The sequence below is a fragment of the Prosopis cineraria genome, unplaced genomic scaffold, assembly GCF_029017545.1.
Source record: "Prosopis cineraria cultivar Desert tree isolate PC_DT_omini unplaced genomic scaffold, ASM2901754v1 PC1, whole genome shotgun sequence".
Lineage (NCBI taxonomy): Eukaryota > Viridiplantae > Streptophyta > Magnoliopsida > Fabales > Fabaceae > Prosopis > Prosopis cineraria.
Window position 1 is genome coordinate 9890901 of NW_026555332.1, and position 144179 is coordinate 10035079.

Sequence of the window (144179 nt, forward strand, 5' to 3'; positions counted from 1 at the left end):
TATACATTATAATATTTTTATTTAATAATATTTTTTAGTTGAATGACATTTTAACCCTCATGAAAAAATAACATAATTAATAATAGAGGGTTTTACAAAACAAAATTAAAGGTTAGAGGGTTAATTTTAAATTTTTAAAGGTGAGAGAAGTTATAAACAACTGTTTCAAAATTCAAGAGGTTTTATACATTTTTGCCTAAAAAAATTGTGTGTGAGATTAACAACATGTCATTTGAGTTTTGACAATATTTCATTCGTGCTTAACAATATATTCAAATTTTAACAAAACAAAAAAATTGACAGCAAAAGTTTAGTGGAGCAAGCTTTCACCTTACATAAATAACAAGCCATTCAAGTTTTGACAATACTCTATTAGTGATTAAGAATAATGCATTTGGACTTTAATAAGATAAAAAAAAACTAAGCATAGGTTTAATGGAACAAATACTTACCTCCCATGAATAACAAACCATTTAAGTTTTGACAATAACTCATTTATTATTAACAACAATACATTTGAATTTTAATAAGATAGAAAATTGATATGATGAGTTTAATCATATAAGTATTATTCTTTCATTAACAAGCATTCATTCAGATTTTGAAAATAATTTATTTGAAATTAACAACAAATTTGGACTTCAACACACAAGCTTGTTATTATTATTTTAGACTTTAGGGGTAATGTCATCTTTTCCCGTAAAAACTTAATTTCAACCAGCTACCTAAGGGACTATAGTACAATTTTAGAATCTTACAATCCTTCACTGATATAAATTATCTTCAGAAGTCCTCAGCTAATATTTTCCCTAAATATTAAGCTAAACTATGTAAAATTCTTATGAATTTTGAATTAGTTGCACGTAACTTTTTTCATCTTTAAAAATTTAAAATTAACCTACAAAAAATATCAAATTTTGCATCCTAATATTGAACATTGATTATTTCAATTAAAATTTGAGCATATCCAATTACTTTCATGGACCTATAGACGCACATACGGGCAAGCATACAAACATCCAAATGTTTTCGCCTCCTGTTCCCAATCTCTTCAGTTAGATTTTCATATTAAGGGTAATTGAAAAATATCATAAAAGACTAAGTACTATGATAATATTGATATTTTAAACTGAGGGATCAAATTGTACGGTTTGATCTTTGTAATCAAATGTTCATGACAGCAATGCAACTGTTAAAGATTGTTTCAATAAAAGAACTTCAAGGACATGTCTCTTTTGAGTTGGCCAAAAAAAAAGGACATGTCTTGGTGAGCATATCCATTTGCTTTCTTCTTCTACCTCTTGCCCTTCCTTTATATTTGCATAAAATTACATATAATCATAAAGAGTTGACGTGTCTATGCTAATAATCATTCATAAAGTTTATAGAATTATTATAGACCATTAATGAATTTACAGTGCTAAATCAAAGGTATTCTAGTCAGCTAGTCTTAATAAATAGTGTGAAAGGAATACATTAGTATTTCTCTTCCCAAAATGAGGTTGAAATCAAATCATACTAAAATATGGAGATATTTTATTAGTGTATCAAACCAGTCACTATAATGCCAAAGTGTCTAAGCAAACATTCTTGGCTAAGGCATAATTCCCAACAAAAAGTCCAAATAAGCAGGGTCTTCCTTCTTTTAGTTAATTCCTTTCTTGAAAAGCAGGTAAGAAAATGGGATGATCTTTTAGTATCTCTATTCTCCTTTGCTAGTGTTTAGATTTGTCTTGTCCTTTTCTAGTTATTTGAACACTTTTTCTCAGTAACTTTCCTCCTTAACTTACCATAACATCCAGAAATCGAATGATCATCCTAAATATGAAGTGAAAGGGATTATACAACAAAAGAGGACTTGCTCCTAGGGGGAATATTAGAAGAATATAAACTCCTAGAAATAGAAGTAAGGAAGATGATTCCAATAATCATCACAATGTCAACTAGCCAAGAAAGATTACTCACAACTAGGTGCACACCGGCCATGAATGCAACTGACATAGTAACCAGAGCCAAAACCAACCAAGTATAAAGTAGAGTATATGAAGGCCACACCAACTTTTAAATGATCTGGTGTTTAGTCAAAGTATTTTTTAGCTTTAAAAATTCACTATGGGATCACTTCCATTGAATTTGGGAAATTCAATTTTGGTGTGACAGGCATACATCTAGGCCACCATGAGGCATCGTCGTCTTCATTTTCTTCTTCCCATTGAGAACGAGGTCTTTGCATCAGAGTCTTCCCTGTTACCAAAGTTTCAAGCAGATGTGGCTTTGATTGCAGGTACTTTATCTATCAACACTTTAAGCGTCTCAAGTCTGGATGCTATGGTAGCTAATGGGTCTGATAAAGAAGCAAATGGATTTTTTGAGGCTTTAGGAGGTGATGGGTTGTTGGATGAGCTAGCGGGGAATATTGGAAAGCATGGTCACCATCTCAGACAAGGGTTTGATGCCAAATTGGTAAGTACCAAAATAGTGGGCAAAAACAGTACAGGATATAAATCTATTAATAAGTCTTGTAGAGCAAGAATCTCACTCAAATAAAGCTCACCAGCCAAGGTAGGCAAATCTCCAATGAATGAAAACATTCTTTATTTCTCAATATGACCAGCCTTGATGATTTCTAGCCTATTTATAATGCTGAAGCTACATTAAAATAATTAATAAATAATAGAAACAAACTCAAATGCTGGTGAACCTCCTAACAACCTTTGGTCCACTTATTTAGCTAACAAACTCATGAACAATGTAACAAATATAAAAAGCAGAATGCACTAGTTCAAATCTGCAGAATCTAGCTTCCTCATCTTTCTTTGATAAGTAAAATCAAGTGAATTATGTTGACTAGGTATGCTATCAATCCCTTGCTAAGGTTCACTGCTATCTTTATCCTCTTTTGTTGCTTCCAATGCATTCACCCCCTTCACCTTGACATTTTCAATTGGCTTAAACTTACCATAACTTCCAGAAAATGGAATGACCATCCTGAAAATGAAGTAAGAGATGTGATGGAGCAAAATAGGATGGGCTCCTATAGGGTATATTAGAATAATATATATGCCCAAAAACATCAAAAGGAAGATAATTCCAATAATCATCACAATGTCAGCGAGCCAAGTAAGATTACTCATTGCTAGATTTACTATAGCCATGAATGCAACTGACATTGTCACTGTTGCCAAACCAACCAAATATAACGCAAAGTATGTGGGCACTAAATGCCACATGAAAGTCACCTAATTGAGCCCATAGTAGAATGAAAGACCCTATTGTTAAACTATACATAGCTATTGTATCACAGATTGTGAACAGCTGGAACATTTTCCTATTAATCATAGTGGCCATGCCTTGTCTCTTTGTGTCTATGCCATCAGAACAATAGACACCACCTGGAAGTATAAAACCAGTAGCAAATGTTACAGTGGCAACCAATATCACTACAAGTAAGATAGTGTTGACACGGTCTTTAATCTACTTAATTTGAGGTTGTTCTGCTTGTAAATGCCTGATTCTTCTTCCCTTTTCACTCAAGGGAACCCCAACATTTCTCAAGATGGAAAATGATAGGTACTGCACAAGATACATAAAAACATCAAATCTATATCATTTTTCTTGCATCATCTCTATTATTGACACAAGGTTTAATCATTGCTGGCTTATGGTTTAGCTTAGAATCAATTTTTTTACTTATCGCTTAAAGTATGCCCTTCAATTTATGTGGTTTTGTTGTATTACCACTTAATCACCCGTGGTGTTTTGAATCCAAATTTCATAGAAATAGTCATGTTAATTAATGATCAGTTTTATTGAAGTTTATTTCAATTATACTCTAAACAATTCTATAGTTTTATAAAGCCCTTATTAACATGTCAACTTAATCCTAGTAATAGCTTTCAAAGACAACAAACTAGTTTAAAATCTAAATGATACCTAAGTCTGACAATGAAGTCTTTCGTTGTTTTAATAATCACCTGAATTGTTTAAAATTTGGATGGACAGTATATAGTGGGAAGTGGTTAAGTGATGATACAAACTATAAAAGAGCTGACTGACATTTTCATCTTTGTTAGACTTAGTTGTAGGGGCATAGATGAATTATATCATACCTCTCGAAATGTTGGTGGAATATTTCTTCTTTGGAGGATAATATCACGGGCTGTCAGACCTTCATTATTTACAAGGTTGACGTTCATTTTTTTCTCTTTTGTTAGCAGGAGTAATACCTTCAAGAATAAGTATTTGGCAGCCGAGTGTAATAGGGTATTTTCATTATTGTCTTTCTCATTCAAGAGATTCTCAAGTTTCTTCTCTCTTAAGATATACTTTACCACTTCATGTTTTCCACTCTTTGCTGCAATGTGAAGAATATTTTGACCTTTTTGGTTGAGTAAATCCATAGGATCAAACCATCCTTGTTGAACAAGTTTCTTAACCACATTAACATGGCCTTTCTTACAAGAAATATGAATAGGAAGATAGCCTTTTATATTCCCCTCTAGGGTGCATTGGGAACTTTTCCTTATGATTTCGCTTACCCTCTCAAGATAACCCACAGATGCTGCACAATGAAGTAGCGTCCTGCCTTTTTGGTCTCTCACATATATTATGTCAGTTCTCCTTAACAATAACATCAGCATAATTGATTAAAAGACACACATGAAGGTAGGAAAAAAGATCAAAAACTATTCAAATATAGATCAAGGTTAATCAGTTTTAAGAAATTTAAGTTTCATGTTCACTCTTTCCAAATATTTCCCACTTGGGGAGCTGCTTAAGATGTAGAAGATTTATGAATTTTAACCTTAAATGAAGTTCAAAGAAATTAATCATAGACCTTTATTGTGAGTTATTTCTGCTAGTGTTGATGGTGGTCTTAATGGTGGTGTTTTATGGTTCCTAAGCCAACCCTCCACCAAGGGTTGAAAAGCATGTGCTGTCCTTTGTCCTGCAGTAATTGTTTGTGTAAAAATGTCAGCAAAGAAAATTCAATTGGAATAAATGAAGCAAAAAGTGCAAAAATATTATATTAGTTCAAAATAAAAAAATTGAACAAGCCACTAGAAGCCATCTCAAGTGACAAAAATAGGGTGGATTGCGGGTCAGGAGTAAAGGTTGAAATCCTCCTGATGTAATCAAAAATATGTTGCAATTGAACGGTTAAAAAATGAGAGGGGAAATCCAACATAGAATGACTGGAATTGGAAATGAAAATTCTAGGGATCATTGAAAGCCTGTTTCATTTATCTTTACACTGTGTTTGACTATTGGATGTGGTTCATTGATGAATGGTTCTGTCACTCGAGCATTTATTGAGCTGACATGACAATAATTGATCATACGTAGGGAAAGATTTTCTTCATTCAATTTTTTTGTGCATATTTTTTATTATCATTCTTTGTGCTATGAACTATTAGTTTACCAAATACTATCTCCCAACTTAGGAAAAAGTGGGAAATTATATACTCTACTTATATAAATAGTTATTTACAATTTTGATTACGTACCTGAATATTTTGCTAGAATAGCTGCATGAAGAGGGGAGGATCCTTGGTGCCACTCTATATTCTGTAATGGAGCTTTTCACAAAATTTAAGCAACTCTAATGTTTCCACTCTCAACAGCCAAATACAGAGGTGATTTACCTTCCTTGTTAAGAAAATGTGCTACAACCTCATTTGCTGCTGTAAACAAGAGTTTTGCCATTTTGATGTTACCTGTCATCATTGCCTCATGCAGTGCTGTGTTTCCATGCTTATTCCTCATCCTCCATAATGCTTCCTCATTTTCTTTGTTCACAACATGCCTCGCATAACAAGAGAGGATATTTGTGATTAAGAGAGGCTTCTGAGTTCTGGTAGCAAGATGAAGAACCGTATCTCCTCTAATGTTTCTCTTTGTGATAAGTTCAGGGAAGTTATCAGCAATTATGTCTAAAATCTCTTCGCTCCTACTGTTGGCTGCAAAGTAAAGCATGGTATTTCCAGCACTGTTGACTAGTTCCATGATGGAAGATACGTGTATTCTATTCTTCATCACTATTTTCTCTAACAATGATATGAAGCCGGACATGCTCTTCTAAACTTCTGGTGCTTGAAATCTCATCCTCAGTGACTGTATTGTATCCTCAGGAAGCCTTCTGAGATTCCTATCTAAACATTTCAAGTGTTCTATTCTCTGTTTGAATATATTTCTCCGCCTTTGAGCCTCTGTAATTGAAACAAGATCCATTACAAACACAATTATCGATTGTTCTTCTATCGAATGTAGCAGCTATGATCAAATTTTTTACCAGAAGAGAGATTTAATATGTGAAGAAACTTTGTCGTTTAGTTCAACTACTTTTTATTCCCAATGGTGTCTCAACATTGATCCCGTCGTGTGCCGTCTGTTTGATTAATAGAAGCAAGCTTCGAGGCAAAGGCAGTGGCATAAACAATGCCATTTTAAACAGGAAAAAAGATGGATAACTAAGTAGTTTTATTATTTGCAAGGGACAGATTTTTCTAAACACTTGAATTTTAATATTAGGCAATTGAATCACGTATATATTGCTCTTTCTCACACAAACACACTAACATAAAAAGGCATACATGTGCTTGAATCAATCAAACCAACCATGTTATGCTGTATAGTTAAAAACCTAGAAGCCACCTGTTATATGGGAAATTTCATGGTTTTTTCTTCACACACACACGCAAATAACTAAGTAGCTTATCATGTAAGGAAATATTGTCCCTATCTCTCTGGACAAAGGAATGTGCTTAGAGAATATCACACAGCATAGTAATTTCTATAAAGCCAAGGGAAACAAAAGAAACAAAAGCTACAGTACAACCTACAAAAATAAACATTAACCAAAGAAAGGAACCTATAGTACAACATGTAAAAAAAAACAAGAGCAAGCAAGAAAAACCTATGGTACAACCTACCAAAATAAAAACAACAAAAGCAAAATCAAAACAAAACAAACAAGCAAAGAACCTAATCATTAACCAATACCAACTATAGAGAAGCCACAGCCCAAAATGTCAACCTCAGTAGCAGAATTCGCAATTGTAATGGGAAAAGTTCAAATCAGCAGTAGTCAATAGCATAGCTCAGAGAGGATTGCGGTTGTAACTCCCTCTTTGAAGCAAAGGCTACAACAGCATCACCAGTTCTATTACACTATCCAAAGACTAAAGAGAAAGAAATGGTACTCCTCTCAGCCTATGATCGAAACTATCCTATAAGACTTGACAACTCTGCCAATCACAACCCTTGGAAGATCCAGAAGAAATGGCTTTGAAGAGAACTTCATTGTCCATCTCCAAGCATACTTGAAGACCTGACCATTCCTTCGCCAGTTGAATAGCTTTGTTCACTGCTAAAGCTTCAATCTATGGCACAGAATCAATAGACACTGCTTCAGACCAACCCTTGAGCATAGAACCATCAAAAAAGATCTTCCAATAACTCAAATGCCACCCAAACCATTGTCATCAGAGAGCCATGTACATTAATTAATCTTGACCATCTCTACCAGGGGACGTTGTATCCAATCTGGCAATTGGTTCATTATTCTGAAGATGAGTCTTGGATTTAACTGTTTACAATTCTTATAAAGTTTATTTTCTATCAGGTAACAATGGTGGGAGCAAGAGTGTTTAAAATTCACTAATTCTGTGATGACTTCATAAATTGACATTTGTGATAAGGTTCATAATTTTAGCCCATTAAGCCATGCAATTTATCATATTAGCCCATCCCTTAAATTATTGCTTCACGACGGAGATCTATTATGGGGAATGTGATTCTTGAGATTCAATTTTTGTGTTTCTAGAAGACTCATAACATCATTATTCTTCATGAGGTTAATTACTATCTGATGTTTGAAATCGAGGATAGCAAACATAAATTGGCTACTGAGTTTGTATATATATAAAGGTAAATTAGATATCTTACTGAAGGTACTTCTCAAGATGGGCTTTGTGACAATAATGTGAAGAAGAATAAAATGCGTTGTCTTTGTGTATTTCAGTTTATTCATTTCATGAAGAAAAATTGCACAAACTACTCCTCATAGAGGAATAATACCAATTAATCAACTAAGTCTAAATATATATAATTTATTCTCTTAATTTTTATTTTATTTTTGTTTGTTTTTAATTAAAATGTCGCAACAGACTTTAATAATTTTTATTGATCATCTGGACAAGATATAACATTTAAACTGTATGTCTTCAATAGCACATAATATCGACCACTTTTTATTAGGCCTGATGAAATATCTACCACTTGAAGTCTTGAACCGAATGTTTGTACATCATCTACTCTTTTCTTCTAATCAATTCTCTTTTTTATTTAATCTTTCTCTGTTTGAAGGACATTTTACTTTCTTGAGAAGATATTATTCTCATCACAAAAACACCATATTTGACTCCAGCTTGCTACCTTTACATGTTCAATTAATTTGGCGCTATCAAACTTGCATTTCGTAAATTATAAGGTCTACTCTTTCTCAGCTTGAAGGACATTTTACTTGCTTTAAACACCATTGGACCTCTAATGTCTTGCAAAGGATTGTAAACTGTAGGATTTGAAGTGGACTCTTGATTCCCATCACTTATGTTGGTGTTCTCCTCAGTCTTTTCCTTTCCTTCTTTGAATACTTTTTTCTCTGTAACCTTTCTGCTTAACTTACCATAACTTCCAAAACTGGAATGATCATCCTTAATATGAAGTAAGAGAGATTGTGCAATAGAGGAGGGCTGGCTCCTAGAGGGAATATCAGGAGAATATCAACTCCTAGAAACAGAAGGAAGATGATTCCAATAACCATAACGATGCAAACTAGCCAAGAGAGACTACTCACTACTAGGTGCACACCAGCCATGAATGCAACTGACATAGTAACTAGAGCCAAACCAACCAAGTATAAAGCAAGGTATGTTGCACTTAGAGCTATATGAAAGTCACCTAACTGAGCCCGTAGCAGAATGAAAGACGCCACGGTGGAGTTATACATAGCTAATTGTTTCATAGGTTGTGAACAGCTGGGACATTTTTCCGTTAAGCAAAATGCCCACTCCTGTTTTATATGTCCATATCATCAGAGCTATAGACACCACCAGGCACAGTAAAGCCAACAGAAAATGTTGCAGTGGCAACCAATATAGCTACCAATAAAATAGTGTTGACACGATCTTTGATCCACTTGATTTGAGGTGGTTCTGTATGTGAATGCCTGATTCTTCTTCCCTTTTCACTTGAGGGTGTCTCACAAGATTTCAAGATAGTAAATGATAGGAACTGCATGACACAGATAAAAACATAAGATTTTTCACTTCCTTTCCCTAACACTTTCCTCGTATCATCTCTATTATTGCCGCTAGGTTAAATTACAGTCCACCTATAGTTCTGTTAATAATAAGTTTATTCACTTGTGGCTTAAAGTATACCATTCAGCCTTTGTGGCTTGTTTTAATTGCCACTTAACTGTACTGTGATGCTATCATTTCAAGTTTAAGAGAGTTAGCCACGTGAAGGCCATATTCCGATCCAAATTTAATGTCATGATCAGTTTTATCGATGTATGTCTTAATAAAACACTGAACAATTCTGCAATAACCCAGAAAATAAAAAAAATAAAAAAAATAACAATAATAATAAATTAATTAACTTAAAAGTGGTGATATATATATATATATATATTTTTTTTTTTTTTGGGGTAAATTCATTAAGGTACACTGACGGTTGAGCGGCAAGCACTGTTGATATTAAACCTAAGGTTTCTCAAGTTCGAATCCTTACGCAAGAGTGGGATTATTTTTAATTTTCAACCTTTATAAAATTACCATTATGTCGCTGGCACCATCAGATATTTTTATCCCCTTCCCCACTCGGTTTTCACGACAGCATCGTGGGGGAAGAGAGAGAGAGAGAGAGAGAGAGAGAGAGGTTTGAGACCAGAAGCTTCGTCCTTGTCTTCTCCTTCTTCCTATGCCTCACCTCATCGCCGGCACTGGAGCACCAGAGTTCTGTCCCTCGTTGCCGTGGCGTTCATGCAACCTTTATCTTCCCTTGTTCTGCACCTTTATTTTTCCCGAGAGCTCCAGAAACCATCGAGACAATGAGTGAACTTCGACCTTCCTCCACCTCCTTTTTCCATCATGAGCGTCACCGGCGAGGGTGCCAAGAAATCCGTTCGCCGCCGTTCTTCCTTCTCTGCTTATTTAGGGTACAATTGTTCAAGATCTCAGTCATCATCCTCCGTGTCTCTGTTCGATCTTCCCTGTCTGCATATGTGTCGGAGGCTGTGTGAGGAGCTTGGTCGCCGGAGAAGCTCGTGGTGCTGCTGTTTGATGTTGCTGTCAGCCTCTCAATTTCCCTTCTTCGTTAAAGCTATGTCAGAATCCTCTCCTCCCCTGTTTAATGTCGTGCAATCTTTTTCTCTCCTTCTTGCTTTTCGGCGGCAGATTGAAGGGTGTTTAAAAGAAAGAGGACTTTAAATAATAAATTTCATTTGGGAACATTTCAGAGACAAGTGAATACCACCCAATTAATTTATTAATAAAAGTCTGTCACTGAAAATATTACATTCTTGTATAAATTAATTTTTTTAAATTATGATAAATATTGAGTACTTTATTATTTAAATTATTTTAGTTTTAAAAATTATAGAATAATGAAAGATAATTAAATTATGACATATACATATATTTTTGCTTAATAAATATACTTTTAAAATTAATGAAAGTATCTTTATTTATTTTACTTTAAAAATTCTTGGTTACTCAACAATGTAAGCTTGTACATTAGCTATAAAGTATTAGTTTGGCAAGCTTTGAAATTTAAAATATTTCATGTGAGTTTGGCATTGATGATGAAAATTTTATTTCAATAATGATTATTTTTCTCACATATTTGAAATGTGATTTTTAAGAGGATTTTATACAAAACACTGGTTGCTAACAGCAATTCCATTAGCCTTTGACAAACCATGCTCAATGATTAGTTAGTATGATTTTTATGAGCTCTGTTCTCACATTTGTTATTCGTGGGTCTTGTCGCCACATTTTGTTTTTATGACTTCAAGCCACGTTTGGTTAGTATTATCCTCATGGACTGTGTGTTCACGTTTGTTTTGTGGTTTCGGCTATATTTAGTTATTTACTCTCGTAAACTATGTATCCACGTTTGCTTTCGTGGTATAAGCCACATTTGATTATTTACCTTCATGAACTGTGTGTTTATATTTATCTTCGTGGCATAAGTCGTGTTCGATTATTTACCTTCGTGAACTATGTGTCCACATTTGTTACCTATTCTATTAAATTCTCAAAATTCTAACGTTTTAAATCAATTTGTGTATTTAAAATTTTAATGTTTTCAATCAGAAAGTGTACCACTTCTATTTATGTATAATCAAGTATTTTCTCAAGTATAATTAGAATAATGAAATTTTAGTTTACTCTCATCTTTATGATTATGATTTCAAAAGCAAGTTTTTTTTAATAGAATTATTCTCTTTCCAATTATTTTACATAAATTTTGAATTTATTTATTTATTTATTTATTTTTCTTTTAAATTTATTTATTGTGGATGCTATTCATTGAAAAAAAAATATATTGGTTTCAAATTCATTAATTGACATTGAACCTCTTGTCGATCATTGAAAGGCTTGCTATTGTGCTAGGTGAATATTTAATTTGAGAACGTCTTTCTTTTGATGTATATATTTAATTATGTATTTTATTTTGAGAATATAATTTAGGTGCTCCTCACATTAACTATAGATGTAATTCTGATTTGTACATTTATATCGACTGTCTATCCTCGAAGAGCAAAGCTCTATATTATTAATTTTTCTATAAATGATTGTTGTAGAGATTTGGAGGGTTCCATTTATAGAGAAAGTTATGCTAAAATCTCTGCATCAAGTCTAGGAATCTTTTATTTGTATGAAAGAATGTTACTATGATTTTCAATCCTATCCTAAATAAATTAAGATATTAAATTAGAATTTTCTTAATCAATATTTAAGGAATGTGTGTTTATGTATATATTTCATATCAATCACGCCTACTCTTCGAGGTGACAAATTCCATAGTCTTCTAAAGCCATGTCTGGAATGTCAGTTCACTTCAAATAATGGCTTTCAAACACTAACAAACAAACCACAGAGAGTTAATTGACACTGGTTACACGTCAGGGACAAATTGATTTTAGGTCAAACATCTAGGCAGTAAAATGAAACGTACACTTCATATAATAATAAAAAGATAGCTTTTATCTTTGTTAAACAAAAAATAATAAAGGCGGAGATGAAACTTATCATACCTCTCGAAATGTTGGTGGTATATGTCTTCTCCGGATAACAATACCACGGGCTGTCAAGGCTTCATTATTTAAAAGGTTGATATTTAGTTTTTTCTGGTGTGTCAACAGGAGCAATACCTTAGGGTACAAGTATTTGGAAGCCAAATACAATAGGGTATTTCCACTCTTCTCCTTCTCATTTAAGAGATTCTGAAGGGTCTTTTATCTCAATACATACTTCACCACTGCATCTTTTCCATTCTTTCTATGACATGAAGAATATTTTGGCCTTTATGGTTGAGAGAATCTATTGGATCAAACCATGACTGTTGAACTAGTTCTTTGACTAAATTAGCATGGCCGTTTTTGCAAGAAATATGAACAAGAGATAGCCTTTTGCATTCCACTCTAACGTGCTTTAAGGACTCCCATTTACAATTGTGCGCACACCTTCAAGAAAACCAATGGATGCTGCACAATGAAGGGGCATCCCACTCCTACTTCTTTGGCCTCTCATGTATACTAGCTCAGGTCTCTTTTTCACTAATTCTTTCAGCAGATCTGATATTAAAAGTTGCACTTGAGAAAACAGAACATAGCCAATATTTTAAAAGCTGAAGTTTCATTTTACTCGTTCCCAAATATTTCCTACATAGGCGGCTACTTAAGCAAGTATGTAAGAGTATTGTAAGCTAAGCTATGTTCAGAGAAATTAATTTGCATCTTTTTTGGGGTCTATTATTCTTTCTTCTTGCATATCCACTTCTGTTAGCTTTTCTGGATTTATGATCCAACCTTCCACCAAGGCCTTAAAAACAATATGCTTTGTTCTCTGACCTGCAGCAATTGTTAGTAAAAATTGCAAAAAAATAATTTCCATCAAAAAAGAGGAAACAGAAAGGGTAAACTATAGCTTACAGTATTTTTCCAGGTTTTAATTTGCTTGTACCCAAATGTTTCATACATAGGCAGCTACTTAAGCATGTAGAAAGTTTGTAAAATTATTGTAAGCTATGTCTAGAAAAATTAATTACAACCTTTGTTGGCGTCTATTGTTACTTTCTCCTTGCATATCCACTCATGTTGGTGTTTCCAGGTTTATGAACCAACCTTCCACTAAGGGCTTAAAAATAATATGCTTTGTTCTTTGACCTGCAGCAATTGTAAGTGAAAATCTCAAAAAATAATCTCAATCAGAAGAGGAAACAAAAAGGGAAAGCTATAGCTTACAGTATTTTTCTAGGTTTTAATTTGCTTTTACAATTTTCAACCATCTCAATATTCATCTGTTTCTACAATGTTCAACCTAATAATTTCAATTATACAGATCCTCAAGGACTTTCTTTTCAAAAAAAAATCTTGGGTTGGGAAGGCTGGGGATTGGGGAAGTATTTTTTACATGGGAATTAAATGATTAGATAGTTGTTTGTATTCTGATGGAGTTTGTTACTATTGTTATTAAATTTTGTGCCATACACCTTTCATTCACGATTAAAATACATGAATTTTCTATTGAAAAAAGTACCCATATTGAGCCCGACCATGACTTAAACAAGAATGTCTTCAATAAAAGGATAACGGTGCACATGATGAAAAAAAATACCTGAATTCCTTGCCAGTGTAGAAGCATGAAGTGGAGAGGATCCTTGGTGCTTCACTCTATTCAAAAATGGAGCTTGCAGCATGAATTCAGCAACTTCATTTTTTTCCCCTTCTTAACAGCTAAATACAAAGTTGATTTACCTTCCTTGTTCAGAAAATGGGCCACAGCTTTATCTGTTGAAAACAAGAGTCTTGTTGCTTCAACTGTATCTGTCAGCGTCATCAGCGTGTTTCCATGTTCATTCCTCATCCTTCAAAGTGCTTCCTCATTTTCATTATTGCAGACACTGTCTGCAAAATGCCTTGAATAACAGGAGAGAGTAATTGAGATTAAGAGAGGCTTCTGAGTTCTGGCAGCAACATGAAGAATCGTATCTCCTTTGATGTTTCTCACTGTGAGAAGTTGAGGGAAGTGATCAGTTATTAGCTGTAAAATCTTTTCGCTCCCGTAGTAAGCTGAAAAGTGAAGTATAGTATTTCAGGCCCAGCTGACTTGTTCCACAATGGAAGATACATTTACTTTACCCCTTCATAGCTGTTCTCTCTAACACTGAAATGAAATTAAATGAGTTCTTACGACGAATCATCTAACACAATTCAGGTGCCAAACGTCTTGATGCTTGAAGTTCATCCGACAGATAAGGAAGCCTTGTGAGATTTCTGTCACACCCCAAAAATTAGAAGGTGACCGACACGGGTGTGAACTACTCACACATTCCCGTAAGCTTTAGAATGAAAATTCACTCCATTTTTCCGAAAGAAAAGAAAGAAAATTTATCAAATTACGTGAGAATTAAATAATACCTTTAAACTCATTATCATAAGAAAGTATCAATGTTTTTGTAGAAATTTCGACAGAACCTCCCCTGTAACTAGGATCTCCTGAAAATTCTACAACAAAATTTTTACAAATAACAGTAGAAATCAGGAGCGTAGCTCCTTCCAACCAACAACCAATATACAGACCAAAAATAAGGTTTATCAACAACCTATGTGGAGCATCTACTCTTTTCTTCAAATCAAAAAGACATACAAATTATATATTTACATTCAAGCAACAATAACAATCAAAATGTCCACCCACTGTAGTTAGTTGCCCTTTTGAGGTCGATGGTAGGATCAGCGTTAGCTAATAAATCTGAAACCAAAATAATTTTTTCAGTGAATAGCATTTCCATAGTAAAATTCTTAGAATTTTAATCAACAATCTTTAATAATGGTGTCAGCTAGTTAAAAGTAATTCCACCAAAAATTTATAAACATGTAAGTCATAACCATATTTATAAAATAAGAGTAAATTGAAAACAATTTATGTTATCATGCTTAAAGAAAAAAATTTGCTCACATATAACTCAAATGCTACAAATTACTAGCCAAAATCATGTAAATTTTGAAAACGCATATTAATCAATTTTTAAGATTTTGAGAACTCAACAAAACAGGTTACAAATGTGAACACAAAGTCTACGAGGGTAAATAACCAAACGTAGCTTATGCCATGAACACAAACGTGGACACACCAGTCCACGAGGGTAAGTAACTAAACGCAGCCGAAGCCACGAAACAAACGTGGACACTCAGTCCATGAGGGTAAGTAACCAAACGCGGCTCAAGACACAGAATCAAATGCGGGTACAAAGCCCACAAATACCAAACATGAGACTAAAGCTCACGAAACAAACTAGTTAGTATTTAACCATAGCACTACGGGCTAACGGAACTGCCATTAGCAGCAGTTTTCTATTTTGAGTTCTCTTTAAATCACACTTTAAACATGCGAGAAAAATAATTATTATTAAAATAAATTATCATTCTTACTGCCAAACTCACATGAATTGTTTCAAATCTCAACATTTGTCAAAATCATAAATTTTCATTAATTGAGTATCTAATAAATTTTAAAGTTTAACAACCATACAAGAATGCTTTCATCAAACTTGGAAATATATTTGTAAGAATCAATAAATGCACATATAATAACTCGTTTGTCTTTCATTGATATTTCATAATTATCAAAATTAATATAATTCATAAGAATAAAATATTTTAGGAAGAGGCTATTAAAAATAAAAATATATTAAATGGGATGTTATTCACTTACTTGTTAGAGCTTCAAATTTTTTAAAGATATCCTTTCTTTCAATTATGGTCAAGGTCCCTTTCTTCTTTGCACCCTATTAGAATATAAATAAATAAATAAATAAAATTTGTTCTAGGTATTTTACCAAACAACATACATACATAATTGCTTAAGTTAATGTTGATATTTTCCTTCCTAAATTTTCAATTTCATTGAGACCTTGTAATATCACCAATTCCATCATTTCCAAATGGAATCTCAATTTACAATATCATCTTGCTTCCTTGCACAACTACAATATTCATTTAAATAGAAATTCCTCCTCTCTTCTTTTTTTTTCTTTGTTTTTTTTATGCATGTACGCACAGTCACAAAGGGGATAAATTTTGAAACCCCAATCCTCAACTTACATATATCATATATTATTACGAAGTTAGATGAATTTCTAGCTCAAATTTTAGTCTTCTTCTCCCTACGTAACAGCATGAGCAATAATAGAACAATGTGAGGTTGCCATGATTACACATACCAAACAGTAACAGTAGCACGCACAAACTCTACTTTCTGCATTGCACGCATACACACAGCACTCATGTCCTTATCTCTTACTCTCACGGCACAACAGATTAATAATAGGAGAGTTCAAAATTTCTCACCTCCTCAACCCAAACGGCAACGTACAACCAAGTAGAGAGAAGAAAAATGAAGCTTGCAACAGAACAGGGAAGCAAAAAATTGGACACTACTCGCAAGGAAACACAGCAAATGAATCAGCAACAATAATCCAGACTCATTACAACACTACCGCAGCTCTGGCAACTTGGTTTCTCATCCCAACTATTTATCAAAGGTGAAGACACAGATAGAACCAGAGCAGAAAATGAAGATGAAAAACAGAGACAAAGAACATGAAAGATAGTCGGAGCAATTAGTACAGCACAAGTCTTCAACTCTCTCTAATGATAATCACTAGTGATAGTAAAAGGGAAGGAAGATCTAAATACTCACACATGCACTTGGATAAAGAAGGGAGAAGAAGCTTGATAATCTAAAATAAATAAAGAAAAATAGAGTGCAAAGATCACAAGTTGATTGACTAATGATAGATGGATTAGAAGCAAGCATACCGGCGATAATAACAGCTGAAACTGAAAAGAAGCAGCAATGATTCAAGGTGGAAGAAGGAGAAGGTTTAGCATGCTCTTTTATAGCACCAAGAACAGAGGAGAAAGCAAGTTGCAGCTCAAGCCTGTATGCACACCAGACAACATCACGACAAGGAAGAAGGAAGCCACATACTCACACACTCAACCAACTAGCAATGGCGAACGGAACCTCTGTAGTCACCAACGCTAGTGACTGCTATATACAGAGGAAGTGAAATTTCTAGACCTAAGATCCCTCTTTCTCTTTCCACCAACTCTCTCTCTCTCTCTCTGCTTCAGAACCCTCACCGAAGAATGAAGGAAGAGTTTAAAAAGATCTAATTATAATAAGGGTAGTTTGATAATTTTACAAGGAAAATTAGCAAAGGAAAAAAATTTCCATAGGTTCACTGCGGTTCGAACTTGGGACCAAATGGAAGTAATCCAACCCAACTACCACTGCATCAGCTTCCTCTATTGGCATAATTGTCTAAGGATTTAATATAAACACACATAAACAAATTATCATATATATATATATATATATATATTAATTTATTTTATAAGGGTTATCACAATTTCTATATTCTCTCATTGTACATTTATTTCCAGCTTTGTATCCTCGTATTTGCACAAAGATCCATTCCAGCTCTGTTCCTCTATCAAATGCAGATGTAATGTACCACCAGATGATTCACATATACCAAGTTTTAAATTTCAATTGGTATAATATTACCTCAAGTTTTAAAAATTATGCAGTGTTGTCATACACAATGCTTGACCAATACTGATCAACACATATCTTAAGTTTTTGATTGGTACAATATTTTTGAGTTTTCAACTTTCAAATCAGAAGAAGAATTCAACAACCTGCTATAACATAAAATTAGAATAAGATTTTGGGTTGAATTACATTGAACGCCTTTAAGTTAGAATTTACTTCTCTAATCCTATTTATAAGGCAGAGAGAGAAAAAAATTTAATCCTATTTATAAGGTATTTGTCAATTCTCAATGCTCCTTTTTACATTTTTGTCCTTATTAAATACTTTAAATAAAAATATCAATAATAAAATTTAAGAACATTTATTAAAGATAAAAGTAAAAATTTATTGTCACACCTTGAAAATAAGATGTGACTGGCATGAAATATTGTAACAAAACCCATATTATGAAAAGCCTCAACTTAAGAAACTTTAATTTTTTTTTAGATCATAAAAACATTTGACAACAAATGAAACTATTTTTATTGTGAATAATAAGAATAAAAGACTTAATATTTTTTTAAAAATTTTGACAAAACCTTTTTTTAAGATAGGGGCCTCCCAAAAACTTCACAATAATATTTTTATGCAAAACAACAATCAAGAGTTCAATTCTTGATGGCTACCCAACGATAAAAATAATCAAATGAGGATCATAACTATAATATATGTGAAGCGCCTAACCATACTTTCAAAACATAATAGATAAATTGCTTAGTTACATTAAAGAAAATGTTTAAAAAATAAATATTCGTCTAGCTCAGCCAAAAGTTCCTAAGTCAGCAAGACCACAATATCGACTATATTATTTGAGATCAAACCAAATACTTTTCAGTGAACAATATTCTAATTGTAAAATTTTACAAGGTTGAAATGAATAATTTACAACAATTATGGAAATTAAAGACAAGGCGATTCAATATAATAAAATTAGTACATTGGAATAATAAAAAAATTCAACACAACTTCAATATAATAAAAAAAAATTCAATACAACTTCAATATCATAAACCTTTAGATCTTTAATGATGAAGCAGCTCCAACCATTAATCTTGACAAGTCAAATATATTAAATAAATAAGTAAAAATAATAACATTTATTAATTAAAAACCCTTAGAATATGAAATCATTAATTAATTTAAAACAATTCATGCTTTTGGGAATTTGTCAAAACAATTCACAAACATGGACTGTGATAAATAACCAAACGCGGCTTGTGCCACAAAAACAAAAATGGATATACAGTTCATGAGGGTAAATAATCAAATGCAGCCTAACCCATGAAATGGACTTGGACATACAGTCCACAAGGGTAATACTAACTAAATGTAGCTCAAAACCATGAAAACCAAATATGGGTATGACACCCATGAATAATAAATGTAAGGACATAGCTTACGAAAATCAAACTAGCTAGTTATTGACTAAAGCGTGCTAAGAACTAATGAAACTGCTGTTAGCAACTAGTATTCTATATAAAGTCTTCTTCAAATCCATTTTTAAACATGCGAGAAAATTATCACTTTTGAAATAAAATTTTTTCTTCTCAATATCAAACTCGCATGAACTATTTAAAACATCAATTTGCAATACCTTGAGCATATATGAGATATGATATTAAAGCTTTTTTTTTTCCATTAAATGTAATTTTAATTTGATTTTTACCAATTTTTTTAAATTAAATGACATATATAAGATACGATATTTTGTAGATATCTATATGATAGGATTATAGATATAAATGTATATATATACAAGGAAAATATTTTGTAATCTAATATTTTTATAATTTATTAATTTATTTTAGCTTTTTTAAAATTGAAAATATTTTATTATTTACAAGTTTTTTTGGTGAATTTTATAATTCATAAGTTAAATCTTATACTAGATTTCAAATTTATTTATATTTTTTAATTCTAACTTTAAAAATAATTTTAAGTTTAATATTTTTCTTAAAAATATCAAAGCAGTCATAAAAAATATATTAAAAAAATTTATATTTATTTTTGTCATTATACATCTTAAATAACTTTTAAATTGAATCATTTAAATGAATTTTATTTTGTCCTATTAACTTTTAAAAAAAATGTATTCAAATATAAATCATGTTAGCATACTTTTCTCTTGATCTTAAATTTATAGACTAAATTAATTTTAACGTCAATTATCAATTTTTTAATCTAAATACATAATTCATTCGTAAATCAAATTAACACCGAACCGAATTATTATAGTTTGGCTCGGTTAGCTAGTAGGGTTATTGGGTTACCGAATGGTGCAAGAAAAGCTGAGGAAGAGTACATCGGATAGTATTTAAATAACAACAACAAGGGGACGACAATATCAGAACACCTAATCAAATCAGCCATTGGAGCTAATGGGTGATCTTCGCCTTATTTACAATCCTCAATCCCAAAGCAACCACAGCTTCCCCTATAGGTTGGCCTTTCACTTTGTCTTCTCTTTCCATCTGGAGCATTCCTGTTTTGTTTGATTTTCTTTACTGATAGGTTGTTATTTTCAATGCCGTTCATTTGTTTCTTCAAATGTCCCCAAATAATTTTTTTCCCAATGCAGCATTTTCTACTTATGCTTGTTTAGTCTGCTATGCATCATAAGAGAAGCTTTACTATTCCTTTTTTGGCTCTGGGATTGCTAAATATATATATCTACTTGTTCGATCAAATTCCTATGCGAGAAATTCAAGTTATTGTCATCTCCGTTTTCCTGTGCATTTGATTTTTCCCCCCTATCGGTTTAAAGTAGTGTTTATTCGATTATATTTGAAACTCATACATTTTTTTCTTTTTCACTGTAGTTTAGAAATCTTTGAGTGCCACGTTTGCTGATACCAGCAATTCAATTGTGAAAGATTTCTTGTATATGCTTGCTATGTGGTTAAAGAAGTTGAAACCGTCTCTATTTCTGCAACATTTATACAGCCTTCTTAACTTTAAACTTTTGTTGGTTTCTAGTTAGATTTCTTTAAATGTAGATAGTAAACTTCGTTATCTTTATTGTGCTTTTACTTGAAAAATTACATTCCTGTTGGGTGCCCTGTGTGGTCTGCTAGCCACGCATGACCACTTTTAACCTTACTACTAGGATTTAACAAGACCAATGGGGCACAGATAATATTAGGGATTTGGATCACTCTAAATTCACTAAATTCATATAAACCTTATAAATTGTGACTGATTCTATGTGAGTGATTTATTAGACTATTCACACCTTGATATCATATTTATTAATTAAACTGGTTACTCTTGCAAATATATATAATTCTATCGTTGTATGCATGTAACTAGAGACTATATTTTGATATGTATCAGTTGTAGGTACATGTCAATGATCTGCTAGCCTGTCTTATGTGCAAGTCTGAGCAATTAGCAGAGCATATTGAAAGCTATGTAGGCAACATAGAGTTTCCTGTTCCAGCAGCCCTTATGCTATGAGATGAGCTGTATCCTTTAACATTATATCTGTAGTTTAGATTCTAAGCCAGACAAAGAAGCAGACCACATGTTAAAGGCTCATGTTATATTTAATGTCGAATTTTTGGAAATACTGTTTAAAAGGGGTAGGCTTAGAATAAAGTCATCTTACTTGGGGGTTAAACTATTCATTCCGCTTTCAAGGCTCATTAGCTATTAATACCTCCCCAAATTCTCGTTTTCTTAATCCAACATATCACAATTTTCCCATAGTCTTATATACATTTATTTGTTTCAATGTCATTTTAGATAAATTCATGTGTTATAATTAATAAAACAACCTATATGTAATGATTCAGGAAAATAATGTAAATAAAAAAAATCTAAAATTACATAAGTTAAGGTATTTGTATTATTTTTGGTATAAATTTATCAAAATATTCTAATGATTCAGTGGTAGCTACTATTTATGTTTAATTTTAGGTCTCACTATTTATGTTTAATTTTAGGTCCCATATTCGAATCCTTACGGTGAATACAGGGAGTCTTCATTTTTTTTTCTTCCTTTTATTTATTTTATCTGATTTATATGATATTACCATTATACCCTTCCAAAAAACAGAGAAACAGAGACAGAGTCGGACATGAATCACACGCACACCCAACTTTTTTTTTTTCATTTTTCCATTTTCGAATCTTCAAGAATCCAGTGAGAGAAGGAACCTTCTGATCAAACCTCCACCGCCTTCTCGCCTCATCCGTTTCAATTGATCACCAGCATGGATGTCGAGTTCACAGTGAGTTCGCCGCTGTAAAGATTTCGCTCAAGATCTACGTACTCCATCTCTGTTCAAGCTTCACTGTTGGTTCCTTGTTTTCTCTTCCTCGTTGGCGTCGTCTGGATGCTGTGAGTAGAGTTCATTCCTCTCCCTCTTCCTTCGTGCAATAGCATCTTCTCCTTCCTCCACCACTGCGTTATCACTAACGACTGTGCTTCCCTTCCTCCTCTGTTCGTGTGCGTTGTAGCAGTGCTCATGGGTAGCCATGGAAGCTTGATTTTGTCCTCTCTCTAGTTTGATTCTGTGCACACGTATGTATTGGTGAGTGAGGTACAAACTCTCCATTTCTTCCATTCATCTGCGCATGCGTTCGAGGAAGCAGGAGCTGTTCATTTCCCTCTGTTCTTTGTTCATCCTCCCCTGTTTCTCGTTGCAGACATCTTCGCTCCTCTCTCGTTCATGCTGTTGCAGATTCTTCTTCCTTCCTCCTCCTTGTTCATTCGCTTAGGATCATCTCTTTCTCTGCTCGGTCATGCTGGTTCCAGGTGAGGAGCATCGAGTTTTCTTTTTGCTGGCTGTGTGTGTGTGTCTATTTAGTGGAGACAATATTATTTGATGTGTGAGGTTACTGCTGTGCGTGATTATAGAAAGGGAGTAGGTTTCTCAACCAAGTAAAAATCTTTGTCTATTGAAGATGTTGTTTGTGCTTGGAGTATAACTAAATTTATATTGATTTTGTTGAAGAAATAAACTTGGGCCAGATTAAATTTTATATTGATGCTGTAGAATTGTTAAATAAATTATGGGATGGTGTTTGAAGGAAGAATTTACTATTAAAATTTAAAAATTGGTGCCTATAAGATATTTCACAAAATGCTTGAAAGGATGAATATTAGTGGATGATGGGAATAGATGTGATGATTGTATTATTGATAATTAAATTGTTATGGAAGAGAATTATTCTCTATATAGAAAGTTGAAATTAAAAATAAGAGTAGTTTGAAAATAATATTATGAATTAGTAATTCAAGAGCCAATTTGTTATTAAGCTATTGGTCATTAGAATGTCTATGAAATGTTTAAAAAATGTTGAAAGTTAAGAGTTGTCTGTGTTACTTTCCGAATTATTTTAGACTGATGATGATGATAATAATAAGATCTGCAAAAAAAAACAATGGTATTTCTTGGGCACTAGGATTTAAAGAGCAAGCAGTACTGGAAGAGGACCAATTAGAAGTAAGTTATTTATTTGAAAAATTTTCAGGTAAGTGAATAGCGTCCCAACTGATATTTCATTAAAATCTCCTTTATTTAAATATTATATTTTTATGCAAATTCTTTTTACGACAATAATGTGATTATGAGATATTTTGTTGATTAAATTACTTTATTTCGTGAAATTATTTTACCAGAATTGATTATTTTAGTTACTCAGTAAATATAAGTTTGAATTCTAATTGTGGGATTTCAATTTGAAAATTATTAAATTGCTATGGAGAAACGATTCATGTGAGTTCGACATTGAAAAGGAAAAGTTTATTAAATAGTGATCAATTTCTCGCATGTTTGAAATCGAATTTGAAAGGGACTTTATATAGAACATTGGTTACTAACGGTAGTTCCGTTAGCCCTTGGCGCGTCAAGGTACACCTAGCTAGCAGAGTGTGTATAGGAGGTGCTAGCCCCGTGCGATGGCCAATGCACGTGGAACGGAGGGATGGTTATTCATGAGTATTGTACTCACATTTGTTTCGTGGCTTCAAGCCACGTTTGGTTAGCATTACCCTCGTAGACTAGGTGTCTACGTTTGTTTTGTGACTTTGGCTGCGTTTGGTTACTTACCCTCATAGATTATATGTCCACATTTGTCTTCATGGCGAGAGCCGCGTTTGGTTATTTACCCTCATGGACTTTGTGTCCACATTTATTAATTATTCTGATAAGTCCTTGTAATATGAATTTGATTATTTGATGATTTTACTTTCCATGGGTTTTTAATTAGTGAATTATTTATAATTATTTATTTATTTACTTTCTTGCAATCAAGTAATAATAATACTTGATATGATATTTTAATGGTTCAAGATTTTATTTAAACTTTATAAAATTCTTTTATTTGTGAAGTTCATTAAATTTTTATGAAAATCGTTGCCTCTTTGAATTGCATAATTGTTTCAAACCTTTCCTTTATTTATGTTCAATTATTTATTGTTGGGACGTTATTTACTGGAAAAGATATTTTAGTCTCAGATGGTATAGTTGAACTTGTGACTCGAGATATCTATTGAGGAGTTTTATTGCTGAATTGAAGTAGAAGAATTATTTTTGTCAAATCCTAAATTGATGGAAAATTTGAACTTTATACCTACATTAGCATCTAGCCTTAGGTGTTCCACGTAGACTACAGGTAGGATCCTTACATTTCTTTTAAAATTAAATATCTGATTTAATATTGTAATAATTTTTAATTACTTTATTAGTGTGTTTAACATATTAATTTTAGAGTTTCTTCGATTACGGCTTAAGGGATATGAGTTTTGTGCCCATATCCCATGCCGGTCACACCTGATTTTTAGGGTGTGACAGAATTGATATCAGAGCTTAGGTTTTCTATAGTTATATGGAGCAAGGACTCTTCAATGGGATTTCAATTATTATTATGAACTCAGGTATAATCATAATTGAAGCATTATTGAAGGCCTTATAGAGGGTCCTTTAATGTTTTTACTGTGTGTTGATGTATTGCTGTGCGGGTTGATTTTTTTAAATTTCTATTTTCTTTTGTAGCTCCATTTGGATAAGGGAAGGAATGTGGTGGACATCGAAGTAAAGGAAAAGAAGGAGTGAGTTTTTAAAGGTATTATTATTTAAGAAATATATATATATATATATATAGATATATACTCTAGTTGTTATAAGAGAAATGATAAGAACTTGAGTTGTAATCTTTGATTATAAATTAATATATGCTAAGAATTGGAGTCTAGGAACTCTTGTGACGTTATGTTAGTAGTTGAAGGCTATTTATTGGTTTGCATTTTAGGAAACTATAAATTAATTTGCAGTTGGGATTTTGGTTGCATGGCAGAGGTTTGCGGAAATAAGTGAGAGTTGAATCTTTGATCTATTGAGACAACTAAGTTTGGTGGAGGTATCATTGAATACTTTATGAAATAAGAGTTAATTATTTTCCTTGATGAAGCTAGGGAAATTAAATAATTTGCTTAAAGTAATATGAATATGTATTAGAAAGTGTTAAAAAAAATCATGAAGATTGCTGGTTTAACTTGAGATTGTCTGATAGTTACGTCGTGTTAGCCTGCCCAGTCCAAGCTAAGAGTCGACTTGGGCCTCTTGAGTCCTAAACCATAGGGCAAAGCATGAGGTTGGTTTCACAGAGCAGCGATAACCTCCAGCTCTTGACAATGGAAGGATAGCAGGTCGTTGCACTTTTAGACTATCATAGCCTAGTGAAGTTGAAGTTGTTTTCCATCATCTCAATACCCTCACTAGAGTCACAAACTCATCGCTATTGTTTACTATTGTTAAATATTTGAAAAATATTGATCTCATTTTTCTAACTGCCTTTATTCCTTGATTATATCTGCCATATTTTTCAAACATTTTTTTTTTGAAGCAAGTGATTCCACACAGGAGGGTTATTCATTCTCTAATAGTTCCTTTTTGAGTTAAAGCTTTTATTTTCCCCTGATTTCAATGTCATTTGTTGTGTTGTGACTTTTCATATGATGGTGATCAATTGGAGGCTTATTTTTCTACAGCTTTAACTATGTGTCTTAATAAGTTGCCTAGAGTTCCATAAGCAATATAATTACATCTTCCAGCTTATGTGTTTTCTTTTGCACGCTGCTGGAAATGATTCCGAATTTCATTGTGTCATGCTAATTGAATGACATTTAATTGGACTGCTTTTGACTTAGGTGAAAACAACTTTGCTGGCTTCCTTTGGTTGTTGAAATGATGTGACTCCAGTAAGGAGTTATTTATTCCCCAACAGTACTTTTAGACTTGTAACTTTCTCTTTTACAAAATTTTTTAAAATTTTTTTATTTGACTTTCGGCATTTTCTTGTTTAAATGGAGACTTGTTTTGTTGTAGCTAGATAACAATGTACATTGATATGTTGCCTAGATTTTCATAAAAAAAAAAAAAGTTTTACATCTTTATACTCATGCCTTTTCTTTTACAGAGTCTTTAAAAATCATTCTTTGGTCTGCAGTGTCTCATATAGAATTGTAGTTTTTAGACTTGGATAGTCTCCTGCGTTCTTTATGGTGAAAGAGATTGCCCTAAAAGGTTATTCATTATACAACAGGTCCTTCTAGATGCCAAGCTTCCTCCCTGATTTCAGTTTTTCTAGTTTGTTTTTTTGATATCGTGGTGTTAATTTGTGGCTTATTTTGTACTTGTGCCTTTTCTTCTATAAAATTTTTAGAACCATTTTGTCCCTCTCATAGTGCGTTTTGTCCACATTTTATGGTCTTTAATTGTATTTATTATTATTATTATTATTATTATTATTATTATTATTACTACTACTACTACTACTACCACCACCAAGGTGAAAAGTTCATGGCTTTTCGTACCCAAAGTTTGCTTGGGAAAAAGGAATTGACCTCACATAGGAGGGTTGTTTATTCCCTGATGGTTCCTTTTCACTTATGAGCTTTGATTTTTCCCTTAACTTCAATTTCAATTGTTTTTGACTTTTCATATGTTGTTTTTCTAAATTATTGTAGGCTTATTTTGTTGCTTTTATTTTTCATTGTGTGGCATCCATAATGTGTGGCCTTTAATTCGAGTTCTTTTGACTTAGTTGGCTGGAGTTTTTTCAAACAGTTTATCCTTCCCATGCCTTTTCTTCTATACACTTTTTGAAACTATTTAGGCTTGTATAGTGTGATTCATCCAGAGTGTATGGTCTTTAATTGGAGTTTTGCTTTATTTAGGTGAAAAGTTTTTCATCCCCTTGGTTTATTTGAGTGAGCATTGTGAAGAGCAATTGAGTCATCATTTTAATGAGAAATTCATAATTTTAAAATATCAACCTTTAGGCCAGAAACAAAGTTTGAAGAACAAACTGTAGAAATTTAAATGCTTGACTCATGACAAGGGTTCAAATGAGTTTGTTGGGAGTAAATAGGTCATGTATGATTTGAGGATAATATTTGGGATTCATGTGATGAAAAATTGGAATTATGATTTAAAGCGGAACATTGAAGCTCATATAGATTGATTTGATGTGTGTTATTTCATGTCAAGCAGTTATTTTGAGTCATAAGACCAATCTTAAGCATCAAATTAGATTTACATTCTATATGAGTGATTAGAAATATGTTTATGATGAAAATTCAAAAAAGAATGCAAGTTCAAGGAATTGAGCCTTTAATACAGAATCAAATGTGTACTAAAACATACAACTAGAGTTGAAAGCATTAAAGGTTGAAGTTTGAGTTGAAATTTGACAAGTATTTAGGGGACATATGAAAGTTTCATTCTTCCAAATATGGTAATTTTTTGAGCTCTAGGGAGTATTTTATGAATTTTTGAATTCAATCAAAAAAAAAACTGCATGAGTCAGTTTTGCATATTCCGTGCTAGGTTTGATGTTTTATTATTTTCATGGACTCCAATAACTTTGAAATTTTGACAGTACATGGTAAATCAATATATATATATATATATATATTTTAGGGAGTCCTAATTTGCTTCAATTAGATGTTCCTAGCTCAAGTTATGATTATTTAAGTATAAGAATCAATCATGTATTAAACTAAGTGATGAGGGATTAAGATTTATTGTTCCTTAACTGACTATATTGATTACTAATAATATGTTTGAAGTACCCTTACTGAGTTGAAATGGTCTTTGGTGGAAATGGTAGAGAGAAAGCAAGCGAGTGATATAACAAAAGGATATGTGAGCAAGAGTAAGAGTTGTATTGTTTTTGAATTAGATGAATATGATGTTTAGATTATTTTTGATAAGTTTATGATAGAATATATTAATAAGATAAATAGATTAGAGGAAAATAAGATAAGGTTTGGATTTGGGAAAGGAGCAATTCGACTTGTGTGTAAATTGGTTACTCTTTAATTATTATGGCTATAGGTGCTTGAAATGCAAACCCCAAACTACGTAAGTTGTCAGTAGTGACCGGAAATGTAGTAATATTGAATTTTATGTGAATTAGGAGGGAGTAATAAGATGTAACAGTAAAATGTATGCCTTAAGTGGAAGGTGTCACAAAGGAGGAAATTGACCTTGTTGTATATCAAATAGCTATATCGAAGGGATGGTATGAGGAAGAGTATAATAATAAGATTTTATCTCATGCTACTTGGATGGTCCACAAGTTAAGGCAGACTATTAGAAATTGATACGATTGAATCAATGATTATAAGGGTTTGTAAAGTTGTGCAGAGTTCTACTATCTTAGCTACGAATCAAGGAGTATAAGTCATTTTATGCCTTGATAAACTTTTTAAGAAGTTGTGGGTACTATCACAAACTAAAGATCAATATGAAAGAATAGTTTGAATTGTAGATGATATGCTAAGATCTTATATCTTAGCTTTAGTGGAACTTGCTTCTAATATCACTTATCAAGCTAACATGCAAATGGCTCCGTATGAAGCATGGTATGGCAAGAGCGTTTCATGGCTTCAGCTGTGTTTGGTTACTTACCCTCATGGATTGTGTGTCCACGTTTGTCTTTGTGGCAAGAGTCGTATTTAGTTATTTACACTCATGGACTTCATGTTCACGTTTGTTAATTGTTTTGATAAGTCCCTGTAATATGAATTTGATTATTTGATAATTTTACATTCCATGGGTTTTTAATTAGTGAATTATTTATAATTATTTATTTATTTACTTTCTTGCAATCAAGTGATAATAATACTTGATATAATATTTTAATAGTTCAAGATTTTATTTAAACTTTATAAAATTCTTTTATTTTCAAAGTTCATTAAATTTTTATGAAAATTGTTACCTCTTTGAATTGCATAATTGTATCAAACTTTCCCTTTATTCATGTTCAATTATTTATTGTTGGGACGTTATTCACTGGAAAAGATATTTTGGACTTAGATGGTATAGTTGAATTTGTGACTTGAGATATCCACTAAGGAGTTTTATTGCTGAATTGAAACAGAAGAATTATTTTTGTCAAATCCTAAATTGATGGAAAATTTGAACTTTATATCTACATTGGCGTCTGGCCTTAGGTGCTCCACATAGACTACAGGTAGAATCCTTACATTTCTTTTAAAATTAAATATCTAATTTAATATTGTAATAATTTCTAATTACTCTATCAGTATATTTAACGTATTAATTTTAGAGTTTCTCCGATTACGGCTTAAGGGATATGAGTTTTGTGCCCATATCCCGTGCTGGTCAAACCTGATTTTTAGGGTGTGACACTATAGATCCAAACACATCCATTTTCTTTCCTCTTTAACCTCGAGCTCCTATTAATGGATGTTAACACAAAAATGAAAGACAATATTGATCATTATCTTAAACTAAGCAATAACAATGTATGATCTAGTCTTTATAATTAAATATTTTCAATACTGGTCGTTCATATAATTTTCTAATTGTGGTTGCAATTAAATGCATGAGTATTAGGATTTGAACCAAATCCTCAATTTGGATACATAAAAGTCTTTGAATTTGTATTTGATTCAAATTTAAATCTATGTTTTATTATAACTTTTTTGTAATTTTAAATTTTCTCTAGACCTAGTTATTTGAAATTCTAGCTACTTAACCCTCTCTTTTGCTTCACATTTTCACTATAGGTGCCTTTGCTAGTATTTTTGCCACTCCTCTCATCTCTTTTCTCAGTATCTTACTAATTGACGAAAGAAATAATCTTATCACTTCTAATCTTATATTTCTACTTCAAATCTCAGCTCGTCTCCTTTTTATCCTTAAAATTTTTTTACACTATCCAATCATAACTTATCACTATTAGAGTCTTGGGAAAGTGCTAATATTTTGTGGGGGGATATGGTTGAGAAGGTAAAGAAAGTTGCAAAAGTTTTAGGAGAATCAAAAGGTTTTGGTCTGAGACATAATGGGTCTTGGTGGTGAAATGATAGTGTACAAGAAGAAATCAAAAATAAGAAGGAGTGTTTTAAACCATCCATTTGTGCAATAATGATAAAAATTAAAAAAGGTATTGTATGGCTAAAAGGGAAAATAAGAAGATGGTAAGTGAAGCTTGTTCTAAAACATTTGAAGGGTTATCATGGTCTTGGGACAAAGAATGAAGAATGAAAAATTTATAAAATTACTAAGATTAACAAAAAAAAAATCAAGAGATTTGAAACAAGTATATTATATAAAGGATGAAGAGGGTAATGTTTTGCTCACAAATGGTGATATTAAAGATAAATGAAAGACCTACTTTTTTAAACTTTTCAATGATGGTGGGGGTTAATCTAACAACTTGGAGGATTTAGCAACTCTGAATGAGAACAAAATTTGTCATTCTATCGAAGGATATACAATTGGGAGGTAAAAGAAGCTCTTAAGAAAATGGCAAATGATATAGCCAATAGATTTGATTGTATTTCTATTGAAGCATGAAAATATTTGGGTGAAGAAGGGGTGTAATTGTTGACTTAGTTATTTAATGAGATCTTACAACCTAAGAGAATTCCTCATAATTGAAGGAAAAACACCTTAGTTCCTATTTACAAAAATAAATGGAATATTGAGAATTGTGCTAACTATAAAGGGATTAAACTTATGAGTCATATAATAAAATTGTGGGAAAAAGTGATTGAGCATAGGTTGGATTGGAAACTAGTATTTCTAAGAATAAGTTTGGCTTTATATCAGGAAGGGCGATTATAGAAGTAATTTATCATTTATCTACTAAGGGAATTAATGGAAAAGTATCGATATAAAAGTAAGGATTTACATATAGTTTTCATTGATTTGGAAAAAGTTTATGATCTTATATCAAGAGAAGTCTTTAAAAAGATTTGGAAAAGAAGGGTGTTCAGGTTACCTATTATCAATTTACACAAGATGTGTATGAGGGGGCAACAACTAATATAAAAACATATGATGGTGAAATAAAAGACTCTCTTATAAAGATTGGATTGCATAATCATCTTTGAGTCTTTATTTGTTTGATCTAGTTTTAGATATTTTGACTGAACATAGAAAATCCTAAAATACATGCTTTTTACTGATGATATAGTTCTTATTGAGAAAACAAGAGAACATATTAATGATAAACTTGAGTTATGAAAGAGAACATTGGAGTTAAAAGGTTTTTGCCTAAGTGAGAGTAAGACGGAACATTTACATTGTAATTTTGATAAGAGGTCAGCGAATAGTAATTTGGAAGTGAAATTGGTGATTAGATTATACCTTAAGTGAAAAAATTTAGATATTTAAGAGCTATTGTTCAACATAATAGGGAAATTGATGAAGATATTGCACATAGGATACCAGCTAGATGATTTAATTAGAGAAAGACTAAAAGAATTATTTGCGATCATAAAGTATATAATAAATTTAAAAGAAAGTTTTATTAAACTGCTATAAGATTAATAATATTCTATGGCAGTGGATGTTAGGCTTTAATGAGATGGTAAGAGTATGAAGTTGAAGTAGTAGAGATGAGAATATTGAGATAGATGTGCAGATATACATGTAAAGACAAAATCATAAATAAGCATATATGGGAAAAGTGGGCATCACACCAATTAAAGGAAAAATATTAGAAAATCATTTGAGATGGTTTGGACATTTAGAAAGGTATTTGTGAGGAGAGTGTAAGAAATAACTTTGAGCCTTGTCAAGAGGGGTACATGAAGGCCAAAGAGAACACTTTTAATAGTTATTGATCGATACCTGTTAATTAATAATATTTTTAAAAACTTGATAAACAATAAAACACACTGGCATCATATAATTCATGAAGCCGACTCCATAGTGGGACAAGAGTGATTATTGTTGTATGAAAACAAAGATTTTTAAATACATAAATTTTAAATTTAAGTTTTAAATCTAAAATTTAAATTCAAATCTATCAATCCAAACACTACCTTTGATTAAATCAAACCAAACTTAAAAATTCTTCTATCAAATTAGCTAATGTAGTATAATCTCCAAAACAAAAAATTAAGTAATGAAGTGGCAAATAGTTTATGATAATGGTCCACTTAAACTATTATAATCAAACTACGCCATAAAATATCTAATAGTCCAAGACATGATCTCTAAGATAAAAGCTATACTTGTATAATCCTCCCTTCCTTTTGGTTTTTATTTTTATTTGAAAAGCGGCTAAAAAGTACAGTGTCTTACAAGCATTCCTATCCTTCGTTGGGTGTCCTCTTTGTCTTCGCTCTTTTTTGTTTCGTCCATTGCTTTCATCTTCTTAACCTTCAATTTTTCATAACTTTCTGAAAATGGGATGATCATCTTAAAAATGAAGTTAGAAACATGATGAAAGAAAAGAGCACGTTCTCCTAAAGGGAATATTAGAAGAATAAATACGCCCAGAAACATCAAAAGGAAGAGGATTCCAATAAATCACCAGTGTTAGCCAGCCAGTAAACATTGCTCACTCTTAGATGTATTGCAGCCATGAATGCAACTGACATTGTAATCAGAGCCAAACCCACCAAATATAAAGCAAAGTATGTGGCATTGAATGCTATATAGAAGTCACCAAGCCAAGCCCATAGCAGAATGCAAGACCTCATGGTAGAGCTATACATAGCTATCACATCGCGAATTGTGAACAACTGGAACATGTATTTGTCAACAAAAGTGGCCATGTTTCTTCTTGTGTTCGTCATCAAAGCTATGGACATCACCAGGCAGAGTAAAACCAGCTATGAAGGTTACAGTGGCAACCAATATTGCTACAAGTAAGATAGCACTGACACGATCTTTGATCCACTTAATCTGAGGTGGTTCAGTATGTGAACGCCTGATTCTTCTTCCATTTTCACTCAAGGGGTGCCAATAGATTTCAAGATTGTGAATGAGAGAAATTGCAGATAACGGAGAGAGGAGCCCTGTGATCATTCCTATTATTAAATAGTTTTTCATCTTTATTGATAAAAATAAAAACAAAGATGGATTTTATCTTTGTTGAAAATTACTAGTTTGTGATTAAAATAAGTGCAGAGATACATCTAATCATACCTCTCTAAAGATTGGTGGTGTCCTTCTTCTAAGCATAGCAATATCCTGGGCTGTCATGCCTTCTTTATTTACTAGCTTGATGTTGAGTCTCTTCTCTTGAGTCAGCAGTAGCAATATCTTCGGGTACAAGTATTTGAAAGCCAAATGCAATGGTGTTCCCATTATTGTCTCCTTTGTTTAGTAGCTTCTTAAGCTTCTTTTCCCTTAATATATACTTTACTACTTTGTCTTTTCCATTTTTTGCTGCAATTTGAAGGATATTTTGACCTTTTTGATTCAGCGAATCCATTAGATCAAACCATGGTTTTGATTTTTGAACAAATCTTTAACCACATTAATATGACATTTTTTGCAAGCAATATGGATAGGAAGATATCCTTTTAGATCCCACTATAGGGCACTAAGGGGACACTGGTTTAAAATTGTACGCACAACTTCAAGATTTCCCATGGATGCTGCTAAGTGTAGGGCTGTCCCACTTTCTGGTCTTTCAAGTAGACTAATTCAGAATTTTTCCTCAGTATTTTCTCTGAAAATGCATGAAATTAGAACAATAAAAAATAATATATTTGAATTCAAAAGAGGAAAAGGAAGGATTTTTTTTTAAGAAAATTTGAACAAGCTAAATGTCTAACTCAAAATCTTTGGTTCCTTATACTTCTCTCCTCTCTCTTTAGAGCCATAATCTTATAGTCTTGCAATTATCATGGGATAATGTGCAATTTTACTCTAGATATTAAAATTTGTGAAACTAATATAACTTCACTGAAATCAGAGCAATCCATCATACCACAGTAATTATTTATTTTTTTTCCCTTTTGTTGGGGAAGCCTTGAAATTTGTGGCACTGTACGTCACCCAACCTCCAACCAAGGGTTGAAATTTATATTTACTTATTTGACCTGCAAAGAATGTTGTATAAAAGTTTAAAACAGGGTTGAAATTTATGGCATTTTCTTTCAGTCTGCCCTGTCAAGTTTCAACAATACCATTTCAGTTCACTTTACCCAAGCTCATAGCCATAATAGCAGCATGGAGCGGGGAGGTTCCACAGTGCCTCTCCTGATTCTGTAATGGAGCTTGCAGCAAAAGATCTATAATGTCATCATGCCCAGTCTCAATAGCCAAGAACCATGGTGATTTACCTTCATTATTCAGATAATTTGCCACATCTTCATCTGCTTCATACAAGAGACGTGCACACTCAAGGTGAAGCTTCCTCACAACCTCATGCAATGTCGTGTTTCCAATCTCATTCTTTATCCCCGACAGTTCATCTCTATTTCATCATAAATTTGGCTTTTAGAAGAAAGCCTTCCTTCTACATAATAGGTTAGGATTATATTGATTAAGCCATCGTCCTTATTTCTAGCGGCAAGATGAATAGCCATATCCCCTGCTATGTTAGTCCTTGTGATCAGTTGAGGGAAGTGATTAGCAATTAGTCACAAAATCTCTTGGCTTCTATTTTGAACTGCTAGGTGAAGTATGGTGTTTCCCCCACGGGTTACTTGCTCCATGATGTTTGATACATGCATTGCATCCTCTGAAGCTAATTCCTCTAGCACAGTAAGGAAACACGTTATTAGACACATCTCTTATTTTAAGAGCCCAAAACAAATCAGGTGCCATTAATTTTGATGCTCCAAGTTCTTCCTTCAAGTGGTTGGATTCTGAAGGTGTAGGAGGATTCCCACTTGTAAGTTTTCTCTGTCGATATTTCAAATTCTATATTCTCTTTTCCCATGTTTGTCCCTGAGCTAGCGTTATTAACGTTGGAGTTGTAGGACGATCCATTAGACCAGCTACTGTCCACTGTTATGGTATCGAGCTAGCATTTACACGCTTTCTTTAAAAGCAGTCTAGCAGCCAAGTTTCCAGATATGTTTATCGAAAGCTATAATAACCCCAACAAAATTTAAAATAAATAAATATATATATACACACACACTTATAGGGTAACTTACTTAAAGTGTGTTTATATTAGTTTTTGAGATAAATATAGCAAGTTAAAGACTTGGTATAGTGGCAGCTGAGGAAGACTTTATATAGCAGGTCCTCAATTTGAATCCGGAAGAGTACAAAAGAAGGGTTGAATTTTTTTTTTCACTAGTCATGCGAAATTACCAAATTGCCATTGGTTTCATCAGATTTTTTTTAAACTCTTTCTTTCTTCTTTCTCGATGGATCTGGACTAGAGAAAGAGCCTTGAGAGCACCGACATTTTGCTCTGCCTCTCAACTGAAGCTACCTTCTTCCTCGTCCACTGAAGCCAGCAATGTTGTTCGTGTAGCCGCCGTCGATGCTCTACTTATCCACTCGCCTCAGCTATGATTTTTCGGGTTACTATTGTTCATCCGTCTCTGCTGCTGATTCAAGAATGAAAAGTCTTTCTTTCTCTTAGCTTCTGGTTCACGTGATTATAAAAGATCTGGGTGAGCAAAAATCTCTTCCTTTTGGGTTCGTTTTCTATTTATTACTGAGTTTATTCTTCTTCATTCATGGCGGCAGTTTTTCTTCACTGTTCATTATTGTCCTCCTTCCTCTGTCCGTGTGTGTTGATTCATTTGAGGTTAGAAGCTTCAATCTCTTCCTTTTTCCTCATAAATATGGGCGTGTGAGTAGTTGGGGGGTATTACAAAAACTAGGAATATGTGTGTGTGCTCTATATTGCTGCCATGACCGAAGAAGAAGAAAAAAAAAATCTGGACTAAAATCAAAAGAGACAAGCTTGGATATATTGTTGATACTTATGAGATGTCATTGAAGGGTTTGTATGAGAAATAAAAATTTAACTTTTAAATATTGATGGGAATTATTGGTTTAGGAATTCTCTTGTAGCTTTGTAAAGGAATTTAATTATGGGCTTGCACACAATCATGTGTATATTTAGAGTTTGTTTGATTTTTGGTGAATGGTTAAAGGCTTAAAAATTAAAGAGATAGAAGTAATGCACCTAAGGTAAGTGATGCAAAGATTGAGAGAAAACTCCTATTCCGAGGAAATAGTATGGCATGGTTAAAGTTTTATGAAGAAAGTAAGAGAAATGAATGATAATGCTTGAATTAACTTTAAATCATAAATTTGGGTTTTGAGATTTTAGTGGTGGTTAGTGAAGGTTGTGTTATAAATTAAAAAGTTATTAAAATCATATATATTTATGTTTTATAGGGTGTGTGGAAGAACAAGACCCTGAAAAGACTTAAAAGAAGAATACTTTCGGGAATTTAGAACTTCAACAGGTAAGTGAATAACATTCCTTATGAGTATTCATTGAAATTCTTTTATTAAAATATTTTATTTTTATGAATTATGTTAGTTTTAGAAATTTTGAAATAATGATAAAGAATAGTTATATTATGATTCGTGTTTTTCTCAAGAAATATATTTTTATATTGATAAAGGCACCTTTGCCTATTGAATTTCAAAAATCTCTTGATTACATGATTAGCGCAAGTTGTACATTTGTTATGGTGTATTGATTTGACAAGTTTCATATATTTGAAGTAATTCATGCGAGTTTAATCTTGAGAATAAAAATTTGACTTGACAAATAATTATTTCTCTCGCATGTTTGAAATAGAATTTCTAAGAGAACTCTATACAAAACACTGCTACTAACGGCAGTTTCGTTAGTCCATAACGTGCTGTGGTTAAACACTAGCTAGTTTGTTTCGTGACTTTTATTCTCACATTTGGTATTCGTGGGCTTCGTACCCGCATTTGATTCTGTGGCTTGAGCTGCGTTTGGTTATTTACCCTCGTAGACTGTGTGTCCACGTTTGTTTCGTAGCTTCGGCTGCGTTTGGTTACTTACCCTCGTGGACTGATGTGTCCACGTTTGTTTTTATGGCATAAGCCGCGTTTAGTTATTTACCCTCGTGAATTGTGTGTTCACGTTTGTAACCTGTTTTGTTGAGTTCTCAAATTTTTAAATGTTGATTATTATACATTTTCAAATTTTACTTGATTTTCACTAGTAATTTGTATTACTTTGAGTCATATGAGAGTAGATCATTTTCTTTAAGCATGATAACATAAATTATTTTCAATTTATTCCAAATATGATTATAACTTACATGCTTATAAATTTTGGTGGAATTACTTTCAATTTTCTTGACAACATTATTAAAGATCGTCAATTTAAATTTTAAAAGATTTTATCATGGGAATGCTATTCACTGGAAAAAATTATTTGGCCTCAGATTGGTTAGCTGACGCCGATTTCGCCAATGACCTCAAAAAGGGCAACTAGTTAAAGTGGGTGGATCTTTTTTGATTGGTACTGCCACTTTAATGTAAATATATAATTGTATGTCTTTTTGAATTGAAAGAAAGAGTAGATGCTCCACATAGGTTGTTGATGAATCTTATTTTTGCCTGTATATTGGTTGCTGGCTGGGAGGAGCTACGCTCCTGATTTATATTGTTATTTGAAAAAAAAAAATTTGTTATAGAATTTTTGAGAGATTCTAATTACAGGGGAGGTTCTGTCAAAATTTCTACAAATACGTCAACACTTTCTTATGATAATGAATTTAAAAAAGTTATTTTAATTCCCATGTGATTTGATTGAATTCTATTCTTTTAAAAAAAATGAAATGAAATAAATATTCACTTGGAGGCTTACGAGAATGTGAGAATGATTCACACCCATACCGTTCACCCTCTATTTTTGAGCGTGACAAAAACTTCATTCAATGTCTTGCACAAATTAAACAAATAATGTGAAAACAAACCATATCAGTCCCAAGACTTTTTGGGTTCTTAGAGGCTCATTTTTTTAGCAGTGAGATCTTTTTGATGGATGAAGACATGTCAATTTGTCTTAAGAAAAAATAAGGGAAAAAAGTGGAGGAAATTATATTTTACCCTGCTTGGCTAAGGAAAGAAAAATATGAGAGAGAGAGGGGGGTGGAATTGAGAGGGAGATAACATGTGAAGCCCGCATGTTTTTTTCTTCAACTTTTTTCTCTGAAAATGGAAAAATTTTGGAGAGAAAACTCTACTTTTAAATCCCTCCCCTTACCTTCCTCCATTTTCATCCTTATGTTTGGTTATAGTTTAAAATTTTTAGATTATTGTATATTTAATAATTTTATGAATAAAATTTAAATTATATGAAATAATTTGTAATTATATTTTCATTACGTTAGCCTTTGTGCAAAATTTTTTTATTCCATTAATAATGTGTAATGAAAATTATATAAATAATATGTTAAAATTTTAAGTTTTATTATATCTAAATACAAAGAATAAGGTGATTATTATTTAAATAAAATTTACAACTTTTCCTCTCTTCTTTGTTTTGGTTAGCCAAGCATAAGGAGAGCAAATCACATGTCTCTACTTTTTCTCTTCTCTCTATTTTTACTCCTCTCATTTTCTTTCCTCCTCACTTTCTCTCGTCAGTACTGCGTGAGTTATTCGCTGCTATATGTATTCATAATCAAACAGATGCTCTAGATTGCATGAAATAAAATGTATCATGATTTTCATAATTCAAATGCATTGATATCGATAATATTTGAATCGATACATCTATCACTTTCAATGCTTGATGTGATTTTAAAAATGTTGATTAAAATATTTCAAAACGTTGTTTGATATTTACTTCCTACATAAATTATATTTATGTCCTATTTATGATATGATAATGATATGATAATGACATGATAATGATACATATAACGCGTGGATTGTGGAATGGGCGCATGAAGTTTCTTTGCTAGTACAATAATACAAACAATATTGAAATTGAATGGTGATAGCCGTGCGGTCCAGGGACTTATTTTTCCTTACGATATGCGGCATATATAGTTGGATTAAAATACGAATCTGCCCTGGATGTTTTCAAAAAGGTGTAATTAGTATCCTAATGTTTTTAAGTGCACAATATTATCCTGACATTTTTCAAAATCACACAAATTTGTCCTAATGTGACAGTTTGATCACTTTGACCATTAACTTATAATATTGACTATTAAATGCCTAGTTGACAGGTCATGTGAATCTCCATGTGAGAAAGTGGGACCCATTTTTAACAATTTTTATTAAATCCTTTTTTCCCATTTCTAGGCTCATTTATTCATTACTAGTGCTCCATATGCTCCACAGCTCTAGCATATCTCAATTGCCTTAGTCAAATTGTTAGGGATAAATTATGTATGATAACTTCATGAAAAGTATTCTCATATGTGTGCTAAGAAGTAATTTTTTAGTTATCATACTTGTCCTTTTCTTCACAAAAGCGAATGATCGAATAGCATAGAGCTATATATTATCCAATTAATTTTGATTTGTAGCAACAATTTCTTGAACCCTCTATGAATTACATAAAAAATTTCCCCCTCTTAGTCTTTAGTTTTGGACTCTATTTTCTTTGCATCAAAACACTATATTAATTCTTTCCAATCTCTTCTCCACCCTTCCTGAGGATTATAGTATTTGCATATTTTTTGTATATAAAGTAAAAGGCTGAATATAAATTGGGTTCTAGGCACCCTGATTCCTGTTATCCTCCAAAGTACAAAATATAGTGATAAGTATCCAAGTTTAGTTGACTCTGTCAAAGAAAATATAATTTTGCATCATGTTCATGAATATTGATTTTTTCTACCAGAACTTAGCTGATCACATCCAATTTGTTTGATAGGCTTATACACAGTCACACAAATCCATATGCTTCCCTATACCATCCTCAAGTTCCTGAATTAGATTTGCATCAAATTTAATGGCACAAATTAAAAATTATAGAAGACATATAATAATACTATGACAGTAATGATATTATAAACTGAGTAGTCAAAATGTATGGTTTTGTCATTGTAATCAAATGCCCGTGATAACCATGCATCAATCCTTTTAACTCGCTCTAAACTTAACAGAAGAAATCAAACAATGACTCAATTGTGTTATATCAAATTAACTGGAGTGGAAGATAGTTTCCTATTATGGTGATCCAAAAGTATCAAGATCATCAAACATAACAATGAGAAAACATAGCAAATAGACTAAGAGAGACAAAATGTCTAACATATAAGAACCAAACTTACTTATCCCTCCCTCCCATAAATTTTCTGAAATTCAACAAACAAACTCTATTCTCATTTGCTAGTGTTCCCACTATCTTTATCCTCTTTTGTCACTTTCAAAGCTTTCGCCTTCTTCACCTTGATCCCATAACTTCCAGAAAATGGAATGATCATCCTGAAAATGAAGTTTGTAATGCGAGGGAAGAAACAAGGATGGGCTCCTAGAGGGTATATAAGAGGAATATACAGACCCAAAAACATCAAAAGGAAGATGATTCCAATAATCATCACAATGTTAGCGAGCCAAGTCAAATTGTTGACTACTAGATTTACTGCAGCCATGAATGCAATAGACATTGACACTATGGCCAAACCCACCAAATTTAACGCAAAGTATGTGGCACTAAATGCCATATGAAAGTCACCAAGTTGAGCCCATAGTAGAATGAAAGATCCCATTGTAGAGCTATACATAGCTATCACATCACAGATTGTGAACACTTGGAACATTTTTCTCTTAACCAGGGTGGCCATGCCGCTTCTCTTTGTGTCTATGTCATTGGAGTCATAGACACCACCTGGCACTGTAAAACCAGCAGCAAATGTTACAGCGGCAACCAATATCGCTACAAGTAAGAGACTGCTGACACGGTCTTTAATCCACTTAATATGAGGTTGTTCTGCATGCAAACGCCTGATTCTTCTTCCCTTTTCACTCAAAGGCACCCCAACAGATCTCAACATAGCAAATGATAAGTACTGGGAAAAATAGGATATGCATGGTTATGTGAATGACACATGTTAGGGACAGAATAATTTTGGAAAAATTATACGCTAGGGGTCTCTAATGTGCATTTTTTTAATGTTATCTGTAATGCATCACCTTCCTATCTTTTTTTTTCATTTTTTCTTTGAATTATTGGCTTTTATATAAAAGAAGAGACTGAAATTTTAAACCGGTAGAGTTTTGTGTTTTATACAATTTTTTCAAAGATAAAAGTATGAAATTTTGATATTTTTATTTGATATATTTGATATTGTTATGTAAAGCTAATGATCCAAAGGAAAATGCAAAGCAAAGTTGGAGGTGGGGCACAATAAATGGTAATAGAAAAGGGCATATTAAAGACTCCTAATCGATAAACTATAACTGTCTATCAATTATGTGCTGTGGTGAATTAGATCATACCTCTCGAAATGTTGGGGCTGTATTTCTTCTTTGAATAACAATATCACGGGCTGTCAAACCTTCATTATTGACAAGGTTGACATTTAGTTTTTTCTCTTGTGTCAGAAGGAGCAATACCTTTAGGTGTAAGTATTTGGAAGCCAAATGCAAAGGAGTATTTCCATTTTTGTCTTTCTCATTCAAGAGATTCTCAAGTTTCTTCTCTCCCAATATGTACTTGACCACTGCATCTTTTCCCCTCTTTGCTGCAATGTGAAGAATATTCTGACCTTTTTGGTTTTGTAAATCCATGGGATCAAACCATGTTCGTTGAATGAAATACTGGACGACGTTAAAATGGCCTTCTTTGCAAGCAACATGAATAGGAAGATAGCCTTTTTTATCCAATTCTACCCTGCTTTGGGGACTTGCATTTACAATTGTTTGTACGCCTTCAAGATAACCAATGGATGCTGCACAATGAAGAGGCGTCCTGTCCTTTTGGTCTCTCAAGTATATTAGCTCAGGTCTCACTTTCACTAATTCCTTCAGCGAAACTGATGATACTAAAAGACACACATGAAGTATAATTAGAAAATAGAGAACACTGTTAGGTGTTTTTATAGATATATATATATATATATATAAATTCATTTAAAACAGATATCTCAACTTAAGATATCATTTAAGATAATAAAATATCTTGTGGCCTAAAATTAATTGATTGTATTTTACTCAGTCTAAACTAAATAATAGATAATCTTGTTGGGGGGTTATAGAGGCTAGGAGACTAAGCGTACGATTAATTTGAGAAACATAATCCTTCCCTTTTGTGAGGGTTTCCTAACTAGTGATGTCTTTTTCTAGTTGTCATTAATGTGCTCTCACGCTAGTGAGAAGAATTACTCTCATGTCTATTTTCTTGTGACTCTTTCTTGTGCTTTTCAAGTCACATATTGATTTTGAGACTAGAGCTATTCTGCTTCAAACCATCTAGCAATAGTGAGAGGTATTTTAAGTCTTTCACTATAACTCAAGATTTGTAGGAATTCTATATAAATGATTTAATTTAATAGAGTTTCTCTTCGCTGAAAAGTATATATAGGTCAAATTATCACCTTCTAAAATCATTTTTGTCTTGACTTAGAAGTTTTGGAATTGTAAATCATACTCAAAGAACTTTCTTCCTTATCTCCTTTTCTATTACTCTTCAAATAACCATTGGCTCCAAGCTTCTAACGGTCTTAATTAAGGTTTAAACTTGTTGAATACAAATGGCTCATTTGAAGGAAGTGGCTACGAGATATTAAAGGTTTACAAACTTTGTGACATTGGAAAGCTTCGAAGGGGCCAACTTTCTGAGATGGCCAGAGAAAGTGAAAATTTTCCTTTGAAGGTACTCTGTGTTCTCAAGCCCGAAGAAAAAGAAGAAACTATAGCCGAAATTACAGAGAGACAAAAGAGAGAGAATGATACCTCTATTACCTGACACATCTTTCAACTTAGCGATGCTCTCTCTGGATGCTCTACTAAGTTGGCCCTTGAAGAGCCAAGCTTATATTGGCTGAGGCCAAAAAGTTATTTTATACAAATTATTTAGACTTTGTGAATTAAGCTTGGGTGATTAGTTCGCATATATGTTTTAAATTTTTTAAATAAAAATATAATATATACAATTGATAATTCAAATTCAAATTTAGACAATCCAAATGATAATTCAACCACACTAGTTATAATATAAACCATAAGAGATTGAGACTCGACATAAGAAATAGAGGAAAGATCATACAGAGCTCCAAAGGGAAGGGACAGAATGAGAGAGAACAGAGGATAGCCACAGAGAAAGAATGCGACATCACTAGTGGAGGAACAAAGGATAGCTAGAGGAAGGTCACAACCAAACGGAGAGAATAGGCTCTCGTTGGTTTGATGGGAGGGTAGGAGAAAGAAGGGGTTTTAATTGAGGGGCGATGAGGGAAGGGGAGGAGTTGTAATGAAAGGGAGGTGAGGATTTTAATATTATCTTATTTGATTTAGGAGAGGAGAGGAGGAAAAATAATTATACATAAATAATTTTACCCTTATATTATTAAAATTATTTTTTCTAATACAATATAATTATGAATGTTTTTAATACGTAATTATAAGTATATAAAATAATTATCATTATTAAATATATTACTAAAAACTTTTCTTGCTAAACTTAATTAAAAAGATAAGAGTCGTAATTAAAAAAAGGGGCATATTGATCACTGTGCAACAAAATTATACCCCTCCTCTCTTAATCCCTCCAATTTGGAGGGGACGGGAGAGAAGATTTTTAAAATTTTTCCTTCCCCTCCAATTTTTCAAACCAAACAAAGGGAGGAAAGTAGATTTTGCTCCCTTCCAACCAAACAAACTCTAAAAACTAGAACCCATGTTTGGTAGAAAGAAAGGAATATTCTAAAAAATTCATTTCTAAAGAATGGTTTGGAGTAATAAAATTTTATTAAAAAAATTATGTAAATTAAAAGAGTAAAAAAAATAATTAAAATCTTTTAACCCCATCTCTCGGTTTCTTTTAAAATTGAACCCATTAGAATTTCCTTCCCCTTCATTCCCCCAACAAAAATAAATTTAAATATGAAAGGACAAAATGAAGCTTGAGGGGTAGCTTGGGTGTTTTACAGTACCTACGGACAAAGAGAAATAAGTTTTACATGTGTTTGTTGGGATATCAAATGTGAGTTGACTTGACTTGGTATGAAAAAATTGTTTCATATTGAATAGAGTTAGGTCGGAGCAGAAGTATCTAAGTGGAAATTATAAATTCAAAGATTTTTTTGCTAAGATATAATGTTATACTCACTTATATACTTCATCTTACAAGCCTTGGGCATCTTGGCTACATTCTCCTCCCTTCCAAGATGATCTCTAGGTCCACCAGCTTCTGCTTGTTCTGTTTCTCGGAATAGTGTTGGATGAAGTGGAGGCGACACATGATCAGAGAGCCAACTCTCCATCACGTATAGATAACCGTATCTTGTCTCTTCTACTGCAGCAATCCTTCATCCTGCTGCAATTGTTTTTGTTAAATTCCGGCTGGGAAAGAAAACTCTGCTAGATAATAAAATAAAGTATATGATAAAATTCACCTAAAGTTAGGGAACTGGAAAAAATTCATCTCAACTTTTTTTTTTTACCAAAAAAATAGAATGAAAAAAAAGTGGGGGGAAGAATTGGATAATTTGCGGAGCTTGGACTTGAGGCTTCTAATGGTAGCTCTGGTAATATCCCACCGTTCTAATTATTCTTGCATTTCTCTTTTAAGTAATAATAACTTTTAAATAAAAGAAGTATTATGATATCTTACTGTTATAAGATACACATAAACTTAAAAGAACTATTTTAATTATCTTTTTAAGTGGCAAAAAGATGGGAAGAATGACGGTAAGATCTCAAAATATTAAATTAATGACAGTTAAATTTTAATAAAAAAATTTTAAAAATGAGTTGCAAATATCACTTCAAATAATTAAAAACTAAAATCTCAGATAAAATTTAAGAATCACATTTGAAATTTATTGAAAATTTTGAATTTTGCATATATTTGGATCAATATTCCAACTCATTTTTCAAAAAAATTTGTCTATTATCTAACTGGCATTAATATATAGTTTTAGAACCTAACTCACATCCTTTCAAAAAGACAATGCTCATCTCTCACATTCTTTCCATTCATCTTATGATACCAAAAGTGGTCTAAGTTGAGGAAAATTTGGGAATGGTCCCCGTTAAGTGTAGTTTAGAGAGATTAATTTACACCTTTATTAGGGATTGCGGCTCGACCTGATGCTGATGATGGTTGAGAAAAATGTTTTATCCTTGGTCCTGCACAACGGTTCCTGTAAAATTCATGGGCAAGAAAAAAGAGAGAAAAGGAAGCAACAAAAAGGAGATAAAATTCATGGCCCTGCACAATTCTAATTTGTTTTTCATTTGAGACGGATATGCCATCCCAAACACTACTTGTCATAGAAGGGTGTCCGTCACAAAATATGAGACACAATATACTATTTCAAATTCCATTGCAAAGTTTTGGCATGGAATTTGGTCTTTCAAATTTTGTCACAAATATTTGAGACAGATTTTGCAATAGATTTGTAACGAATTAAAAAGTGTCACAAAGGCATCACAGATGTTCCAAATATTTAATAATCTACTAATACAGTTATAAGTTGTTATTTGCATCATACATAAGTACCTGAATTCTCGGCCAGAATAGCAGCATGAAGTGGAGAGGATCCTTGGTGCTTCTCCCTAATCAGGAATGGAGCTTGCAGCAAAAGTTGAGCAATTCCATTATTTCGATTCTGAATAGCTAAATACAAAGGCGATTTACTTTCCTTGTTCAGAAAATGTGCCCCATCTTTATCTTCTTCAAACAAGAGCCCTGCCACTTCAACACTACTATTTGCCATCACTGCCTCATGCAGTGCCGTGTTCCCATGCTCATTCCTCATCCTCCACAATGCTTCTTCATTATTCTTGTTGTTCAATTTGTTCTCAAAATGCTTCTTGTAACTGTTGAGAATCATACTGAGTGAGGATTTTTCCCCATTTCTGGCAACAACATGAAGAACTGTATCTCCTTTGTTGTTTCTCATTGTGATCAGTTGAGGGACGACGTGCGTAGCAAGTAGCTCTAAAATCTCTACTTTCCTATGGTTGGCTGCAATGTGAAGTACAGTATTTCCTGCACTGCTAACTTGTCCAACAATGGAAGATATATACTTCTTATCTGTCACAGCAGTTTCTTCTAACGCTTTAATGAAATCAAATATGGACCCAAAGTGGATTGCCTCACACAAAGCAGGTGTCAAGACTTTTGACTTTTGAATTTCCTCCGACAACTTTATAGAATCGTTAGGAAGCCCTGGAACAAAAGCAATTAATGATCCTTAAATTCTTGCAAAGCAACTTATATTTATTTATTACTTGTATGAAAAACAAGCTAAGCTAAGATGAGTAGTAATTAATTCTACAAACACAAGGGTCATGCATATTAGAAAGTGTTGATGTAGTAATGATTTAAAAATCCGAGGAATTATATAATTATAAATAATGATTTAAAAAACATAGCAAACTATCTATAGAACCCAAAATTGGATCTTTAGAGAAACGCTCGACAATCCATCAAAAATCAAACCAATGGTGATAATAAGAACTCGACTAAAATTTATTAATCACACAACTTAGCCCCTTGCTTGTTACAATGAATTTTTTACCTCTCAACAATTTATTCAAAAGTGTAACATTTGAAAATAATACATTTGGCATTTTGTTATTAAGAAAGTTAACTTTAATTATTAGTTGACTTAAAAATTACAAAATAAGACCTCAAAAATTATCAAAAAAAGACCTAGAAAGTTACACATAAGTACCCTACAAAAAAATTAATATCAATTAAATCCCCCTAAATTACATATAAGTATTAGGATATCAATTTTAAAGGAAAACTTATAAATTATTACATTATTTTAGGGACTTAACCAATATTAATTTTTTATAGAGTATTTATTTGTACTTTTATGATTTTTTAGGCCTTCTTTGTAATTTGTTAGTCAGTCAATGATCAAAGTTAATTTTTTTAATGACAAAATGCCAAGTGCACCATTTTCAAATGTTAAAAGGGAAAATTACACCATATGTAAATTTAAGATATCAAACACTCATGAGTGAATAGTTGAGGGATAAAATTATCTTTTAATCTTAAAAACAATCATATTTGAGACACGAAAATAAGAGGAAAGGAAAGAAATATATTTAATTTAAGGAGTAAAACAATGATGTGTAATATTGGGATAATTTTCCATGAAAAACTTTATTCTTTTTCAAAACATTTTATATTTTGAAACACCAAATCACGCTTAAAAATATCTTATAAAATGGAATAAAGGGAGTTCTTAATAAAGATTAAGAAATGTCGTTACTTCTTCCGAATCACAATATAAGTCATTATTAACTAACTCATGCTCCTAAAAAAAGGTTACTTAATATCTTGATTTCCTAAAAATGTTTACATATTTTCATTTATGCCCTTAAGTGGAATATTTAAAATATCCTCATTAATTGCATTAATTTAATTATAGCAAGGATATAAATATCAAGAAAAATATAAAATTTATCTAACACCTTATATTTTGGATCAAAGTTTGCTTCTAGAAAATGAGTGGTGGGAAAAAGTATTTTGGTTAAAAGAAAAAAGTTTGTCAATAATTAATATCATCTTGCCAAAAATACCCTGAATCATTTCTCTCTCTTTCGAGCACCTCCATAAAAAGGGTCAATATTGTAAGAAAAAATAAATACAGTAAACAATCGGGTAAAAAAGGGTAATTATCAAGAGATAACAATTCCAAGTTTTTAAAACAAAAAGGCTACTTTAATTAAGAACAGAGAAAGTAATACAATTACTATCATTTGCATCCTTAAGTACCTGAATTCTCTGCTGGAGCAGGAAGTTGGAAGGATCCTTGGCGGTTCTCCTTATTCAGGAATGGAGCTTGCAGCAGAAGTCTAGCAACTTCATCATTTCGATTCTGATTGATAGCCAAATACAAAGGCGATTTACCTTCTTTGTTCTGAAAATAAGCCACATTTTTGTCTTCTTCAAACAAGAGCCCTACCATCGCTTCAACAGTACTACTATTTGCCATGACTGCCTCATGCAGTGCCGTGTTCCCATCTTCATTCCTCATCCTCCACAGTGCTTCCTCATTCTCTTTCTTCAATTTGTTCTCAAAATGCTTCTTGTAACAGTTGACAAGAATACTGATTGAGAAAATGTACCCATTTCTAGCAACAATATGAAGAGCTGTATCTCCTTTGTTGTTTCTCATTGTCATCAGTTGAGGGACGTGCGTAGCAAGTAGCTCTAAAATCTCTTCTTTCCCATGATTGGCTGCCATGTGAAGTACAGTATTTCCTTCACTGCTAACCTGTCCAAATACAATGGAAGATACACGCTTTTTATTGGTCGCAGCTGATTCTTTTAACGTTTTAACGAAATCAAACTTGGACCCAGAACGGATTGCCTCACACAATTCAGCTGCCAAAGCTTTTGATGCCTGAATTTCCTCCTGCATCTGTATGGAATCTTCAGCACGGCCTGTGAGATTTCTCTGATTTAAAACAGCAGATTTCATCATGTCCTCCATCATTTGATTGCACAGAGTGTCAATATCCATTACGAGCAATACTACTGTGGATGGTTCTTCTATCAGATGGAGCAACAATATAATCGAGGTTAATTCCTAAATATGATAAATAATGTGTATTCGAAGAGATATCAATCGTGGTTTCGTCCTACTTCAATAATAAAAAGGTGAAGCCACAGAGTGAAGCACCTTCCAAGAAGAAACCAGAGTAAACATGGATAGATAAACAAATAGTTTTAATATTTAGAGCTCGCAGAGCTTGACTTCCAAAGTTGTAGTATATAATTAAACCATCCAGAAAATACCTACTACACACACACACACACACACACACACACCTCGATTGAGAGAGAGACGGACAACGACATCGAGGGTGGATGGGAAGGAAGTAAACCATGAAATTTCGCGTCTAATTAATTAAAAAGCTTGTTGGCATCAACCTACTCGGCATGCCACTTGTTGAAGCACGCGGAGACAGAGTGTGCATTGATTTTTCCTGGAACAATTTCATTTTAGTGGCAGAGATGTGATTTTATTCCAAATCAATCCCAAACAATGCTGAGCTGACACTGTAGGATCAAATGATCAAATGCAAATTATGTTTTGGAGAGAAATGACTAAAATGCCATCCATGTTAAATATTATATTATGTTAATGTTCATAAACTCACAAAACTTTTAGCCTTTTATATCCCACATTCTATAACATCTCTAATGGTTTTAGAAATTTTTCTTATGTTTAATACCTATAAACTCAAGGGTTAAATGTTATATATTTATGTGAATTAATCATATAATTTATATCTATTGTAACTCTCTCCTTTCTCTCCAATTCTCTCTTGTATTGTTCATTTCCCTCATATTAAATCTCTCTAATATTTTGAGTTTCATAACATGTTTTCAGGATGACATTCTATATGAAATTAGTTCATGACATAAGTTTGAATAATATCTTATCAATGCTTGTTGATTCTCATTTGTAGCATAGAGATGGTTTGTTCAAATCGAATGGTACAATTTTGCAAATTTATTTGGAAGGAAGGATGACCTTGCAATTTCAAAGAGGGTATCGATTTTGCTTAGCGATGGCTAATTGGAGATTTTATTTCAAATCCATCCCAAACAATTTTGAAATACATTGTAGGACCAAAAAATTAAATTGAAATTATATTTTGCAGAGAAATAACTAAAATATCATCCAAATAATTTTTCATAACTTAACTTATTATTTTAGTAATATTACTTGTTTGGGACTTCAGTTGTTAAAAAAAATTAATTAGAGGGCTTTTGTTATCTCCCCAAAACATCATTTGATTTTGTTAATGCTTTGGTCCTGCAATGTAATTTTATAATTGTTTGGCACTGACTTAAAATAAAGTCACATCTCTTTTTTGTATAAAGTTCTCTCATTAGGAGAAAATTTATGGTTCTTTCTTATCGGACGCGTGCAAATTTACAATTTGGTTTCACAATTGGTGTATGTAAATTTGGTTTCACATTGAAAATCATAAAAACCTTACAAGAATCGCGTCTCTGTCATCTTTGGACAAATGAAATTGCTTAGACAAATATCAGAGGAAAGCAACTTGCTCACGAATCAAAATGCATTCATTGGCGTGATGTAGCTTGTGCTAGTCCTGTAATTAATGACTTTGTAGATTGACAATCTTAATAAGTTTAGTAATTTTAGAACATTAATCTATGTAATTTCTAGAGTAAAACCGTCTTTGAATTTATTGCTTCCCTTCTGAGAAGATCTACATCATGGTCATACTCAGATTTAAGACAACAAGGAATACAAAATAACTCAGGGCGAAGAATAGAGAATAATCACAAAATCATAATATCAAATAACAATGGCTAGAGGATTAGAAAACAGAGCATGCATAAATATTTGATGGAGAAGTAAAACCAGAAGAGAAACACATAAATACTCTGTCCAGACAGGGGAAGGGAATGAAATATATCAGAGGGAAAGAGGCTCATCAAAGTCATTGATACCTGATTCATTCAACCCTCTCCTCCTATATAGCATTGGGTTCACATTTAGCATTCTCTCCCCTTTCTGTTATTTCTAACAGCATCATATAGAGCGGCAAAAGCACTATCACTGTTCTTCAATGATCCCAATATACGTGTCCTTTATGGACCCCACAAATATTTGGATGACTCGTGACATTACTCTCCCCATAGAGATTGACCTCGTCCTCAATGTCAAAGTAAAAATAAATGCAATGAAGGATATCATTCGGTATATAAAAAGTCTCTAACTTTCTGCTGTACACTAATAATCGTTGCTGCACCAAGTAATTCTTGGATCAGTGCATATTCTAAGAGCCAAGGATTCCACATTCTAGAAAGCTTGCACCTGCTATGCGGTTCATAAAAATGAAAAATCAAGAGAGGTAGTAGTCTAATCTTCATGCTCCACAATGAACCAGCATGTGAGTATATGACAGGTAGAAAAATAGACCCAATATCTTCAAGGTAAAATCCAACTAGTGGCAATAAAAATAGGCACACAACTAAATTAAGTCCATCTTGCATGCCTCGTTCTTTGGGAAACAATTCTATATTGATATCAAGCACAAGAGTTGTAGTCCAAACTAGTCATTTGGCGATGTCAACCCACATGTGCAAACTATGAAAGTCACTATTGTCTATGGAATTCCACAAATCGTGAATAAAAGATGATGGCCACTGTAATCCTTGCAATGGCTCCTCTATTTGCCTAGTCCATGCAAGCTCTCTTTCCTAGTTGATTTGAGCTAGTCCATTAGCTTTAACAATAGCGTCTGTAACATTAAAATAGGTAAGACCACAGCATGGTGAGGTACCATTCTTGTCTCGTAATAACACAGAACTAAAAGGAAACCCATATGGATCAAATTGTGCTTCAAGCTAAACAGAATATTTGGAAGGTAAAAATGCACAATCACAGCTTCATATATTAGCAACCATGAGAAGAACAAGAGTGGTATGCCACAATCAAACTCCTGAACACAAAAAGGTAAGAAAGTAGGAGGAATAATACAAGACAGTGGAGGCATCTTCAAAATACGAACCAAAAAGTGAATGGGCTCTTTACCTGTTAATATGATTGGAGTAGGAGCACATGGTAGATTACAACTCAAGCCCCCATAATGGTCATAAGTACCAATGTCATTCAAGCACCAAGCTTGCTCTGCTTCTCCAAAACCAATGTCATGATGGCAATGATTTAAGGTCAATATGTTTCTTAAATTGCTATGCTTCTTGTGAGAAGCATCAAGAATAAACATATTCACGTAGGGATTATCAACAATAGTTATCGAATGCACAACATGCAAGAGATATGAATATCTAGCTTGAATAGATGAAATGAGAACCAAGTGCTGAAGAAGTTCAAGTATCAAGCAAACACAAAAATAACATAGAATCATGGCGTAAGAACTAAGATCCAATACCCATCGAACCATTGCCCCATCAATTACACATTGCCACTAAGGTACCAATTCAATATTTTCCAAGAGAGCAAACCCACAACTTATAGTCTGGTCATATCCTATAAACTCATGCAACACATATGGTGATTCAACTACTATTTAGGATCATATATCAAGAAGATATTCAAGCCATGAAAGATCCATGGTTGAAAATCTATCAAACAAATACCCATAATTAGTTGGCGGAGCACAATGGTTACCAATTTGTGCTTAACATGAGCATCTAACGCATAAGATTTATTGCAGAAACCTATGAATGGAACCAAACCATAACAATTGCAGGAGAAATGGTTATGGTGGGCCCAAGATCAACGATTAAATAATGATTCTAGCTAAAAAGAAATTTTTACTGAACAAGATATCCTCTAAAATTAAGTCTATAATACTTGAATTCATTATACCAAAACCCAAACCCAAATGTTTGTAAATTGTATCGCACACAAATAAGAAGAGAAATGAAGATACCTAGATCAAATATCAAGTCATTGATAACCCTACGATAGAGTACTGAACCATGATGAATAGTTTGGATTGAAATAATGGAGACCAAGGATTATATTGCATATCTGTCAGTATCTAGCAAATGAAGAATTTGGAAAACCAAGCTGCTGTAGTAAGAGGTGGGATAAAAGTATCAAGCACCAAAATTGTACCCCTAGCCATGGCCATTATATGCCTTAGAATTAAGGATGCAGAATACCTCCATAGGGTAAAGGACGGTAGGTCATATAAGTCTTAACTAGGCTAGAATAACTGGGGCCTAACAATAAGGGTGTACTATGGGTAACAAAAAGAACCAATCAAACTTGTAGGCTAAATGAATTGAGATAGGTTGAGGAAATGCAGGCTTGAACTTATTAGTGGCACCATGGAACAAGGAAATGGAAACCTCATGTTAGAGCAGGCCATCCACATTAATTAGAGGCGACAACAAACTTACTTCAGAGCTCATAAAGGTAGAGTCAACAGAATGCACAATGGTATGGTTATTGATTCCTCATCAACAATCTATTTACATGATGTCAAAATGGCAGAGTTCTCAAGGATATGATCTCCAATCTCATCACTCTATTCTAGAACGGATTCAATGGTCGTTGTTAATAGGACCTTTATAGTCTCAATTTCCCCAATAAGAATAATGAGTGGCATCTTCTTGAGAAGACCCAAACTAAACCTAAAAGATCCATCAAAGCAACAAGTATAGCTTCAATTCAATCAAAGTGAGAATAATCCTTCATTGCAACAAGGGCAGCATCAATTCAATGAGAAGAATCATCACTATGTTCATGTTCAATCTCTCAACAAATTTTTCATGGTCATACTCAGATTTAGGAGAAGAAAGAATGCAAAATAACTTAGAGCATGAGGAATAGAGAATAATCATAAGATCATAATATCAAATAACAACGGCTATAACATTAGAAAACAAAGCATGCATAAATATTCAAGGGAAAAGTAGAACCAAAAGAGAAATACAGAGATACTCTATCTAGATAAGGGAAAGGAAATAAATACATCAGAGGGAAAAAGACTCATCAAAATCATCAACACCTTATGTAACATCCTGAAGTTTCAATCCAAAAAAACTAATTACTAATTAAAGGGTAAATTAGTAAATTAGTGGATTAGTTAGATAATCAGAATTTTGGATGGCAGGTTGAGGTTTTGACTTTTTTAGATGTTGAATGGATAGGATTGGGTGGAAAAATAGTATTCTAAAGTGAAGCGTGTGAGCACGGTGAAATTTTCCACGTTATGCCATACGTCGTAGCATATGCTGCATGCACTGTGATGCGTGGCCTAAAAATTTGACTATAAGTTTTATGGATTAGACGTGAAGAGAAAGGAGAAAAGAAGAAAAGGAGCACAAGTGAGAGGAAAAGAAGGTGTGCTCTACTAGGGCAAAGCTTTATGACCATTTAGGAGATATTTTTAACATGTCGCTTGCCGAATAAGTTTCGTACCACCCTAAGCTCCAATTCTACACTAATTTTTCTTAGTTTAATTTATAATGAAAAGGCTCTTTAGAGTGAAATTAAAATTTTGTGACTAGTTTGAAAGTTAATATCTAAACATTGAAGTTATAGGTTTAATTTAGTTGAAATTAATAATTGAAAATGGGTAGAAGTTTGATTAGAAGTATATCAAGGCTACTGTAAGTGCCAAGAGGATTTAAAAGGATGAAATGGATCTAGGAAGAATAGATGGAAGCATTTAGATGTTTAATTATCATAATTAGTACTCTTAGTGAATTTGATAATTGACTTAGGGTGCTAATTTGTGTAGATTGTCATAAATATTATGTTGACTATGTAAAAGGTATCCAAGTAAGGACAATTGTACCACAAGTAACCTTTCTTAAGAACAAAAGGTTGAGACAACTAAATAATTGGTTATGTTTCTTAGCTAATATCATTGTATATGAGTGAATATGAAAAATATGATCTTTGCGATTCTGATTTAATGTGTTTTGAAATGTGCATGTCTTTAACCTTCAACATGCTTTAACAGTGTTGATTTGGTTTTTGATAGTTTTAAAAGAAAATTGTATAGATATATTTACACTTATAAGTATACTTATAAGTATGGAAATAAGTAATAGTGATTATATGCATGTGACAATAGCATGATCCTGACAGTGGGTGGAAGTTCACCCTCTATGTGTGTGTGATGGAGATGTGTGTATAAAGAAATTCATATAGTTAGGCTGGCACCATGGGATATCCAGTGTAGCATTTTATTTGAGACTATTACATAAAATATTTAGGCAGTCTAACAACTCCCTAGTACTCAAGATGATGTAATTAAGAGTCAACAACACCCCTATTATGTGTGTGTGTGTAAAAGAGGAAAAACCATAGTCCCTAAGTAGGGTAGGCTACCTTTGGCTCGGTGTGTTTACCATTAAAGGTAAACTCAGATCAATATGTGACTGGCCTAATAGAGTCTATGATTTCAGTCAGGGTGCTTGAGAGGACTAGTGGATAAAGGATCATGTTAGTATGTGTGGTTTTTATGAAAAGGGGCTATAAATGCATATTTTATATATATAATTAGTATTTAAGAATGTTACAATGGTTTTATTTACTTGTATGTGGTTATTTCTATTAGTAGACATTTATTGAACTATTTTAATTATTAAGATTGTGATCTCACCCATAGTTATTGATAATTTTACAAGGTCTAACACTGAAAGCTCGAGAGGGAAAGATTCGGGCCGAGATTAGAGGATATCTCTTTAGCCCACTTGGAGTTGGTGTAATGAATTTGCTTGAGTAAATATAATGTTATATATAAGTTGTCATAAGATAACATATGCATTAGAAAATGATATTGCACTTATGAGTGTAAATGTGTAACTTGACCCTATAGTGTTTACATTAGTGATATGTGTGATTTTGAGTTATCCATATTCCAAGTACAATGCAAGTGCATGCGCATGTATTATGTTATAGTAAAAGTATGCAAAGTTTGGCCAGATGTAGAAATGTGTATGAAAGTGATTTTTGCCCATGTGTATGTGAATTGGCAATTTAGTAGCCAAACTTGTGTGTATGCATGATATTAATTATATAACTGGTGAGTCAGGTGTTAAATGTCTTATTGGATATGATCAAGGTCCTAGAAATGGCCATTGACACTTGGTTTGGAATTGAGAAGCTTGGGTGAGTGAAAATGACTTAAAATGATCATTTTGCATTTGGTGCCAAATTTTCTAACAAAATATAGGATTTAAATGAAATTAGTGTCATTACTTAGATTTTAAGATAAGCTTTGTGTGGGCACTTAAACTATCTCAATCGGACATTGGATGTGAAAACAACGCATGTCAAAAATTCACATCAGCGACTTATCATGACAGAAAAAATTATGTCATGTGCGTCACGACGCGTGACACAAAACTAGAACTAATAGCTCTGTATCACTTGCCGCAGTGCATATGCCACATGTCATGGCATATAGTTTAGTTTTGCTTAAAACTGTCACTTTACCTCCATTTTTCCTTGGTGCTTTGTATATTTGGTTTTTATGCTTCCATTGTGTATCAATAAAACTTTTAACCTTTTGAAAATATATTATTTGGGTGAATAAATGTGTTAGTCTGTAATGTCAGAAGGACATTATACCCTACTCATTCTATCCACTCCTCATGTATAGCATTGGGTTCACATTTAGCATTCTCTGCCCTTTCTATTATTTCTAGTTATAGAGCGACAAAGGCACTATCACTCTTCTTGAATGATCCTGATACACTTGTCCTTTATGGACCCCACAAATATTTTGAGGACTCATGACAATCTATTAATTATAGAGAGGGCAATTATTCAGATTTAGAGTTACTATTGTGTTTTGGAAGACACATAACATAATTATCCTTGACGACAGTAACAATAAACATTGGACTCTAGTTTGTTATCTCTACTGCTTTGTTTATAGTTGGAGAGAAAATATAAGAAGAGAGATAATATTTTTGTTTTCTCTATTTTATCTTCTTTCTATTTTCTTTCTTTCAATTTTTTTATCCAAACAGGGGTACATGTTTTGTTACTTTGGTACTATCAAATTTGCAATTGGTAAATTTTAAGTTCCTACTTCTTGCCATCAGAAAAATCGTACCACACAAAAAGGGAAATTTCAAGGGCTTAGTTATAAAAATCATGATTTTTTATAGCATTCCAAAATCTAACCCCACAAAGATGTAGCTTTAAGCCAATTAATCATTTAACCAAAACCCAAAAAAAAAGAAGAAATAGTCTACGTCTCAACTACAATTTTGAAGAGGATGCAACAGCAACTTATATCATATATTTATAAATATATTTGGAGAGAGAATGGCCCAAGAAAAAAAAATTCACTCATATAATCTCTCTTTTTCTCTGCCCTACTCGCAAGTCCCAATTAATATGCTGTCCTTTTTTCACAAAAGCAAATAATTGAAAAGCATAGAGCCATATATTATCATCAACTTAATTGATTTTTAGAAACAATGTGCTTGAATCCTTTATGAATTACATCAAAATTAAGTTTTGGACTATATTTTCTTTGCATTAGGACAATATACTAATTCTTTCCAATCTCTTTCCCACACTTCTTGAGGATTACAGTATTTGCATATTTTTTGTGCATAAAGTAAAGGACTAAATAGAAATTGGTTCCTAGATGCTCAGGTTTTGCATATGTTATCCTACAAAGTACAAAATATAGTGATAAGTGTCTAAGTTCAATCTATCAAAGAAAATATAATTTTGCATTAGTTCATGAATATTTTTTTTCGACAAAAATTTAGTTGATCATATTCATTTACTTTGGTAGACGTAGACCTATACACAACCACACAAATCCATAAGCTTTCCTATACTATCCTCAAGTTCATCCATTATTAGATTTGCATCAAATTTAAGGCAATTGTAAATTTAAAGTTATAAAAGAATAATATAAACTGAGTAGTTAAAATGTATGGTTTAATCTTTAATTCACTCTAAACTTAATAAAAGAAATCAAACAATGACTCAAAAGTGTTGTATCAAATTAACTAGAGTGGAAGATAGTTTCTTATAATGGTAATCCAAAAGTATTAAGACCATCAAATATAATAACAGCAATAGTAGCAAAAAAAAGGCTTATCCCATAAAGTGAGGTTAGCTATATATATAGATTGTACGACATCATTGTGTTCTATCATTTGTTAAGATCATCAAATGTAACAATGAAGGGAAAAAAGAGAGCAGCTAGACTAAGACAAAATGTCTAACATATAAGAAACAAACTTACTTAGCCCTCCCTCCCATGAATATGCTAATATTCCATAAACCTCATTTGCTAGTATTCCCACTATCTTTATCTTCTTTTATTACTCTCAAAGCTTTCACCTTCTTCACCTTGATCCCATAACTTCTAGAAAATGGAATGATCATCTTGAAAATGAAGTAAGTAATGCGAGGGAACAAACAAGGATGGGCTCCTAGAGGGTATATCAAAATAACGTATACACCCAGAAACATCAAAAGGAAGATGATTCCTATAATAATCACAATATAAGCAAGCCAAGTCAAATTACTCATTACTAGATTTAGGGCTGCCATGAACGCAATAGACATTGTCACTATAACCAAAGCCACCAAATTTAATGCAAAGTATGTGGCACTAAATGCCACATGAAAGTCGCCAATTTGAGCCCATAATAGAATGAAAGACCCCATTGTAGAGCTATACATAGCTATCGCATCACAGATTGTGAATACTTGGAACATTTTTCTATTAGCCAGAGTGGCCATGCCTCTTCTCTTTATGTTTGTGTCATCAAAGCTATTGATACCCCCTGGTAGTGTAAAACCAGCAGCAAAGGTTACAGTGGCAACCAATATCGCTACAAGTAAGATAGTGCTAACACGGTCTTTATTCCACTTAATTTGAGGTTGTTCTGATTGTAAATGCCTAATTCTTCTTCCTTTTTCACTCAAGGGCACCCCAATAGATCTCAACATAGCAAATGATAGGTACTGTAAAAGATAAGATATGCATGGTTATGTGACTGACACATGTTGTGGACAAAATGATTTAGGACAAACTACAAGGCAGTAAAATATAACATGCCTCTGAATGGGTTAGGACTTCTAAAGTGCTTTTTCTCTAAAGTTTTGTATAATACCTTGCGCCTTCCCAATTTAGTATTTCATTTTTCTTTAGTTCATTGGCTTCTACATAAAATAATAAATATTTTGATATCTTGAATTCCTAAAATGGTAAAGTTGTGTATTTGAAGCATCAAAATGTTGGAATTTTATAATTTTTTTTGTCAAAATATGAACTTTACCATTTTAGAATTTCAAGTTATCAAAATATCTCTTATTTTATATTAAAGTTAATGATAAAAAGAAAAAAAGAAAAACAAAGTTTTGAAGGTGAGATCATATTACCAAAGATATTAGAAAAAAGATATATTAGAAGGCCCTGCTCTCTCAAGAGATGAATTATGTCATACCTCTCTAACTGTTGGTGGTGTATTTCTTCTTTGGATAACAATATCACGAGCTGTCAGCCCTTCATTATTGGCAAGGTTGACATTCAAATTTTTCTCATGTGTCAAAAGGAGCAATACCTTCAGGTGTAAGTATTTGGCAGCCAAATGTAAAGGGGTATTTCCATTTTTGTCTTTCTCATTTAAGAGATTCTCAACTTTTTTCTCTCTCAATATGTAATTGACCACTGTATCTTTTCCACCTTTTGCTGCAATGTGAAGAATATTCTGACCTTTTTGGTTTTGTGATTCCATGGGATCAAAACATGTTCGTTGAATGAATTCCTGGACCACGTTAACATGACCATTTTTGCAAGCAACATGAATAGGAAGGTAGCCTTTTGTATCACAGACACACTCTAGCATGCTTTGGGGACTTGCGTTTACAATGGTTCGTACACCTTCAAGATAACCAATGGATGCTGAATAGTGTAGGGGCGTCCTGCCTTTTTGGTCTCTCAAGTACATTAGCTCAGGTCTCACTCTCACTAATTCCTTCAGCGAAACTGATGATACTAAAAGACGCACATGAATTATAATTAGAAAATAAAGACTATTGTTGGAAAGTATGTATATATATATATATATATATAGATCAAATTATCGCGTTCTAAAATTTTGTCCTGAGTTTTGAAATTGTAAACCATCATGCTCAGAGAACTTTCTTCTCATCCCTTTTCTACTACTCTTCAAATAACTATTGGCTCCAATACTCTTCAAGTTTAAACATGATGTATACAAATGGCTTATTTGAAGGAGTTGGTTACAAGACTTTGGAACGGTTTATACAAACTTTGTGACAATTAATATTGGAAATGTTGACAGACCCAACTTTCTGATATAGTCAAAGAAAATGAAATTTCTCTTCACCACTTTGAAGGCACTTTGTGCTCTCAGTTCTCACCATACCTAAGCCCAAGAACGAGAAGAAACTATAGCTGAACTTATAGAAAGGCAAATTTGGACTTAGTAATGCTCTAATAAGTTGGCCCTCATAATAGTTGAGGCCAAAAGTCCTTTTATACAAATTAATTAAGGATGTATTTGGATTTCAATTGAAAACAATCAATTAATATGATTAATTTTAATTATAATTAATTATATTATATGATATAATTGATTTATAAAATTGATTAATACCATTGATTTTAAGTAAAATTGAAAAACAAAATTGAAAAATTAAGTAAAACCATGATTTTGCATAAACATATCTAAGCATTTTATAATATGTCAAAATCAGTTATAAACTCGACAACAATATGTTTTTAAAAATATCCAAATACACTTATTGTATGTTAAAATTAATTATGAACCAAAAGCCATGGTTTTTTTTTGAAAAAAAATTATCTAAACACTCTCCAATGTATGTCAACATTAATTACAAACTTAAAATCATGATTATCTTATAAGCTTTATCTACTTTTCAATTATACTTCCACAAAAATTTGTCCAAAAATAATAAAAACTTTATTTTATAATTCATGATTTTGTGTTTATAATTAAATTTAACATATATATTGGGTGTTTGAATATTTTTAAGAAAACTATGATTTTAAATTTATAATTAATTTTGATATATAATAGAGTTATGAAATCACAGTTTTCACCATTTGGATTAATTATCTATTTTATCCAAACATGCACTTACACGTTGTATCCTCTTGTTCTTGTTTATGGTCTTGTGCTGAACTAGCAGGCGTGGTCCCAACAATGAGCCAACTCTCCATCATGGACAAATAACCATATCCTGTCTCTTCTGCTGCAGCAATCCTTCGTCCTGCAGTAATTGTTTATGTAAAATTCTCGGGAAAGAAAATTAAACTTGATAGTAAAATGAAATAGAAGAGGTAAAATATTAGAATTTTTTACACTATAAAGAAGAGAAAATCACTCCAAGGTCCCTCATAGGGATTCTAATTATCAAAAGGTTCCATGAAATGTATAAAGTATCTCTAAGTCCCAAATCTATTATTTTAAGTATATTTTCCATTAAATTACTAAAATACTCTTACATTACCTTAAAAAAAAACCATCAATTGTCAAAGCTCCAGTGACCAACAATGGAATAATTTTGGGAAGGGTGATCTTGGAGATCACATGGTTTCCAAAAGATATATGCACCACTTGGCAATTGAACCCTTTTGATATATATTCAAAAAAATTGTGTATACATATAGAACTTGGGAAGGAAGGTTATGAAATAGAATATAGCAGTCAATAATGTATAACGTACTTATTATTCACTTTAGGTGACTTGTTAATATAGAGAATATGTTCATTTAGTAATCATTGATGTATAAGGTACTTATTATTCACGTTGGGTGACTTCTTAGTAAAGAATATACCCATTCAGTAGTCAATAATATGTGAAGTATTTATTAGGTGACTATGCCCACTTAGTAGTCACTAATATATAAAGTACTTGCTATTTACACTGGGTTTTTTCATTGTTAATGAAGAATATGGTTATTTACAAGTGACCAAGTGTGAATAACAAATACTTTTAGGCTTATATTTCAGTGACTACTAAATGAGTCTATTATCAATTAACAAATGACCCATAATAAATAATAAGTACCTTATACTTTAGTGACTACTAAATGAGTACATTCTCCATTTACAAGTGACTTGGCATGAATAACAATTGCCTTATATGCTTATACTTAGTTACTACTAAATGAGTATATTCTCTGTTATTTAAAAGTGATCAAAGTAAATAACAAGTACCTTTTACTTCAGTAACTGCTAAAAAAGTATATTCTCCATTTACAAGTGACAAATTGTGAAAACAAGTATCTTATATACCAGAGAGTATTGAATGAGCATGTTTTCTATTAACAAGTAAGCAAGCATGAATAACAAGTGAAAAATAGTGAAATAGAGATTAACATAGAAATAGTTATTTTTAATAGTTTTTCCTAACATTTAATAAGGGCAAAAAAATAAAGATGAACATAGAAAATAGTGAAGTTTTTTTATAAATAAGGCCAAAATTATTCTTGTCACTATACCCTATAATTAAATAAGATCAAAGGAGTAATCCTTTCATCCTAAATTATAAGACACTTTTGGACAAAATTTCACATATCAAGAAATTTCAATAAATACACTTAACAATCTTGTTCTTTTCAAAATAAAAATATAAATTTTTAAAAATACCTTTCATTTAATATATTAAAAAGCAAGAGAGATGAGAATTAAATAGAGAGAGACAGAGAGGGTAATATTTGAATATTTATATTAATAAAATATTAATCTTCTCAAAGTATCTTATATAATTTGGGATGTCGAATCTTTCTCAAAAATGGTTATAATTTGGAAACGGATGGAATATATTTTACCAAATTTGTTCTTCATTAAGGTGGAGTAGATCTGGATCTCATTAATGTGCTAACCATACTTTAATTGCCTTTAAGTGTAAAATAGGAAAAGTATCATTAATGATTTACAAATACAAGTATACTCCCTCTAGTCCCTGTTATGTTTATAAAGTATCTCTAATTATTTTATTGTAATCAAGGAGAGGTAGCTAAATCCTTAACTTTATTTACAAATAGAATAAATTTTTAATTTTACCCCTATTTAAAAGGAAATCTTTCAAATTGGAGTAATATTGGGGGAAAAAAACATAATGAATACACCATTATCAAGTGTCTGATATTAAATATCAAAAACCCTACTAAAAGGTGTGTCTTATACTCCTCTGGTCCTATTTATAAGTTACTTCCAACATATTTAACTAATACTAAAAAAATTTTAAAATTCATTAACTCTGTCTTAAAATTTAATAAGTTCTCGACTTTGCCTTTATTAAATATATATATATATATATATATTTCAATAACATATTTTCTCTTTCCAACATTCAACAAAGAGCCAAAAAGAAAATTTATGGTGAAAATATAATGACGTGATTTATAAATAAGATCAAAAAAATTCTTCTCTCTCTGCCTCATAAATAGGACTAAAGGGAGTAATAAACTCAAAAGAGAGTATGAGGATAATATACCAATAGAATTATAAGTAGTTGTTACTTGCATCATACATAATATTCATATACATATAATACAAGTACCTGAATTCTCTGCCAGAATAGCAGCAACAAGTGGAGACGATCCTTGGTGGTTCTCCCTATCCTGGAATGGAGCTTGCAGCAAAAGTCGAGTTACTCCATTATTTCGATTGTGAATAGCCAAATACAAAGGCGATTTACCTTCCTTGTTCAGAAAATGTGCCCCATCTTTATCTTTTTCATACAAGAGTTTTGCCGCTTCAACACTATTTGCCATCACTGCCTCGTGCAGTGCCGTGTTCCCATGTTCATTCCTCATCCTCCACAGTGCTTCTTCATTATTCTCTTTGTTCATTTTGTTCTCAAAATGGTTCTTATAACTTTTGATAATAATACGGATTGAGGATTGGTCCCCATTTCTAGCACCAACATGAAGAGCTGTATCTCCTTTGTTATTTCTCATTGTGATCAGTTGAGGGACGAGAGTAGCAAGTAGCTCTAAAATCTCTACTTTCCTATACTTGGCTGCAATGTGAAGTGCAGTGTTTCCTGCACAGCTAACAATGCAAGATACATTCTTTTCGTCTGTCACACGTACATTAGCTGTCTCTTCTAATGCTAAAATGAAATCAATTACGGACCCAAAAAGGATTAGATGCCAAAAATTTTGATGTTTGAATTCCCTCCGACCACAAAGCAGAATCCTTTGGAAACCCTAGAACAAAACAATTAATGATTGCCAAATTCTTGTGAAAGTAACTTTTTTACATTTATCACTCGTATAAAAACAAGAGGGACCAGTAATAATTAATTCTATAAAGACAACGTTAATTATCTTTATTAGAAAGTGTTGATGTAGTAATTAATCCTTTTCACAACACTTTATTGAAATCGATCATATAATTATAAGCTATTATTCAAAAATTATATTGAACCATCCACTTCAACTAGTCAAATCAAAAGCCGATTTTTGGTTGGGTATAGAATAACTCCCAAAGTTAGATCCTCAGAGAAACGTTCAATAATTGATCAAAATCAAGCCAATAATCATGATAACAAGTAAGGACCACACTAAAATGTATTTAACACAACTCAACCCCTTGCTTTTTTGTTGTTGTGCACATTGTTCCTCTTATTAAAAACATTCATATTTGAGGCTGCACAATCGCCTAAGCACTAAATGTAGGCATGCATTTTCTTTTAATAAAAATTCAAATTTTAGTTTGTGATATCATGTGAAGAGCTAATCCTTTCAACTAAATTGAATCCCATTGATTGCTTGTTGTTGCTTCATGTGTGACTTCACTTAATTTTTTAAAAATTTAATAAATTTTTAATTTTATCCTTATTAAATATACATAATTTAATTACATATTTTCTCTCATCATCAACATTTATGCTCTACTTGTATGGATAGAAAAGATGGGGAAAAAACATAAAAGGAAAATAAGTCTTCTCCCATTTGGTTGAAAAAGAAAAAAAGAGAAGTGAGAGAAAAAATGAGATGTGGAGTCCACCACATTTTCTCTATTTAATTAGTAAAATTTTAAATAGAATTAATAAATTTTAAAATATTTTTTTAATTTCAATTAAAATATTAAAAGTTAAAAATAACTTATAAACAAGATGAATGAGAATATTAAGGATAGGAGAGAGCATCATTTCGTCAGAAATGCCCCTAATCCTTTCTCCTAATTAATTAATGAGGGAGCACCTCCATTAATTAATAGGGACAATTTTGTCAAAAAAATAAATACAGTAAACAAAAAGACTCCTTTAATTAAGGGCAAATTAAAAAGGGTGTTATTATTGCATCATCAAGTACCTGAATTCTCTGCATGAAGCGGGCAGGATCCTCGGTGCCTTTCCCCGTTCGGAAATGGAGCTTGCAGCAGAAGTCGAGCAACTTTGTAATTTCGATTCTGAATAGCCAAACACAAAGGCGATTTACCTTCCTTGTTCTCCAGGTGGGCCCCACCTTCATCTTCTTCAAACAAGATCTCTGCCACTTCAACAGGACCACCATATGCCATCACTACTGCCTCATGCAGTGGCGTGTTTCCATGTTCATTCCTCATCCTCCAAAGTGCTTCCTCATTATTCTCTTTCTTCAAATATTTGTTCTCAAAATGCCTCTTATAACAACTGAGAATAATATGGATTGAGGATTCGTCCCAATTTCTAGCAGCAATATGAAGAACTGTGTCTCCTGTGTTGTTTCTCCTTGTGATAAGTTGAGGGACATGAGTAGCAAGTAGCTGTAAAATCTCTACTTTCCCATAGTACGCTGCCATGTGAAGTACAGTATTCCCTGCATTGCTAACTTGTCCAACAATGGAAGATACATGCTTTTTATCCGTCACAGCTGTTTCTTTCAACGCTTCAACGAAATCAAGCACCGACCCAGAACGGATTGCCTTACACAATTCAGCTGCCAGAACTTTTGACGTTTGAATTTCCTCCTGCATCTGCATAGAATCCTCAGGACGGCCTGTGAGATTTCTCTCTAAAGGAGATTTCATCAAGTCCTCCATCATTTGACTGCACCGAGTATCAATATCCATTATCAGATGCTTCTTCTATCAGATGGAGCAACAATAATCCAGGTTCCTAAATATTATCAGAAAGGCATGTCTGATCTTTGAAGGGATATCAACTTAAATAATAAAAGCGCAGCATCGCTTCTGCACAGAGCGAAGCACTTTCCAAGAAGAAACCTAAAAAAAATGCTTGACTTTCAAATAAATATCAAATCATCCAGAAACTACCTACTACTATACATTATAAACCATGAAATTTCGCGTCCAATTCATTTCATAGCTTGTTGGCTCAAACCTACACGGCCGCCACACCAATCTGGTTGCTCCGACTTTTGAAGAACGCGGAGATGCTGTGGGCGCATTAATTTGAACAGTGTGAATAATGTCAAAAACACTGATAAGACAAAATTGATAACGTTCATTTTCAAACATGTAAACATGAATAACTTCGATGACTTTTACTTGAAACATGTAATTTGTAAATGGCTTCCTATTACATTTCTTTTTTTTTTTTTTTTGGCCTACGAACAATAAGGAATTTAAGAAGACAGACTCAAAAATTGATTTTTTTTTTTTTTTGTCTTCAAATTTCTGCAACCTTTCGCATGAGCATTTTTCTCAACAAGAAAATTTCCTTTCGCGTGTAGCTTCCTTTTGCTGGTCTACTGTGGGCTGGAAGTCGAACTTTTAGTGTTAGAATTGATCATTTTTAAAATGGGCTTCATAATTTTTAAATTTGATTTACTGAAATAATCATATTTAAAAAAAAAAAAAACAGTATCAGCCTGAAATATGGGCTCCTACGGCAAGTAGCTTCTCACAGTTCTGATATACAGGGTATACCATTACGATTGTTCTTCTCCTAATCAGATGGAGGAACAACAATGAAGGTTCCTTAGTATTATCAGATGATACGCTATATTAGAAGGCATATGTCTGATGTTTGAATTTTTCATCTTTAATAATAATAATAATAATCACACCAACAACTTCTGGTTGACAATGAAGCTCAGCTTCTTGGCGATGTAGAGCGAAGCACTTTCCAAGAAGAAACCAAAGTATAGAGGGTGCCCAAGAGTTTCACTCGCAGGGTCTGTTGTCTGAAATATTTGGACGCCCCTTCTCTTACCGCTTTCCTCGTTTTCGCAGGGACCAATTATGTTAATTTTCAAAATAAAATTACTCTAACTCTTAAAATGTAATAATTTTATTAACGTCTCTAAAAAAAATTTTTTATCAATAGTTTAAAATTAAAAATATTATTTTATTCTTATTAATAAATTATAATTTCTTATTTATTTTTTATTATTTTTTGAATAAAAATTATTATTTGTTAAATAAAAGTTATAATTGAAGTTTGTTATTTTAAAAACATATTTTTTAATAATATAAATTACATTTGATAAGTTTTAATTTTTTTTATTTAACTTTATAATTTACAGAATAAATATTAATTCTTAAATAAAAATTGTGAATGAAACTCGTTATTTTTAATAAAAATAAAATAATTTTTTAAAAAATTTATTGACATACAAATCTTAAGAATTTTAATAGAATTATAGCATTTTAAGAAACTATATTGTCATTTATATAATTCAAAAAATTTTATTATCATTTTTCTTAATTTATATTCTGATTTAAATACTTTGAAATTACCAAAATACCATGTACATTTCATTGTCATTAGCTGCTTTTTATTTCACTACATCTGGATATTTTTGTCTTTCCAGAAGATAAAACCCTCACTTCCCCCTTTTTATTTTTCCCATCTGCAATTACAACAACGAAGAGAGAGAAGATTTGTGGAAGCTTCATATTCGTGCTAAATCTTCTCCCTTTGCTCATCATTGCTGTTCTTCTCTACCATCACTGACATCCATGTGTGTGTGGTCGCCTGGTACTACTAGCAAAAAAAGCAATTTAGTGAGGATTAAATCCCTTCCATCGCTAAATATCGAGACACTAAATTTAGCGATAGAAGGTCATTCCCTCCCTAATTAAATAGGGATTTGGATCCCTCACTATTCTGTTGACTTTTTTTTTGGGGGGGGGGGGGGAACTGAGGACTACCATTCAACAGCAAAAATGAAGCAGAGCAGTACCAAAAGTTCCAAAGACAAGCCACCAGCTAGAAAACAGGGCTGTGTCGAGCAACACTCTGATCAATGGAGCTCTTAACATCTTCCGCTAGAATGATAGACAAAGAAGGTGATGGTTTGGACACCCATCCAAGCAGGCTCACCTCTTTACATTACCTTTGCGTGGAACAAAGGAAGGAGAAAACCCAGCCATTAGAGCTGCAATATCGTCTGAAAAACCATTACTCATCCACACTCCCAGATTAGGTTGGCCTTTCCGGATGCAGCTAACAAGAGTAAGACAATTACTCTCAAATATAATTTTCTCATTGCTCATATCTTGAGCTAGCATGAGTGCTCTTCTCAGTGCAAGAGCTCATGAAAGCAGAGATTGACTTGACTTCTTGCTATTCTATTGACTATTGCTTATCATCTTTTTGCTAATTTACATTCCCTCACAACCTTTACTAATATCGACCAAGAAATCCTACCGGGCCCTTGCATCACGTCACTTGTTGCCTCATCAGCATGTCACATGTTGGGTAGTCACCATGTCACCACTTATGTGGGCCCTCTATGCTACATCATTGCTATCTTACTTGTCGCCTATATAGCACATATACTTCAAAAAAGTAAACGTACCCGTATCCGATATGCTACTTATACAATACTTTTACATATATATCTCATATTCTAACATTTGTGATATGATTTTTTTTTAAATAATTTTTTACTATATCGCTTAAAAACTTTAAAAAAAACACTTAATATTTTAATTAATTATTATAAATATTCTTATATTACTTTAAAAAATTTTGTTTAAAAATCAAAATACCTACACTTATATCATAAAATGTTGAAATATACATTATAAATATCCCTGTATCCGTATCCTAAAATTTTAAAAATTTTTCGTATCCTCGTATCATGCCGTATCGTATCGGATACTCGTACCCATATCTATGCAACCTAGCTTGTCGCCCCACCATGTCACCACCTACTTGGATTCATCAAAATAATTGGAGCACAGATAAGATTAGGGATTCATTAAAACAATTTCATGGTTGTTATAGATTTTAAATTTTATTTTAATAATTTACATATAATTGTTAAAATAAAAAAACATATTCTTATTTATTTTCAAACGAGTAATTAGAAATAATTCTTTGTAAAACATAAATTTGATATTAAAAACAAACTTCAAAAACACTATCAAATTAACTAGTGAAGTGGCAGATAGTTAATATTACATTGGCCTTCCAAAATTAGTTTTGACCAAACAAGAAGATAAAATAGCAAATAGACCTTGACATGATGTAAGGACCAAACTTGTTCAATCCTTCCCTCATTTTGGCTGTTAAGCTTTAATTGAGAAGCAGCTAATCTTGCTTGCAAGCATCTTTGTCCTTCTCTATTGGAGGTTCCTATTCATCTTTGTCCTTTTCTTTTTCTTCCAGTGATTTCATCTTCTTAATAACCTTATCATTCTCTGTTAACTTCCCATAACTTTCTGAAAACGAGATGATCACCTTAAAAATAATGTCAGAGATGTGATGAAAGAAAAGAGCTCGTTCTCCTAAAGGGAATATCAGAAGAATAAATACACCCAGAAACATCAGAAGGAAGATGATTCCAATAATCGCCACAGTGTCAGCCAACCAAGAAACGTCACTTACTACTAGATGTACTGCAGCCATAAATGCAACTGACATTGTAATTAAAGATAGAACCACCAGATATAAAGCAAAGTTTGCAACACTAAATCCAATATGGAAGTCGCCTAGCTGAGCTCCTAGGAGAATGAAAGACCCCATGGTAGAGCTATACATAGCTATCACATCACAAATTGTGAACAGCTGGAACATTTTTCTGTCAAGTAAAGTGGCCATGCCTATTTTGTTTGTGTCTTTATCATCAGAGCTATTTATACCACCAGGCACAGCAAAACCAGCAGCAAAGGTTACAGTGGCAACCAATATTGCTACTAGTAAGATAGCATTGACACGATCTTTAATCCATTTAATCTGAGGTGGTTCAGTGTGTGAACGCCTAATTCTTCTTACCTTTTCACTTAATGGTGCATCAATAGATTTCAAGATGGCGAATGATATAAACTGCAAATAATAGAGAGAGAGAAAGGGAGAAGACTGTCAACTCCATTTGGTTTTTTATCTCCATCAAAAAACTATTGTTTGGGTAATTTACTGTGATTAAAATAAGTGCAGAGATGAATCATATCATACCTCTCGAAAGGTTGGTGGTGTTTTTTGTCTGAGCAAAACAATATCACGGGCTGTCAATCCTTCATTATTTGCGAGGCTGATGTTCAGTCTCTTCACTTGTGTCAGCAAAAGCAATACCTTTGGGTGCAAGTATTTGGAAGCCAAATGTAATGGAGTATTCCCATTCTTATCTCTCTGGTTTAATAGGTTATCAAGCTTCCCTGTGCTCAATATATACTTTACCACAGTATCTTTTCCACTCTTTGCTGCTATATGAAGGATATTTTGACCTTTTTGATTAACCAAATCCATAGGATCAGACCATGGTCCTGGATGCTGAACAAATTCTTTGACCACATGAACATGCCCCTTTTTGCAAGCAATATGGATAGGAAGATGGCCTTTTAGGTCCCATTCTAATGAACTTAAAGGACATGCTTTTCTAATTATATGTACAACTTCATGATTTCCAATGGATGCGGCAAAATGTAGGGGTGTCCATCCCTTTTGGTCTTTCAAGTATATTATTTCTGGTATTTCTTTCTGTATTTTCCTCAGCATACCTGATGTGGGAAAATGCATGAAGTTAAAAACAAATAGAGGTACATTTGAAATGAGAGGAAAGAAAGGAAGGGAATATTTAGTTTAAATGCAACCAAGATAAATGTTTGAATCAAAATCTCTCTTTCACTTCCCTTTTTCTCTCTCTCTCTCTCTACCTCTCTCTTCAGTCAAGAGTTTTGTCTAGCAATTATTCATAGAACATCATCCCTTTGACAGGAGATGCAAGAAAGAAAGCAGAGTCATTAATCATACCACCACGAAATTTTTCACTTGTTGGTTCAAACATGCGTTCTGTTTCCTTGCTTTTGATGACCCCAGCCACGACCAAGGATTGAAATTTATGTTTGCTTATTTGACCTGCAGAAAATATAGTATAGAGACTGTATTTAGAGCAGAAAATTCAATTGAAAAAAATTCAATTGAAACGTGGACAACAATGTGGGTGAGCAACTATTTTTGCTATTCTCTATAATTATTATTCCAGTTTCAATTTTCATGTAAATCGTATTCCCTTACCTGAACTCACTGCCATTATAGCAGCATGAAGTGGGGAGTTTCCTCGGTGCCTCTCTCGATTATGTAATGGTGCTTTTAGCAAAAGACCAATAATTCGATTGTCTCCGATCTCAACAGCCAGGTACAATGGTGATTTACCTTCTTTATTCAAATGGTTTGCCACATCTTTATCTGCCTTAAACAAGAGATAAGCCGCGTCAAAATTACTCATCATCACAGCTTCATGCAGTGCTGTGTTTCCGTGGTCATTCCTAATTCTCCACAGACTTGTCTCTGTTTCACAATCAATTTGGCTTCCAGAAGAACGCCTTTGATCTGCATAACAGGGCTGAACTATATCGATTAAGTGAATGGACTGAGTTGATCTGGCTGCAACATGGAGAACCGTATCTCCTGTGATGTTTGTCCTTGTGATCAGTTGAGGGAAGTGCTTAGCCATTAAACGCAAAATCTCTGGGCTTCCATTTTGAGCTGCCACGTGAAGAACAGTATTTCCTCCACGCGTGACTGTCTCCACAATGTCTGATACACGAACTCCGTCCTCCAAACCTAGTTTCTCTAACACTGTAAGGAAATCAGACACGTCTCTTATTTGAATAGCCCAAATCAGTTCAGTTGCCATCAGCTTTGATGCTTCCAGTACTTCCTTCAATTTGTTGGATTTTTCCTTAGGTGCAGGCTGAGACAGACTCGTGAGTTCTCTCTCTCTAGATTTCAACACCTCTATTCTCTGATCCCATTGTGGTCTCAGAGAAGCGATGGTAGTAGAAGCATTTGTTGGAGGACGATCCATCAGACCCAACACTGTCAACTGTTGTTCAACCTTTTCTGTATCAAACGCAAGAACACCGATCAAAGTTTCAGATTTTACCAAATGTTACCCGCGTACAGAGCACTATGAAATTGTATATATCTTCTTTCCAAGCAGCCTAGCAGTGAAGTTTCCAGGCATGTTGGTAGGAGGAAAGATGAGAGTAGACTTCTCTGTTTCATTTTTCTTGACCTGTAAAGAGTAGGCTTAATAAATTTCTATGTAGTGGAAATTATGTGGGGCATTTTTGGAGGGTAAAGTAGCGAGTGGAGACAATGAAGAAGGAAGTGTTTTTCTTTTTCTTAAAAAAAAAAATATGTTACAAATGATATAATTACATATATGATTATACTTTTATTTTGTGGAAAAAATTCATTTTCAAGCACTTGTATAATTAGTAACATGTGCTTCATATATAATTTTGAAGGAAAAAATAACAGTTTAAAATTTCTGTTTGGTTTGTAATTATATAAATTCTAAAATATTTATATTTTACAATTAATTAATGGAGCATATGCATTTTTATAGTTATGGCAAGGTAACTGTTAAATCACTTATCTGGGTCGGGGTCAATAGATAAAAAGTTATATGCTAAACATTTTGAATTTTAGGTAAATGAAAAGTATATTTATGTTTGCATTAAATTGTAAATCCACTATTAAACTTTTTCATGAAGAGCAGTTGGTACTTGAAGTTTTAAAAAAACATAATGTCTTCCTTTTAGTTTTAAAATTCGTACAATGTCAGTCAATTTTAACATATTCAAATTTCTGACCAAGTCAATGTTATTATAATTATGTAGTATGCCACATGGCACCCACCTCACTAAAACAAAGTCCGTGTTTTCTTCCTTTCCCATGGCCCATGTTACCTTTTGGATTCGCTTTACTCAAAAGAAGAAAATGATAAAAGTGGCGCAGAGAGCCCAATGATTATCATTCCTTGTACAGAGAATGTACAAAAATTTTAATGAACGAGGGTCCACCACACATACAAAATAAGACAGAATAAGATTGAAACACCTCTATTTCATGTTCAGTTAAAAAAAAAAAAAGATTGGATTTGAATTTTTATCCTGTATTCTATCCTATCTTCTTAAAATTAAAGACAAAATCAATATAAGATCAAGACATTCTGTCATCTTGATAAATCAGACAATATTGGAGAAAGAACTCACTCTCATGGATACATAAAATCATTATATCTAAGATTAGATAATTCAAACAACTCTTATTAGTGTCATTTAAACTAATGGGCTCGAACCCAAGCCCTAAGGTCAAAAATCTTCATCTCTCAATCTCAAATCTTACTTTCAAAACATATAAAGAGAATAAGAGACAAAGAAGACATACTTAGATGAAATTAAGCTCTAATCACATCCAAAATACCCAAAAACTAATGCCTTAGCAGAGCAACTACTCTCTCTATCACCCTCCCTCTGGTTTAGACTCATTTTTCCCTATTTCAGACGTTTTCACATTTAAAAAAAATTAATTTAGAAAATTATGTTACAGTATAAATTTTTATGCTGCAGCATACTCCTCTGAACTTATTTATAAGTTACTTCTAACATGTTTAGCTAGTACCAAGGAAAAACTTAAAACTCATTAATTTTATCTTAAAATTTAATAAATTTTTAACTTTACTCCTATTAAATGAACACACTTGAATAATATATTTTTTTCTCTTCAACATTTAATGAAAGGTAAAAAATAAAATTTATGATAAAAATTTCATGACGTGATTTATAAATAGAACCAAAAAAAATTTCTTTTTCTACTCTATAAATAGGATAAGAGAGAGTAACACATAGTGGGCCAAAATCTAATTTTTCTCTACAGTCTGAGCCCAAGTGACCCAAGTCATTTTAAAACTTAATCCAAAAGCTAAAACCAAACCCAATATCTATCTATAACTATACTCAAACTCATTTATATTTAAATTTATATATTTATTTTTTATTAGCTTAATTAATCATGAGGATAATTTTCAAAATGTTACATCTTGTATTATCATTTTAATCAAATAAGTCAGAGCAAAATACTTCATGTAAAAATGCTACAGAATGATCACAACTATGTGTGGCTTGGTGCATGGTTAAAAGTTAAATTTCATGGTTTTTCGTTTATAAATATATCGTCCGTGGGTGGGTGCACACACACGTATATTGAGGATAAAGGTACAACATCTCATAATATAGTTTATTTAATCATTCTTAAAAAAATAATTAATCACTAAATTTACACTTTTATCTCATATATTTATCATTTGGTTAACATTAATTTTTTCCTCCGTAGGATCCAGTGTTTTGCTGAGAAGGTTAACATTGAAAAGCAAGCTAATTAGAAGTGTAGTTTCATTTTGTTACTTTTTAAATTAGTCATTTGGTTAATTTAAAAAGTTATTTTCATCCAAGTCACTTGTGCGTATGCGCCTGTGGGATTATTATCAAGGAAAAATGATGAACTATGGGAAATATTATAAGAATACTAATGATAATTACAAACTCTAAGTTATTGAAATTCTAATAATATACCATAATTTTTAATTATAATAAATTATCTTTTATTGATTGGTTTGAGACTCACAATGGACTTTAGCAAATTTTCAACTAATGCTAAAAAGATTTTCAACTATTTTTTATTGATTTTCAAGCAATAGCAAAACATCATGAGTGATTGGCTTTCTCTTCACAACTGACTTTCGTAAATTTTTAACTAACATTAAAAATAGTCCTAAGTGTATTTAATAAATTTTTCAAGATATTTATCTATATGCTGAAAGTAAAAGATCATAAATAATTGGCTACTAATTCATAACTGACTTTCGTAAATTCTCAACTAATATTACAAATAATTTTAAATATATTTACTTAATTTTTCAGGTGATTTATTTATATATTGACAACAAAAATCAAGATTCTCAACTAACTTTTTAAAATTTTTAATTGACGTTACAAATAATCTCAAATATAGTAAGTAAAATTTTCAACTGAGTATTCATATTTTCTAATTACAAGTAAGGACCAAAATTCTTCATTGGTATTTCAATAATTTAAGACCTATAATTATCATTAATATTCTTATGGGATCGCTAATTGTCATTTCTCCAAATATTAATTATATTTTGAGGACCATGGTTTTAGAACTTTCACAGTTTTTTTGATTTTGTTCCATTTTTTATTTTTAAAAATTATTTTGTAAACGAACTTTTTAAATATTGTTATTGCAAATAACACAAAAGAAAATTTTTATCATTTGAATTTGAAAACAATTTTAAAGTTTAAAACAATCGTTTAAAGGTGGTGATCAATTGTAATTAACAGTGATACCTTATGATAAAGGTATAATAAAATTGTTGACTAAGATGGCCAATGATGGCAGCCATTAATATTGGTCAATTGTAATGGTGATGACTACTAGTGATGGTTGGCAATGGTGGCAAGCGGTGAACTGGTAGTTACTTGACATTAACATATGGTTTCTAGTTAGCAATGGCTAGTAATAATAAAAATCAATGACAATGATTGATGGTGGAGACTAATAGGAATTGGAGATGACTGTGGATGGTGGTTATTGTTATTATTTGTTGCCTTATGGTCATTACTTGTTGTCAAGTTACCATTAACGCAGTTGTTATTTCAAGTTTAAAATAAAACTCCTGAATAAAAGAAGTGGTCAATGATAATGGTTGGCCCTTGTCAAATTGTGATAAGCTTGTCATTGCCATTCATAACGAAAACAAAAGACAAAAGATGGAGCCGACGGGTGTCAACTGTCAAGGATGCTGCAATGAGACAAGAAAAGAATTTGGTTTTCGCTGGAGACAGGAGAGTGTTTTGTTTTGTTTTTTGTTTTTTTTTTTGTTTTTTTTTTTTTTGGGTAGAAGAGAGAGGAGAGAGTTCCTCCGCCGAAATCAACAAGGGAAAAAAGTCAATAGTTGACTGGGCCAAAGGTGAGTGGACTTTAAGGAAACCAAGTAACATGGCCTAAGGTGTTATCTCTGGATTTGAGAAAGAAGTACACTTCATGGGCCTATAACGTTATTTTGGAGGCCTTACCCAGAAATGGCCTCTAAGTTTCAGTATAGTGTCTTATTCAAAAGCAAAAGTCATTATAGTGGAGAAGAATGAAGTGAGACCCAGCTCAATATCGAACTCAAGCCTCTTTTTTGTGAGAGTTGAAGTGTGTGTTTACTATTTATTAAAAATTCATTTAATAAAAATTAATTTAATAAAAGTTAATTATTATAATAAAATTTATATTTAAATATATTTTTTAAAAATTAATTTAAAAAGTTGAAAGTTATTTAAATTATATATAATAAAATATGTTTTTGAATGTACATTTATCAAAAAGAATATTAATTTTAATTATTTATAATTTTTGTTATACAAATGCTTCATATTAGATTAAAATGTCTTATATAAAAATTGAGATTATAAATTATATTTAATGAACTTTTTTTATGTGTAATTTTGCAACAAAAAAATGTTTTGTAAATTTGGATGTAGAGAGTATTAAGTATAATATTTCCTTAGATGTTAGGATAAATTATAAAAAAAGTAATATTTATATATAACATAGTAATTATTTATAACTTATTTAATTAATTCTATTAATTTTAATGAAAATTTATCACTTAACCATATGAAATCAATGTAAAAAGAAATAAAGGATGAAAATACCAAAAACATTAACTAAACTAGGAAAAAAAGGAAAGCAAAATACAAAAATAATTTGATATAAAAGTAAAAAGTAAGAACAAAGCTATCGACATATGACTCGTTCTCATTTGCAGGGCAGCCACGGCCCATCTTTGCCTTTCCCCCCACAAGGAAAATTTTAAAAAATTAGGAGGGCCACGATGTTTGCTGATCTCCCCTCCCTCTGCCACTATATGAATGTGTTTTTAAAAAACTTTAGCTAGTTGCGTTAGTAAATCCACATTCTCATTGCTTTGGTATCTGCTTAAAAGTCATTTTATATAGCTTTAAAGTATCCAAACAATATTTAGCTTTTTAAATGTGAGAATGTGTTTTGCAAACATTAAATGCTGTAAATCCAAACAGGCTCGAAGTTTTTGTTTTTGTGCAAGCATAAACATGGAGTTTATACATATCCCGTTATTAATGTAAGGATTTTATTAGTGAATGATTTATAAATATTTTTATAAATATTCTTTGAGCTTAAAAGCATATCCTAATCTTAATAAGCTTTTAGGACCAACATTAATTTTCTTTCTTCACTACAATATGGCAATTTTCCATGCCATTCTAACAATTAGAAGTTATTAACTATCTTATAAAAGTTGGAAAAATTACATATAAATCTTATGGAACAAACTTATTTATAAATAAGTCTTATAAAATTAAGGAAGGTTACATGCAACTAAGTAAAAGTTTAAAAGGATTATATATATTTCCGCCACACAGACATTAAAAAACAACAATAGAAACTTATAGTATTTAATGTAAAGGACCATAAAAAATAATAAATGGAGTAAAATATACCGACCACTCATCTATTTTGTAATAATTACAAAGACTTCTCACTATTTTAAGAACTCATATAAATCTCTCTTATAATTAAAATGTATGTTACATAAACTTCTCTTATATTTTGAAATTTATGTTTATCTATCCAATAATTAGTTACATTTAACTTTTATGTTTTTTTATTACTCATAAGTATCTTCTTATTGAAAGTAATCATATTTGATGCACGATCAAATACTAAATATGAGTACCTCTTTCAACAAAAATTTTAATTTAACCAAAATTTCCTACTTTAAAATGAGAATTATCTAAACATCTATATTTGCCAAAAAAAAATTGTATACAACTAAAAAATATGATAAATACATTTTCAAACTTTTATTATATTATAAATTTTGTTAATTTTTAACATATTATAAAATTTAACAATTTTAATTTTTATCAATTATTAAAAACTTTTTTATTTATGTTTTTAAAATTGCTAAAAATATATTTCAAACACATACTTTTTTCATCACATTACATAAAATGAGTTTAAATTTAAAATTTAAAATGATATAAATTCTAGAGATTATGTAAATAATTTAAATTTAAAATTTAAAATGTGTAAACATGTTTTTTTACAAAAATTTACAAATAAATTTAATTTTATTAATCGAATTTTCAATCAAATTTTTGATGTCAACTTCAACTAAAAATTACTTAAGCTTTTGTCCCAATTTGCTATAAACATGAATCAAATAACTACTCTCTGAACGAAAAAATAGAAGAATAAAAAAGAAAACTATTAAATTCTTAGAAACTATTCTAACCAAAATGTGCAATACAAATTACAAAATAAGCACACAATTATATATAAGTGGCTATGTAATATCCAATAAATTTGAATTTGAAATTAAAAAAAAAAACAAATGATGAGTTCACTCCTATTCTTGAGGAGAAGCCGAAAGCATTGGAACAATAGTCGAATGACGATAGTAAAGAACTCCACTAAGCATAATATATTCTGCAAAATCATATGAAAAATCAATTAATAAAATGCTCCAACATAGTTTACAAAAGACACCAAACATATAGAAAGGTGATTAGAGTATTTTACTTTTTTAATAATAATAATAACAACAACAACAATAATAATACACGTGCCTAAAGTTGAGATACACATCAAACTGTAGTTACCAGTTACACATATATGAAAAAAAAAAAGAGTCACAATTTTTGTTATTAAAGAAGGAATCACAAGTTTAATTAATTTATAAATTAAACAGGAATGAGAGAATGGTTTGATGAATCACATAGCATCCATCTCATTTGTAATAGATGAAAATTAAAGAGTTAATGATTATCTTAAATCTTAAATTATCATACAAATAGTAACCTAAATTCTAAACTCTTGAAATGTATTGAAATTTTTTTCAACTTCTAAATTTTAAACGCTTGAAACTCTGTCGTTAAGTTGAAGAAAATAGCAATTATTTTTAAAAGTCAAAATGAGTGTCATATCAATGTGCAACAAGGAGGAGAGAAAAATTATTAATTTTATATGAACAATAATAAATTTATTATTTATAAAATTATTTATATATAATAAAATTTAATATTTTAACATATTATATAGTATGTAATAATTTCTATCATATATTAATATATTATTGATTGAACAAAAACACAATAGCAAATTATTTTATCCAATGATGACCAAAAGTTATTTTTATCCAATTTGTAATTTTATTATTAAATTATTAAATATGCAATAATCTTAAAATTTTGAAACTACAACCAACTATGAGAAACTTAACTGAAAATTTAAAATTAGTATTTGTCTAATTAATCTAAAAATTAAATAGACTAGTTGTTTAACAAAAATTCATGATAAAAAGGGGCTCGGCCCTATTGCATACTAAAAAAAAAGTTCATGAAAAAATGTTTATAAATATAATTTTTGGGAATTGGTGTGTAAATTTAGAAATAAAATTTTCTCTCCAAAATTTCTTCACATTTAAAAAAAAAGTTGAAGATAAAAACTTGTGGCTCTTACATGTTATTTTTCTACTACTTTTCCCTTCTATTTACTTTTCTCTTCATAGCCAAGCAAAAGAAAATGTTATCTCCCTTCACTTTTCACTTCCATTTTTCTGCTCTCACTTTTTCTCCCATAGCATAAAAGTACTACTGGGAAAAAATGTTAATTGATTCATAAATTTTGCAAAATGACCTGATCATAAGCTTTTAGAAGATGACATATTGATAGGAACAGGGTGATTAGTAATTATCAAATATTTGATAATATTAATAAACTTGGTAATTTTAGCCCACTATAGGGAGGGTAATTATTCAGAATCACAGTTACTATTGTGTTTTGGTCTTTTGGAAGACCCGTAACATTATTATTCTTGATGAGGCTAACAAAAAGCATTTGACTTCAGTTTGCTATTTCTACATGTTCTACGATTTTGCTACGATCAAATTTGCAATTTGTAAATTGCAAGTTCGTCCTTCTTGCCATCAGAAAAATTGTACCACACAGAAAGGGAAAATTCACAAGTTTAATTATCAAAATCAAATCTTTTTTGCAGCGTTCCAGAATATAAACCGACGAAGATGTAGCTTTGGGCCACTTAATCATTAAACCAAAACCCCAAAAAAGAAAAAAGAAGAAAGAAGAAATAGGCCGCATCTACAATGTTAAAGAGGATCCAACAGCAAATTACATTCGATACTTGTGCACATATTTGGAGAGAGAGTGGCCCAAAAAAAAAAAACAAAGAAAGAAACCAATTTCTCACATCATCTCTTTTTCTCTCTCCCACTCGCGAGTCCTAATTAATATGTTGCCATATTCAGTTACTTGTATCAATATAGAAGAACATGGGACAGAGGCCACCAAAAACAGAGAAACCTATACAATTTGCGATGATGAAGATGAGGCGAACAATGGAGCTTCTTCTGCTGTAGTGGGGTTTGCAATAACAGATCCTTCTGTCACACATTTTGGAGCTGGTGGCATCTCAATCTGAGTGACTCCTTCTAGCATCTGCACCACTTTGCTCATTATTGGCCTCTGATATGGCTGTTCTTGGATGCACCAGAAGCTCACCATTATGGCCCTTTTCACTCCCTCCATATCAACTTCATGGTTAACCAGTCTCTTGTCCAGAATTCCTTTCATGTTACCTTTCTGGAACTCTTCATAAGCCCAGATGGAAAACTTTTTCCACTTTGTTCCTTCCGAGATTTCAAAATTCCTTCTTCCACTCACTATCTCCAACAAAACCATACCAAAACTATAGACATCGGATTTGGAAGTTGCCGGAAGATTTGCGAGCCATTCCGGAGCTAAATATCCTCTAGTTCCTCTTACACTTGTCAAGCTTCGGTTCCTATGGTCCGGGGCACTTGTGAGTTTTGCAAGGCCAAAATCTGAGACTCTGGCATTGTAATGCTCATCTAAAAGAATGTTTTCAGGTTTTATATCACAGTGGACAATGCAGTTTCTGCACTCCTCATGAAGGTAAGTGATTCCCCTTGCAGTGCCCAGCGCAATTCTGAATCGATACTCCCAATTCAGCAATTTCTCAGACTGAGATTCATTGACAAAAAGAGAATTGTCAAGGGACCCATTTTTCATGAACTCATACACCAAAAGCCTATGCTTTCCTTCAGAACAAAACCCAATCAGCCTCACTAAGTTCAGATGATGAGTGCTGCTTATAGTAGCAACCTCCATTCTGAACTGTTTCTCACCTTGCTCAATGCCCTCAAGTTGTTTCACTGCAATAACAGTTCTGTTAGCAAGAATTCCTCTGTAAACAGCACCAAATCCACCATCACCAAGCTTCTCTTTGAACCCTTTTGTTGAGCGCTGAAGCTCCTTGTATGAGAACTGAACTGGTGCTCCAGAAGCGTACTCAAGAAGAGCATACTGAGTAGAGAATCCGCGAAACCTGGAACCGCGTCTGCAGCACCACAACAACAAGCCACCCTCAAAGACAATCAAAGCCAAAAGGGTACCCAGAACAGCTAACGATATTATCCAAGCATGTATTTCCCAATCCTTTCCCTTCCCAGCTTCCTCCAATCTCGGTGGTGGGTTTGGTGCCACTGGTCCACAAACCTTGACATATGAAGTGCTGGGTAGTTCTGGATTGTGGTAGGTGCTGATGAAACTAGATGTCTTTATGTAACACAGACCTGTGCCATCTGATAATGAAGTAGAAGCAAAACAAGAACCAGCTGCAAGACAGTTTCCCCTGCAAGCTGATATACCAACGAAAAATACCTCTGGGTTAACCATGAATATAGGAGGATAAGTCAAGACTAGAGCATGGTCCAATTGTAACATAGCAGCCCTGCCTGGACAATCCTCAAGCCTCACTTTCCCCTTACACCCTTTTCTACTATCATTAGGATCAATCATCTCAAAATTCTCAGATGGGCATCCACAAATTGGGCTTAAATCCTTGTAACTACATACACCATAGTTCCCACAATACCCAAAAACCTTACATTGATCTTCAACAGCTATCCATCTAACAGTAGAAATTCCACTGCCTCTAGAAGAACTGTACATTCTCAAGTTCCCATCACTGTCCAACTTCAGAATTCTCAGAGTGCCATTCGCTTCAGCATAATCACTGCTATAAGCAATATCCACAGGAGTCACCAAATTCGGATCGAAAAGTCTCAAAATCCCTATCGACTGTAATTCCAAAACTGGCGAAGTTAAATTGACATTTATAGATGAATTCAGACCACGATCCCAGTATGGTACACTATCATTCCACCTAAGTGTGAGGTTACCTGAGCTAGTAACCGTAAATGAATACTCCCCAGATCGCAAAAACATGCCGGTTGTGAAATTCTGAGACGGCACGATGGTGTCAGTGGGATAGTCGAAGCTTGACCAAACGACACCGGTCCGATTAGAGAGAATCAAGTTTCCGTCGTCGTTCACGGAGGCAGAGGAGACGCCCAAATTGGAAGTACCGGAGTCCCAAACGGCGACACCGGAGCCGTTAACGAGGCGAAGAACGCCAGAGGATAAAAACTGAAGCGAGCCATGGGAGTCCACGATGACGCCGTTACCGGCGGACCAAACAACGGGTGTGCCGCCGGAGAAGACGACGGCGGCAATGAAGGAGGGAGGGGAAGTAGGTGGGGTTTGAGAAGGAAGAAAGCGGAGAGAGAAAACGTTGCTGGGAGATGGCCATGTTTGATTAGTGTCAGAAGCATAGAGTGTAGAACCTGGTGAAATACTAAGCGCTGTAATAGCTGAGAAGAAGCAAGCAACGAGCAGAAATAGCAGTTGTTTTGAGCAAAGCATGGTTATTTCTTTCTGGGTCTGTGAATTTGGTTGCGTGCATGAGAATGAAGCATGGCTTGGTATAAAATAATCAAATCATGAGCAAGAAAAATGGAAGAAAAGAAGACAAAAGTCCTTGACTCGCTGATAATCGGGTTGGTGAAGTGGAGAAGGAATAAATGCCGGTCTCTTGAACTCTAAGGTGTGGATTTTCAACGTTCAAACCGTTTTCTTCTCTCGAAATTTTGAATATGGTTTGTCGAATGATGATTGCCTCGCAGTCGCACAACAGAAGAAAAGTAAGAGTAGATTCAAACTTTGAAAAACAAGCAAGGACCTTCTGGAACCAGTTTCGGCATTGATTATGAAACTCCCCGTGCAGAACGAGAAAACTATCAATAAATTCACTCTCCTTTTGTATTGATAAAAAATATCCAAACAGTTAAGTACATTTCATAATCAAATGAGAACCCACAATCACACCAGTCTCATAACTTATCGTTACTTTTCCTTTCAATTCAATATCCATAGAATGAATATTCATAGAATGAAGCATGGCTTGATATAAAATAATAATCAAAGCAAAAGGAAGAAAAAACGAAGAAAAATGCAAAGGACTTGACCCCTAAGTTTTAAAAAAAAAAAAATACAAAGGAAGGCAAAAACTTACAGGTAAAAAAAAAAAACAAAGAAAAAACTAACCCACATCCCAGAAAGGTATTTAAGATCATAGTCCTTAATAGTTAAACATTCAGAAAATAGTTTTATAATAATGCACTGCTGGTGATATGAGGATAAACCGATAAAGCATTGCATGCTAACCTATCTATACAAATGTTTGCCTTTTTAAATATGTTTTCATAAAAATCTCTTAATCATACGTAAACATTTTTCTAATATTATTTGCAACTTCCTAAGACGGGGTGAGACTTGTTTTAAATTTTTTGAGTGTTGTTTTTTATCCATAATTTTGAGTATGATTGTCGAAAAAGAAAACGAAGACATACTCTTTTCAATCCATTTTATTAGTCATATTTTGGAAGCAACACATGATCCACGAGATAAGTTACTAGTTCATACTGACTAGTTATTTTAAATTAAAATTTTCAAAATACCTTTACTAATTTTCCAAAATATGAGAGAGAAATTTAAAAAAATATATTATATTAACTGATTGTACTTTTTGAAAATTAGGTTTGAAATTTTATCCATAATTATTCTTTATATTTTTATTATATTAATATTGATAATATTAATAATAATAACTTATAAAAAAATATATTATATTAATTGATTGTACTTTTTGAAGATTAGGTTTAAAATTTTATCCATAATTATTCTTTATATTTTTATTATATTAATATTAATAATATTAATAAAAATAACTCATAAAGAAGTTTGGAGCGAGTATACATCTATGCATGTGTACAGTCATGTTAATGTTAGGCTTGAATTTAAACTTTTTTCAAAAAAAGTGACATTATTGTTAGAAAGGTTAAATGATAAAAATATCTTAAAATTATTTTTTAAGGACATTTGGTATCTTAAATATTTTAAAAGCATTTTTGCTTAAAAAATTTAAAAAGCAAAGCATTTTTACCTCAATATTAAAAATCACAAATATTGATTATTAACATCATGATATTTTACAATTTTGCCCTCTTTCATTTTCGTACTTTTTGATCTTTATTTACATTTGTTAAAAGAAAAAAATTAAAAAATTTACTAGAGAACAAAACAGGAGACTAAACATAGAAAAGGGGGAAAAAATATAAAAATATTTTTAGTCAAACTTCAATTTAACAGTCAACATTTATAATTTTAATGATAGCATAAAAATGTTCTATTTTTAAAACTTTCAAAACAAAAATACTCTAAAAAAAATTTAAAATGTAAAAAAAAATTTAAATATTTTTACCTTTTTATCCTTGTTAAAATAACTAACTATTAACGGGGTTTTAATTCTATTTTGCGTTCCAAAATTTAATAAATATAAAAAATGACAACTTTGAATAGTATTAATAATAATTTACAAATTAAGCCAATTCTTAAAAAATAATATTTTAAATTATTGTTGATGACTTCTATAGACCCCACCTGGTAGTTCAAAGTCACCGGAGTTGCCCCCCCTTGTCATAATCATGTCCATCGAAGAGGGAATTGAAAAGAGGACATGACAGAGAAATGCCATAAATGCATTTTTGAGTTTTGGCACACGAATGGAAGTTTAATGACGTGGATGAGCTAGCTGTCATTAGTTAATTGGATGCACCTGCACTCGCCGGCAGGTTTCATTCGATATTGATGGGATCGGCATCCTGAAGGATAATATTCTCTGTCATCAAAAATATAAACCGTTTTTTACTTTTAACCTAAATTATTAATACATATTATGATATTATGATAAGTGAAAAATAAATTTTCATAAAAATTTAAATTAATAATATAAAAGGTAAATTTTTTTATGTATTAAATTGTTTATATTTTTAATTTAAAATTAATTAAGAGAAATTATTTATATTTTAAATTGAAAATAGTACTTTCCATCTTGTTTACAAGTTTTTCAGGAATATAGATCAATTTCGTGAGTAATATACTTTTTTTAATTAAAAAATATAAAATATTTTTAATCAAATCTCATCCTCAATAAAGTAATTATTTATTTTTAAATTAATATTATTTTTTTATATTTATTTTTATTAAACACACTATAATAAATATAAAATTACTATCAATAAAAGCATTTTAAAAAAAAAACAATGATTATACCTCAAAAGATTAAAAATACTTTATATTTTTGAACATCCAACTCTTTAAAAAATATCTTATATTTTTTAACAAAAGGAGTATTAATTAATGTAGACTCAAGATCTTGAATCAGCGAGGGCAAGGTTGTTAAACTCGTAATAGAAATATCAACTTAAAATATGGGCTTGGATAGTAAATTTATAGGAGTTTACTTCTATTAATAAATAGCCTTTAGAAATAAATGATACTTAAATAATTAAAACATAAAATATGAACATAATTTAATTTAAATATATTTTAAATATAAATTATTAAAATTAAATTTATCTACACTTGTATATTATTATACTCAACATAAAAATTTCAAAATAGAGCACCTTATTTTTGGTATTTTTTTTATTTTCTTTTTTTATAAATATTAGTTTTTATTTTTTTTAGTTTTATTTTTCATTGAATCAGATCTTACTACTTTTATGAATTAAGTTCTACACAAGATATACCTATTTTTGCTTAACGAATTTATAAGCAAATTGACATAATTTTATAAATTAAAAACATAAAAATGATATTAGCTGAGTTTTATCTAATCCATATTTATAATAATTTTATAAGTTAGAATTATAAAAATATTAAATTCATTAAATCAACTTAAGAATTTAACAACAATGAGTGAGGGCATAAAATATAAAATGATAAAAATTAAAATTAAAATACTATAAAAGATAATACTTCCTCTATTAAAAAATGTAAGGTATTTTTTGAAATGTTAAATGTTAAAAATGTGAGGCATTTTTTATCTTTCGAAATATAATCATTATATTTTTTTAAACATGTCTTTATTAATAATAACTTTATATTTATTATAAGACATTTAATAGAGATAAATATAAAAAAAATAAAGTTAATTAAAAAGTAGATAACTACTTTATTGAGAGTGAAATTTAATTAAAAATATTTTATATTTTTAAAATGAGGTCGTGTAACTCTATGTGACTAAGAAAATAATGATATAAATTTAAATTTAACATACCAAGAGCTTAAAATATATTCAACTTAAATAAATTATCAAAGGTTTAAATTTTTTTTTAGAATTCACACATGTCTGATTTTGAATCTAGTGGGCCCAAAATTATTAAATAAGTGTAAATTTTTAAAAATTATAATATGATAATATTTATAAATTTTATCAAGTTGAGTAGGGCATTTGCTCATCTACACCTCAACGTAGGTCTGCCACTGATATCAACACTACTTTTATCACTCCTTAAAACTAGGCATCTGGCATTAATTCTGGCCAGTAAAAGAGACTTTCAAAGGCAAAACTTTCAAGCGGCTCTGGCAGTTCACTTTTTTTTTTTTTTTTTTTGCCCCAACTTCCCAGAACTGCAAAACGATGTCGTTTTGGATTTTTTTTTTTTTACTGTCGATGTCAAGCACGAATACTTGATCACATGAACGGGTCCTAATTTCCTAAACGGCCAAACCTAAATCTCTCATCTTGCTCGCAGCTCGTGTTGAGGCAGAAGTGCAGACTGCACTGCCCAAAAAAAAAAAAAAAACAAATTTGAACTAGAAAGGCAGAAACCAATAGCATCTTCGTTCTTCCTCTCCTCTGTTCCTCAATCTCGCAGTCATCTCAGGTCTCACTGTCAGTCTCAGTCCTGCGACTGGTCGTTCTCAACTGCTCGTGAATCCGAAGAGGCCCTTTCTTGCTTAACCGCTCATGACTTCGCGTTCGACCGCTACTGGAGTTTCTTGATTTCTTCCTCTCTTTTGCTCGTGAGTTTGGTGCCCCTTTCATTGTTTACTTTAAAAATGAAGAAACTTTGGTGGTCATGTTTAGTCAGTTGAAAATTTTCAAGTAAACAATTGGAAATGCAAAAGCTTGAAAAGTTTTTTTCTGCTTTCAATGCTGTTCAAGGGTTTGTACATTATATAAAAATTGAATTTAAAAGTTTATATCACGATTTTTTTCTTTTCTTTGATAAGCAGCTATGGTGGGATATTGGGGTGATTACTTTATCACCAACTCTGCAGGCTAAAAAATATATATATATATATCAACACCTTATAATTTTTAATATATAATATTTAAAATATATTAATTTAATTATAAACGATTTGACTCTAATTTGACTTCAATTCAATCTTTGAACCGTGAATCAATATCTTAATTGGTTCAATACCTGATTCAAGTCTAATAACATTGCTTTCAACGCCTTCAACGCTGCCAAACTCTTCCTTTTTGTCACCCTTATATCTTTTCGCAAAATAAACCTTTACATGCATTAACTATGTCCTCCTCTTCATCTTGATGCATTAGGAGTTCCCAAGCACTAAGAGATAACATCTTAGCTTATCCTTATTCAACAATGCTTGAGAATTCCACGCAAGGGTTGAGCTAGGATTTAATAATAGTTGAGGTCAAGATTTAAAAACATATGTTATATATAAAGCTTTCTTAAGTCTTTTAAAAAACTAACATATGCATGTTTAGGCCAAAATGAAACAACACTTATTTAAAAGAGACACAACAGCTATAGCAAAACATGGGCAGAGCTGATGAAGTGTCAGCCCCAACAAGAGATCTAATAATAAGACCAGTTCATATCATGGTAAAATGACCTAGTTAAGTCAATTTGTGTTTAATCCTTTAAGACTCGAAATCTCTATCAAGATCATTAAGTCGCATTAGACCGTGATCTCAAACGAACTCTGAATTATCTCACAAAATCATAACCATCATCCATGGATATTTCAAAGACATGAGCTAGCAACTAACAATAGTATGTTTGGATGATGCCGTCAAGGGAGATATGATGTATCGTGCCATGAATCTCGTGGGCCATGCATATTGAATTCTTGTTAATTCATGAACGAGCTTCGAATTCTATGGGAGCAACCGTCTCAACTGAACCATTATAAAAGGAAGAGAAGATTACAAAGAAGGGACCGAACAACAATCAATCTCTAACACCCATTATATCTTTATCTTTTTATTCTTTATTTTCATATAGCTTTTAACATCATTTTTTGTTTTGTAATCTTTACAATATTGTATTCCGCATATTCTATTAATCAAACATTTGTTATTTCAATTTTTTCACATCTTTACATTTAGGTAAATTGTAATAAGGGAGTCTAAGAATCTTTTATAATTTTTTGAGACTCAGTATTTTTAGCATACCTAATACTTTTGTTGTTCACAGAGAATAATGTAATATTTATATAATACTAAAAAAATTTTAAAATTTAGATGGCTGTGCTTTGTTGGCTTTCCTCCCCTTCAAACTAGTGATGGACTTATATGCAGTACTTGAGTGGGCAAATGCCCCCACTTGCTTAAAATTTTGTAGGTATGTTAGCGTAAGAAAATTTTACACTTCACCCTTATAAAATTTAGAATTTTTGGCCCATTAAATATATATAAACTATTTTTTAAAAAAATTTATTTTCTCCCTAAATATAAGGGGTGCCATGCTATTTTTAAGTAGTTGGACAATTTTACCTTTGTTTTGAAAAATGAAGGAGATATTAATTGTGTGTTTTATCCACCACTATCATGATGTTAATTATGACACTAGGAGCAAAATTGAAAAATTATTGTCATTTCAACCAAATAATAAAATTTTATTGATATATAAAATTTAATTAAAAATATCTTATATATCAAACGAAAAGAGTATTTTCATCACTTGGAAAAAAATAATGGTTCAATGTAGTACTAAAAATTAATTATATTTATGTATTTTGAATAGAGGAGTGCAATATAATTAGTTAATCAATTTTATTTAACTTAATTTTAAAGTTAAACATGTTTTATTTAAATAATAAATTTTTTAATTTTTTTTTAAATACCCCGACCAACCAAAGATCCTTGATCCTTGGCCTCTATAAGCTATTCTCACCATTAGCTCTGCGGTTGTCACCAGTCTCACTACTGCCACTCCCCTGGCGCCTTCGTTCACTAGCACAACACCTACGCACACATTAGACTCTAAAATATGAGTTGAATTGCATGAGTTGATCTGAATAATTAATCATAAAAGTTAAATTATATTAAAAAAAAATTGATTCAAATAAAAAGTGAGTTTTTTTTTATTTCAAACCATATAACCCATGAAACTATATCAGCTAATCCTAATGAATGAAGGTTAGCACATTTAACTTGTATTATTTTTTAAAAAAATTAAAAGGAAAAAGGAAAAATTTTGTGGTTGTAGAGCATATTGAGCACGATTAATTTAACTAGATCAATTCATATATTTTGTGAAAACATTATAAATTAATGTTTTAGTATGTCTAAAATAAGTTATAAAGGAATGTTAAATTAAAACTCATTATTTAAGCATATTTTTTTAAATTTATGAAAAAAGATAAATTAAAAAATAAATAAATGAGTTGACATATTAACCCATTTGATACTAACCATTAAAAATTAGGTTGGGATTTTTTTAACTCATACAAAAATAAATAAACCCAATTCAATTTATATTTCTTTCATTCTATATGAACTAACTCATATATAGTTCGAGTTGGCTCACATTCTCAACTCTCACACACACCCATGATGCTTTGTTTGTAAAGTGTTATATCTCTCTTTCTCTCTGTTTTTCTATGGCCAGAGTTGTTAGGAAGTGTTATCAAAATCTTATTATTTATATTAATGATATCTACTTCGATCGATTAACTTGATTTTCTTTAAGTGAAAGTATTAGGTGTTATATAAATGTATTAAAAAAAAATCTTATCATTTATAATACACTGTGGTATCCATCAAACATGGCTTCGCAATAATTTTTTTTTACTGGCACGCAATATTTAAAATGTAGAGAGAATGTCGTTGAAATACTCCTAAACAAATTTAATATCTGACAAGAATTTAACAAATATTAAACATTAACAATTAACAAATATATGATCTATTCAAACTTTTGTCAGAATATTAAATTCTTTGAGAATATATTCTCCCTTTAATGTATGACTTTAATTATAATTACGTTTATTTATGAGAAGTTGCCATCATCATCACATGTAAAAAAATGCTAATTACCTCAGCCATCATGATCCCAAGATCTTATGCTCCAGTGAAAGAAGAGTATGGTGTCCGTACCTTGTATGATTACATGAATCAAATTTAAATTATAATTTTTTAATATAAAATGAAAATGATTTATGAACATAATCTATTAGTTAGAGTATTTGTTAACTCAATAATACTACTTGTTATTAAAATCTAAAAATTAAAATTTTCCAAATTAAATTTCAATCATTTTTTTATTTTGTACTATTCAAGTTTTGATTTTGTAAATTTCAACCATTTGAACTCTTACTACAAAAGAGTTTTCATTCTTTATACCATGAAATCAGGTTAGGAGAAAATTTTACATGAACCAAGAATATATAATCTCATTTATATTCTATCCAATAAAATTGTATTAGATTAATTAAATAAAACTTTATATTTTATTTTTTTAATATTTTTTTAAAATAGAGTATCTATTTAATTTCTTATGTTTTCTCTCATTATCATTATCCTGAATTAAAATTAAATGAAATTGATATAACATAATTTTATTAGAGTGATGCAAAAATTTCTCTCAATGTACACAAGAATCTGTAGCATCATATATGACTATATGTCAATTTCCTGATTAAATAATACAGGTACGTTTTTAACTACCATGACATGACATGAGTCAATTTTGTTATTAAAGGAGATGTGAGTGACAAAATTTTATATTTTATTTTATATTTTTAATTTAATTAGATAGAGCTCCAGTACAGTATAGATTCCTCTTGAAAAGCTGCCGGAATCTGCTTCCCACTCGCAGTCTCCTGGGTTCTTTTACTAGATTATTATCCACATCTTCTCAAAAACCTCTCCAAATTGCCCCACACAGGGAAAAACGAAGGCTTTCCTCTCGAATCCAGGTGCGTTCATTAGTTTCACTTTCGTTTTATCAGTTTGGTTTTTCTTTCAATCATGCAATTATATTTTAATCTGAGACCCATTTGCAAATTATTTCAAAATCTAATGAATTTTTGTCAGATCTGAGCATACCTTTAATTTCTTGTTGTATAATCATTGAGTTGCTGCTGTTTGTTTGAGAGAATCAATTTTTATGACTCTACTCGGTGTTGCGAGCTGGAAACAACAAATGAATTGACGTTGGCATTTAGGTTTGCAGTTTCGATGTACAGTTCCGACTTATGGATTATACATAGTAAATAGAACGAAAGGAAGAATTTGAAGTAGATGACATTGTAGATGTGATTTTATGCGATTTACTTTCTAGCGGTAGAAACATAGGTAGTGGTCTGTGTTCTTGATTAAGCTGCTACGGCCAAAAAGAAAATTGAACTGCTTTCATTTTAGCTTAATGTGGCTCATTTATCTTCCACTTTGTTTATGTCTTGGGTTTTCTTGTAATGTTTGGCTTATCAATCATTAAACCTAACACTATGTTTACCTAGATCTGGATTTTTCTACATTTAATTTAACTAGCAAATACACTGTATATTTGTTAAAATAAATAGAGAGAAAATAAGAGTGAGTAAAAAGAGGAGAAGCTGACATCTTACACATTTTACTTTTTTGCATTACTCTTTCCTGAATATATCTTACATTATTGCAGAGGATCACAATCTATTTACCTTCCAATTTGGATTAGCTACAAAGACATTGTTATAATGTGTTGATACATTTGCTAGATTTAGATAGAAGGAGAGGAAATGCATTCTAGTTATTGTCTTTCAACCCTTTGCACATATTATCAATATGATTAGCAGTAAAACAGTAATGCTGTATTTGGTGAGAAAAGCGGAATGGTGAGGAAGTGATAAAGGACAATGTCTTTGCTGAAATTGACTTTTCTCCAAGTCACTGAGTATTCTTCTTTGATGATCATACATGAGAGCCCAATGTTTCTTCTATACATTTTGACTTGTATATCTGATTTGATTTCAAAAGGGAAAAGCTTTATGCTGTTGTTAACCTTCTTATTTGATACGTCATTTCTCTCTGTGGTGTGTGAAACAAAGATCAGAAGATCAATTTGATCTTACTGTTTATTGCAATATAATTGAAAATTAGAAGTATGAGAAATTGGCGTTGATCCTCCCAAACAAGACTGATTAAAGTTGCGAAAAAAAAAAAAAAACAGAGACCAACAAAGTGAAGATTCTCTACCAGCGTTGTTCAAATCTAATAATGGATTGCCTTATTTTTTTTTTTTTCATGATCTCAAAGCAGTCAAGGATGTATCATATTGTCTGAAAAATGCTGCTTGCTTGAGATGAAGAATTGATAAATGATCATTATAAAAATGAAGAGATTTCTTGGGATTTATATCTATAACAATGTCATGCTCACTATCACCCAAAAAAAAGAAGGAATTGTTTAAGCTTAGCTGCTTGCACTTTGGATTTCTGATTGATAATCTGCTGATGGACAAGGGATAAATTGTGCAGAAGAAAGCTTTAATTAAACAAGATATATAGTTCAGAAAGTTGCTCTCCTGAGCAATGTTGTAGAAACTGAAAGCTTATCTTATTAACTCTTAAGGCTTAGATTGAACTTGCTTTCATGTGAGCATTCAGAAGGATCTCTTTGGAGAACTAATAAGAAAATGCTATTCTCTTGTCTTCTTGGCTCAATTTGCAGGCACAAGCTGTTGAAGTCCAAAATGAGTCTAGCATGTCTTGTTTGTCGTAGCATGGAAAGTCCATCACCATCACACTCTTTCAGAAGTTACTCTGTTTCAAGTTCAGATCATGAGGGAAGATGTTCTGCTATTGCCAACTGCTTAAACAGGAAATCATCTTTTGCACGTCCTGCAATTGTATCTTCATCTTCCAAAGTTACCCCACAACCTACTGTATCAATGCCGGGGACGCCGAGGCTTGTTCGAAGCCGAGCAGTGAGGAGGGATCTTGTGAGAGACTGGAATTTTGATGGAGCAACAAGTGAACTATAGCTGGTAGAACAAAAATCAATGTCTCATCTTATGAGATAGTTTTAGATTAAATCTGGATGCTTATGATTTTACAATGGATTCAATTGATTTGAATTGATAGTTTTAGAGGATTGGTGGGACTGGGGACTGAGATCATTGAATCCATTGGTCATATGTAATATTTTGCTGTCATTCCCATATAATGCTTTCCAGGATCTTTTCTTGAGGGTAGCTCGTCATCTAAAAAAGTCGAAATATTTGTAACCATGTGTAACAATTAATTACGATGCAATCCATTTGGAAATATGCACGAAGAATTTGTGTATTTTGTTATTTATTTATTTTTTTTAATATAAGGAAAATTATATTAAAAAGAAAATGAAAATACAGATAGTAAATTAACTTTATTTAGTGGTTCTTACCATCATAATTGAGTAGTGTAAATGTCGGGCAAAAAAAAGTGTGCATGGATGCATATAGAGATTTTCGCTTGAATTTTTTAATTTGTATATTTATTAATAAAATAGCTTGAAATAACTTTCTATTTTTTCTCTAATGTTTTACTCTATCAAGTTGTCAGCCTCAATTGGCGTGAGATGTTCTTTTCCACCGTAATTATAGGGGATGTTGGAACAAGACATCACTTGAGAAAATGTGATGTAATTATCATAACTGCAATTATTTAAGTAGATTAGGCTCTTGCTAAACTCAAAAGGCCTCTTTTTAGAACTGTTTTTTTCGTAAAAAAAAAAAAGAAATGTAATATTTATGTCATCTTACTATTATTTAATAATATCCATTTACTTTTATTATTTTAGTAAAATTAAGTTTTAAAGATAATTTTTTATCTGTATTTTAATTTTGTCATTATATAACCAAATGACACCTAAAATTATTTTAGTGTAATTAAAAATTTTATTGTCAAAATACACAAACTTCCTTTTAGTTTCACAGCTCAAGTAATTTAACTTTTGAATCGCTAGTAAACTTGTATCAGAACATTTTTAGTCTGGTACCACAATGGCATTGAAACACCATTTAATCCAAAGAAAATATCGCAACACAAATTTGTTCAAGAAATCCGCAGCCCTTCTAAATTTTTATATATCCCAGAATTCCATCCTTACCTATCTCCTCATTATTCTTTATATAACATTTAAAAAAACAATGGAACTATAATCAAATGTGAATGGAACAATCCCATTGAAATCTCTGAAATATGGTGTGTTATTTATTTATTACATGTCGTACTAAGATACTTTTAAGATAATAAGGTGTTTTTTTTTTAATTCTTTACAAGCGTCTTTTCATTGAAAACAATCTTGTTCAAAGTATAATCGGGAGTAAAATATAATACAACAAAAATTTGAACCTTATTTTTTTGCCTTATAAGAAATTAGCTTTTTTTGTTAGATTCAATACTCATTGATTAATAACGTGTTATTTTTCTTACTTGTGATTACCTGCTTCAAAATTTTGACCCCAAAAAAAAAATAAAAATAAAAAAGAACTATGTATATATGTCATGGTAAGTGACAACATTGAACACCCATTTGAAGGCATGTTAGTGGGCTAAAAATGCAGTGATGCACTAGTTGGCTTGGGATTATCTCAAAAATCTCTTTAAAACTGCAGACATACAAATTCCTGTAAAATATGAGAGGATCCCACATACAGGGCATACCGCACAATAAACCCACACGCACAAATATTTTTTTCCCCACAATCATATGAGAGTTTGGTCCTAGAACATCTTGCATCAAGGGATAAGATTATAAAGATGGGTGCCATTTGAATTAAAGGTTCTTAGCGAATACTTCTTCCTTTTAAACAAGATCTCGAATTCAAGTCTTATATGTAGAGAAAATTGCACTCAAAAAGTTCCGCATCCATGTAATTTGTATATGGAGCTTGTAAAGAAGCCATTTTCAAGAGAGAAAGAGTGTTAATGCCCTAAATTTTCAGCCTTTTCTCGCTGTACAATATTTGGCTTTTGGTCAAGTTTATTGCTGGATTCTATTTATGCAGGTCACCAATATATATCTTACTCAACATTCTTCCAATAGAGCTTCTTTAGGTTGCTCCATACAAAAGAAAACCATTATAATATTTGAATCCCAAATAACTTCATGAAGAAACAGAAAGATTGAAACAAGTTTTAACGTCTAGAATACAGTGGATCTCTCTGCAACAAGAAAGGATAACCAATGCCTCTCCTCTTAGATGGAAACGCCACAAATAATACACTCACGACAAAACCAACCACAAGAGGAATTGTATTGATCACCTTTCTGGGAATTCGTGGGTAATAGCACTTCACAACATCATGATGCAAACCTGCAAAAGCAAGAAAAGAAACCAAGGAAAGTGAAGCATGGAAGAGATCACTCCATCTCAGTCTATAATCTGACGGCTCACATGGCTTCTTCCTTCCTCCATTAAAAGTCCATATCCCTCTCAATGTTGCCACCCCATAACACATCCTTCCGCTGGCTGTTCTGAAGCTATCAGTGAAGGTGAAGAACACACATGACACTGCTAATATGACCAGAAACATGCCCACGAGCCACCGGTGCAGGGTGCTGCATTCGCCGTCCTCGGTCAGGATTGGAGTGAGGATGCTGAAAGCAAGAATAGTGGCTGTGGGTAACAGAACATTGAGCCTGGCTGTGCCACTGAGTATTGCATTGATGATGTAGAAGTAGTAAGATTCATCAATCTCATGGTCATCAATGTCAGAGAATTCACTTTCGCTATGTTCAGGATGGGGAATTAAGTCTTGGGTTGTTGAGTTGTTCATCTTCACAATGAAATGATGTTGGAGAATGTTTGGAAGAGGAAGCGTGGGATGATTTTAACAAGGCCATGTAAAAATAGGGATATGTTCCTTCCTTTGAAATGAAAATTCATGCCAGTGTTTCTTTCTCAAGCAGTAAGGCATATATTGTTTGCTTTTTCATTGGGAGATGGGTTTATGCTTTCCCATGTTTTCAGAAGAAACCCTCTATTTAAAAGCTTTAATAAAGGAATCTTTACCATTGTTGGAAATCTAGTCAGACAGATCATTCTGCAGATGAATTCTGAGATCAGAGAGGGAGTAGAAAATGTGAGTCAGGTTGTGGAATCAGTAGCATATCTTGAAATTTAAATTTTGCAAGCACCGCAAGGTATTGCAGACTAATACAATGTGAACACCATTAATCCTTGTTAAAAAGAGAGGATAATGAAAAGAATCCAAAATGAGTGGAGGTCTATATACTTTAATGAGTGATTAAAATTCTAGTCTTTAAATTTTGATTCAAAATAACTTAGTTCTTATAAATCTTGTATCTTTTTAATTTAACAGTCTATAATTTCTTAACAAAAGAAAATTTAAGAACTAAAAGTTATATTATTCCTAATTCTTTTTTCGTTAGATTTACTTCAATGGTCAATGAAATTCCTTCTTTCTTATATTATAACTGAATCAAAGCTCCATATCTTTGGATCTAAAGATTCCTTGCCAGTTTCCTTCGTAAAGTGGAGACGAAATAAATAAATAAAGCAGTGAGTCTCATCCATCAGTGTAGGAGAAAAAGATGCTGGAAACTTTACTTTTCATTGATTCCGGGTAAATCTTTACACTTCTCCAACGCTATACAAAAGTCATACTCATCTCATGCTGGACAGGATGAACCAGTAGAATGACACCATCGCCAAAAATGGCAGAAGAACCGGACTAGGGCATATGTAATTGGAAACAATAAATACTCTTTCTATGTACACTAATACACCTAATTTCAACAGGCAGTATTCTCAATAGAGATAAAAATATTGAGAAACCAGATATATCATGACTTTGACTAAAAATCCATTGACTTGTCACCCCTCTTTGTTTTGTTGGATAGAATCATCTTCCCCAGAGCCACAAAGTTTGCAAGGATCAGTGAACTTCTTTTTGCACCAGTGATCTGGAACACTCAAGAAATATGTAGACATGAACTTTCTGAATCTCTTCTTGTACTCTTTGGGAGAGATTACAGTTGGCAACACATTCCTGGGCACAACAAGTGAAGTCTTCATCCAAGTCTCAAACTGCTTGTCCCAGGTATACTGCCTGAGATAATCAATAATCCCGCAAACGAGCTCACGCCTCTGTGAATCCACTCCAACAAGTAAGGAGTAATCCATCACATTGATCGACTGCGAAATAAGGAAACCATGAACTACAAGATACAAACTAAACACGGGGCACGCATGCTGAAGGTATTGGCAACATGCAAAAAATCTACCTGTCCAAGATGCTATAATGATTTAATTGCAAACTTACATTGAGAAAAGTTGTGTCGTTCCAAACAGCACGGTGAAGAAGACGTCTTTCTTTATTGGTAACATACAATGGAGAAGAGTTCATGTCATTCACGAAGTTCTGATCCAGAAGAACATCCCCAGCATTATCACCAGCAGAATTGTACCGAGCGTAAAGTGCACCTTTAAGATCATACTGGCGAGTAATATTGCGATTGTAGGTAAGATTTTCCATCACCATGAGATCATGCTTAGACTCTTTCCCACTTTTTGCATGCCTTTTAGTTACCTGCAGAGAGCATGAATTGCTGAGATCCATGAAAAACAAAATAAAACGGGAGAGAACTTCAATCCAGTACAAGAGAAGTACAAAACACAGACAATATACCAACCTGATATATCCCCAAAACTTTTGCAAGACATGTCTGACTGCCAGACTCAAATGACTCCTTCATGTACTTGAAATACAAAGGGGCAAACGCTAGAAAAGAATCAAGCTCTGTCTTCTTGATTTCCTTTATGATGAACCTATCATCAAGTGTCTTTGCAAAAAAGGACTTGCTTTTTCCACCTTTGGCATCCCAATTCAGACAATGGCTTAAAGAAGCAATATAGTCAAGCTCAGATGGGCAACACCAATTTCGAAGTTCACGGAACTGATTAACATATTGACAAATCACAGAATACTTTTCCCTTCCAAGAGATTTTACATATCCCATATGTATCTCTATAGCATTGTTTTCTGGTGCTCGGGAGGCTCGTGACTCTTCAGAAGAGGTGCTTCCTGTTGAATGCACAGAATCAGAATCTGCTGAACTACCTGTACTTGTATGTGGAGATGATATATCAGTCAGGGCTTCTAAAATCTCATTCGTTTTTGAGGCTATTCCACTCTCTCTCCTATAATCCTCACTGTCAACTCCTGTCACCACAGACAAATCTTTCATCAAGGCCAGTGCACAAGCAATTATGCTAGAGAGTTCTCCCTCATTGTCAGATACAACATGATCATCTGTCCTCAGAGGTATGTGCAACCTTGTACCTTCCTCAGCAATCAGCTGATCAGCTGTAGGTAGATGTTCTGCAATAGAGCTGCTGAGAGATTCAAATTTAGTCAAGCATTTTTTATGCAGGTCCCTCATGCTTACCCGTCGGATATCAGCAAAAGGCTTCCAGAACCATTCATTTGAATTCAGCAAGCTGGAACCTGGTGAATGCAGGGATGCACTTTTGTTTAACACCTTTAAATCAGAAACCGGGTGATTAATATCTCCAGAGACTGGAAGGTTTTCATATGCCTGAGGATTTGACATAACATCCTTTGCCGGGAGATTGCGATCTGCTGAAGGATAATTCGTAGAAGCTTCCAACCTCAAATTCAACTGTTGGTCAGAAGATCTCTTCAAGCTCATATTACCCAAAACAGGCTTTTCCAAATTCCTTGGATCATTAGGAGTGTCAGAAGGATCATCCTGTTCACTACCCTCTGCAAGAGGTCCTTTTACAGGAATTTCCTTTGTTGGGAGTCCATTTACTTCCATCGATGAGTCTGACATAACTTCCACATCTACACTCCCATTTATAGACTCAATTTCTCCACTAACAGTGCTCTCCAACTTTGAATCATTACTACGTTCTTGCTTAACGTTCTCAGCTGCACCAGCGTCAACTCTTAATACATCTAGTGAGAATAATGAGTGCATGCGTCGAACCCACACACAAGATTCAATCAGTAGATCCCACATCAACCGATTTAGACTGAGAAGTTTGTAGGCAGCCTGGCCAGGATTACCATTCTTAGCAAACGCATTCTTGATGTTAGCCTGTTACAGTGACAAAGCCAGACATAGGAATTGTCCATAAATATTTAACCAAAGCAGCAAATGAAAAGATTCAATAAAAAAAAAAAACTAAAATCACTAGAGAGTAGAGAATGAAAATCTGATGCTGAAGCATCACTTTAACGTGTGCACAATCATGTAGGTGAGAGAGAGAGAGAGAGAGAGAGAGAGAGATCAGTTCCTGTTCCTCTATCAAACATTGTACTCCCTCCAGTCCTATTTATAAGTCATTTCTACCAACCTCATCAATACCAATACAATAAAAGTACAAGGAATAAAAGTAAGTAAAATTTCAAACATGCCCCTATATAACAAATCTAAAAAGTAATGTCCTGTTACTTTTTCTCTCTCATGAAGGGTAATTTTGGAAATACTTCTCAAATATTACCTAAAAAGACGCACCGTGACTTATAAATGAGACCAAATACACCTTCTAAAATTAGACTTATAAATGGGACCGGAGGGAGTATGTCACTTTTATTCTAGGCAGCAGAATGCGTATCAAAATGTTGTTCATGTATACATACGGCACCGAAAGAATTGGCACATATCATGGTTGACAAATCAACATGTGAATGAACTGTAAGTGTAAGCTAAGATTTAGGGATTACTGCACTTACATGCAATGCCAAAATTTGGATAAGATAACATGAGAAGTTTAAACTCTTATACGAGCAGATGGAGTAAAAATATCAAAATCATTTAACAACAGAAGGCTAACCTCAAACTCTTCTCTTTCTTGCTTTAACATCTCCTCAACCTGAGAGAACTCACTTATTGATCCTCCAAGATTCAAAGTTGAACCGTCAAATTTACCTTTTAGTGTCTTCAAACAGTTTGCAACTTCTGTGAACAGTAACATGCCTTTCATATACACCTTAACACGGAAGGAGATGAATTTAGTGCAGGAACTTTATAAGACAACAGCAACAACTAAACAAATCAGGACACCAACAATCAAGATAGCAGCAGGAATTAATGGCAAAATAGGGAAGTGAACATTCTTAACCTCTTTAAGAAGCTGATCATTTTGAAATGCACCAGTGAACTCCAGCTTTTTAGGGGGCATGGACACAGTATAAGTAGTGACGGAAGAATATCTGAACATAGTGACCATGTGACCTAATCTGCATGAAACCAAAAATACAATAAGACACCAAATAAAAAAAAAAAAAGGATACATAACATGCAAAGTTAACGCCGTGCCCTTTACCTGAGTTGCCCCAAAATCATAAAGGAAAATTCTGGGCATACTAATGACTATAGTTCAGAAATAATATTATTACATGAAAACAACTAAAGATAATGGAAAACCCTTATTCACAATCATTGAAAGTGTATAAAAGGGATAAGATTCTAAAAAATCATGTAGGGGCTACGAACATTAAAATTCTTTTTCAAAATGCTATAAATTAAAAAGAAGATTCACCAAGGAATCTAAAATTAGAATAGCACCAAAATTGCTTATCTTTACAATCTACATTTCCTTCATCTGATCCCATGACCTGAGCATGTCTGTGTCTTCCTGTTCACAGCAACACATGGCCCAACCAATTATCTATAAAAGACTCTCTAATTACTATGTTTATTGTATTGTTTTCCTTTACTTTTTGTCAAGGGCAGGGGTAGGAAACATATAAGTCTACAGAAAATGGTTTAGTAAAGAGAAATCATCATACCCAAAGAAGTACAGAAAATCCCTATCAAGAAAATGGCCACAGCTTGATTTTCGACCTGAAGAATAGTGAGAAAGGCTAAGCTCCAAAAATTTTCCAAATGATAGACTACGGGCACTGGTGGACATCAACACTCTCTTAGTTGACCCAAGCATGCATTTTCCACAACGGCTCCACATCCAAAGCTTCCCTTCTGCTGCTCCAGGTAAACACTTCTCCAGGGGAAGTTGTTTAACTTGCATAGTAAGTTGCTTATTGTGATGAGCATAATAATAGAAGTGAGCTTCTGGTAATTCATGACAGGTGTCACAAAGTCTTGTCTGCATATTCAATACAATAGTTAGTCAGATCTTAGTCAAGAATACAACAAGAAGAATAAACCTTATCCCTCTTTACTGATGTCCCCATTAAATAGAAGAAGGCACTGTATTCCCATTACTGCTTTAGTCATCTACTAGAAAGGAAAATGCTAAAAAAAAAAAAACTGAAATAAATGAAACCTGATTGAGTAGATTATCCTGAAGAAACTTTCCAAGCGGGACATCAAAATTTTTGTAAAACATAATATGAGAGAAATGACTTTGTTGGCATATAGTCCCTCTTAATGCATTTCGGCTAGACATCAAGACCAAAATACTCTGAGAATCCAACACAGCGTTGATATCATCTTTATTTTGCAATTGATTTTCATTATCATCACCCTCTTTACTTTTGCCCCCATTAAATTCCAAGCACCCACGAAAACTCTGTGATTGTCTCCCATTAAATGATTTCTCTTCATCAGAAAAATTTCTGGCTTCAATTTGGTGATTGTCATCTGTTTCTTGATTTTCTAAAACAGAAACTGATTTGTTGACTTGACCATCTGGTTCCCTTTCATTCAGGCCAATACTCTGGGATTGTCTGCCATTTGGTGCTTTCTCTTCATCACACAAACTTCTGGCTACAATTCTGCTATTGTCATCTGTCTCTTGATTTTCTAAAAGAGAAACTGATTGGTTGACTTGAGCATCTGGTTCCCTTTCATTCAGACCAAAATATGTTGACAGACTTTGATAAGAAGCAGAAGATGAAGGGCGCATACTGCCTCCAAGAACTTTCTTTAAAGAAGATGAAATCGCCAAGAATCCAGAAAATATTACTGGATTGTATGGTTCATGGGAAACAGGGGAAAACTCTTCTAAATTGGAACTGTCAGTATTTCCTTCATGGGATCCATTGCATATGGGAATTTCAATACTATCTGGTCCATTTTCAGTAGATGAACACTCTACAGATGAAATGCTTGAATCAATGGATTCTATATTATCGGATTTTTCATCAGTTGGCAGGGTATCTGCTGTGACATTAGCAACAGAAATGGTAGAGAACATTGCTCTCTGATCAACAAGAAAGGAAGTCTCAAGGACTAAGTGATATGCCATGACAACTGCACACCGCAGGACACATTTCACCCTCTTCAACTCATCACTGTTTGCTCCTTTCAGCAAAATCTGCAAAGTTAGGTATTGAAGTACTTAATAGAACCCAAAATCAAAGATGCAAAACTCATCAGCAGGGCGAAAAATCTTCAACCACAGCCTTAAGCATATAAGAAGACATTGGCCAACAAAAAAAAAAAAGAAAGTATATAAGCAGACAGTGCTAATTTATTATATCCCGTGCATGTTCCTGCTCGTAGTGAAATTTATTCACCACATTTTTTCAGTCAAACAAATTGTATTTCGGAAGCAAATTACCCAAACACATCTTTAGATTGATTTTTAATAGCATACTGGCTTCAACCAAAATACCATTGTGAGTTTTTTTTTTTTTTTTTTGGGGGGGGTGTTGTGGTTGTTCTCTCTACACACCCAAGTATCATCTTAGCATGCAAAAAGATAGCTTTAAAGTCAACATCCAAGGATACATATTTGTGTCATAAGTAAAGAATTAAATGTAGTTTATACCCCTCATTATTTTAAATTTAAAATTAAAAAAGACACAGGAGGCTCACAAGTACAAGTAAAGGCATACCGTACAACCCAAACGTGTAGGACAGCCCTCAATGAACATTAAAGTCTTGACAGGCCTCTTTCCACCTTCAACAAAACCAGCATGTTCCTCCACAAACTTCTCAAAATAAATTGAGTCACAGTGCTTCAGCTTTTTACCATTCAAATTCTCACATGATAGAATTGGTGAACCAGTACAACGTGCAACTCTTTCAAGGCGATGAAGCTTCATATCAAGTACTAGTGTCATTCCTTTCTTCAGAATTGATTCTTGTATATCACGAGAAACAGTTTTCTCTACTAAAATAACATTTGGGCGGCACATTTCTATAAGCTCGACTATAGATTTTTGATAGCCTTTCTCCTGTTAACAAGCAAATGATTAGAGACAGAATACACCAAGGACAGAAACCAAATCAATTTAATTACCTGTTCCATAGAGTCAAATGAGGACAAGCCACTACAAGAATGGCCAAGCATCCCACTGATCAGCAACAACCTTGGATTTTTGTACTTAGTTGGCATGTGCTTGTGTGCAGCATGCTTTTTGAAGACCAAACCTTTGATAATTTGACTGCAATACCAAATATAATAAGTATACTGGACTAATGTCTAGGTCAAAAAACAAGATTGTACATCTCAAACATAAAATTGAATGAGTTTATCAGTTGAAATCCTAGATAAAGCATTTCAGGGACAAAGGAAGTTTCTTAGAAGGATAATACTACAGGAAAAGAAAAATCAGCAGAGCTCAAGGATATCTTACTTCATGTGCAACATTTTGGGAGAAAATTACATCAACAACAACATAAAAGATAGGACAAAAGAAAAGAAATTTCTTTCTGAATAATCAATAACCTCATAATACAAATATAATGGAATACAACTGGCCAAAGAAAATCACATAATACAATATGAATGCAGCATTTTGAAAACTTCTACATAGCTGGACAAAAGCCAATATATATTTAAAAAGGAAAAAAACCCATTAATAGGTAAAATACTAAGTCACAAATAATTGTCTAAGATTTCAGTTGAGATATTAACAAAGCACCTCGAAATAAATTCTTCCAGTCAAACCATTCTTACCTTTGGCTGCAAGAACCAGCTGCAATACATTTTACTTTAACATACCCATCAGGATTCATTGATTTAGCTCCAATAGCATCAGGCTTCAAAAACGAAGCAGCTTCCCAAGATAAACAAGTGACTAATTCCACCCAATTCTTACCACCATCATTGGAAGAGGAGACGCCAACAGATTTAAGAAGCTGACCTACAAGCGCCTTAAATCTCCCATTTATCACTTCTTGCATTGCCCTTAGCTTTTCCTCCTTGAACTTGTAAGACCCACTCAATTCATCTTTAGAGCAACTCAAAGAAGTTGGCTCACCCCAGTTCACACTATCAGTGCACTCATCATCATCATCATTACAGCCAACACTATGGTCTACATCATCTTGCGGGTTTTCTGGATTAGGAGGTTCCCAAGTTTGGATATCGAAATCTTCAGGAACAGAATATTCATGTTCATCATCAACAGATGAAGCAGGGTTATCAGAACTATCCACATTTGCTTCATGATAGTTATTTCCTTGAGAAATCTCCACATCTCTCACAGTGTCCCCTTCATGGTGACCATTGCCTTTTGAGGAATTGTTTTCCATGACATTAAGTGATTTTTCACTCAATCCTTCTGAATACTTTAAGCTCGAGTTTCGCCCTTTGTCATTCAATTTATAGTCATGATCTTCCCTACTAACATCAACTGTGCCTTCTTCTCGACTTATCCTAACAAAAACATATTACATAAGAACCTGAACAAACCCAAGATAAGAATTATAGTCACAGCTCTCTGTTGACACAAGTACCTGTCGGATGAATTCACATCAACTGACAAATCACCTGAAAGATCAAATAAGGAAGGACTTAGATTCACATTAATAACTTTACAATATTGGATAAATAATGTCAAATCAAAAAGAAATTTGACAAAGAAACAGTAATTTACTGCAGATGGAAGCACAGCTATCAGTGCTAGACAATGAAGTAGCGGGACTAATCAGTGGGGTCATACAAGGACTTGCACTGTCCCATTTCACATTTTCTTGCTTTTGTTTCTCCCCACAAAATTTACAAGTCCCAATGGGAACTTTGCTAGCCAACTTGAAGTTGCTCTCATTGCCTTGACTCTTATCATCAATTTTTGAGTCCATCAGGCCTGCACCACAATAACGGCACATACAACACATCCGGTCCAAAACTGATGCAGAAAAGGCAAACTGAAAACAGGCCTGATCCAATCCCTATACAAGTTGAAGAAAAAGGTGTCAATATAGAACAAAGGTTGAACCAATTTCATAATCAAGACCACCTTGAATGAACCAAAGTTTCCTAACTAAACAATTAAGTTTTGAACTTAAAAGAAAAAAAAAAAACTTTCAATTAAATTTGTAGATGCATAAAGTTTAAATTTGGTTTCTTCCCTTCCCTGATAAAGAAATACCTAGTGAACAATAAAATTCCAATTAAAATAGTCATATCTATGTGTAGAAGTATTGTATCTAGAGATGAAATTCATTGTCTTAATGACTACTTGACGTCAAAATCCACTTAAAAAGAAAAAGACTAAATGAAAAATAACGCAAATTTGTGAAGCAATAAAACGTCCAAGAATGATCTTTTGAGGCCTTACCTGTTCCTTACATGAAAATATAATGAGATTTTAGAAATTCCATAAGATAACCATTTCTCTTCTGTGGAGAACATTTTCCTTAAGAGAGGGGGAAAAAGAAAAACATCTTTACATCAACTTCTGCTGCTTGATTATATCAAATGAAATAAATATTACTTCACGGCATAAGATCATATTCCACCTCTGAGGAGGGCTTTATCACAGGTGAGACTATGCTCAATAACTGCTCCAAAAGCAGAAAATCATTTGTTTTATTTTATTGATTGATGCATCATACAAAAGAACACGCATAACTATTTTGCAATGCATCATTTTCCAAAAATCAAACAAGCCCGAAGGAAACAAAGATCAGTTATCACCTCTGAGAGAGAGAGAGAGAGAGAGAGAGAGTTTTTTTTTTTTTTTTGGGTGAGGGGGGGAGTATTGCTAGTATAGCAGTAGAATTAAAAAAAAAATTATCATCCATTAAAATGCCAACATGGCACAACAAACTCCAGAAATTCAATCGAATGAGAGATATCTGATCAAAAGTTACGGTCCAAACAGTAGAGACATAAAAATGAAATAAATAATGAAAAGTTACAGACTCAAATTGCAAAATGTCCAAACCAAAATAAGGAAGTTAATTCTAGATCCACATTTTATTTCCAGCAACACGAAACCCAAAATAAAACCAAAAAGAAAGGACATCATTGCTGGAACCAGATAAATGATGAAACAATATAAAATATAAAAAGAAAAATAAAAACGAGAACCCACTAGCAATCTTTGAAATCGCAAGCATCGGATGTGCTCCACAACACTAGGAAAAAGAAAATAAGTACATAGGCACCTGAAGAAGAACTTCACAAGAAATTTAAAAAAGAAAAACAAGAAACCGAACTTTTTCTCACCCAAAACTGATCTACAAAAATTAGATGAAATCGTCAATCACTCTTCAATTGCCAGGATAGCAATCAATCAGAACCTTGAATACGTTCCCATAACAGACCAAGATTCAGGAAAGAAACTGTCATTCACAACTCTACTCAAGGCAAAGATAAGAACCCGTGATTGAAACAATAAAAACAAAGACAAAAACACAAAAAGGCACAGCTTACCGTCAAAGTAATCCCAAGGAGGAAAATTATGATATGACCACCAAATCAGTCCTAGTTTCCAAGCATTCAGGGAAGCCTCTCGAACACACGATTCGCACTTTTCTTGATAAGCAAAGAATTTGGTATCAGTACACTGTGTGTGAGATTCAGATAAACCAACCCACATAGGCAAAGAGAGAAGAAGAAAAAAGAAAATAGTTGCGATTATTTCTTAGAAGAAAGAGAAGCGGGTTGAAGAAGAAACACGAAAAAATGGAGAATGGAGGCCGACCGAAAAAGAAAAGAAAAGAACATAAGTAAAGAACTGTGAGAAGAAAAGAAAATTTACACAGTGGGGTCCACTCCAATTGCCTGTTTGCCCGCAAGAGTTTCGAGATTTTTTAAGATACCCGAAAGAAAAGTGTATTCGCAGTGTCGCTTCCACCGTATACACTGAAGTATACGCTAGATTCTTGGGTTAATCTTTGTCCGAATACTTGAAAGCAGTACACGTTATTTATATACCTTATTTTGCACTCAAGCCCTCGTACTTTTATATATTTCAAAATTGCCATACACTATGAATCCGCGTACCATCAAGACGTTATTATTAATTAGTGTATTCCCCATTATTGAAGGCACCATTCAAATGAAAATACATTTTGCAAAAACAATTCAGATGATCGTACACTTAATCAGAATTAAATTTTAAAAATTTAATAAATAAAAATAAAGGTAGGATATTATAATAGGTAGGTCCTAGGGGAACAATATAAAGGGGATAAGGTTTTGAAATTCAAAAAGGAAACTACTAATATCAAAAGCACCTAGTAGGATATAAATTTTTAGATTTAATTTGGAGAATATATTAAGAAACATTCTCAAATTCGGCATTTTAGAGCACATGCATGATATCAACATATTCAAATAAATTAAATACTATTGTGTTTGGGTAACACATTAAAAGTTCTTTGCCCTAATTGAATTTGGAGAAAGTATATTTCTTTTATTAGTTAAGCGTGACTTTGAGGATCCGAAGTATACACTAATTAATAGTTTATAAGTTTAATAAGTTTAATATTTTATATGGACAAAAATGATGATACAAACTAGATTAATTATGAATTAATTGCAAATGTAATGTGGAACAAATAGGGTATCATATAAATTATTAGATTTAATTTGACAAAAATGAATAATAAAACATTTTCAAAATCACGCCAAATGTAAGAGTACATGCATGATATTAAATAAATAAGATTGATAGTATATTTAAGTAACACATTAAAAGTTTTTGTTTTCAAACTAGATTTGGAAAAAGTATGTTTTTTATTCATTAGTTTAAGTGCGAGTTTGAGTGTCCAAAATATACATTAGTTTGTAGTTAAGTGTGAAAATATTCAGGGCTAAGCCACTATATTAGAGTGTAAGATGACAACTCGGGTTTAAAAAGGCCTTTTAAATTCAAAAATAAAAAAAGCCAACCCTTTTAAGCACTTTCATATATATATTTTTAAAATTTTTGACATTAAAAAAATTAAATACTACATTAATGCTAAAACCTTAACTTCATTTCACAAGGATGAGGAAGGAAGGCATGAAAAGCTTAATATATTTGCTACTGATGAGGCTCCACAAAGAGAATGATAAAATTATATTAATGTTAGTGATAATGAAAATCATTAAGATTTAGCTGATAATAATAGTAAAGTATGATTGTTATCAGTGTTAATTTTGTAACGTTATTTTTTATTAAACTTAAATTTTTTATTGTGTATATAAACTTAGAGTTGTTTTTCCAAACTTAATGTCATGTGTAATAATTTTTTTAAAATTTTAAACATATATTTTTATATTTTTAAATTAAAAAATAAAAAATATATATGGCCAAAGCCTTGATGTCCAGGGCCGAATAAATCAAAATAAAGCCCTAAAATATAATTTAACTTAATTAATAGGGCTATTTTGCTTAAACCCTAACCCTTAATTGATAGCTCTACTAGCTTGTAGGCCAATATTCTATATGGGCATAAAAGACAATGCAATATATGCAACTTTAGCAACTAGATTTCATCATTAATTAATGTTAAAAATGTATAGTAATGTGGGGTCAAATAAAATATCAAATAATTTTTTTTAATTTAGAAAAAAACGATTAAGAAAATGTCGTCAAAAAACGGCATTTTAGAGTGCAAGCATGATACTGATATATTGACATAAATAAAATAATGGTGTATTTTAGTCACACATTGAAAGTACTGATTTGGGGAAAATATGTTTTCTTCATCAACTTAGCGAGAGCTTGAGTGTCCGAAATACACATTAATTTATGAGCTTAGTATTTTATATGGACAAACATGATAATGCAATTAATTAGTAGCTAGATTTATTGTATTATTAATTAATATTAAAAACATATAATAAATATTAATAATGTAGAGTAAAACAAGGTCAACTAAGATATTTTAAGGAGCCATAGGTTCAAACCCCTCGTGTCACCCTTAACAATCAGTCACCAAAAAAAATTAGTGTATTGAGGGAACACATTGAAAGTTCTTTCCCTAAATTGGACTTGGAGAAAATATGTTTCTTTTATTAGTTAAGCGTGAGCTTGAAGATCCGAAATATACACCAATTAATTTGCAAGTTTAATATTTTATATAGATGATAATACAAATTATATTAATTATTAATTATTAATTAATTTTTAAAGAGTATTGTAATGTAGGTCAAATAGGTTACCATATAAATTTTTAGATTTAATTTAGCAAAATTGAATAATAAAACATTGTCAAAATTGACATTTAAGAGTACATGCATGATATTAACATAAATAAAATGATGTTGTATTTAAGTAATACATTAAACTTTTTTTTTAAAAAAATGGAGTTGAAGAAGTATGTTTTTTTCATTACCTAAGTGCAAGAGCAAGTGTCCAAAGTATACACTAGTTTGCGGCCTTAATATTTTATATGAGCATAAAAGATAATGCAATGGAACAACTTCAGCAACTAGATTTTATTGTTAATTAATATTAAAAATGTGTGGCAATGTGAGGTCGTATAAGGTATAATATAAATTTTTGGATTTAATTTAGAGAAAATGTTGTCAAAAACAACATTTTATAGTATAAGCATAATATTGATATATTGATCAAAATAAATAATAGTGTGTTTAGATAACACGTTGAAAGTACTTCCCCAAATAAGATTTGGGAAAAATATGTTTTCTTTATCAATAAGCCGTAAGGTTGAGTGTCCGAAATATGCATTAATTTGTAAGCTTAGTATTTTTATATGGACATAAATGATAATGCAATTAATTAATGACTCAAATTTAACAGCTAGATTTATTTTATTATTAATTAATATTAAAATGTATAGTAAAGTAGGGTCAAATATGATATTTTAAGGGGTTATAAACTTAAACCCTCCCTCACCACCCTCCCTCGCCACCTTTACCAACCAATTACGAAAAAAAAAAATAATAGCGTATTTAGGTAACACGTTGAAAGTACTTTTCCTGAATTGGATTTGGAGAAAAAAATGTTTCTTTTATTAGTTAAGTATGAGTTTGAATATCAAAAATATACAATAATTAATTTGCAAGTTTAATATTTTATATAAATGATAATACAAACTAGATTAATTATTAATTAATTTTTAAAGCGTATTGTAATATGGGTCAAATGGGGTACCATATAAATTTTTAGATTTAATTTAGCAAAATTGAATAATAAAACATAGTCAAAATTGACATTTAATAGTACTTGCATGATATTAACATAAATAAGATGATATTGTATTTAGTAATACATTAAAAGTTTTTTTTAAAAAAAAATTGGATTTGGGGAAAGTATATTTTCTTCGTTAGTGAAGTGCAAGTTTGAGTGTCCGAAATATACACTAGTTGGCGGGCTTAATATTTTACATGGGCATAAAAGATAATGCAATGGAACAACTCGAACAACTAGATTTTATTGTTAATTAGTATTGAAAATGTATAGCAATGTGAGGTCGTATAGGGTATCGTATAAATTTTTGGATTTAATTTAGAGAAAATGATTAAGAAAACACGTTGTCAAAAACAACATTTTAGAGTAAAAGCATGATATTAATATATTAATCAAAATAAATAATAGTGTGTTTAGATGACACATTGAAAGTACTTCCCCAAATGAGATTTGGAGAAAATATGTTTTCTTCATTAATAAGCCATAAGGTTGAGTGTCCGAAATATATACTAATTTGTGGGCTTAGTATTTTATATGGACATAAATGATAATGCAATTAATGGCTCAAATTTAGCAGCTAGATTTATTTTATTATTAATTAGTATTAAAAATGTACAGCAAAGTATGATTAAATAGGGTATTTTAAGGGTTATGGATTCAAATTCTGCATTGGCACGTATGAGTTGTATAATTGATCACTTAAAAAATAATCTAAAAAGCTGTTTTGATATGGACTTTCATTTAGTCTGTATTTTGAGAAAAAAAGTAGATTTGTTGGTCATAAGTCGTGATCGAAGAATTAATTATAATAATAGTAGTAATGATAGTGATGATAATAATAATAATAATAATAAATCATGAATCTTTGAAACGAATATTGGAGGATATTCTTTTTCACTTTCAATTACAATATATCAAAGTGTGAAATCGATTGAAGATGATTGATTCTTGTTGCAAGTTATACCTTTCAAAAATTCAAAATCTAATTACCTGCCCCCGAAATTAAGGAAAATTCGGTTCTATACAATGTCCAAATGAGAATAACAATACTTTTTTTTAGCAAGGAGAATAACAAATCAACAATACTGATTTTTACATTTTCAGAAGAGAAAGATATGAATTAATAATGATTGATTATTTTTCAAAAAGCTGGTTACCTTTAAAACTGTTTGTTTCTATTATAATTTTATAATTATATAATTAAACGTTTGTATTTTAAGAAAATTATTATTATCATTTTTAGATTTTGAAAACCATATTTTTCCTACATAACGTAAAACAAATATAGATTAAATGAACATCTTTGGAGGTGTGTTGTTATTATGTTATATCAGGTTTTATCTGAATGGTTTATATTGTTTTTTTTTAATTTTAAATTTATTATTATTTTTCATTTTTTTTGAAAAAAGTAAATTTTCATAATTCATGGTTAAAATATTGATCTTTTTTTTACATCTTACTTTGTAAAATAAAATTTCTTAAATTTAATTTCAATAATAATAAACTTTTAATTTTTTTTTGAAATGTATTTAAAGGACTCAAATAACACGTTCTAGGGTGGATTTACCAAGATATAAGTGTGACACTCAAAATGCAAGGAGAGAATAAGTATGCGTTTAGTTTTCAGTTTATCAAAAGTTTGTTGGTTGAAAGTTTATTTGGTAAAAGTTAATTTAACAAAAGTCAGTTATTATAATAAAATTTGTGTTTAGATAATTTTTTTCAAAAGTTAATTTAGCAAATTAAAATTGTTTAAATTATGGTAATGATTGAGTAAAAATAGAAGAGTGAGAATTAAGTGATGATAAAATCATATGAATTACTTTCAAAAAACTATCCAAAGTTAAGTTTAAAAAATGAATTTTTAAAGCTTTTTGAATGTGGTTTTTAAATGAACTTTGAAAATAATTTAAAGAAATCAAACAACTTTTGCATTCTTGAATCTTCAAAAGTCTTTTTTAAATGTAAAAAATAAGTAAACAAATGAGCCCTAAATAATTGATGAGGAATAGATGACATTATGTATTCTTAAAATTGTAAGACTCTGAGTTTATAAATCATTCTATTTTATTATACATTTTTTATTAAATATAATTATATCCACTTACATTTAGACATCTTTATTGCATTACATCCATGACAAGACTCTTATGACTTCACTGACCGGAGTATGTTTGACTCGTGAACATAGCATCAGAGTTTATTAAAAAAAGTATTTTTTTTAAAAAGACCAATTGATTAAAAAGAAGAAAAGTTATAACAATAATAATAATAATAATAATAATAATTAACAAGTCTTAAGGGGAGTGGTGAATTAAAGAAAGAAAAGAGATTTATGCTGTATGAAGGGTATTAGCAGGCAAAAATTCCTTGATCCATGAGTCAAGAGTCAAAAACAGAACATGTTTGGTCCATGTTTAAATTTCTTCAAACATATATTTCATTGTAGTGAAACTGAAAATGTTGGTAGAATATTCAATGTTGGTGACATTATTCCAGAGATGATGTGGTTATTAATACCCATGAGTCTGAAGCCATTCATGTGCCTGAAAAATAATGATAGTGACCATGAAATTCCTTAATAACCTCATTTGGCAGCTGAATTTTACCACTATGAAAAGCATTGTTCCCTTTTTGCCATATCACAAACGAAGCAATATGATAATGCTTCTTGGCAGAAAATCTAAGTCATCTTTATATAATTGTCAAAAGGTAGATATGATCCACCTAGAAATCCAAATCTCCTCAATTTTTAGGATTGAATTAACAAAGTACCCTAACTAGAGTGTGATTTCACACAAGCACATTCACTAAAAAGACAATTCAAAGACATTGAGTGTGAGTAACCAAAAACACAGTAGGAATGTACATTGAGATGATGATGTTGAAGGGCCTCTCCAAGTGATAGAACCAACTTTCAAATGAAAAGAATTTGCTTATATGGTAAATTAATCTTCTATAGAGAAGTCTAGAAAGAATCATTACATTAGAACCAAATCTATTGTCCTAGATATCATTAAAGTAGCCCTTTTAAACAGTGTAAGAGCCAACAATATTACCTGTCTACATCAATTTATCTCGAGAGGAATAAATTGGTAACAGAATTTTTAAAATCTGCTTAGCTATATCTGGACTATAAAGTTGATATAACAACCTTCTATTCTTCTTAGTAGTGTCCATATTGAAGAGGAATGAATCATAAGATCATAAACCTTTTTAACATCGAGAATATGAGAAGTTAAAACAAGACTTGAAGGTTTCCATCAAAGTTCATGATCAATAGGAATACATGAACCTGAACCACCTTGCCATGATAAATGTTTCAAAATTACATCTCCGTAATCTAGAATGCCTTTCCAAAACTAAGATGCTTTGTAAGGTTTTTTGAGCTTGAAACTATTAGAAAGATATCAATGTGCGTACTTAATCTTCAAATTATTACCAAGGAGTTTTGATTTGGGGTCAAAATCCTCCAAATTTATTTTGCTAGCAACGCCATATTCATTTCTTGAGTTGAACGAATTCCAATATCTCATTCTTTCATAGGGGAGAAAAAGAATACTCCCTCCGTCTAAAAATATAAGATATTTTTTAAATAGTTAAATGTTAAAAAATATAAGCATTTTTAGTCTTTTAAAATATAATCATTGCCTTTTTTTTTCAAAAATACCTCTATTGATAATGACTTTATATTTATTGTAAGATATTTAATAAGATAAATGTAGAAAAATAGGTTAGTTTGAAAATAAGTAGCTACTTTATTGAGAGTGAGATTCGATTAAAAATGTCTTATATTTTAACGGAGGGAGTTTCTTTTTATGATATTTTTTTTTTTTCATTTCCTTGATCAAAGCCCGAAAGAAATTAGTAATTTTTGCATCAATCAAGTTACATGGAGATATTGGTTGCTATTAAAACAAACTTAATTAAAGTCAGTCTAAAAGCTGGAGATAGTAATTTTTTTTTTTTGGCTACGTGGAGATAGTAATTTAAATTTCCAAGAGAAGATCTATTTGTTAATAGAGCCCATAATTTGAGTTGTCTATAAAAAAATAGATTTATCACGCCCAGCATCTATCTAAGTACTAAGGTACTTGTCAAGTTTATTAGATATAGGAATGCCGAAATTCTGAGAGACAAAGTTCTCCAAATTAGGAGAGACATTAGGACTCATGACTAAAGTGAATTTGATTTTATTTACCTCAAGGCTAGACCATCTATATGAAAGCGTGCAAATTTCCAAAACAACATTTAAACTTGAATTGTTACATTCAAAAAAATAATAATAATAACAATGTTGAGTCAGTTGACTGGCAAACACAACAACATTTACTGCAAAGTAAAACTGTATATGATCTAACATGACAACTCGCAGGGCTATTCATGAAAAATAATTGGCTTTTGGATGCCTATATTAAAATAATATTATAAAACATTTTTTAGAGAAATATTCTCTTAAATAAACCTAAAACAAAGTAGTTCTTTCAAAAAATTTCAAGGGAAGTTTTCGAAAGAAATTGTTACTCTCAAAAATTTTGACATATGATGACTTTGAAAGAACTGAATCAGTAGCCATATGAGGTGAAAATGTCATGTACAATTTTATAGAGTAGCAGTTTGTCAGTTTTTTCATTATCACCCTCGAAAAAAAAAAAAATCAAACCCTATCTCTCTTGAAAATTTCCATAAGAACATCCTCCCTTGGAAAAAACTGAGAGAAATTTTATGCAATTTTAATTTAATATTTATTTTTTAAATTTTGTCTTTTTGTCAATCTTTTCTCTCAAAAAAATTTCTCATTATTATATATTATGCACGGAGCCTCTCTTTAATTTTTCTAAGAGTTTCTCCTTGTTTATATATTCAAGAGAATTTTTAAAAGAATAGATTAACAAGAATTTGAGAGCAATTCTCTTGGAAAAATCAAGTTTGAAATTACTAATATATCTTCTACCTTAAAAAAAACAATACTAAGAAAAAAATAAAAAGTATTGACACACCTGACTTTAATAAATTTTCAGAACTAAAGTAATTTAAATTTAACAAGAGTTGTAATATCTAGGGGGAATGACTGTCAACTTATGTTCCAAATTCTAAACTCTAGAAATTTACAAATTTAATTTTTAATTTTATAATTTTGTTATGATGAATTTACAGTTTATATTTTACATTTTAATAAGAAAAATAAATTTATTTATTCTTTAATCATGTTAAAATTTAAAAAATAAGTTATAAATTTATTATAATAAAGTTATAAAATTGAAAGACGAATTTATAAATCTCTAAAGTTTAAAATTTAAGACTTAAATTAAATTAATTAATTTTTTTTAAGAGCTATCTGTCATTCTCCTTGATATTTATCTTCCTTTAACGTCAAAATTAACCATAAACTTTCAACTTTGCACAGTATAAAAAATGATTGCCAAGGCCTTGCGGCTCAATGGCATTTAGTTCGTCTTTAATTAGTGGCGCGAACTGTAAGTTTCATTTCAACTAATAATCATTTCACTGGCCCCAAATCATAATCTAACCAATCAATGATTGTTGAAAAGAATCGAGATAGCCTCACAGTCGTATGACGAGTTAACAGATGATTCTGGCCTCTATTGAACAAAGAATCAATCAATCAAGTTAGTCTAAACCTAGTAACAAACAAATATTGTTCGCGAAAGAAGCAAATATGGAAATGTGGAGGGGCTAAAATGCAAAAACCAAGAACGAAGGCGTATTGGAATATTGGATATTTCAATTGGCCAAGTAAGAGAGAGAGAGAGAGACGGCGTTGTCTTATGCAAAGGAAGGCCTAAGGCGGACGGGGGGTTGGTACTTACGAGGTCACACAAAGTGTGGATTTCAAACTTTTGATGCTTTCAATGTCAAATTTTAAAATTCTCATTTCACACACACTCTCTCTCCTCTATTGTGGCCCCCATCCCCTGATTTTGACCACCTTATTTTCCCAAATTAGCCCTGGGCGCTTCTTTTCTCAAATATAATATTTGCTCTTCATTATGTGTTTTTTAAAAGAGAAAATATACTTAAGTTTACATACGTGCGTATTTTTAATTAAATCTATGTAATTTTTTTATAAATTATTCACTTTATAAATTTTTTATTATTAATATATTAAAATTTATTTGTTTAATTTAAGTAGATAAAAGCATATTAAATATACAATGCTAAGAATTTAAGCCTTATCCTTTTCTAAAATATTTTTTTCAATTTTAATTTATAAGGTTTCATGGAAGAATATACTCCTTATTGTCCTATTTATAAGGTGGGAAGAGAAAAAAAAATTTGGTCCAATTTATAAGCCACATCATTAATTTTTTATCATAATGTTCTCCTTTACCCTCCATTAATTAAATATTATTGAGAGAAATTATGCTGTCTTCTTTTGCCAATAAGAGAAATTATGTTATTAAAATATATTACTATGGTATTTAATATAAAATAAAGTTAACTTCACACTTATTAAATAATCATATTTATAGTTTTTAAAATCAAAATATATATATATATATATATAACTTTTCATTTTCTATCCTTCTTTGCAATTAATAACTATAGTAAACTGTATTCTAAGAATTCAAATAACAATAAGAAAAATTGAAAAAAATTATTAATTACTTTAGTTCATCTTATATCAAAGAAAAAAAAAAGCTTTCAAACTTCATCTTATATTAAGAATCAAATGGAGCATATATTCAATAGGAATAAAGTTAAAAATTTACTACTTCCTCTGTTAAAAAATGTAAGGTATTTTTTGAGAGAAAATAAATGTTAAAAAATGTAAGGTAATTTTAGTATTTTAAGATATAATTATTATATTTTTTTCAAAAGTCTCTTAATGAATAAATTACTTTATATTTATTTTAGAGTAAAATAATTTATTAAATGAAGGTAAATATGAAAAGATGATATTAGTTTAAAAACAAGTATCTATTTTATTGAGAGGTAAAATTTATTTAAAAATGCCTTACACTTTTAAATAGAGAGAGTAAATTTTTAAATAAAATTAATGAGTTTTAAGATTTTTCTTACTTTCATAAAATGTATTGAAAAAAACTTTTAAATACTATTATAAAAGTGATCCTTAGTTAGTCCTTTTTTTTTTCTATGAGGTCAGTTGTAAGATGTGTCTTTTTTGTGGAACAAAAACATTTTATTTTATTTAATTATACTCTTCACTAAAATCATGATAATGCACAGCTCTAAATTTATTTTTTCAATTTTAGTTGAGATATACCTTCTCCTATTTTATTATAAGTCATTTTCAATCACTTCATTGGAACTAAAGAAAGATTATTAACTCATTAATTCCATCATATAATTATGCTCTTCATTAAAATCATGATAATGCACAGCTCTAAATTTATTTTTTAATGCATCATTTAGTTGAGATATACCCTCTTCTATCTTATTATAAGTGACTTTCAACCACTTCATTAGAACTAAAGAAAGACAATTAATTCATTAAATCCATCATAAAATTAATAAATATTTCAAATTTACCCCTATTAAGGAAAGATAAATGCAACATTCGAGGATCCATATAGAAACATTAAATTAGAATTTATTTGTTGGGGGTAAAATTAGAAAATATCAATTAACAAACCCTCTATGTAACTTATATATTTAGAATCAAACAAGCCTTGTGCCAGGGAGGTGCATTTAAGAAAATGTTGTGATAGCAAGGGAGATTTCTCATGCAATGGGAAAGATGCGAGTATGAAGGGGATAATGGCTATTAAAATAGATGTTGAGAAGGAATTTGATTTGATCAGATGAATTGGAAGTTCTTGAGAAAGGTGTTGGAGGAGTTAACGGTATAGAGTGAGGTGACTGAGAGACAACTACGTTGAAACAACTTCAATGCAATTGCTATGGAATAGGGCTAGGTCAGACTAGTTAAGAGGTGAAAAAATGAGATCCACTCTTACTTTATTGCTTATATTGTATTGGCATGATCCAAGGTAAGAGATTGTGGGAGTTGATGATTGTTGGCAGATTAAGAAAAATTAGAAAATTTATGTTCTAGTTGTAAGCTCTTTGGTCTTCGACCAGTCCACATCTCATTATTCATGAGTTTGGGCATATAAACCAATCTTGCTAAGTTTAAGTAGCTCATGAGTTCAGTTAAGAATTTCAGGATGTTATAAGAGAGGTGTTAATATCATGCATGTTATTTCATTGTTTTGAATTGTAAAGGTATGCTAAGACTTGTTTGTATTACCTACACATGGAAACCCATTTAACTATTTCATAAATCATACTTGCATGCTTTGTGTTAAATTGTGATTCTAGTAATTCCAAGGAGAATGCGTTCCAAGCATAAGTTTAGAGTATTATGACCTGTTTGATTACCTGTTTTCATAATAGTTTTTTTTTGTTTTTAAAAACAAAAAATAAAAAAATTGTTTGAAAATATATTTCCATTATCTTTTCTGAAAAAAAAACTTGAAAGTTGATTTGAAAAATTAAAAAAAATCACAATATCTTTTTTATGTTTTTGTTACTTTTCGTTCTACAAAACTAGAAAAAATGTAGTGAATGTAATATTTTCATTCATGAAATTTATGTTAATAAAATAAATAATTCTTTCACTCTTTATTTAACCACTTTAGATATGTTTTTCAAAATAATGGTTCAAATAGTTTTTTTTATCATTTTTTATTTCCCAAACTTGTTTTCAAAAATTTCTTTACGTAATTGTTTTAAAAATATAAAATAGAAACAAAATCAAACAAGCCATTAGTTGCATTGCCTTGTTCCTATTTTTCGTCTAACTTTGTAAGTTGACAAGTTTAAAAGGGTTATTTTGTTAATGAGTTGCATATTTGACATTTATTGATTACATTTATGTCTTAGAGATGATTTCACAAAACTCATGTAGAACTTATGACTTTTTGGATGTTGGTCGAGGCCTAGACATGTGTATCTGATCGAGTTATGAATGTTTTGAATGGCTTTAATTTGGATAATTTTGGAACTTATGCAAAATATTGAGTTTCTAAGTATATTTATTTTTGAGGGGTTGAGTAGTCAAATATTGAATTATTAGTAATTTGGCTTTGTTCGACTATTTATACAAGTTTATTTATGTCTATTAAAAGTGGTCAAGGTTGGGTTATGTAAAATGACACTTGGTCGCATTTGAGATCTTATGAAATGATTCAATGTTTATAGTTTTTGGTCCCGAATACATAACCTTTTCATATGATAAATTGAGTTGGAATTAATTCCATTAATTAAAATTAAATGATTTATAAGCTTTTCATAAACTCTTAAATCACCCCAATCAAGTTTACATATTAAAAGTTATATATGTTAAAGATTTGCTCTAAAAATCTAATTTTTCTATTATCTACTAATATGCTCTTAGGCACATGTGCCATCATACATTGCACCTAGGTTACAAGGAATGACATAGAGAGGCGCTCTCCTCTCTATATTATTAGTTGCAGTTTATTCTTCAAAATTTAGGAGGGTGATATAAATGTAACTAATATAAATGATTATGTTCTTACACTAAAATCAATAATTAAGTAAATATCATCACATGTGAGGCATACTCATTGGTTATATAATAAATTGTATGAGTAACAAGTCTTTCATAATATAATGAATCAAAATTCGCATTCTCAACTATACATTTGGTACTCGAACGTATTTCAAATAAAATTAGTTTTATAAGAGAAAAATAATTATACACAATAAAAAAATATTTTCAACATTTTTAAACATATTAAAAATATTTTAAAGTTTTCCAAAAAATAAATTATAATTATATATTTTTAATTAAAATTTAAATATTTATTTACAATTTATTACAAGTAAGTATTCTCTCTAATTTTATTTATATTTATAAATTATATTATTAATTTTTATAATACATTTTTTTACTCTCTGATAAAAAATATACTATTAAACTATATATATTTAATAAAATTAAAATTTTATTTAATTTTTAAATAGAATTAATAAATTTTAATGCTGAGAGTGTTTCAGAAAAAGACAAGAACAGTCATTGGCCGGTGACATGGGAAAAGTTGAGAAGCGTCCTACACATGACAAGTGTAGGGGGTGAAGGAGCGACGTGTGAGGAGTGGGCTTGGTATGGGAATTGCGATGTTGGGGTCACTGATCTGTTCTCGGGCTCAATGATGGGATCAGAGAGTTTGTATGTAGCGTGACAGGAAGCCACGTGGAGGGAGGAGATTCATTGCGTGGGAGTAAGGGCCTAAAATAATCCCTGCATTATTGAGGAGCAAGGAGGATTATATGGATTTTAATTCATCAGATGGGGGGATCTGATTGGCTGAAGACGGCCGTGCAATGAATGGGAACTACATAATTGCATCCACAATCATCTCATCTCATCCCAATATTTCACACCAAAATTGGCGCCTTTCTTTATAAAATTAATACTTCCTACTTCTCTACGTTTTTATTTATAAATTACTTTAATATATTTTTTATTTTAAATTATAAAATATTTTTAAATAAAATTTTATATGTTAATAAACTTCATTAAATATATTTAATAATTTTATATTTTTAAAATAAAAATATAAACTTCTAAAAATACACACCATTTAATATATTAAAAGAAAAGGGATGAAAATTAATTATATAGAGAGAAAAAATAATATTAAAATTGATACATTTAATAAAACCTTAATCTATTAGAAGTATTTATATTTTTAGATAAAATTTTTTTAAAAGTCTCCTTAATTTGAGACGAATGGACTATTTTATTAGAATTTAAAAAATTAAAACTCATTAATTTAATTTAAAAATGTAATAATTTTTAATCTTGTTTCTATTTAATATACATTTATTCAATATATTTTTTTGTAAATATTTAATAAAGGTAAAAAGTAAAACTTGTGATAACAAATTAATGATGTAGTTTATAAAATAAAATAATTTTTTCTCTTTTTACTTTATAAATCAAATTAGAGGGAGTACATTTCGCTCCATCCATTTCATAATACTCTCCAAATCTCATATATAAAACACTTTTAACTATTTCAATGGAGTTAAGGAAAGGGCGGTTAAATTATTAATATTGTCTACAAAGAAAGAAATTTTCTCATTTGTTTTTAATTAATACATCATTTTAAAAAATATTTTCTCTTTCTTATATAAAATTTTGTTCTACGCATGATAGGATAAAATTGGATAAAAGCGTCTAATAATTCACTACTTTTATAAATAACTTATAAAAAGAACTATATTTTTTTAAAGAATGTAACTTTTATACGTCGCTCAATATACAATACTCTCTCTCATCCATAGTTATATTATGACAAGGGGCAAGGATGAAGGGCATAGTTATATTATGACAGCCGACGATATCTATCCCTCAATAAAAAATTAACTTTTAACATCATAATTAGGCATCAGCTTACTTTTTATACAACATTCATTGTGTCTTGCCTAATCAATAATCACTATTCACTAATAATCAATAATCAATCAATACTGAGAGCGAGAGAGAGAGAGAGAGAGAGAGAGAGATTTATGCTAAATGTAAACTGAGACAAGAATTATCTTTTGCAAGGAAAAAAAGTTCTAATTTTAATTTTACTACTTATAAAGAAAATGAATCCGGCTACGGTTTTTAATTTAGAGGTCATTAATAGCATACTATGTTTTTCATAAAAAAAATAATAATAAGTTATGGCTAGCATTGATAGTATATAATTTATTTTGGACTTACGTTTCATTCTTATCAAGAGCATTATTGTCAAACTCTCTATTTGACTCTGCAAGTTTATTTTATGTTTCTAGCTTATGAAATTATGTTAATTTGCTTATAAACTCGAATGAAATAAAACTCAGCTAAACTTGTAAGTGGACTATTCAAATTTATCATTTTTTATATTTTTAGTTTATAAAATTGTGCAAATCTACTTATGAAATTGTTGAGCAAGATAAGTATATACTGTGTAAAATTTGATTCATAAAAGCAATAAGATCTGTTTCCATAAGAAATAAAAATAAAAAACATAAACTAATATTAATTTAAAAAAAACAACAAATATCAAAAATAAGTTTCCCTATTTTAAAATTTTTATGTCGAATATAATAATATATGAATATAGATAGATTTATATTCAATAATTTATGTTTAAAATATATTTAAGTTAAAATTATGACCATATTTTATATTTTAATTATTTAATTATATATTTTTAAAGGATATTTATTAATAGAGGTAAACTCTAACAAGTGTATTATCTGAGTCTACATTTTAAATTTACATCTTTAGTATGAGTTTACTTAACTCATGGGTTAATAACCTTGATCAAGAGTGCTCATCATCATCAATCCAAACCATCTAAATTGATTTTGGATGATTAAGAGTTGATTTTAATTTAACTGCCATGCATTTTTTTTAAAAAAATTAATATATAAAAATTCAAAATAAAGATAATTTAATAAATGTTACTATTTTTAAAAAAATTTATTATTTAAAACTTATAAATTTTTTACTTTAAAAAATTATAAATTGAAAGCTTTAAATTTGCATCATCCATTCAAAACAAGTGGACTTGAAGAGCACAGAATGAGGATGTGGCTTATTTTTTTGGTTTTTGTACAACTCATGCAACCTAATATTTAGTAAAAGTAGGATTTACCATAGATATAACATTATAATAATTCTTTATAGTAAATCGTCCTTTAATTCTGCTCATATCTTAGTAATCTTACTATGTTTTTGTTGTAATTTCGTCAATATGTTTAGCACCACAAGGGATTAAATATAAAAAAATAAATTCACAAATAAGAAGATAAGACTTGGATCTTTACATGAAAATAATATTAAAAAAATATGAGCAATGAGGATGCATGACAAGCCTTGCTTAATTTTAATAAGTTTTACTTCTTAATCTTCATCTGGACAACCTACCAACCATAACTATATAAAATTATGGGAAACAGTTTACAATAAATATTTTTATATTTTTTTGTTGAAAGAATGGAAATCACCAATTAATCTTGAAAAGAAAAGAAGTCAAATAATTAAAACTATAAACCAAGTGGCTATTGTTTTTTTTTTTTTGGCGTGAATATTTAGAAATAATTCAGATCAGATCTGGGTCTTAATCTAATCTGACCTCATCTGCATGACTGATACTTCAATTCAATAAAAAAAAAAAGTAAGAATATCAAATTCGTATAGGATCACTAAAAAACATCAATATGAGATCTATTTAACATAAATGTAAGGTGGAAATTTAATCTTAATTAAATTAATGAAATTCTTATATAGTTAAATATCGATGACGATTGATGACTAATTCAATCATCGTATGCAATAATTTTTGTTCAAATGGAGACCTAGGAATTAATGTTTGTGCTTAAACGTATTTTTAATAATAAATGGCCTAGTATATCTTTTAAATATATATGCTTAGGATTCTTTGACAAGAAAATTCAATGTGAAGCTTTAAATAAAGGAACGAGATTTTATTTTTATTTTATGATGTCTTTTATGTCATTATAAATTTATAATGACAACTTTTGAAATTTACAAGAAAATAAATGTTAATAAAATTAATTTTTCAAAATGGATATTAGAAGTGGTTAAATTAAATAAAACTTTCAAATGAAGGTGCTTATTTTTTAACTGTTGACAAATATAAAGAAAAAAAGTAAATGAAATAAATGAATGAATTATTATATATACAAATATATTAGTCAACCATTTTTTTAAAGACATTTGATTCATTTTGATTTTTCTTAATTGCTCTCACCCAATTAACCTAACTCGATTAGGCTTTGGGTTATCTCATGCCAAGGTGGCTCACAAATCTAAAATTTGAATTAAAACTAAGAGGTATTCTTAAGTACATTGGAATAGTATTTGGCCTGATTGAAGGCTATGTTTACCTATGCAAGTGAAGGTTATAATTATATTGAGAAATGAGGTAAGCTTGATTTGATTAATTAAGAGAGTTAAATTAGCTTATTATAGAATTTAAATATTAACTTCTGGTATATGTAGCTGCATTAAATAGAGTCAATAATTTATATCCTAACACGTAAAAAGTCCATGTAGCAAAATTCATCTCTAACACCTCAGGCTTTTAGGCTGGTGGAATACCTGAATTGTTAAATATTATTTTACTTTATTTTTATCTATTTTTAGCCAATTTAAATTTTTATCTTAAAAATTAACATTTTAAATTTTTATCTAATTTTTATTTTATATTATTAATAATAAAAATTTGAATATTTCAGCTAAGCCCATTTGGGTTTGCGCTTGGCTTAAATTTCTTCGAACTTATATGAGCCATCTAAATAAGTTTGAACTAAAGAAACTTTTTTAAACTCTCAAACTTGACTTTAATATTTTTTTGAGTTTATTTGAATTGGCTTGTCAGATTTGGCACAAATTTTCAGCTCTAGTGTTAAAAAAAAAATACTAAAGGCATCCTCAAAGTATTTATGAAGTCATCAATAACACAAATAATTTCACATGGCAAGGGTTTGGATTTGTTTAGGCAGTATGGTAATATTCCCAAGTTTTTGAAGATATTGGAAATAGAATAAAAAAATATGAACATTATCCAAAAAATTTGTCGGTCCCTCCATTTGAATTTTCTCAAGTTTTGGTGAGAAAATAATTTACCATGAGTCAATTTTAAGCAACCAATCAATCGGAATGTTTTAAATTATTCTTTAAGCCAAATTTGAATTGTTCAAGTTAATTAGGGATTTTACATAAGACGATAGTTATTTTTTTTCCTCACTACATGAACGAATCCAAAAAAATTTCTCACCTAATCTTATTGTTCATGCACAGGGTCATTAAAATTCAAAATGCATTAAGCTTGCAAAAAAAGTGCATCAAATCTTTAACAAAAATAGCTTCTTATTTTTTACCAACAAAAAAACGAACGACCTCAATTTCATTTAGTTATTTTTAAATCTGTCTTCATTTTTATTTTTAAAAACAAAAATAAAAAAAATTTTAAGTTATTTTTATTTTATTTTTTATTTTTAAAATATATTACATTTAATTATTAGAAATTATAGTTACCTTCACTAATTTCTATTATTAATCACTATCGTTAATGATCTATAACTATTACTATCAGTTTATTTTTTAATTTTAAAAATATTTTTTAATTGACACAACCAAATAAATTTTTATTTTATCTTGTTTCAAAAATAATTTTGAAAACTATACCACAAAACAGTTTTTAAAAACAAAAAAATGAGAACAGAAACCAAACTGGCTCTTATTTATCACCTCTTTTTTTGTGTTTTTTTAGATAACTTGAATTTGATTAGAGAAGCCTGAATCTTGATTGCAAGTTGATATTATAAAAAAGTGTTTCCAAACTTTCTCAAATATAATTTGAATGAGAAAGCTTAGTGAGCAAAGAGAAAACACTTTATACTAAAGATGTTTTAACGTCGTTGTTATAATTAAAATGGTCAAAATTAAATTAAGATTCAGGTGGGTTAAGATAAGATATAATTTAATCGTGAATGCATGTATTTTTTTATAAGAAAAACAGCAATAATTAAAAGCAAATTCTAGAAGCAGAGAAATGATAAAAGATGTCCCCTAGTGTTGGAACAGGTATTGAAGAGATGAAAAAAAGTAGTTGAATTGAATAGAAGAAGAAGAAGAAGAATGTGAATATTATTGTTGTTGTTATGGAGTTAGAATTTGAATACTCTGATTGCGAAAATTTGTATTTGTAATTTCTATAAGAAAATTGAAAAGGAATGCAATAATTGATATCTAGAACATGCATATATTTTTCTAGAGAAAAAAAGATAGGGTAAAGCATGATGTTTTATGAAAATTAATTTGTCAAAAACTAGGTATCTATATAGCCACTTACCTTTATATAACTAAAACAGATTTTTCTATAGTAAAAAAAAAAAATCGATCTCTAAATTATAAGTCTAGAAGTATTTAGAATTCTAAACTTATTTTTTATGTAATATTTTTTTTAACTTTTAAAAATAGTGCAATATATTTTTTAACATTAATAAAAGTTAATTTTGATTATTAGTTAACTAGAAAATAATAGAAAAACCTTAAAAATTACATAAAATAACAAAAAATTATATCAAATGACACAAAAATTATAGATAAGGATCCAAAAATTACAATAAAAAAGGACTAATAAGATTTTATTGGTCTTTTTTTAAAATAAATTTGATGTTTTTTTTTCTATTTGAACAACTAATTGTTAAAGTTAATTTTTATCAATGATAGGAGCTAAATTGTATTATTTTAAAAATCTAAAGGGATACATTATATAAAAAATAAGTTTAGGGTTCCAAATATTCTTGAATGTTTAGGGCTAATTTGTTCTTGTATTTTTTTTTTGGCAAGAAGCTTTTTTTATTTTTTAATCAATTTTATAAAAAGATCAATACACAAGAGCAAAAATTTTTTTTAAAAGGAATTGTGTGTGGTGTGTGTGTGTGTTTTTTTTTTTGCTTTTTGACAATCAATATTATTGGGTGGGATTCAAATATTATCGAATTTTATTGGTAATATCTTTTTTCAATGTGATAATATATATATAAATATAATATATATATATATATATATATGATTTCACATATACATATATTATATGTATACATGGATTAAGAAATTAGAGAAAGACAAAAGACAAGTGGCTTGAACGAGACTGGATATATAAATTTTATATCGATGGTGATGATGATTTGCAACATAAATTCATGGGCAGTATATTAATTAGAATTTCAGTTTGCATCAAAATTAAACAAGGTCGCTTTTATCATTATTGGAAATTCTTAAAGTCTAGAATCTTGATTCTCTAATAACATAAGAATAAATTTATTCAAATTTTTTTTTGGCCCAATCACAATTTGAGTTTGAAAGATAGCAAAATTTGAATTTTCCTACTGATCAAAGAATAGTTCAACCTCGGCATGCTAAATAACAACAATTTCTGGTATAAAGAGATAAGAGTCAAAGCTTTACATTCTTTTCAAACTATAGGGAATGTGACCTAATAATTGGAGTAAATATAAAAGTAGTCTATTAAATTTATGGAGATTGCAAAATTTTCGAAATTGATCATACTAGGTGTTTTCTTAAAATAACCTTCGTTGACCGAATGGAAAGTTAATTAATGATATATTTAGATTAATTGAAAGTGTTTTAAAAATAAATTAAAAAGTAGTGCAATTTTTTATTTGGTATATTTTAAATAAAGGATAATTGTATATGATTTTCATAAAATAAATAAGGAGAAAATTTAGATATTTAATTTATACGGTTAATGTACTTTTTAATTAAATTAGAACAAGTGAATTTTAAAATTAATTAGAAATCTGGAAAATTTACTAAGGTAAGCTATAGGATAAATCAAGTATAAAATGATACATATATGTTTTAATTTGATTAAAAATTATTAAATACAAAAAAATTTTCAATAAAAAGTTATGCAATTTGTTCTCATAATTTGAATTTTCTCCCAATAACAAAATTGAACATTTGATTGTGGTTAATTTGGTTAGTTTAAATGTCAACTATCTCATTTATTAAAATAGTAGGAAAATTTGCAACTTGCTATACATTGTTTTGGGGACCAACATCCCACTTGCCTATAATTTAAAATTAATAATTTTCAGAAAAATGTCCCCTTTTGCGTTAGGACTTGGTTTTCCCACCTTACGTCGTGAGACTCTCTGAAAAATATTCTGATGTTATTTAAACATAAATATTGACAATCAATCACCTAAAGATAATATTAAATAATGTTAAATTATAAATTATATTTGAAAATAGAATAAATTATATAAATTTCATAAAAAGTAAACATGTTTTCCTTATATATTGAAAACTAACACAAATATCTATTTAATTTTATTTCAAGAACAAAGGTTTTAATTTTATTTTTAAAAATTCACAAATTTTATCATAAGTAATCATACTTGAATTTCCGCTATTTTAAGTAAATTACACAAATCTTTTCTCGCTTTTGTTGAAAAAACATACGTTTTCCTTATATTTTAAAGTATACAAAATGTTTAATTTGAGAGTAATAACTATTTTGATAGATGTTATAAGTTAAAATTATATGAAAAAGATTATCTCTTGACATTAGCCAAAAGGTCGAGAAAAAGGAAGAATTACATATAAAGATTACTCAAATAAATTATTTATAGATAAGAATTAATATGAATGGATTGTTATTAAAATGAGAATTTAAACCTTTTTTTAGAATGAAATGTGTTGTTAGTCCTTATATGTAATTAATTTGCTTGAGTGGTTAATCAATATGATTCTCCCAAAACAAAATTACCACTAATCACTAATATTTTTTTTTTAAAAAATGATCACTATTACTTCTCCAACTCAAGCATATAAATCTCTAAAGTTACAGATATAAAAATATCTATAACATTGAAAGGATCAACTTTTAATTTTCACTCTTTTGCCAGATAACTTGTAATTTTCTCAACTATCAATAGTAACTTTACAAAACTAAAAAATTGTTACTTAGTGCTCCTTCTTATACTATTTATAAGGAAAAGAGTAAATAATTTTTTTTGACCTTATTTATAAATCATATCATTAAATTTTTATTATAAAATTTTCTCTTTTACCCTCCTTCCATTAAATGTTGTGAAAGAAATTATGTTATTAAATTGTATATTTAATGAAGATAAATTAAATGTTTATTAAATTTTCAGATAAAATTAATAAATTTTAAAATATTTTTTGATTTTTTTGACTAAAAAATGTATTTATAATTAAAATGAGATTATATTAATGATATATGACCTATTGAACCACTCTCATAACTTACAAATAAGTCTGTAAAAAATATATGATTATTAAAGGTGGCAAGTTAGACTAAGCCTGATAGGCCAGCCCAAATAAATCTGAAAAAATTTTAGGGTCGAGCTTGGAAGTTTAAATATATATATTTTTATTTCAAGTTTATTTAGGCCATTCAAATAAGTTTGAAAAAATTCCTTTCTTATTATTGCTAAAATAGTATAAAAATTAAAATTAGATAAAAAATAAAAAATATATTTAATAATTCGAGTGTTTGAGCTCGCTGAATTAGTCTGAAAGCCTGAGAAATAAGGATCAAGTTTGACTATATAATTTTTTTTTATAATATAATACTTTAAGTTAAATTAAAATAATATAATTTAAATTAAACTTGATTTAAATAAGCTTGAATTACGGCTCTAATCATTATTACTTGGCACAAGTCTTGTGAAATTTTGATTTTTGGTACAGGCCAAGGCCCAATACAAAGAATAAGGAAGGTTGTCAAACTCAATAGATTCTAGGAAATGGAAACAGAAAGTGTTGGAATTTGAAATTGAAAGTCTGAATTGTATAGAATTTTCCAACCTTGGAGTTTCTGAATTGAATGGAAACCACCGTCATTTCAGAATTACATGCGCACCAAGTCGAATTTGTCAAACAATAAAGTCCCATCATTTGAGGAAAATTACAATCACAGTACTTTCGTGCAAGACTATTTTCGATTTAACATGTTCCCACCACACATCCCATTTTTAATTCTGACTAATCTAAACGATGTCAAATCTTTTTAATACAATTGATTGAGTAGGTTAGATAAAGTGAAAAGTATTCATTTTCTTTTATGTAAGAATAGTAATTTTAATAACTAATTTTATAAAGTATTTTTTAATCTTCAAATCTTAACATTGTTATTTTTATTAATAAAAATAATAAAATTGTAATTTAAGTGCTTATAAAATATTTTCAAATTCTGAAATATTAAATTTAATTTTTTAAACTATTAATTTCTGGCACAAACAATAATCATTTGTGAATTCTTTGTTAGCATTTAAAATTAGAATGTCAATTTTTTTGGTTAATAAAAAATGATACTTGGATTAACTGACTGAAAAATGCGCAATGAGATTAAAGACCAAACTGAAATATTGTATAAAATATTTACTTTTTCTTGTATAAATTATGCTGGGGAAGTTACCCGAACTTCAACTTGACAAGGCTTTTTTTAATTTAAATTCAAAAGATTACGGCGAGAAGTGCCTGCGATTCAGACCGGAAAAGGGGGAATCCCGTAATCATTGGGTGACACTGGGCCTACTGATAATCATATTAATTTGGGCCTTCTTAAGCCATAAATGGCCCAATGTAGATGCCTCTTCCAAATTTATAGAACAATTTTGAGAATGCCACTGATACTCCTAATTTTATTTAGGATTCGCTTGTTTTTTTTATTTTTTTGTTTTGTAAATTAATTTTTATAATTTTTTAAAATAAAAATTTATTTGATTATATTAATTTAAAAATAATTTGAGAACTAAAAAACAGTCGATAGTGGTAATCGTTGGTGGTTAATGATAATGGTTTATATAGCTGATAATGATTAAATGTGGTGTGCTTTAAAAATAAAAAGGAAAATGAAAGCAATTATAAGATGTTTTTATTTTTTATTTTAAAAATAAAAAATGAAAACAGTTTTGAAAACATTTAAGTCCAAATTACTTATTTAGAGGATTTTTTTAAAAATCTGTTTTAAAAATAGAAATCAAATAGGCCTTAATTTCCTTTCATGAGGTGCTGGTTAGATGTAAGAGGCATCAGAATACAAATTTAGTAAGAGAATAACGTTGCTTATTTTTGAAACTAGCTTAGGGAGTTTTTTTTTGGGGGGGGGGTCAAGAAACTAGGGAAATTGATTCAATTCTATTTCATTGCAAAATAAGTACATGAACATATTCATTCATAATCCTTTTTTAGAGGAGTTGGATGATAAGTGGATTTAGATTTAATGCGTGAGTCAAGTGTACTCACTCAATGACTGTTTTAATTACAACTGTTAAATTTTCATCAAGACCTTGAAATTATCAAGAAACATTTTTCTCCAAAAATTAAAAACAATTCTAAGATTAGAACACTCCTTATGTATGCATCCCCTCAAAAAATTCATGATTTAATACTTTTTGAGTATTATATGATAACATCACCAACAATCATTCAATTAAATCAAACAGTTATTAGTTTGCCACATAAGACACTCATTGAGTGAGTGTATTTAGGACACCAATGAATTCAAATATGAGGATAAGCTTGAGATAGCTAAATGAACTATTAAAATAAAGGGATCTAAAAAATTACAAAGGGGTGTGTCTAAAAAATTTTGGTTAACAAATTGAAGCTTATAATGAGAAAGTGGGATCCCTTTCAAGCGAGCCTTGTGCCAGGAAGGTGCACTCAAGAGAATATTGTGATAATTAGGAAGATTTCTCATTTAATAGGAAAGATGACGGGTGCAAAGGGAATAATGGCTATTAAAATAGACCTTGAAAAGGCATTTGATTAGACCAATTTGTAGTTCTTGAGGAAGGTATTGAAGCAATTAGGAGTATAAAGTGAGATGATTGGAATTGCAAGTGGTGCTTTGGAACAACTTCAATACACAATTGCTATGGAATGGCATTAAGTTAGATTTGTTTAGACCTTTAAAGGGGTAAGGCCATAAGATCCACTCTCGCCTTATCTCTTTGTGCCAGGGATGGAGATGTTACACCATATAATTACAGATAAGGTGGATAGGGAAATCTGGAAGCCTATTAAATAAGGAAGAAGTGGGGTTCCAATCTCACATTTATCCTTTACACGTGACTTGTTATTGTCTTATGAAGCTATTAAGGAACAATTGGTTGCAGTGTTGAAGTGCTTGGAGTTGTTTGGTGTGGTTTTAGGGTGGAAGATTAACCCACAGAAGACAGTGGTGGTTTTCTCAACGAATTAAGGGTCGAGAAACATGAGACCTTAGTGGGTACATGCAGGGTTCAACAAATAAAATAGCAGATTTGTGTAGATATCTTGGATAAGGGGTCTACCTACTCATAGCATTCCCACAGAAAAAAAAAATCATTTTGCTCAAGTTTATATGTATAATGTGTATAAATATTTCCTAGATTTAACGCATTTTAAAATTTCTAGGCCCATCACTCCCTTGAATCATATGGAGTGCACGTGAGGAAGATGAGAGGAAGGTATCGATTCTTGTTGGATAAAGTGCAAAAAAATCTAAGCAAATGGAAGGCAAAAAGTCTTTCTTTGGTGCAATCTATGATTCAATTGGTACCTATGTTCAATACATTGCTTGATGATATTTATAGGGATTTTGAGCATGATCTTCAGGTCTTGAGTGATCCTCTTGAAAGGTTACTTGATTTTTTTTTATAAGGATATGTTGGGCTTACCTTGCATTGATTGTATTGTACTTTGCTTGAGTATTTGCCTTACTTTTCTACCAAAAAAAAAAAACGAGATTAAAAAAAAAAGGAAAATCCTATTCTTAAAACCACTTCATTGTTATTCCATTTTTTTTCCCATTCCAATATTAGTCAGTTATACACTCTGCCTTTTCTTATTATAAAATAAATCAGATTAGGAATGATATGTTAAAAGATAAAACTTATAAAATTAATCTTATATACATAACATATTTATATTCAATCAAATCATAACAAAGTGATATTAAAAATCATGCTCTTGAGATTTCAAAATTGATTATATAATGTATCCAAACATACACAAAGTTCCATTAAATAGTTTCCGCACAAAATGTTGGGTCTTTGACAAAATAATATCTTATCCCCTACATAGTATGTATTTTATTAAATAATTAAGGGTTAAATAACAAAAATATCCTTAAACTTTTTTTATGAATGCCTAGCATTCTAAACATTTTTTTGAATCATTTTCTCTTTGAAAATTTAAAAAATAGAGCATTTTTGTCTCACCGTTAAATATATAAAACGTTGACCATTAACTAAAATTTGATCAATGTATTTTATAATTTTGTCCTATTTGTTTTTGCATTTTTGGATTTTTATTTTCATTCATTGAAAGAAGAAAAATTAAAAAATTCATTGAAGAACTAAATCGGAGATTAAACATAGAAGAAGGAAGAGGAAAAAATATAAAAATATCTTGATCAAATTTCAATTTAATGATCAACATTTATAATTTTTAACGGTAGGGGAAAATACTATGTTTTTAAAATTTTCAGGCAATAATGCTTAAAAAAAACTTTAGAATGACAGGCGCCATATAAAAAAGTTCTAAGGCATTTTCACCTTTGAACCCGATAATTAAAATCAATTTTTTTAATTTATTGGGATTACATAAATTTTGAAAACATGTATTTTATTCTAATACCCTTCGTTAACTTAGCAAAAGGCAATGTTAGTTAATTATATGTCTAGATTGATTCAACGTATTTAAACAAAAACAGTCAACTATCTTATCCCTTATAACAGTAGGAAAATATGCAACTTGCCATTTGTTGTCGCGGGGACCAACATCCACTTGCCAATAATTAAAATTTTTGAGGAAAATGTTTACTTTTGTCTTAGTATTTGATTTTCGTACGTCACGTCATGAAGCACTTTTGAAAATTATTAAGAAAAATTAATTCAACTATTCTTATAATTTATTTTATTTTATTTGAATCAAATTCTTATAATTTGATCCATTAAATATGATTCATGAAGATTAAAATTATTAATGAATAATTAAATTTCTGAAAACAAAAAAAATTTTAAATTTCTAGAAAAATTGATTTAATACTTTTGATAAAAAATAGAGAAATAAAATTTGATTTATTGCAATATTTACATTTTTTATTAATTTTTTTGAAAATTCTATATGTATAAAAATTTAGAAGACATTACCTAATTATAATCTCTTAATAAAAATATAAAAGTTTTTAATTCCATTTTTTAAAAAGAAGAAATTCAAAACTTTAACATTTAAGAATTGACAAATATGATAGATTAAACTATAATAGCTTAATTAAAATAAAATAAATTAAGATTAAGTGTCATTTTTTCTCTTGAACTTTTTTTTTTAGGGCTTGTTGGTGTTTTGAACTTGATTTTGGATCATTTTATTCCTAAATGATTGAAATCATTGGCCTCGTCACTCCATTGTCCACGTGCTTAATGGTTCCATTAGTGGGTTTCACCATTTTCACAGCTTGCATTTTTAATATTTTTTATTCTAAAATATATTGGATTAATAATCATTTTTACCTTGAAATTTTTCACATAAAGTTTGTGAGTGTCTTAAACTTAATTTTAGGTCATTTTCTATTCCTAAACATTTAAAATCACCTACTTTGTTATTCCGATGTTAACGCACCTTAATGGTTTCGTTTTCTATTTTGTGGGCCCTATTATTCTGCATAAGTGGCAGACACCTCATCCTCCACTCACTCTGCCTTCTTCTCCCTCTCCTCTCTCTCCTCCCCACTTTCTCATTGTCCTCTCTCTCTCTCTCTCAATGACAAATTCCCCTCTCTCTTCTTCTAATCATCCTCTCTCTCTTCTGCTAAATAAAAAAATGACCCTATGCAAAAATGCAATAGGAGTGGCTAAGTTGGTGCGATCATTCTTAGGAATTAAAACAATTAGAGTGCCGTTAATAGAGGTAATATCAAAAGGATAGCGAAAGATGTGTTTAATCGAACATATAAAAGCCTTTCCCACATATAAAAGCATTAAGACCATTCAGCTCCAGTGCCCATGTCAAAAATAGCCTCTTTAATTTCCAAATCAATCACACCTTGGTCAAACCTATTAAGAATATCATCATCAATATATAGGTAAGCTCGAGAACAATTTAACTCCTCTCTAGTCACTAAATCTTTGCCATAGATAGAAGCAAAGAAGGTTAATTGTCACCATAGACTTAATCACAATAGTCTCATAAATGTAATCCAATTCCTAATCTCATTTTTAATGGCATCCACATGGTTACAATTTCATTAGCCATTAGAAACCTGATGAAAAAACTTCATATTTTGTCTCTTGTAATTAAGCTCTAGTCTTTTAGAGCCTAAAGCAGACAATCTTGTAGCATAACTTGCTTGAGTTCCAATCAAAGATCATGATGTAACTCCTCTGGTATATGTTATTATGTGAACACATAGCAAGCTATCGAGTAATGCCACTTAAGAGTGTTCATGGGATGAGACGGAACTAGAACACCCATGTCTTATGTCTTGTCCCAAAAAATGACGGGGATTGAATTTTTATCCAGTATCTTGTCCCATCCTATTAGGAATTAAGAAGTCTTAGTAAAGCAGACAATGTCAAAGAAAGACTTAGATGACAACATTTATTAAAATATTAAATCACATAACTTGCTAAACTTAAAACCAAAACATCTCAAGTACATAAATTATGACAATTTAAAGTCAATTATTGAGATATATAAATCACAATTATAAGTTTACAATTTAAAAGTCAAGTACACATTAGACATATATAACAAATTATGGTAGCAACTACGAGTGTATTCTAGGCTACAAGAGCAACATAAATGAGATGCCAGGCATGCTTCAAGTCATTATTTTTCTTCTTTAGTTAAGATATTTGAAACTATTGACTCGTATAAAAATAAGACAAGGAATATGATATATGAAAAAAATTAATAATTCAATAGATAAATATAAGAATCAATTATATTAATGTAAGTAATATATTATAAAAAAGAGAGATTATCTTGTACTGTTTTCTTTTTGTCATTTAAATTATAAGTATTGAGACCTTTTTGGCTTATGTAAACCCAAAAGCTTCTTTGTTCCATTTGCAGCAAGCTTCCCCAAAGACATGAGTATTAACATTCCAATCTTCTTTATAATTCCAAGTTTTGTTTATTTTCACAAAAGTAGGAAAATCATCACGAAGAACCTAGAGAACAATAACACGAAACGGCCTATTCACTTTTTCATATTGGCGAGTTCCTTCACTTCTAATCAGAAGAGGCTGATGATCAGATTTGTCGGAAGATAAATGCATGACCATATAGCATCAGGAAAAGCATTTGAGAATCTATCATTTCTAAGCACCTGATCCAGCCTTCCCTTCGTCGCTCATCTACACCAAGTAAATTTAGGACCAGCAAAGTCAACATCGTTAGACTAATGTGCTCCATCCACTGACAAAAATATTTATCTATATTCATATCGATAGGAGCATTAGATTTTCTTTCATCACAGTAAAGCATAGCATTGAAATCCAAGGGCCTTGAATATTCTAGCTAATTTGTAAAAGATGGCTCCAAAGGATCCGTTTTCTCAAAGGGTTCAGATTCGCATAAACAAAAGTGATACAACTCCCTTGGTTTCTAGTATTTTCAATAAAAAGATGGACAAACGACTGAACATTAGTCTCCAAGATGTTCACAGATTTAATAGTGTCCTTCCAAAGAACCCAATTAGTCCCATCACCATAACTATCTTCATCCACAAGAATACTATCATGGAAACCAAACTTGCTAGCAGTTTGTTGAGCTTTTTGACCACTAGCTTGAGTTTCTAAAATGGCAGTCATATCAACGTCATAAAATTTTTGACTTTTCTAATGAGATTAAAGGAAGTTTTGGAACCAGTAGCGCATCTATTCCAAACAAGACGCTCCATAAAAACAATTAGTAGGAGAGACAAGGTAGTAGAGCCCCAGAATTTACCACACACAAGGCATTGCTCATCTACTTTATTAGTCAAGGCCGTGTCTTGCATGTTATTATCACATACTGCCAGGACAACTCCTTGAGTTGAAATTATATATATGTTCATGGAATTTTCTTCCTCAACAATATTATCTAAATAATGCTCCACTGCACTAGTCTCACAGCCCGAAACCATTTTGGCCTTAGTAACATTATTTTCCTCTAGAACAACACTAGTGGACTCGGCCTTGTTGAGTTGGTTCAAAACCAAAAGGATTAGGGATTGTAAGAATGGGCCTATTAGGGGGCAATATTACTTGTTTAATTGGGCCTTTTGGAGGTCACTGTCCTTGTTGGATTTGTTCTTCTTTCCTGTGCCATTCATTGAAGCAAGTGGTTCTTGGATTCCCACCCTCACCCTGGCTTCTTTATTGCTCACTTCTATCCCAAGCCTTCGGTCCCCTAATTGCTTGCCATGATTATGGGCTTTATCCCCTAATTTTTGAAACCATGGATTAGGGCTCTGTTTGGTTCTTGCTTTAAAAAAAAGTGTTTTTTTTTGTTTTTTAAAACAAAAAAAATTAAAAAATTGTTTGGATACGTATTTTAAATCTAATTGTTTCAAAAATTATTCTCATTTTTTATTTTTAAAAACAAAAAATAGAAACATCTTAAAATTATTTTTATTTTATTTTGACTTAAGGGTCATTTTTGCTCTTCAACTTTACCTAAAGTAGAGGTGAGAATTTAGGTGGGTTGGGCTTGGCCTGAATAAGCTTGACCAGAATAGGCCCGAATTTGAATAAGCCTGGCTTCTTGAAAAGTCTGAATAATCAAGCCTAACTTGAATACCTAAATTTTATTTTTAAAATTATTTTAATTAAATTTTTTACTTTGAAATTAATTATTTTATTTCATAAAAAATATAAAATATATTTTTGGATACTTAAATGATCCTTAGGACTCAAATATATGGTATTTTAATATAAAATAATCTAAAATTTAAAGAATTAATTAATATTTATTATATTTTATAAAGATAAATTTTTTTATTGGGATAGCCTGATTAAGCCCGAACATAAAAAGGCATATTTTTTATAAATTCGGCCCTAAATTTTTTCCAATGGGTTCGGCCTAGCCTGTCGGGTTTGATCCAAATTACCGGCTCTACCTAAAAGGTTATTGGAGACCCTAAATTTAATTATGGGTTAATTCTATCACTTAACTTTAAAATTTCCTCTCTTATCATTCTGCTATTTTTTCACTATTAGTTGATTATTAGTGGGTTCCACACTATATTTTTTAATATTTTTTATTATAAAATATTTGAGTTGAGGATACTCATTGACCCTTCGAATAAAAGTTATGAGGCAAAAATAACACTTAACTAAATAAAAAATATTAACATCATGGTGATAAAGGAGGAAATCTTTGATATTGAGGAATATAATTCATATGTATTCATAATTGTATAAAAGACTTTGAAATTTTCCCCCGATCAATGCAAGACAAATACGCATGGATCACCTTATTGCATCAAGACTAACAAAGTGACATACACACATACGCAACCCCCCCCCCCCTCGAAAAAAGATCAAGGATGATTCATCTATGCACTTGGTATACACAAAAAAATTTTAGTTAGACTTTTGTTTTTCAATGTATATAAATTATTTATTTTTATTAAGTTTGTATATTGAATATTTTATAAGTAAAAGAATGCAATTAGACAACAGTAATGTGAGAGAAATAGAAATGAAAATAATTGTTTTGGTCAAAATGAAAGAGCTTGTAAATAATACAATTCTACGATGCAAGATTTAAATTTGTTTACCTTTTGTAAAGCCATTTATTTCTTTCAGAACTCTTGGTTAAGTTTTTTTTTTTGAAAAAAATCTTCCTAGTTATATTTCATTCCATAATTACTCTTAATTTTTTTTATAATTGTATTAGCAGACACTCAACATAAGGAAAGGGGCAATTAAATACCGGGTTAGTTTTGTATACATGTATCTTTGTATGTGAAAATCTGTTTAGGGTTAGGTGTGTCTCTGCTAAGGGAGTGAAATTGATTTATTTTTCAAATATACAATGTATCTGATTATACACAATGTATATTTGAAAATTAAAACTATTTGCAGCTCTACAATTAATAATCATTATAAAAAGTCCTAAACATAAACTTATTCTCTCTCACCCCAACACGAATGCACACACTTGCAGGTAAACAGGCACACATTTTTTATAGCAGTTTATTTACAAGGTATTGATAAGATTCTCTAGAAAAAAAATAGTAGTAAAATCGATTGTATGTGTGGCTGAGGGCAGAGTCTCCCTTTATTTCTCTCCTTTTTTTGAGAGAGGTTGTTGTTTGGCCTGCGTTTGTGATCGGTGGATCTCGATTACTCTCTCCCCTGTATTTTTCACATGGGTGGCTTTTGAGGAAGGCGAGTGTGTTGTTGGGTCAACGTGTGTATGAATGTTGATGGATCATCTCTTCGACTTGCAATCTGAAGGTGAATCACTCAGATCAGGATTTCTTGAGTTGTGATAGAGGTACGTTTCAGTTAAACTCATCAAATATTGCAATTTTATCTAGATCTGGTATGAAATGCTTTATGATTGGTTAGTTCACCATGTGGATTTGATTCTAGAAGCTTGTGATTCAATCTCTATGATGAGGATGGTTGGGATCTGGAAGCTTCGTCATTGAAATTTTGGTGGTGTCATTTTCTCCATGCGTTTAAGTCATTTTAGGTCATGATTGACTTTTGTCATTAGGATTCTCTGAACTGCTTACAAGGATGGGTCTATAACCTAGAATTTTGGGGCCAAAAAATGAAAAATTTCCCCAAAATGGTGGGGAAAATTAATCTTTACAATTTTTACAAACAAAATAAGAATATTTTTCTCTTAAATTTGTTGGTTTTACACTTGATGTTTTCCTAAATTGGTTAGGAAGGGTTTTGTCTTGTTTGTATATGAATGCCTGTGTTTGTTTTGTGTTTTCTCTTCAATTCTTGTTGGCTTGATTTAAGGAGAAATCAATTGATTAAGTGGGTATTTGTTTTCTCTCATTATTAACCATGAAGTCTGGCAAAGCATACGACGATGAAGAAGAGAAAGAGGATAAAAATTTCATTCAATATTATGGCTCGTGTTTATCTATGCCTATCAAATCAACGGTATACCAAAGGTACATTAATGTGCGTGCATTTCAATTCTAAATTCAGATACACACACACATTTTTAATCACATGGTTAAACTTTTATAACATCTATTGATTCTTATATGCAATTCTGGTTGATGTAATATTCTAAATTCTGGTTGATGTAAGTTCATTAGATAAATCATTTCTATGCCACAAACACATAAAACAAATTAAGATCATTTGATATGGTTTTGTGGTCTTATTAATCTGATTTCTTTAACAAAATAAGTTTATAAAATCTTACAAATTTGCCTTTTGATGAAGACCAAATTATAGCTGCAATGGTTGAGAGAAGAACAAATGGTTCAAGCCAATTATCCAATCTTGTAAAGAAAGAGTAAAAAAATTAAGAAATGGAGAATTTGATTACAATATTTTTATTATCCATAGAAGATTGAAGTGATTGAACAAAAATACAACCACTAAATAGAACCTTATCCAAGAAATCAATGTTTTTATTATGGAACTATGATGGGATTTCACTCTCTGAAGTGTACATTTTGCACTCAATGTGACATTTCAAATTTAAAATCCTTCAATCTAAGTGCTACCTAATTTTTTTTTTATTTTCAAATTAAAAATTATAGATGAAAAAATTGATATACCAAAGTCATTTTATCATGAAATTGAATTTTTTTTACCTACTCTAATATTACTTAATTTTAATTGTATCTCTGAATTAATCTAGTTTCTAATGTATAATATTTTATCTTTATCATGAAATTTGGACTTCATGGAAGTAAAGTAACGTTTAATGGTATTATTTAATCAACAAGAATGATTTTTTTTAATTTAATAGAAAGTTTATAAGTTGGGCCTTGTATGTTCAAAGTGGAATGACTAATTTTGTAGGTGGAACCAAAAACTAGTGAAGTCTATGCTTGCTTTACTTTGATTTAAGTTAATGCGTTATAAGCAGCTATATGTTAGTGTTTTACATTAATCGCAAATTAAGATTTGTCACTTACACCAAAATAACTTAGGTTGCTATGGAAGGACTCACCGCACACTTACATGGTTGTGATTAATTCTCTAGTTACTCAATGTGGAACTACCATACATCTAACACTTAGACTTTGTAGTTATATATTATACTTTCCAAATATGTCCTTATCCCTACAATGTTTGTTTTACAGGTTTATTCAGACTGATCAATGGGTTCTTGCTGCAACCCATCCAGAAATATTAACCACCTCTATTACTAGGATGCATGGAGTTTTCACAAGGAAACAAAGTCCTATTCATTCACCTGTGATTTCAAGCCAGAGCATGCATCTAGGGGTGGTTGGAACTGCTAGTCATGCAGTCATGATTGGCACTATGTTTCTGGTCTACTACAAACCTACAAGTCTATGGGTTTTTTCTTTTGTTAATTCAAGAAAGAATGGTTGCAGGTAGTGCATTTGTATTCCAAAGACAAGTTATTAAGTACATTTCCTTTTCCTATCTTATAGCGATGAGAACAGTAGCTTTTTTCTTTTGCTTGCTTTCGTTTCTTTGTCTGGTGTTTGTGATTTGTGTATCTTACATGCTTTATTTTGTAGGCGAAAATGGAGAGCTCGAGTAGGAAAACTTGCCACTGGATGTCATGCAATTGTCACAGGAACAATATCAATTTTGTGTTTCAGAAGCTCAGTTTGAAGGCTGTGTTAACGTAACAAGGCCCACGAGAGATCGAACTTAAATAATTTATATCCTTAGTTGGTCATATGTGATTGATATAGATTCTTCTACAGTTATGATCTATTTCATATTATACGGTCATTTTTGTGAAGTATATGTTTTGGTCTCCATCTCATCAACACCCAATGTTATTTAAACATGATGAATGGATAAAGGAGTATAAATTGGTATATTTTGATGTTCATGAAATGTATGCTAAGATCGTGAAGCCTAATAAAGTTTATGTTGGACATGAGGATGGAGACACTCTAGATGCTTTATTTGATAGTTGCTCACCAAAATCAAAGACATGCCAAATGTATATCAATGGTTATTTTACATCGTATGTTCATTCACGCGCGCGCGCGCACGTATATTCTTCAAACTACAATTTGTTCACTTGCATGCAATAGCTTTTTCTCATTAGACTTCACGTATAGAAATTCAAGCATAGGGTGCAGTAATGTAGGCATACTGTTAAGTATTTTTGTTTATTTAATTGGACTTTTTGCAATGGTTAAAATGTTTATTATTATTAGATGTTCGATGAGGTGGAAGGTGGAGAAGAATTGAAGATCATTAATGTAATTAAGTTCTTTACATTTGAATTCTCATATGTACTTTGAGTTCTCTACAAAATAATGATGTGCAAATTTATGTGTATTTCCATCTCACAAGGGATTGTCAATTTCCCCCCCTCAAAGTTATGCATTGTATTTGAAAATGGCATATCATTTAAAACAAGAAGTACAAAGATGTGTGTTTTGAGATTATTTTCTTTCCTTTTTAAATTATAATAATGAAACCATGCATCCAATTGATTACGTTGACCAATTAGTAGATTGACGTGAATGATCGATATAGAAAGGCATGTTCATGCAAGTGATTGTGAATAATATACTAAAAATTAAAGGATTGCATTATTTTAATGGTTAAGATGTGAAGATAATCCAATAATGAGCTCAATAAAGGAGCCATAAAAAATGTCTTGTGACCAAAATATACAATATATCTATTTTTTTTTTCTTTTCCATACGTTGAGTGTTAGTGGATGCCAAAGATTTATGAGTAGTTATGGAATAACATAATTAACAAGATTTATTTACAAAAAATAAATTTCAAATTTTGGCCAAAAATATATGTGAATCTTTCACTAAGATCCTTGTATTTAAGAAAGAAAAACATCGCTAAAAAATATTTTAGTAGTCAAGTATTGAAGGGTGAAAGAAAGTAGTTAAATAACAACAAATTATAAAAGTAATAGAAATTAAATATAGGATATAGGAATATAATATGAGCAAGGGAAAATTTTAGAGAGGAGAAACAGATTAGGCTAGATTTTTCTAATTCACTTTCATTCATATTTGTGTAAAAACCTTTGGGATTATCTCCCAATCATGGAAGACTAGTACGCATGGATTACATCATTGTATCTATACTAACATAGTGATGTACATATATACGAAAATCAAGGAGGATTCAACTTCGCATTTGGTATACACAAATAATTTTTAGTTAGAGTTTTGTTTTTCCAATGTATATAAATTAATTATTTTTATTAAGTTTGAATATTGAATATTCTATATGTAAAAGAATGGAGCGAGACAACAATAATAGAAGATAAATAGAAAGGAAAATTATTGTTCTTGTCCATATATATTTCAAAAAAAATGAAAGAGCTTGTAAACATTACAATTCTACCATGCAAGATTTAAATTTCCTACCTTTTGTAAAGTCATTGATTTTTTGTTTTCAAAACTTTTGGTTAACATTGTTCTAAAAAAAAAAATTCTTCTTCATTATATGTCAATCCATAGCTACTCTTAATAATTCTTTATATAATTTATTGGCGCACACTCGACATAAGGAAAGGGGCAATTTAATACCAGGTAAGCTTTGTGTGCATGTAACTTTGTATTTGAAGATTAGTTTTTAAGGTTAGGTATGCCTCTTATGAGGAAGCGAAACTAATGTACTTTTCAAATATACAATGTATCTAATTATATACAATGTATCTGATT

The 144179-nt window shown here is 31.1% G+C and overlaps 11 protein-coding genes across 16 annotated transcripts; 2 read left to right on the forward strand and 9 right to left on the reverse strand.

The window, feature by feature from the left end:
* Positions 1 to 40158: 40158 nt before the first annotated feature.
* Positions 40159 to 43459, reverse strand: LOC129311444 (protein ACCELERATED CELL DEATH 6-like). Its single transcript, XM_054953777.1, has 3 exons — positions 43311 to 43459; positions 41543 to 42087; positions 40159 to 41112 (listed from the first exon to the last, which is right to left on the reverse strand). Exons 1-3 carry the CDS (start codon positions 43375 to 43377, stop codon positions 40426 to 40428), a joined length of 1299 nt encoding a protein of 432 aa, XP_054809752.1. The 5' UTR covers positions 43378 to 43459; the 3' UTR covers positions 40159 to 40425.
* A 657-nt stretch (positions 43460 to 44116) lies between these two features.
* Positions 44117 to 48877, reverse strand: LOC129311423 (uncharacterized). 5 transcript variants are annotated; one of them, XM_054953748.1, is made up of 4 exons: positions 48003 to 48877; positions 45768 to 46439; positions 45329 to 45394; positions 44117 to 44579 (listed from the first exon to the last, which is right to left on the reverse strand). In XM_054953748.1, exons 1-4 carry the CDS (start codon positions 48751 to 48753, stop codon positions 44572 to 44574), a joined length of 1497 nt encoding a protein of 498 aa, XP_054809723.1. In that variant the 5' UTR covers positions 48754 to 48877; the 3' UTR covers positions 44117 to 44571. The 5 variants fall into 5 exon arrangements, 4 of the variants coding, with proteins under 4 accessions (XP_054809723.1, XP_054809733.1, XP_054809743.1 ...); XM_054953758.1 differs by having other exon boundaries at positions 44118 to 44576; XR_008593294.1 differs by having other exon boundaries at positions 44494 to 44576; positions 45329 to 45408.
* A 2474-nt stretch (positions 48878 to 51351) lies between these two features.
* Positions 51352 to 63884, reverse strand: LOC129296138 (protein ACCELERATED CELL DEATH 6-like). The gene is made up of 4 exons (XM_054934729.1): positions 63301 to 63884; positions 60874 to 61002; positions 59190 to 59740; positions 51352 to 51906 (listed from the first exon to the last, which is right to left on the reverse strand). Exons 1-4 carry the CDS (start codon positions 63698 to 63700, stop codon positions 51889 to 51891), a joined length of 1098 nt encoding a protein of 365 aa, XP_054790704.1. The 5' UTR covers positions 63701 to 63884; the 3' UTR covers positions 51352 to 51888.
* On the reverse strand, positions 58017 to 58855 carry LOC129296143 (protein ACCELERATED CELL DEATH 6-like). Its single transcript, XM_054934736.1, has one exon. It carries the CDS (start codon positions 58690 to 58692, stop codon positions 58021 to 58023), a length of 672 nt encoding a protein of 223 aa, XP_054790711.1. The 5' UTR covers positions 58693 to 58855; the 3' UTR covers positions 58017 to 58020.
* Positions 63867 to 65801, reverse strand: LOC129312362 (ankyrin repeat-containing protein ITN1-like). The gene is made up of 2 exons (XM_054954967.1): positions 65063 to 65801; positions 63867 to 63952 (listed from the first exon to the last, which is right to left on the reverse strand). Exons 1-2 carry the CDS (start codon positions 65799 to 65801, stop codon positions 63867 to 63869), a joined length of 825 nt encoding a protein of 274 aa, XP_054810942.1.
* Positions 65802 to 69054: 3253 nt separating this feature from the next.
* LOC129292656 (protein ACCELERATED CELL DEATH 6-like) lies at positions 69055 to 72100 on the reverse strand. Its single transcript, XM_054930253.1, has 4 exons — positions 71158 to 72100; positions 70894 to 70998; positions 70099 to 70640; positions 69055 to 69969 (listed from the first exon to the last, which is right to left on the reverse strand). Exons 1-4 carry the CDS (start codon positions 71948 to 71950, stop codon positions 69280 to 69282), a joined length of 2130 nt encoding a protein of 709 aa, XP_054786228.1. The 5' UTR covers positions 71951 to 72100; the 3' UTR covers positions 69055 to 69279.
* Positions 72101 to 80155: 8055 nt separating this feature from the next.
* LOC129308881 (G-type lectin S-receptor-like serine/threonine-protein kinase At1g34300) lies at positions 80156 to 83141 on the reverse strand. The gene has a single exon (XM_054950259.1). The coding sequence runs from the start codon at positions 82786 to 82788 to the stop codon at positions 80365 to 80367; it is 2424 nt and encodes an 807-aa protein (XP_054806234.1). The 5' UTR covers positions 82789 to 83141; the 3' UTR covers positions 80156 to 80364.
* An 8151-nt stretch (positions 83142 to 91292) lies between these two features.
* On the forward strand, positions 91293 to 93790 carry LOC129291569 (uncharacterized). Its single transcript, XM_054929022.1, has 2 exons — positions 91293 to 91449; positions 93182 to 93790. Exon 2 carries the CDS (start codon positions 93204 to 93206, stop codon positions 93492 to 93494), a length of 291 nt encoding a protein of 96 aa, XP_054784997.1. The 5' UTR covers positions 91293 to 91449; positions 93182 to 93203; the 3' UTR covers positions 93495 to 93790.
* A 1378-nt stretch (positions 93791 to 95168) lies between these two features.
* Positions 95169 to 96543, reverse strand: LOC129317127 (protein DMP2-like). The gene has a single exon (XM_054961509.1). The coding sequence runs from the start codon at positions 96271 to 96273 to the stop codon at positions 95632 to 95634; it is 642 nt and encodes a 213-aa protein (XP_054817484.1). The 5' UTR covers positions 96274 to 96543; the 3' UTR covers positions 95169 to 95631.
* A 509-nt stretch (positions 96544 to 97052) lies between these two features.
* LOC129312314 (putative 1-phosphatidylinositol-3-phosphate 5-kinase FAB1D) lies at positions 97053 to 107334 on the reverse strand. 2 transcript variants are annotated; one of them, XM_054954866.1, is made up of 13 exons: positions 107067 to 107334; positions 105283 to 105577; positions 105143 to 105176; positions 104361 to 105062; positions 103701 to 103845; positions 103294 to 103635; positions 101778 to 102770; positions 101281 to 101597; positions 100611 to 100728; positions 100323 to 100478; positions 98153 to 99583; positions 97783 to 98049; positions 97053 to 97607 (listed from the first exon to the last, which is right to left on the reverse strand). In XM_054954866.1, exons 2-13 carry the CDS (start codon positions 105521 to 105523, stop codon positions 97335 to 97337), a joined length of 5019 nt encoding a protein of 1672 aa, XP_054810841.1. In that variant the 5' UTR covers positions 105524 to 105577; positions 107067 to 107334; the 3' UTR covers positions 97053 to 97334. The 2 variants fall into 2 exon arrangements, with proteins under 2 accessions (XP_054810841.1, XP_054810833.1); XM_054954858.1 differs by having other exon boundaries at positions 97053 to 97655; positions 107067 to 107332.
* Positions 107335 to 139664: 32330 nt separating this feature from the next.
* LOC129306111 (auxin response factor 18-like) lies at positions 139665 to 142389 on the forward strand. Its single transcript, XM_054946486.1, has 4 exons — positions 139665 to 139840; positions 140377 to 140480; positions 141633 to 141890; positions 142041 to 142389. The coding sequence occupies exons 2-4, from the start codon at positions 140452 to 140454 to the stop codon at positions 142135 to 142137; spliced, it is 384 nt and encodes a 127-aa protein (XP_054802461.1). The 5' UTR covers positions 139665 to 139840; positions 140377 to 140451; the 3' UTR covers positions 142138 to 142389.
* Positions 142390 to 144179: the final 1790 nt, after the last annotated feature.

Bases quoted from the DNA above. Each gene is read 5' to 3' on its own strand.
- LOC129308881 (XM_054950259.1), bottom strand. From the start codon at position 82,788: ATGCTTTGCTCAAAACAACTGCTATTTCTGCTCGTTGCTTGCTTCTTC.
- LOC129312362 (XM_054954967.1), bottom strand. From the start codon at position 65,801: ATGGATATTGATACTCGGTGCAGTCAAATGATGGAGGACTTGATGAAA. The intron at 63,953-65,062 runs GTACTTGATGAT...GTTTTGTTCTAG, and splicing joins GCTTCATGCAGAGAATTCAG to GGTTTCCAAAGGATTCTGCT.
- LOC129317127 (XM_054961509.1), bottom strand. From the start codon at position 96,273: ATGAACAACTCAACAACCCAAGACTTAATTCCCCATCCTGAACATAGC.
- LOC129292656 (XM_054930253.1), bottom strand. From the start codon at position 71,950: ATGGATCGTCCTCCAACAAATGCTTCTACTACCATCGCTTCTCTGAGA. The intron at 70,641-70,893 runs GTATGATTAATG...TTCCCACATCAG, and splicing joins AAGTGAAAAATTTCGTGGTG to GTATGCTGAGGAAAATACAG. The intron at 69,970-70,098 runs GTATGATATGAT...TATTATTTGCAG, and splicing joins CACCACCAACCTTTCGAGAG to TTTATATCATTCGCCATCTT.
- LOC129311423 (XM_054953738.1), bottom strand. From the start codon at position 48,753: ATGGATATTGACACTCTGTGCAATCAAATGATGGAGGACATGATGAAA. The intron at 46,440-48,002 runs GTACTTAAGGAT...CTTTTGTTCCAG, and splicing joins TGCTCCAGCAGAGAATTCAG to GGCTTCCTAACGATTCTATA. The intron at 45,395-45,767 runs GTACTTATGTAT...ACCGTTGTGCAG, and splicing joins TATTCTGGCCGAGAATTCAG to GACCAAGGATAAAACATTTT.
- LOC129312314 (XM_054954858.1), bottom strand. From the start codon at position 105,523: ATGTGTTGTATGTGCCGTTATTGTGGTGCAGGCCTGATGGACTCAAAA. The intron at 103,846-104,360 runs GTAAGAATGGTT...TTGGTATTGCAG, and splicing joins GCTGGTTCTTGCAGCCAAAG to TCAAATTATCAAAGGTTTGG. The intron at 102,771-103,293 runs GTATGCCTTTAC...CTAACTTTGCAG, and splicing joins CTACACGTTTGGGTTGTACG to ATTTTGCTGAAAGGAGCAAA.
- LOC129296143 (XM_054934736.1), bottom strand. From the start codon at position 58,692: ATGTTGAGATCTATTGGGGTGCCCTTGAGTGAAAAAGGAAGAAGAATT.
- LOC129306111 (XM_054946486.1), top strand. From the start codon at position 140,452: ATGCCTATCAAATCAACGGTATACCAAAG. The intron at 140,481-141,632 runs GTACATTAATGT...TTTGTTTTACAG, and splicing joins AAATCAACGGTATACCAAAG to GTTTATTCAGACTGATCAAT. The intron at 141,891-142,040 runs GTAGTGCATTTG...TTTATTTTGTAG, and splicing joins TCAAGAAAGAATGGTTGCAG to GCGAAAATGGAGAGCTCGAG.
- LOC129311444 (XM_054953777.1), bottom strand. From the start codon at position 43,377: ATGTCGCATTCTTTCTCTGTGGCTATCCTCTGTTCTCTCTCATTCTGT. The intron at 42,088-43,310 runs GTATGATCTTTC...TGTGTCTTTTAG, and splicing joins TCCCTTCCCTTTGGAGCTCT to TATCATCAGTTTCGCTGAAG. The intron at 41,113-41,542 runs GTATGATCTAAT...TATTTTTCCCAG, and splicing joins CAGCCCCAACATTTCGAGAG to TACTTATCATTTGCTATGTT.
- LOC129291569 (XM_054929022.1), top strand. From the start codon at position 93,204: ATGAGTCTAGCATGTCTTGTTTGTCGTAGCATGGAAAGTCCATCACCA.
- LOC129296138 (XM_054934729.1), bottom strand. From the start codon at position 63,700: ATGAGAAATAACAAAGGAGATACAGCTCTTCATGTTGGTGCTAGAAAT. The intron at 61,003-63,300 runs GTACTTGTATTA...CAATTACTGCAG, and splicing joins TATTCTGGCAGAGAATTCAG to GACGAAGGATTGCTGCAGCA. The intron at 59,741-60,873 runs GTAAGTGCATGT...TGCGTCTTTTAG, and splicing joins AGAACAAGAGGATACAACGT to TATCATCAGTTTCGCTGAAG.